General features: G+C 41.1%; 1 protein-coding gene, 1 long non-coding RNA gene and 2 pseudogenes across 2 annotated transcripts; 2 read left to right on the top strand and 2 right to left on the bottom strand.

Moving 5' to 3' along the window:
* Positions 1-47,855: 47,855 nt before the first annotated feature.
* Positions 47,856-99,917, top strand: LOC133763577 (zinc finger protein 260-like). Its single transcript, XM_062197379.1, is given in 4 exon segments — positions 47,856-48,116; positions 84,610-84,736; positions 84,981-85,073; positions 95,683-99,917. Coding segments are annotated over 3 exon segments (1,974 nt in total). The 5' UTR covers positions 47,856-48,116; positions 84,610-84,612; the 3' UTR covers positions 97,440-99,917.
* LOC133764884 (vacuolar protein sorting-associated protein VTA1 homolog) lies at positions 65,612-66,578 on the bottom strand (annotated as a pseudogene).
* LOC133763578 (uncharacterized) lies at positions 72,019-78,249 on the top strand. Its single transcript, XR_009866426.1, has 3 exons — positions 72,019-72,156; positions 73,968-74,097; positions 77,153-78,249. It is a non-coding gene; the product is annotated as an uncharacterized LOC133763578 (long non-coding RNA).
* A 43,181-nt stretch (positions 99,918-143,098) lies between the features above and the next one.
* LOC133764803 (NIF3-like protein 1) overlaps positions 143,099-144,179 on the bottom strand; it is a 1,130-nt pseudogene continuing 49 nt past the window's right edge.

Below are 144,179 nucleotides of genomic sequence, written 5' to 3'. Positions count from 1 at the left end.
TGTAATTAAAAAAAAATAAATAAAGAGTGTCCCTCTTTCTAAAGGAGATAAAGCAGCCTAGCTTTATATTTCCATTGCCTAAGTACAGGGAATTCCCCACCTTTATGACTCACCAGGATCTTGAAGAGATGAACAATGTTTCTGTACCCTTGCCAGGTGTGGTGAGCCACCCCTTGCATGTTGTGCCAAGGGTCCTTGTTCGGGCACCAGATGTTGGGGTGTGCAAGTGAAAGGAGAGACAGGACATGGGAACTGTTCCTCTGCAAAGTGCTGCCAGACTAAGCCGGTGATAAGGATTACAACCGCATATTGTACAGCTCATGCCTGTGCTCATCTAACTCCAAGGTTTCTCTGGAACATGTGTAGCAAGACATGAGATAAACATGTCTAGGGAAGCAGCTGCATGTCTTTGGGAAGCCAACATTCCCACAAGGCTCAATGCTCTTGTTAGTGGACCATAAACTATACTTAGTCCCTGCAGCCACACTCTGTGTACCAGGAAGAAAATGTCTTCTCCAAGAGTGCTTTGGCAGAAATCTTATTCTCCACAGTCACATTTTACCATCTTTACAAACCTTCCTATGAGCAACCAGGTTGACCAGATCTGAGTCCACTGTGTGTGTGAATGAACGTGACTTTGCTTCATATCTAAATACTGTCCTTCTATTTTGGATTATATACGTGTTGTGTAATTGTCCTTTGATTCATAGTAACCCAACTTTTTATGGAATTGATTATCACTGAATAGAAACTGAAAATATAAACAAAATATTGAAAGAGAAAAAAAGAATTTATCCAAATATTCCAATGTATCCCATAAAAATTTTTTTAAGTATAAAATGGTGACCACAAATGAATAACTCCCTCTTGCTCTTCTATCCAACCCTCTCATTTATCCCTCACTCAGTGCTGCTCAGCCTCTCCCAGTACCTCTAGCACTGATTGTGCTCACTGCAGAAGTGTCTGTCTCCTCAGTGCACTGTGAACTTCTGCCTTCACTCAGCTCTATCTCCTGTGTTCACCACTCACATTCACTGCAATCACTCCAATGGTTAATGAGGAAATTATTTCCTTAGCAACTCCATGATATAGAAGAGAAAAATCAAGTCTTTCATGTTGCTTCTCTGTAGGAGAGAAATGTTAATGTAAATGTTGGAAAGACATTATTTTATTTATTTATTTTTATTTTTATTTTATTATTATTTTTTGCCAGGCAGAGTTAGACAGTGAGAGAGAGACACAGAGAGAGTTAAAGACAGTGAGAGAGAGAGAGAAAGGTCTTCCTTCCATTGGTTCACTGCCCAAATGGCTGCTATGGCTGGTGCACTGGGGTGATCTGAAGCCAGGAGCCAGGTACTTCTTCCTAGTCTCCCATGCGGGTGCAGGGCCCAAGCACTTGGGCCATCCTCCACTTCCCTCCTGGGCCACAGCAGAGAGCTGGACTGGAAGAGGAGCAACCAGGACAGAATCCGGTTGGAGGATTAACCTAGTGAGCCATGGCACTAGCCGTAAAGATATTGATTAGTCTCTGGCCTGCTATACCTGGAAAAGGGTCCTACCAAAATAAAACTGGAGGGACTGGCACTGTGGCACAGGGGATTAATGCCCTGGCCTGAAGCACCAGCATTCCATATGGGTGCCAGTTCAAGACCTTGCTGCTCTACTTCTGATCCAGCTCTCTGGTATGGCCTGGGAAAGCAGTAGAAGATTGCCCAAGTCCTTGTGCTCCTGCACCCATGTGGGAGACCTGGAGAAAATACCTGGCTCCTGGCTTTGGATTGGCACAATTCCGGCCATTGCAGCCAATTGGGGGGTGAACCATCAGATGGAAGACCTCTCTCTCTCTCTCTGCCTCTCCTTTCTCTGTGTAACTCTGACTTTCAAATATATCAATAAATCTACTCACAAGCACCTGAAGAGTGACCAAAGACCAACATAGGGAGCCCTTTTCTTATACAGGGTCAGGTAGAAGGGCAGTTGTCACTCTAAGGTAAGTGACATATACAAGTGTCTACACACACACACACACACAAGATTTCTAAGATTTTTTTCATCAAAAATTCCTTTTTTTTTTTTTTTTTTTGACAGGCAGAGTGGATAGTGAGAGAGAGAGACAGAGAGAAAGGTCTTCCTTTTTGCCATTGGTTCACCTTCCAATGGCCACTGCGGCCGGTGCACTGCAGCCGGCGCATCATGCTGATCCAAAGCCAAGAGCCAGGTGCTTCTCCTGGTCTCCCATGCAGGTGCAGGGCCCAAGGACTTGGGCCATCCTCCACTGCCTTCCCAGGCCATAGCAGAGAGCTGGCCTGGAAGAGGGGCAACCAGGATAGAATCTGGCGCCCCGACCGGGACTAGAACCCGGTGTGCTGGCACTGCAAGATGGAGGATTAGCCTGTTGAGCCACAGCGCTGGCCCAAAAATTCTATTTCTACTGAATAGCATACCATTCCTACCATCCATTACTACCCTTCTAATTTATGCTTCTCATATTTAATTTTTTTAAAGATTTATTTATTTTATTTGAAAGTCAGAGTTACACAGAGAGAGGAGAGGCAGAGAGAGAGGTCTTCCATCTGATGGTTCACCCCCTAGTTGGCTGCAATGGCCGGAACTGCACTGGTCCAAAGCCAAAAGCCAGGAGCTTCCTCTGGGTCTCCCACATGGGTGCAGGGGCCCAAGGACTTGGGCTATCTTCTACTGCTTTCCCAGGCCATAACAGAGAGCTGCATCAAAAGAGGAGCAGCCAGGACTAGAATTGATGCCCATATGGGATGCCGGCGCTTCAGGCCAGGGCATTAATCCACTCAACCACAGCGCTGGCCCCTCATATTCTATTTTTTTTAAAAAAAAGACTTATTTAATTGAAAGACAGAATTACAGAGATAGGTAGCACCAGAGAGAGATCTTACATCCACTGGTTCACTCCTCAAATGACCACAACAGCCAGAGCTGAGCCAGTCTGAAGCCAGGAGCCAGGAGCTTCTTCTAGATCTCCCACACAGGTGCAGGGGCTCAAGGACTTGGGCCATCTTCTACTGCTTTTCCAGCCATAACAGAGAGCTGGGTCAGAAGTTGAGTAGCCAGGAATCGAATAGGCACCAATATGTCATTGCTCACACTGCAGGCTTTAAACTACTGTACCACAGCGCTGTCCCCTCTGACTACTTTAAATACTTCATAAGTTGGAATCTTATAGTATTTGTCCTTGGGGGACTAATATTTGTGGCTAGTTTCACTTAGTAAAATAACCTCACCGTTCATCCACGGCACAGGATTTTCTTTTCTTCTGTGCCTGCTTAACTTTCCACTGAGCATGCAGGCCACACTAGAAGTCTTGGCTACAGTGAATTATGCTGTGGTAAATAGTGCTAATATTTTATTTATATTGAACTTTCAATGCTTTTAGATATTTAATAACAACAGAGATTATCAGATCATATAAAAATTTTATTTTCAGTGTAGTGAAGAACAAACTGTTTTCAGTGGTGGTTGCATCATTTTACTTTACCAGCAACACTGTAAATGTAGCTGAAAATTTTTATATTTTCATCAAATTATGCAATTGGGTTTTTTGTTTGTTTTTAAAGAATAGGAGCAGGAGGTCTTACTGGCCATTACCAGGCCATGGTTATGAAGATCCCTCTGCACTTGCACTCAAGGTGAATCAGCATTGGGCTTCATTGTCAGTGTGGTGAAATTGCCCATCACCCAGGGAGAAGCGTATGACTCCGTTAAGTACATTTTCAACTTCCTGCAGTGGTTCTAAAGGTAGATCTGGTGGTATCATAACCCCATCTGGCTATCAATACTGCTTCTGTTCCAGGTAACTTTCTGTTAGCAAGGTGAAGCAGAGATTTCTGTCTGAACATTTCTCTAGCTTCGGATTCACATAAAAGATGAGTGCCATCACATCATTCTTCTTCCCATTCTACCTGTCATGGCCTAGAGTGTAGACCTAATAGGCTGACCCATATTTTAACTCTTCCAAAAAATTGTTCCTATATGGGATAGATCACCCTATATGAGGCTCCAAAAAACACCCATAAAAGGAGAAGTAGTGTTGCAATGCCCAGGTGGGATCAGAGTGGTGACCTTGCCTAGAGTTTCCTTCTTAGGGACAACCCATGTCACCATGGGGTCCTTCCTGCCCAAATGCCCTATGTATCAATAGCAAGAGCTGAGCCAATATCTCAGAGTTATAAAGTATTCACATCCAGGATTTCTTGAGGCTGGGCCCCTGGAAAGTCAGGACAAAGCAGCAGAACAGATGGCTTTCTCCAGTGGGGCTTCAGCAAAGAAAGCTTAGACACCCTGAGTTGCAGATCCTATTGTAGACTTTCATCAAGAAATTGATTTCATTTCTTGGGACCCTCTTTCATGGGATTCCTCAGCAGAAAAGACCTCTCCAAGGTCTCATCCTCCATCTGTCTCATGCCATGTCCATAATCACACACATGTATGCCACATAGCCCAATCCAAAAACCTCAGGGAATGCCTGGGTACAATCAGGACCCAGCCTTGCAGAGACAGAACTGAGTTCCAACATGGTTCCCTCTACCCTCTCAGTTACATGACCCTGAAATATCACTGTACTTCCTAAAGGCTCCATAGTCTGGGCAATGGCAAGTAGAATGGCAGTTACTGGGAGTTGGTTGTGGTGGAATTGTAAAAACTTTCATTCAATGGGTAGAGAGTTTCAGTCTCATAAGGAAAAACAGTTCTGAATATTGGTCCCACAGCAATGTGCATATACTCAACACTACTCAACCATACACTTAGAAATGCTTAAGATTATAAAATTCATCAGCTAAATTTTGTTTTGCCAGGACCACAATAACAGTACATTTTAAAAGTGGTCAAATAGGGTCCAGAGCTGTGGCACAGCAGGTTAAAACCCTGGCCTGTAATGTCAGCATCCAACAAGGGTGCCGGTTCAAGTCCTGGGGGCTCCACTTCCCATCCAACTCTCTGCTAATGTGCCTGGGAAAGCAGTAGAAGATGGCCCAAATACTTGGGCCCCTGCACCCCCTTGAGGGACCTGGAAGAAACTCCTGGCCCAGCTCAGCCCATTGTGGACATTTGAGGAGTGAACCAGCCAATGAAGATTTCTCTCTGTCTCTACCTGTCTTTCTCTAACTCTGCCTTTCAAATAAATAACACAGATCTTAAAAAAAAAAAAAAAAAAAAAAAAGTTGGCCAGCGCTGTGGCTTAACAGGCTAATCCTCCGCCTTGCGGCGCCGGCACACCAGGTTCTAGTCCCAGTTGGGGCTCCAGATTCTATCCTGGTTGCCCCTCTTCCCGGCCAGCTCTCTGCTATGGCCTGGGAAGGCAGTGGAGGATGGCCCAGGTCCTTGGGCCCTGCACCCGCATGGGAGACCAGGAGAAGCACCTTGTTCCTGGCTTCGGATCAGCGCGATGCGCTGGCTGCTGCGGCCATTGGAGGGTGAACCAACGGCAAAAAGGAAGACCTTTCTCTCTGTCTCTCTCTCTCACTATCCACTCTGCCTGTCCAAAAAAAAAAAAAAGTTGATATGAAAAAGTGGCCAAATACACATCTCATAAAAGTTAACATGTTATGTTTTCTCAGAAGTGCAGTTAATACTTACTAATTTTGTACAATCTCTTATATTTGCCCATTTTCACAACAATAACATTCCTGATTCCATTTGTCATTTTTTTAAAATAGGAATCAGATGCCATCCTCTCTCATCCTCTCTCATCCACTCTCACTGATGACAGAGTGCAGAAGATATGTTCAAGGCAGGTGTGGTCTGAGTTCCCTCCCTCCTGTCTGTGTTTGAGGGAAACATAATTTGGTCACCCCTGGGCATCTTACACTAGTTGGAAGCAGGTGTGCCTTGTGCTGAACAGAGAGATGTTGTGTCCACAGCCAGGGCTAAATCCCGGGGCCTGTGCATTCCCTCATAAAATGTGCACACCTGAGCCCCAACTCCTCATGCACCAACAATTCCACAGCTGGAAGAACAAGCATGACCCTTGCCCCTGCAGCAGGAGCTAGTTCTATCCTCACTTACCACTTGCACTCACAGGTGGGATGGATCACTCCCTGAAGAAATCCTGGGATGATGCTCTCAGTAGAAGACATGGATTTTTGCCAGGGAAAAGCATCAGAGTTTCAGGATCATGCAAGTCACGTCCCATTTCTACAGAACAAAAAAAAATTTTTTTTATTGTGTTTCTTTGGAGTAGAAGTTTTCTATTTATTTTTTTTTCTTTTTATTCACCATTTTCTACATCTTGAAAATTGATTGATTCTTCTTCATTGTTCTATGTGTTTTTTGAATTCCTCATTTTGTTCCCATATTATTATTGATATTCTTGAGTGTTCCTCTGTGTACTTTTCTAGTTGAACAACACGCATACTCAAATTCAGAACACCAGAATATATAAGCAAATGTTGAGAGCTCTGAAGGGATAAACAGCAATGGAACAAATAAAACACATCAATACTCCACTTTCAAGAGTGGTAGATTTGAACAAGACTGTAAATTAATTTTTCCTAACAGTTACACAGAGAGCATTCTACCTGACAGCAGCAGAACATGTGTTCTTCTCAACAGCTGTCAAAAATTTTCCAGGTGGGATCATTTGTTAATTCAGAAAATATGTGTCAACAATTTTTAGAAAATTGGAGTTATATCATTGTCTTTCATAACTCCAATAGAATAAAAATAGAAATCAATTCCAGAAAAATGGGAAAAGTCATATATATGTGGATGTCAATCCACACAGTGTCAAACATCCATTGGCTTGAAGAGGAAATCAAAAAGGAAATCAGAAAATATTTCAGTGGGTACATTTTTTTTTTTTTGAGCTGAGATCCATAGCCACAGTCACAATCCTCAAGTCCAGGCTTGGTGCAAAGAGAAACCAGGTGGGACATGGAAGGTCACCAGTAGAAAAGCTCTTCGAACACTGAGAACCATGGGGATCTTTAAACAGAGAAGACAGAAATCTTCTTACTGCTCACAACAAATTAAGGAGGCCAGGATGCTGATGCTTATGACCAAGTTCAAAGGTAGATTGCAAATTCATATATTTATTTTATAGACAATATAAACATTTCTAAGTCATCTGAGCTTTATTTTATAAATGGACTGATTATACATGAGCTCCTTCATTAACATTTAGTAAATAGTTCAGTTTGTTCATTCAACAAATGATCTTCACATGTCAGCCACTAGACACTATTCTAAGTAATTGGGATGGAGCAGCAAAAGACACACAAACAGGAAGGCTGCTTTTTAATAGGTCACACACTAGATATGAGAAAATCAATGAAAACTCACACTGATGCCATAATAAGTGCTATAAAAACATAAGTGTGGACAGAGAAAGAACTGGGATATAAAGAAGCTGCTTTGAGTACTCTGAACAAATCAATCCATTTCCTCCTAAAGGGTAGTATCCCCCAGATGCTTGATCCTGAAGGGAGATTTTTAAGAGATTTATTTATTTTGCTGAAAGGCAGAGTGAGAGGGAAGGAGATACACATACATAGAGGAGGAATAAAGAAAGAGAGAGAGAGAGAAATTTCCATTCACTGGTTCCCTCCCCTAAATGGCTTCAACAGTTGGGCCGGCCCAGACTGAAGCCAGGAGTCAGGAACCCCATCTGAGTATTTCATGTGGGTGGCAAGGAGTCAAGTAATCAGGCCATTATCTGCTAATTCCTAGGCACAGGTTAGGAGACTGGATCAGAAAGAACACAGCTAAGATTCAAGTTGGCACTCTGATAGGGGGTGCAGGCATAATAAGTGATAGTTTAATGTGTTGTGCCACAATGGCAGTCCCAGCAAGTGAGTTTTATGTGCATGTTCTTGATGATAATGTCCTATTCCATATTTGCACTGGAACCTGTGAACTAAACTGCAGTGGAAGGTGAAGAAAAGTCTATTTTCCTGAGAACAAATGTAGATTTCAGTCAGATTTGTTCTTGTAGGACATTTAACACATATCAGGTTGTTTCTTTGCACTGGTACCTGTGCATTAAACTGCAGTGGAAGGTGAAGAGAAGTTGGAGAGGTCCCCTGCTGAGAGGCCTGGTCTGGCTCTGTGGTCAACTCTGGCAGTAGGATGATAAGGACCCCAGGCAAGGTGGTGAGGTGGCATCTCGGCTGGAGTTTTGATCCCATAGTCATCTTGTGTTGCATAGCAAGGGGGTTAGTGAGCTGGCACTTCAGCTCCAAGTGCAAGGAGATCCAGAGGTTTGCATACACTGGGCCCACGCACACACACACACTCACACAGACAGTGGGGTTATAGCTCAGGGACAGCTTTGCAGGTCAGCTTGTGCCACTACCTGCTCCATGCAGAGTAACAGGCTTCCTCTTCAGCTCCAGATGTGAGGAGATCCAGAGGTTCACACACACCAGGCCATGATCCCTGAGAGGATGGAGAGTGATGCAAGGGCTCCCCTTTTTATCCTCATTTTCTGGCAGTCCTCCAGCTTGCCATCCTCTGACTTGTTGTCCAATATTGATTGGACTGTTTCCTCCTTGCTTGCAGTTGAACAGTCCAGTCCATACTGTTCCTGCCTTACTTATGTTTGAACAGTCCAGTCAGTATGGGTAGGAGGGTATTGTCCATATCACACTGTTATCTGACTGACCAGAGATGTCTGTTTGGTATGATTAGAAGTGTCTCCCTTACAGCCATTAGGCATTGCCTCAGCTCCTGACTTATAACTCCATTTTACTTATATTTTATTTTCAATGTTTTACTGTGGAGTTTCCACAGTTCATCTCCTTTTCAGGTAGGTGATCCATGACTCTTTTTAAGATTCCTGTGGGATTCTCCACAGATGAGCAGAATAATAACAGCTAACAATCTATCTGAGGGCAGGGACAAAAAACATCACATCAGAAGGCCAGAATCATAATCCTGTCTAGCCTGCACTTATTAAAAGAAAAAACCTTGAGAACAGTAAGATAGGCAAATTCTTTCTATTCTCATGGTAAAACTAGGAGATCAGAAGGGTGGGAACCTTACATCCTTTCTATTCTCATGATAGAAACTCAGAGGAGTGAGCTCTCCACTTTTGTCTTGCTAATAGACAGGTTCTAGGGAGAAGCAAGTGTCTTGTCCACTCTTAAAAGGACTCCCCATTAGGTCATCTAAGTCCTCACATCAGCACGCCCTTCCTTATAACCTCTATTTAAGCCCCCCAAATATCCTCCTCCAACAGAATGGTACTCCTGTAACCACAATAAATGCATTTTTTCTTTTCAAATGTTTACCTTAATGAAGGCACCCTCTGTTGCTGTAATCTTGTGAGTAATATTTGCATAAGAATTTCAGAAGCCTATGAAAGAAGGAGATGATTAGGAATGGCAGGCTTTTGCCCCAGTTGACAAAGAACCCTACCCCCAACTGAGGCAGAAAGCACCTCCCACCTGACACCCTGGACTCCCCTGACTGGCTGGTGGGACCTTCCTCAGAACAAAGCCTGAAAATCTGCATAATTGTTAATTGAATAGGCTCATTGTTTTATTTGAAGATTCACCCTCCAATTAGCCCTGTCTCTTAAAAAATCCTCTGTGCTTGGTTGTTTGGTAAAAAAGTGCTTGTTTGGATTGAGAGAAACTTCTTTTTCTTTCCCCAAGGCTTCTCTGCTGCTTCCTGCAATCAACCTGTTCCTCTGGCCAGGCCTCATCTTTGGTGAATTGAAGCAGGGAGCATCAAGAGCCAGATTATTTGCTCAATAAACACATTGGTGAGCTAGCCCAGAAGTCTGGGGTGCATTCTTCAAGTGGCCTGACCCTCTCACATTGGTAAGGAGAGCAATGGCCACTTTTACTCCACCCCCAGAGCTGCTTGTGAGCTAACATGGTGGCTGGGACTCTGGGGACATCCTAGCAGCTGCTGAGAGCACTTTCTCTCTGGGACTTTCCTTTCTCTTCCTGTTAGGTAGGTAGTCAGTTATGAGCTTATGTGTGTGTAACAGGCCTAAAGAGAAGACATCTATGTCCAGCATATGCATCTGCATCTCAAAGTCATCCCCATAATGTTTCAGGGGCAGCTTGCCCTGCCCCCTTCTGGCTTCCACAATCTCCCAGGTGCAGCCTAGTATCTGCATCTCAAACACCCTGCTGCCTTCCTCCTGTCTGATAACATTTGCATCCATAAAGTCCTTTGTTTCAGACCTTCAAGAGAAGTTTTTCTATTTACATCCAAAAAGCCCTTTGTTCCAAGAGGAGCAGAGGTGGGGAAGCAAGACCCATCTCCTTAAAAACCCCCAGCCTCAACTGGACTGCCTGCTCAGCTCTCTGCATCTTTGCTGAGCTGCCCACCTGGCCTGGTCAGGTGTAATCTCTCCACTCAACATGTAACCTGTAACCTCCCTCCTTCCTCCCCCGCCCCCCAAGTCTCTCAGGCTCTGTCTGGAGAGGTGCCCATCTGTCCTTACAGATGTTCCTTCCTAATAAACCTTGCTGTTTTACCTCCCACTACTCTCTGTCTCACGCCTGAATTCTTTCTTGCACGAAGACAAGAACCCTGCAATTTCTCCGGTAACATTCCTGCTGCAGCATTAGCTACCTATTAGCACAATGGCTTCCATTTGTGTACCGAGTCAACAGCTCTGAGTCTGGGTAAGTTGAACCAAGAGCATATCTGAAATTTCTGTCTCTGCTCTTTGCGTTCATGGCATTTGCACCTGGCTTAGGTCATTCTTTGTGGTACTGGTTTGTGGGAGACAAGATTCTAAGATTTTTTACCTCAGCCCCTCTGTGAGGAAGATTTGGATATGGTTTGGAAGAGTACTCATTTGGTGAAATACGAGTGGTTCAATTGAATTTCCATCCAAAAGCACCTTGAGTTGCATTGTGGCTGATTGAGCAGCTTATAGTTACAATCATATTCCTAAGAAGAAAGTGGTGTTCTATTGTAATACTGCATGGCCTGTATGTGTTAAATTTAAGAGAAGGTGGCTGTTAAGTGGATTTTTTAAATGTTTATTTTATTTGAAAGGCAGAATTGCAGAGAAGCAGAGGCAGAGAGAGAGAGGTCCTCCATCCACTGGTTCACTTCTCAGGTGGCTGTATGGCCAGAGCTGGACTGATCTGAATCTAGGAGTCAGGAGCTTCCTCCCAGACCCCCTGCATCCAGGATGCAGGCCCAAACACCTGAACCACCCTCCACTGTTCTCCCAGGCCACAGCAAAGAGCTGGATCACAACTGAAGCAGCAGGGACCAGCCCAACTGGCACCCAAATGGGATGCTGGCACTGCAGGTGGCTGCTTTACCCAAGATGCTACAGCATAAGCCCCTGTTAAGTGGATTTCCAATAGTAAAGGTTTTGTGAAAGATCTGGTAAATGGGATGGAGTAAGCATTTAAATCTCTTAAACCATCCAGCAACTGTGTCTGTGGCTGTTGATGCCCAAGGAGACAGGATAGGAGTCCTTGTCAATTTAGAAAATGTAGGAGCTTCAGGGATATTTGTCCCATTCTTGGCTCTTTTCTTTTCTTCTCCCTTCTTTTCTTTTCTTTTCCTTTTTTTATAAAGCTTTTACTTAATGAATACAAATTTCATGGATACAGTTTTAGGAATACAGCAGTTCTTCCCCCGATACCCACTCTCCAACTCCCACTCCTCCCTGTCCCACCTTCTACTCCCTCTCCCATCCCATTCTTCATAAAGATTCATTTTTAATTATCTTTATATACAGAAGACCAACTCTACACTAAGATTTCAACAGTTTGCTCATACACAGACACACAATGTCTAAAGTACTTTTGAAGATGACAAGTTTTATCATTAATTCTCATAGTACAACTTATTAAGGACAGAGGTCCTACATGGGAAGCAAGTGCACAGTGACTCCTGTTGTTGATTTAACAATTGACACTCTTAATTATGAAGTTAGTGATCACCCAGGGCTCTTGTCATGAGCTGCCAAGGCTATGGAAGCCTTTTCAGTCCACAAACTCTGTCGGTATTCAGACAGGGCCATAAACAAAGTGGAAGTTCTCTCCTCCCTTCAGAGAAAGGTACCTCCTTTGATGGCCCCTTCTTTCCACTGGTGTCTCACTCACAGAGATTCTTCATGTAGATCATTTTTTTTTTTTGCCACAGTGTCTTGGCTTTCCATGCCTGAAATGGTGTTATGGGCTTTTCAGCTAGATCCAAAGGCCTTAAGGGCTGATTCCTATGTCAATGTGCTGTTTAGGGCATTTGTCATCAGCTCCCCATCAAATTTCTCTCAGGTGCAACCCAGACAAGCCATGCATGCTGGGCAGGGATCACGGATGGGTGAGGGTGTGTAGTGCAGGAAGATGAAAAGGGTTAGGACTCGTGGGAAGCCAGCCTTTATCATGTTGCCATTTTTCCTTTTAATAAATTTTGGAGAATTATTAAAATCCCTTAAACATCTCACCACCCTGGTAGGTAGATTTCCAACCTCTACAGAATGCCACTATTTCTAAGGCATGCTAACTAAATACAATGCTTGGAGTTCTCTCATCTTATACTCACATTTTGCTAGAATCTATATACAGCACCCTTACTGGGGTTTTCAAATCTGAGATAGGTCTTGGAATTCTTGGTAATCAAGAATAAAGAAATAAGACTTAGAATACTCACTCAAAAATCTAGAAAATTTAAATATTTAAAAATCTGGACATTGCTAACCAAGACTGTATGCATGTAAGAATAACAGCCACTTATGATGTACTATGGAGAGGCAGAGCAGTTCACTCTTGGACAGCCCGTCTCACTATTGCAACCTCATAAACAGTAGAGAGGTTCCCAGCTCACAGTCACACTACCTGCTAATTAATCTAAAAATGATGAGTGTCAGCCACCTTTCTTCTAAAGCCTTCTGAGGAACATGTGCATGGATGCATTGAACACTATAGTCCAGCAAGCCTGTATGTGATTGACATCCTCTTAGAAATTCGGATCTGGAATTCATTTTTTTTAAAGATTGATTTTCTTTATTCGAACAGCAGGGTTACAGAGAGAGAAAGAGGTAGGAAATTATGCTTTTTCTTATTATGCAGGTGCCTATTGGATGGTGAAGGAGAGATGATTGTGCTTAAATTTCCCTGCTGAGGAAGGCAATCCCCCAAAAGCCAAATGGCTTGAAACACCTGTGTGGACCTGCTGCACCAGTCAAACAGAACTTGAAGGAGGGAGTGGGAATGAAAAGAGGGACAACGGTGCAGAGAATGGAGCCAAGACAACAAGGCTGATCAAGGCTCATTTATTCTAAAGTCCCAGTGGTATTTATACATAACCAGCTGCAGAACAAAGAAGCACAAAAAATAACAACATGCATAACCAACTTATCGGGGCCTCCCGTGGCACAGAAAATTTTAACAGCATTCTTGATTATCATCCTCCTTCAGGATATCATCCTCCTTCAGGATGGGAGTATGTGACTTTCTTATCCCAGGAATTCCACAAGCCAAGATTGGCCTTAACTTGTCCAAAGGCTGCCTACAGACACCCTCATGGCCACCCAAAGAAGAAATTTGTGCCTCCTTCTTAACAAGATATTTTGTATAAAATCCTAATAGCTCTGGGATCATTTTCCTAGCTAACATGCCCATCCAGTTTCATACTATGTCTGACCTACAAACTGAGCCCTAGTCAATGGCTTTACTTACTTGAGGTTATAAACTCTTAGTGAAAACTGCTAACAGTTTTATGATTTGCTGTTTAGGTAGAGTAATGTCAATATGTTGTTGCTTTTATTATTACTGTGAAATGATAATGCACCTGCAAGGTAAAACATGCAGAAACTACCTGTGTGACTCCCCTTTCCCAAGGAGGTAGAGACTGGTATTCAAATTCATTTCCTAGATACCATCTGGAACCAAGTTTATTTTAGGAGGAATTTTTAAATTAGGAATAACATTCTAATAATATTATTGGGAATTTACTTAGGGTTTAAAGTCATTATGTTACAAGCCCGGCACCGTGGCTTAACAGGCTAATCCTCCATCTTGCAGTGCCAGCACATCGGGTTCTAGTCCCGGTTGGGGTGCTGGATTCTATCCTGGTTGCCCCTCTTCCAGGCCAGCTCTCTGCTATGGCCCGGGAAGGCAGTGGAGGATGGCCCAAGTGCTTGGGCCCTGCACCTGCATGGGAGACCAGGAGAAGCACCTGGCTCCTGCCTTCGGATCAGCGCGATGCGCCAGCTGCAGTGGCCATTGGAGGGTGAACCAATGGCAAAAAGGAAGACCTTTCTCTCTGTCTCTCTCTCTCACTATCCACTCTGCCTGTCAGAAAAAAAAAAAAAAAAGTCATTATGTTACAGAAACTTTACAAATGAACATATGAGCCAGAAGCTAAACAAATATGTTCTTGCCTTTATCTCTCTTCAAAGGGAGAAATCAAGGGTCAAAACAATGTCAATTTCCATTCCAAAAATTCTCCTACCATACTTTCATTCAGCAGAAAGTAGCCAGAATGGAGTCAATTCCCCTATTCCATACATAAGGATCAGAAAATTTGACAGTCAGGAATTATTAGGCATAATAAAGGCATCTTCCCTACCCACATTTTACCTTAATGAAGGCAGGTAATCTAACCCTAGTCTTGTGAATATTGTTTTTATAAGAATTTCAGGAGTCTACTGAAAGGGGATGATTTGGAGTGGCAGACTTTTGACCCAGCTAAACAAAGTCTCCTCCTAACTGATGTTGAGCTCCATTATCAAGAAACTGCCAGCTGAGGGATCCATGCTGCACCCCCCTGCCAAGGTAGAAAGCATGAAAATCTGCATAATTGTTAATCAAATAGACTCATTGTTTTATTTCTAACCTCTCTCTGCAACTGTCCTATTGGCCTCTTGGGAAAGAGCTCATTTTGGATTGAGGGATCTCTCTTTCCCCCAAGACTACCGGGATTTTTAAATTAACCTTTTCCTTTTACCAACACTCTGATAAATTGACCATCTAAGCAGCAAGCAGCAAGGGCCTGATTATTTGGTAACTATCATCAAGATTTGATAGACTTCTATGTTCTCATTTGCAAAAGATTAACTGTTCTGTTTTATTTACCCCAAATCAATGTCCTCATTACTTTAATTGGAACTTGGGACAGAGTCCAAGCCTTTGGTAACAACACTATTCTAATTTCTAATTAAATTTTAGTACTTTATCATCAGGTTTGATTTCCATGTTATCTGGTTGAGCAGCTTGTTAAAATAAAGAGACTACAAGAGAATATTTTACATTTCTGATTATTAAATGAGGAAAAGACATGTTTTGTCAAAATCTCATTCTCTATTTTTTTTGTTTTTTAAGATGTATTTATTTATTTATTTGAAAGTCAGAGTTACACACACAGAGAAAAGGAGAGGCAGGGAGAGAGGGGTCTTCCATCCACTGGTTCACTTGCCAATTGGCTGTAATTGCCAGAGCTGTGCCAATCCAAAGCCAAGAGCCAGGAGCTTCTTCCAGGTCTCCCACATGGGTGCAGGGGACCAAGGACTTGAGCCATCTTCTACTACTTTCCCAGGCCACTGCAGAGAGCTGGACTGGAAGTGGAGCATCTGAGACTTGAATTGGTGCTCACATGGGATGCTGGCACTTCAGGCGGTGGCTGTACCTGCTAAGCTAGAGCACCAGTCCCTTCATTCTCTACTTTTTTAGGTTTCCATACTTAAATTTAATTGTTGAAAGATAGTTTTGTTATTAAGCTATTTAAGTAATTTCTATTAATCAAATAATTTTTATTACTAGGCCAATTCCCCAGAGATTAGAGTTGGCAAGAGGATAAAGATTTATTTCAAGGACTGAATAGTCTTGGGGAAAGAGATCTAAAGATCCAAAATGTGCTCTTCCTGCCTAATAAGCTAGTAAAAAAAAAAAAATGGAAAAGGAGTAGCTACAGTGAGATTAGAAAATTTGAGTCTAGTTAATTGATAATTTGGCAGATTTTTCAGGCTTTGTGTTCTGATGATTATCTGGGAAGCCCAAGGTGTCAGTCAAGCATTTGTTTGTAATTTGAATTTTGTCAGGTGCATCAGCTGAAGAGTTTCCTTATTAGCTGGATTGATCCTGGATTCCTTGTGTAGGGAACAAAACTTTTGCAAAGGCAAGAGAAATCCACCTTAGCTAAGTGTTGCCAGATCTGACAAGCAAATGCATTTGGTGCACACCAAGGTTGGCTATACATCCAAAGCCAGGAGCAAGATGCTTCTTCCAGGTCTCCCCCATGGGTGCAGGGACAATCTTCTACTGCTTTCCCAAGCCATAGCAGAGAGCTGGATCAGAAGTGGAGCATCCAGGACTCAGACCGGCACCCACATGGGATGCCAGTATCACAGGGTAGAGGCTTAACCTACTATGCAAGCCCTTGTCCTTTTCACTTTGAATTTCCTGACTTGGAGAAGTTACTCTGATTCTGCATAGCACACCCATTTCAGACATCAGCCAAGATTTTGCTATAGAGATAGCTTTGGGTGTGATCCCTAGATAACTTCAGAATGGGGACATGTGGCCAGAGAAACAAGTACATTCTTTGGGCTATGTGGTGGGACTGAGCCCTGAGTCTGTGATTCTTGATTGTGATGGAAAACATGTAAGTCCTGCAAAATCATTTGATCTTGCCCTGCCAAGGCAACTGTTTTCAGGACTCAAAATTAAATAAATGCAAGGTGAGGTTAGAAATAAAAAAATGATTTTATTCATTATGCCAATTTTCAGGCTTTGTTGATGATTGTCCCTCTGTCCCATCAGGAATTCCAGGACATCATCCAGTTGGGTATTTCTTAAAAATGGAGGTCATTATCAGTTAAAGTAGGGCTTCTTAGTTAGCTGAATCAAAAGCCTGGCATTCTTTTTTTTAAAGATTTATTTATTTTACTTGAAAGTCACAGTTACACAGAGAGAAGAAGAGTCAGAAAAAGAGAGAGAGAGGTCTTCCATCCACTGGCTCACTCCCCAGATGGCCTCAATGTCTGGAGCTGTGCTGATCCAAAGCCAGGAGCCAGATGCTTCTTCTGGGTCTCCCATGTGGGGGCAGGGGCCCAAGGACTTGGGCCATCTTCTACAGCTTTCCCAGGCCATAGCAGAGAGCTAGATCAGAAGGAGAGCAGCCGGGTCTTAGACCAGCACCAATATGGGATTCTGGCACTGAAGGCAGCAGCTTTACTTGGTATGCCGCAGTGCTGGCTCCAAGCCTGACATTCTAAATCAATTTTCAGTATGTTCCCAAAATTCTGAATTCAAATGTTCACAAAAGCAGAAGAAGAGAAAATGTCTGCATTAAGCTAAAAATCTGAAAAGGGTAAGGAACATGACTTTATTATGGTTACACGGGTTCCCTTGTGAACTTTGTGTTAAGCAGAATGCTACCCAGAGCTCATTCTCTAATACATTTGTAGAAACTTGTTGCTTTTTATTTATTTTAAAAATATTTATTATTTGAAAGACAGAGGTAGAGAGAGAAAGGAGAAAGAACTTTAATCTGCCAGCTTACTCCCCAAATGACTGCAAAAATTGGAGCTGGGCCATGCTAAAGCAAGAAACCTGGAACTCCACATGGATGACAAGAGTTCAACTATGTGGGCCATGTTCCTCTGATTTCCTGGGTGCATTAGCAAGGAGCTGGATTGGAAGTGAAGCACATGGGATCAGAAGCTATCACAAAGTGAGTTTTAAGCCACTTGCCCCACTTATTGCCTTTTACTTACGCTTTGCCAACTTACTTAGAAATGCTGTTCTATTATTTAAGTGTTAGATTTTTATTATCTCCATGGAGCATGAAATTATTCAATGGTATGATGTGAAAAAGAAAAAAAAATTTTTCTTATCAATCACACAAAAGTTGTGTCTGGTTTTATTTTTCCTATGTCAATCTCTGTCTTTTGTTGCATTTAGATAATTCACATTTAAACTGATATGGTTGAATTTATTAAAATAACATTTTAGCTGTCATTTTTCTTCAATGTCTTATTTATTTTTATTTCTTTGAAAAGTAGAGACATAGAAAGACCATCCCATCTGCTGGCTCACTGCCCAGGGGCCTGCACCAGCTGTGGCTAGGCAAGGCTAGAGCCAGCACCCAAAAGCTGTATTTGCATCTACACAGATAGGCAGGGAGTCAGTACTTGGACCATCATCTCTCAGGATGAACATTAGCAGGAAGATGGATCAGGTGGAATAACCAGGCTCTAACAAGGTACTCCAATATGCAATGCCGTTATCACAAGTGGCATTTCTCACCCTCAAAGCTCCCTACAATGTCCACAGAAGGCAAATCTATTTTAATGGAGCACATTTGTGGTGGCTTTGTGTTGCTAAGTTTGGAAATAGGGAGAAGATAGCAGAAGGGTGCCAAATTTACTTATTATTTTATTTCTTTCAGGCAGAGACACAAACCGACACAATGCTTTCATGTGCTGATTCCTTACATGCTAAATCAAAACTAGGAGCTGATGGGGTAGGAATTGTTCTACATCAGTTTAAACTGCTATTTGGGATGCTCACATCAAATACCAGAGTGTGACCTGCCTACTGTGATTTTTTTTTTAAACTTTATTGTTTTCCAATTAGTGTGAAACCTAGTTTGTCATGTTTGATATCTAAAACTATGATGAAGTACATTGACATGTCAAATGATTTGTAAATGTCACACATCCTGATTTATTTATTTACTTTTGAGTAGTGTTATTTAATTTACCATAGTTAATTTACAAGTCATGTTTAGTTTTTTTTGTTTGGTTGTTTTTTTTTTTTTTTTTTTTTTTTTGTGGCAAGGCAGCAGTGTCATTCTTTTTTTTTTTTTTTTTTTTGAGATTTATTTATTTATTTGAAAGAGTTACACAGAGAGGAGAGAGCCAGAGAGAGAGAGAGAAAGGTCTTCCATGAGATGGTTCACTCCCCAGATGCTGCAACAGCTGGTGCTATGCCTATCCGAAGCCAGGAGCCAGGTTCTTCTTCCCAGGCTCTCATGTGGGTGCAGGGATCCAAGGATTTGCGGCATCTTCTACTGCTTTCCCAGGCCATAGCAGAGAGCTGGATCAGAAATGGAGAAGCTGGGTCTTGAACCAGTGCCCATATGGGATGCCGGCACTTCAGACCAGAGCATTAACCCACTGAGCCACAGCACCAGCCCCATCATGTTTATTTTTTAATCCATTTCAGGAACCACAGTTGATTTGAACTAAACACTGTTTTTGAAAGACTTTGCTTTGGCTGTGCCTATACTTTTTCCATAATAATTTCTATGGATTGTGTATCTAAAAATGGGTATAATACAAGTTTTTCACACTTAATAACATAATACAAATATTTTACACTTATTTTCCTAATAATTTTTGTGGAGTGTTTATCCATAAATGGGCATAATACAAGTTTTTCACACTTAATATATGGTACAAAATTTAGTGTAATTTATTTTATATTATTTAAAATGTGAATTAATCACACTTTTACTGCTTATTGGTTGATAAAATACAAATAAATCACAGTACAGTGCCCAAATTGATGTATGAGATTAAAACAAAGTCTTGCAGCCTGTGTTGAGGTGTAGCAGATAAAGCCACTGCCTGTGACCCTGGCATGCTGTGTGGCACCAGTTAATGTCCTGAGTGCTCTGCTTTTGATCAAGTCCCCTATTAGTATCTTAGGGGAAAAAAAAGGAAGATGGCTCAAGTTTTTGGGCTCTTGCAACTCACAATGGAGACCCAGATGGAGCTCCTAATGGCTTTGGCCTCACCTAGTGCTGACCATTGTGGGCATTTGCAGAGTGAATCAGTGGATAGAAGATTCTCTCTGCAACTCTGGCTTCAAACTTAAAAATAACAACAACAACAACAACAAAAAATCTAGTTGACATATTTCATGCTCAGAAAATCTGTATGTGATTATTAAGTTCTGTGGATAGCAGCAAGAAACTCAATTATTTCTTATATACACACACATAAAAACACACACATACATTATATATATATATATACATATGCATTTGACTTATAGCAAATAAATAAAAATTGTACAGGTATAAAATATATCCATTTTATTTGTAATTCTTAATAAGCATTTTTGGGTGACTAAGCAGTTCATATGCTGGTGGTACCTGTGATCAAAAATGAGGTTTTAGTTACCTAGTGCTTTAATTGAGGCTACTGCCTTCAAGATTGCTTAACTCACACCAATATGTTTTTTAAAGATTTATTTATTTGTTCATTTGAAAGGCAGAGTTATAGAGAGATGGAGAGAGACAGATTTCTCTGCTGGTTTACTTCTCAAATGGCTTCAGTGTGGCCAGAGTCGTGGCTCACTAGGCTAATCCTCCACCTGTGGCACCAGTACCCTGGGTTCTAGTCCCAGTTGTTCCTATTCCAGTACAGCTCTCTGCTGTGGCCTGGGAAGGCAGTGGAGGATGGCCCAAGTGCTTGGGCCCTGCACCCGCATGGGAGACCAGGAGGAAGCAACTGGTTCTGGCTTTGGATTGGTGCAGCACAGAGGCCATAGTGGCCATTTGGGGGGTGAACCAATGGAAGGAAGACCTTTCTCTCTCTCTCTCTCACTGTCTAACTGCCTGTCCAAAAAAAAAAAAAAAGGCTTCAGTGGCTAGGACTGGACCAGGCCAAAGTCAGAAGCCAAGAACTCCATTCAGGTTTCCCAAGTGGGTAGAAAGGGCCTAAGTACTTGGGCTAACTTCAGATATTTCCCCAGGTGTATTAATAGGGAGCTGAATCAGAATTGGAGGAACGAGGGTTTTAAGCAGTGGTGGTAGCAACCCATGGTTCCATATTACATATCAATACTGTTTTACTAATTTATTCATTTGAAAGGCAGAGAAAAAGACCCTCCTTCTGCTGGATAACTCTACAAAAGCCCACAACAGCCAGGGAGATAGGAATGCCATGTGGGTATCCCATGCAGATGGCAGGAAACCAAGTTTTTGAGTCATGAGCTGTTGATTCAAAAGGACACTCGTGGGAGCAGTGTTGTGATGTGGTGGGTAAAGTCACCACCTGCAGTGCTGGAATCCCATATGGGCATCAGTTCAAGTCCTGGCTGCCCACTTCTAATCCAGCTCTCTGCTATGGCCTAAGAAAGTAGAAGATCACCCATGGCCTATGGCCCCTGTGCCTATGTGGGAGACCTGGAAGAAGCTCCTGTCTTCTGGCTTTGGATTGGTGCAGCTCCAGCCATTGCAGCCAATTGGGGTGTGAATCAGTGGATGAAAGGCCTCCCTCTCTCTCTCTCTCTCTCTGCTTCTCCTTTCTCTGTGTAACTCTGTGTTTTAGATAAATAAATAGAGTTAAAAAAAAAAACATTGCAGGAAGTTGGGTTGGAGCTGCAGAATAGCCAGACACTCCAAGCACTCTGGTATGTGATGTGGTATGTCCAGAGAAGTGGCTTCACCTACTGTATCATAAAGCCGACCCTTCCAATGTCTGCTTTGTGCAGCCTGAGACATAGGCCCTGTGTGTCCAACAGGCAAGTCTCAGGATTCTCCACATGCTTACAATGCAAGAAGGCAAACTTCTAAAGGCTAAATACTTTTTGAACTATGTTAGTTATCATATTTACTGTTGTCTCATGGACTAGAACAAGTGAACTGGAAAATGTCAGGGTTTCATATAAGGTTTCATATACAGGGAGGAGTGTCACATGGAACAGTTACAGAAAGCTGTACTAGTATATTATGTCAATTTCTCCTATACATATAATTGTGGCCAAAAACTGATTTTCAAGCTGCATACTTATATAGAATTTTAGATACATAAAATACTGTAAGGAAAACAGTATTGCCTGAGTAATTTTCTGTGTACTATAGATACTAGTGAAAGCATAATTTGTACTGCTACTTATATGAACAATCGTGATGAACATTATAAATTATTTCTATGCATTGACATTGATTTTTTTATGATTTATTTATTTGAAAGGCTGAGTTACAGAGAGGCAGAGGAACAAAGAGAGAGGTCCTCCACCTGCTGATCACTCCCCAAATGGCCTCATTGGCTGGAGCTGGGCCAATCTGAAGCCAAGAGCCTGGAGATTCTTCTAGGTCTCCCATGTGGGTACGAGGAGCCCAAGGACTTGGGTCTTCATCCCCTGCTTTCCCAGTCCATAGCAGAGAGCTAGATCAGAAGTGCAGAACTGATGCTTTACCCACTACTCCACAGTGATGGCCCTGGCATTGATTATTTTTTTTTTTTACAGAATTGGTAACAAGTTAATATTTTAATTAGCCTAACAATAGTCTATGTTTAACCTGAGTGATTGGTAGAGTTGTGTGTGCTCTTTCAGGATCTTTTCTGCTCTTCCCATGTGTAAAGCCTATATTCCCCCATGGGGAGGGTACTTTATTTTTGTTGCCCAGCTAATATGCCCATTTTTCTATATGCATTTCCTTCATGATCTTGCTAGCACAGTAGAATCTAGGAAGAACCTAGACTGTCTCACCCCTCCCTGCAAGTAATTTCTCTTGCAGATAAGATTCTAGAGACATCTACATGTGGCCAAGTCCAATGAAAATAAATATATTGCCCGAAAGTTGTTTATTTGTTCCTTAGTGTCTTTCACATTGCGCTTTAAGAGATTTATGAGATTTTGTTAAATAAATTGGAAAAGCATAAAAAGTATAATTCAGAATCAGGATTTATATAAGATAAAGTAAGCATGACTGCAAGATTTAAAGCCATCTGAGCTGAATGTACATTGGTCTCAATTTTTTATTGCCATAGCTACAAGACTTTTTACATGCAAGGTTTGAGTTGAAACTTAGAGAATTTGCTACCTCATAAACAATTAATTAAAATAGTTATATTTTGAATTGTTAATGTAGAGTGTCCTTAAAAGCTTTTTGGAGGCTAAACTTGTTTCATGGATCAGATCAGAAATTGTGTAGAGGATAGAATCTATTGCTCATCCTTAAATAACTCTCCATAGTTAGGAGATTACTTAGGAATATTTCATACTCGCAAAGTTATGTTTTCAGGCAAATTATTCCATTTTTTTTTTGACAGGCAGAGTTAGACAGTGAAAGAGAGACAGAGAGAAAGGTCTTCCTTCCTTTGGTTCACCCCCCAAATGGCCACTATGGCTGGCCTGCTCTGCCAATCTGAAGTCAGGAGCCAGGTGCTTCTCCTGGTCTCCCATGGGGTGCAGGGCCCAAGCACTTGGGCCATCCTCCACTGCCCTCCCGGGCCACAGCAGAGAGCTGGACTGGAAGAGGAGCAACCAGGACAGAACCTGGTGCCCCAACTGGGACTAGAACCAGGGGTGCCAGAGCTGCAGGTGGAGGATTAGCCTAGTGAGCCATGGCACTGGCCAAATTATTTCATTTTTTAAACATTTATCAATGGCATAAACTATAGTCAGAGCCAAAGACAATTCACTAGTCTTTGCTTTACTTGAATATTTTGCCATCTTAAAATATTTATATACTTGAGAGAGAACAAGAAGTAGATGGAAATATATGGAGACCTTTTTGAAAAAAGATTTTATTTATTTATTTGAGGGGCAGAGTTACAGGGAGAGGAGAGACAGAGAAGTCTTCCATCCACTGGTTCACTCTCCAAATGGCCCAAACTGCTGGAGATGGGCTGATCCAAAGCCAGGAGCTAGGAGCTTCCTCTGAGTCTCCCAGGCCATGAACAGAGAGCTGAATCAGAAGAAGAGCAACTGGGGACAGTGCTGTGGCTTATTAGGTTAAGCCTCTGCTTGCAATGCTGGCATTCCAACCTGCAATGCTGGTTCAGGTGCTTGGACCTCTGCAACCTATAGTTCTGGCTCCCCAGCCATGCCACTGTAGACATTTGAGCAGTGAACCAGAATCAAAGATCTCTCTCTCTATTTCCCTATAACTCTGCCTTTCAAATAAATGAAATAAATCTTGAAAAATATTTGCTATGTTTGCTTGCTATAAGATTTATTTATTTGAAAGGCAGTTACAGAGAGAGAGAGAATCAGTTCTTCCATCTGCTGGTTCACTTCTCACATGAACTGCAATAACCAGGGCTAGGACAGGCCAAAGCCAGAAGCCAGGAGCTTCTTCCAGGTCTCCCACATGGTTTCAGGGGCCCAGACACTTGGACCCTTGCTTAACTCAGGTGTATTACCTGAGAACTGGAATGGAAGTTGAGCAGATAGAACCCACACTGGTATCCATATGAGATGCTGTCATTACAGGAGGCCACTTAACCTCCTCTGCCACAGTGCTGGTCCCTGTTTGCCTTAAAAGCAGGAGACTCTGAGATAGGCAGAGACAGATGGGGAGAGAGAGTGAGAGTGAGAGTGAAAGAGTTTATTTTTTAAATGGTTACAACAGCCAGACCTGGGGCAGGCTGAAGCCAGCAACCAGAAAATACATCATTGTCTCTTACATTGGGTATCAGGCACATAAGGCTTTGACCATCTTCTGCTGCTTTCCCAGGCATATTAGCAAGAAACTGGATCAGAAGCAAAGCAACTGGGATTAGAGCTGGCTCTCTGAAATGGAAAGCTGACAACACAATTCAGGACACTGAATAGCTTTCTCTCATGGAATCATTAGGGTTTTCTAAATATCTAAGTTCCAGTTTTATTTCTTTTTGTCACTAATTGCTCCCACTAGATGTTTCAGTCCTATACACAATTGAAGTGATGAGAGTAGACATCCTTGTATTTTTTGTTGTTATAGGAAATGTTTTTGTTTTCTTTTTTTTAAGATTTATTAATTTATTTCAAAGTTAGAGTTACACAGAAAGAGGAGAGATGGGGGTGGGGGAAGGTCTTCCATATGAGAGGTTGGCATTAGATGGTGACTTTACCCAGTATTCTACAAAGTCTGCCTGAGAAGAAAAGTTTTCAAATTTTCACTGTTGACTGTGGTATTAGCTGTGAGCTTGTGATTTATGCCCTTTATTTTATTGAGTTACATTCCTTTTTTTAAGATTTATTTATTATTTGAAAGTCAGAGTTACACAGAGAGAGGAGAGGCAGAGAGAGAGATAGAGGTCTTCCATCCACTGGTTCACTTCTCAGATGGCCACAATGGCCTGAGCTGTGCCAATCCAAAGCTAGCAGCCAGGAGCTTCTTCTAGGTCTCCCACACAGATGCAGGGGCCCATATGCCATAGCAGTGAGCTGGATAGGAAGTGGAGCGGCCGGGACTCCAACCAGCACCCATATGGCCAGTGCTTCAGGCCAGAGTGTTAACCCTCTGCGCCACTGCCCTGGCCCCTGAGATACATTTCTTGTACACTTAATCTCTTGACAGTTTTTTTTTTTTTTTTTGTCATGAAAACAGGAATTTTATCAAATGCTATTTTTGCATCAATTGGCTTGATCACATGTTTTTTCCATTTAAAAATTATATTCAATTAATTTTTAAAAATATTTATTCATTTAAAAATCAGATTTACCAAGAGGCAGAGGCAGAGAGAAAAAGAGAGAGAGATCTTTCATCCACTGGTTCATTCCCCAAATGTCCATATGACCAGAGCTGGACTGATTCAAGGCTAGGAGCCAGGAGCTTCTTCCAGGTGTCCCACATAGGTGCAGGGGCCCAAGAGGTTGGGCCATCTTTTACTGCTTTCCCAGGTCATAGTAGAGAGATGTGTCAGAAGTGGTGCAGCAGGCACCTACATGAAATGCTGTCACTGCAGTTGGCAACTGGCCCCAAGATTTAATAATTTTTAACACTTTGCAATATGCAGTTCATGTGTAGATGTAATACATTCATGTTGCATCACATTTTTTAAAAAGATTTATTTTATTTATTTGAAAGAGTTACAGAGAGAGGTAGATACAGAGGGAGAGGTCTTCCATCCACTGGTTCACTCTCCAGATAGCCACAATGGCCAGAGCTGTGCCAATCAGAAGCCAGGAGTCAGAAGCCCCTTCTGGGTCTCCCATGCACACACAGGGGCCCAAGGACTTTGTCACGAGCACCTATTTTCACGTAGCTCGACAATAGCAAGTGCGATGTATGACTTGTCAGTCATGGGGAAGAAAGAACACACTGACTCAAGATTGCCTTTCCTATGAATGATTTTTATTGTTTACACACCAGGGACACACTGAGGTTTATTACATTATTTCGCTGCTTAGTTATTAATCAATGTACTCATCTATATCACTATACTTATCAATTTTTCCATTAAACATTCTTAATATAAGTACTTAACATAACTACTTGGCCTGATCACCTAAGTTAACATAACTATGTAACACACTTATCAATATAACTAATATCACTATCAATAATATCACTTAGCATAACTTAAGCTGACTTAACACACTTGCTGAATTACTTAGTTTAACATAACTACTTATCTTTTTTATTTTTATTTTTATTTTTTTGACAGGCAGAGTGGACAGTGAGAGAGAGAGAGACAGAGAGGCAGAGAGAAAGGTCTTCCTTTGCCGTTGGTTCACCCTCCAATGGCTGCAGTGGCTGGTGTGCTGTGGCCAGCGCACCATGCTGATCCGAAGGCAGGAGCCAGGTGCTTCTCCTGGTCTCCCATGCAGGTGGAGGGCCCAAGCACTTGGGCCATCCTCCACTGCACTCCCAGGCCATAGCAGAGAGCTGGCCTGGAAGAGGGGCAACCAGGACAGAATCTGGCACCCCGACCGGGACTAGAACCTGGTGTGCCAGTGCCACAAGGCGGAGGATTAGCCTGTTGAGCCACGGCACTGGCCATACTTATCTTAATATATACCTAACTTAACAATATCACTTATTGGCCAGAAAATCAATATTCTTGTACCACAAGTCATAACAAACACTATTAAAGTAATCTCAAGTACTATCACAATGAACAACACAAGCACAGTAAAAGATTCAATACAAAACATTGGTTTGCTACGTATCTAGGCTTCCATCACTGTCACGAATGTGTTTCTCCTGTGGGGAGTGTCCAGTGTCCAGGATTCAACGTCCCAGCAGGGACAGATCTCAGATCAGTCACTTCCAGGCAGCAGGTCTGGAGTTCTTGAACAAACGGGGAAGTGTGAGGGATGGGTAGGTGATGAGATGGTTAGGTGGTGAGGTGAGGCGATGACTTGGGTAGCACGATGACAGCTCTGCTACTCATGCAAGGTTACGAGGCAGTGAGGCAGTGAGGCGGCGGCTTCACGGGTCAGGCACAGCAGCAATGCAGCAGCCCCACTGGCCTCTTGATCCCGTCATCACCTTGTGCTGCATAGCAAGAGAGCTAGTGGGCTGGCTCTTTGGCTCCAAGTGCAAGGTGATCCAGAGGTTCACATGCACCAAGCCCCCCCCCACATACACACAGACAGTGGGGTGTTATGGCTCAGGGACAGCAGGTCGGCTTGTGCCACTACCTCTTCAGCTCTGGATGTGGGGAGATCCACAGGTTCACACACGCTGGCCCTTGGTTCGGAGGCAAAGCTGAAAGTGTTACAGCAACTTTTATTAGACAGGAACAGAGCAGCTCATGTGGCTAAGGCTGCTCAGGAAACTGTGGCTGGAATGGCTCTGGAATGGGTGCAGCTCAGGAAGCTGTGGCTTGGGAGGTCAGCTCTCGCTGCTCAGGTCAGCTCTCTTCAGTGGCAGCTCGTCTCAGCATCGCTCTTCTTTCTTCTGCTCCTAGTGGTTTACACACACCAGGCCATGATCCTCAAAGGGATGGAGAGCAGTGCAAGGGCTCCCCCCTTTATCCCCATTTTCTGGCAGTCCTCCAGCTTGCCATCCTCTGACTTGTCCAGTCAATGCTGTTTCCTCCTTACTTATGTTTGAACAGTCCAGTCTGTGTGGGTAGGAGGGTATTGCCTATAGTGCACTGTTATCTGATTGACCAGAGATGTCTGCTTGGTATGATTAGGAGCGTCTCCCTAGCAGTCGTTAGGTATTGCATCAGTTACTGACTTATTATCAACAATTCCACTTTATTTTTGTGGCTAGTGGTAACTTTTTAACTTAATGTTTTACTGTGGAGTTTCACAGTTCACCTCCTTTCCAGGTAAGTGGTGATTTGTGACTCTTTTTTAGACTCCTTTGTGATTCCCCACAGACTTGGGCCATCTTCCACTGCTATCCCAGGCCATAGCAGAGAGCTGGAATGGAAGAGGAGCAGCCAGGACTAGAACCTGCACCCATATGGGATGTCGACACTTCAGGCCAGGGCTCTAACCTGCTGTGCCAGAGCACCAGCCCCACATCCCACTCATTGATTTGTATATCTTGAAATGTGCTTGCATTTTATGAATAAAAGTTGTGGTAAATGATCCTTTTATTTTTCACATGTTTAAGACCATATTATCAGTAAGCAGAAAATTAGCCCTTTTATTTGCAAGTTTTACTTTCTTATTCAATTGCTTTGATGTGAATCTAAGTGTTAGATTCAGCAGTTGTGAGAGTGTATCTTTACCTTGTTCTTGAACTTTGAGGGATACTTTTCACCAAGTACAGTGTTATCTTTAGCCTTGTCATTTCTGGCTTCTATTATAATAAGGTATATTTTTTCTATACCTAATTTCTTTCCTTTCTTAATGATTTATTTAATTATTTAAAAGGCAAGGTTACAGAGAGAAGCATAGAGAGACAGAGAGAAAAAGAAACCTTCCATCTACTGGTTCATTCCCCAGTGGCCACAATGGTCAGGGCTAGGCCAGGCTAAAGGCTGAAACCAGGCGGTTCTTTGTTGTGTCCCATGAAGGTGGTAGCTGAAGTGTTGCAGCTGGGATGTGAACCAGCACCATGTGGGATTATGGCATCACAGGCAGCAGTTTTAACTGCTTTGTACAGTGCTGACCCCTCTTGCAGTTTTTATAGGCTTTTTTTTTAAAGCTTATATACTTCATTTACAAGGCAGAATTACAGAGAGAGGGAGAGACAGAGATCTTCCATTCACTAATTCAACTCCCCAAATGACTGCCCAACTGACAGGAGTGTTGGGCCAGGTCAAAGCCAGGAGCCAGGAGCTTCATCCAAGTCTCCAACATAGGTGCAAGGGTCCAAGCAGTTGGGCCACCCACTGCTGTTTTTCCTGGCACATTAGCAGAGACCTGGGTCAGAAGTGGAGCAGCTGGGACTTGAATCAGTGATCATATGGGATGCTATGCTATAGACAGTGGCTTAACAATCTGTACTGCAACACTGGCCCTGTCTCTTCTTTTAAACAAATATTTATTTATTTATTTATTTGATAGAGTTACACAGAGAGAAGAGAGGGAGAGAGAGAGAGAGAGAGAGAGAAAGAGAGAGGTCTTCCATCTGATGGTTCACTCCCCAGATGGCCACAATGGTCAGAGCTTCGCCAATTTGAAGCCAGGAGCCATGAGCTTCTTCTAGGTCCCCACTTGGGTGCAGGGGCCCAAGGACTTGGGCCATCTTCTGCTTTCCCAGGCCATAGCAGAGAGCTGTATTGGAAGAGGAGCAACTGGTTCTCGAACCGGCGCCCATATGGGATGCCAGCACTTCAGGCCAGGGCATTAACCTGCTGTGCCACAGCGTTGGCCCCTGGACCTGTCTCTTGAATTTTTAAAATAATGACTCTGGGTTGGTTTTTGCTGGATGCTTTTTTTGCAACTGTTATAGAATACAAAATTAAGAGAATTTATATAACCTAAGAACCAATTTTCCGAAAAACAAATTCTAGCAGAAAAAATAAATACATAGGAGTGAATTTAATCTAGGAAGATAATTACCTGAATGCTGAAAATTATATAATATTGATAAAAGAAATTGAATACAACAGAAGTAATTGAAACATTACTCAAGTTCATAAATTAGAATAGTATTGGCGAGTGCCATGTCTCACTAGGTTAATCCTCCAGCTGTGGTGCCGGCACACTGGGTTCTAGTCCCAGTTGGGGTGCTGGATTCTGTCCCAGCTGCTCTTCTTCCAGTCCAGCTCTCTGCTGTGGCCCAGGAAGGAAGTGGAGGATGGCCCAAGTGCTTAGGCCCTGAACTATTATGGGAGACCAGGAGGAAGCACCTGGCTCCTATTTTTGGATCGGCACAGCACACCGACTGTAGTGGCCATTTGGGGGATGAACCAAAGGAAGGAAGACCTTTCTTTCTGTCTCTCTCTCTCTCACTGTCTAACTCTGCCTGTCAAAAAAAAAATTAGGGCCGGTGCCATGGCTTAACAGGCTAATCCTCCGCCTTGTGGCGCTGGCACACTGGGTTCTAGTCCCAGTCGGGGTGCCAGATTCTATCCTGGTTGCCCCTCTTCCAGGCCAGATCTCTGCTATGGCCCGGGAAGGCAGTGGAGGATGGCCCAAGTGCTTGGGACCTGCACCCGCATGGGAGACCAGGAGAAGCACCTGGCTCCTGGCTTCAGATCAGCACGATGTGCCGGCTGCAGTGACCATTGGAGGGTGAACCAACGGCAAAAAGGAAGACCTTTCTCTCTCTCTCTCTCTCACTATCCACTCTGCCTGTCAAAAAAAAAAAATTAAAAAAAAAATAAATAAATCCTTTAAAAATTAGAATAGTATTAGGATATTCTTACTATCCAAAGCAATATACAGACTCAATGCAATTGCAAAGTTTCAATTTTTTTTTATTTTTTAATTTTTTTAAATTTTTGACAGGCAGAGTGGACAGTGAGAGACAGAGAGACAGAGAGAAAGGTCTTCCTTTGCTGTTGGTTCACCCTCCAACGGCCACCGCGGCCGGCACGCTGCGGCCGGTGCACCACGCTGATCCGAAGGCAGGAGCCAGGTGCTTCTCCTGGTCTCCCATGTGGGTGCAGGACCCAAGGACTTGGGCCATCCTCCACTGCACTCCCTGGCCACAGCAGAGAGCTGGCCTGGAAGAGAGGCAACCGGGACAGAATCCGGCGCCCTGAACGGGGCTAGAACCAGCTGTGCCAGTGCCGCAAGGTTGAGGATTAGCCTGTTGAGCCACAGTGCCGGCCAATGTTATTCTTTAATGAAATATTTTTTTAAGATTTATTTATTTAAAAGAATTGCAGAGAGAGACAGAGAATGAAGTGTTCCATCCACTGGTTCACTCCCCAGATGGCCACAAAGGCTGGGGTGGGGGGTGCTGATCCAAAGCTAGGAAACAGGATTTCTTCCAGGTCTCCAAGGACTTGGGTCATCTTCCACTGCTATCCCAGACCATATCAGAGGGCTGAATCATAAGTGGAGCAGCCAGTACTTGAACTGGCACCCTTATGGGATGCTGGTACTGCAGGTGGTGGATTTAGCTACTAAACCACAGTGCCAGCCAGTCCCTCATTAACAAACTATTTTAAAATCCCAAAAATTGTACAGAACTGTAAAGGATAATAAACAGTCAAGTCAATATTGAAGTAAAAGAAGAATGCTGGAGTGGTCACACTACTTAATAGATTTTACAAAGCTATAGTAATCAAAATAGCATATCACTGACATTAAACCAGATACATTAACCAATGGGGCAGAATAGAGAACAAGTCATTAACCTATAGTCAATTGATGTTTAAGGTGTCTAGAACAGATGATGATAAGTGAGTAGTCTCTCTTCAATATAAGATGTTTGGAAAAGTCAACCAATTCTTTTTGCATTTGAAGAGAAATTATCCAGATAACATCAAGAGAGCCTAGAGGCCAGTGCCACAGATCAATAGGCTAATCCTCCACCTGCAGCGCACACTGGGTTTTAGTCCCGGTCGGGGTGCCAGATTCTGTCCCAGTTGCCCCTCTTCCAGGCCAGCTCTCTGCTGTGGCCTGGGAGTGCAGTGAAGGATGGTCCAAGTCCTTGGGCCTTGCACCCACATGGGAGACCAAGAGAAGCACCTTGCTCCTGGCTTTGGATCAGCACGGTGCGCTGGCTGCAGTGCGCTGGCTGCAGTGGCCATTGGAAGGTGAACCAACGGCAAAGGAAGACCTTTCTCTCTGTCTCTCTGTCTCTCACTGTCCACTCTGCCTGTCAAAAAAAAAAAAAAAAAAAAAAGAGAGAGCCTAGAGTGCTTCATGAAATTTATAGGGTAATGTGGGTGTATTTTAAGGATGAAAGGAGAGGAGGTTGTAGGTATTTCTTTTATTTATTTATTTGCTTACTTATTAATTAACACACACACACACACACAGATATCTTCCACCTGCTGTTTCACTTCCCCAGATAGCTGCATCAGCCAGGGTATGATCATGCCAAATCCAGGAGCCAGGAGCTTCTTCATGGTCTCCTGCATGGGTGGCTGGGGCACAAGTACTTGGGTCATCTTCCACTGCTTTTGCAATGCCATTACCAAAGTGTTGGATTGGAAGTGCAGCAGCCAAGTCTAAAACCAATACTCACATGGTATGCTGGAGTCACAGTTGGCAGTTTTACCTGTTACACCATAACAGCAGCTGCTGTAGGCATTCGTTTAAGAAGAAATTTCCTTAATCCTCCACCTGCGGTGCCATCCTGGGTTCTAGTCCTGGTTGGGGCACTGGGTACAAGTCTCGGTTGCTCCTCTTACAGTACAGCTCTCTGCTGTGGCCCAGGAGGGCAGAGGAGGATGGCCCAAGTGCTTGGGTCTCTGCACCTGCATGGGAGACTGGGAGGAAGCACCTGGCTCATGGCTTCAGATAAGTGTAGTGCCAGCTGTGGCGGCCATTAGGAGAGTGAACCAACAGAAAGAATACCTTTCTCTCTGTCTCTCTCTCACTGTAACTCTCTCTCTGTCTCTCTCTCTCACTGACTAACTCTGCTTGGCAGAAAAAAAAGAAGAAACTTCCTAGTTCTGGGTTTAGCTGTAGTGATCTTCATAAATAGAAATTTGCACAGCCAGTTTCTGCATAGCTTTATTTTGCAGGTGCATCAACATTCTACAGCAGTAATAAAAGCAACATGCTAGTATTTCTGTACCTCAAATGAAACCAGAAAAATTAGTGATTTTTCTGCCAGAAAACTTTCAGTTTAAAACCAGGAATAGTCACTGATTAAGACTTGGTGTGCATGGGGATTCCACTTTAGTGTAGAAGATAAAGCCACTGTTTGCCTTGGCAGCATCATATGCACAAGGGTTTGAGTCCCAGCTGCTCCACTTCTGATCCATCTTTCTGATAATGCACCTGGGAAATGAGCAGAGGATGGCCCAAGTCCTGGGCTCCTGCAACGACTTGGGAGACATGGAAGAAGTTCTTGCCTCTTTTTTTTTTTTTTTGGACAGGCAGAGTCAACAGTGAGAGAGAGAGAGAGACAGGTCTTCCTTTTATGTTGGTTCACCCCCCAATGGCCGCTGCGGCTGGCGCGCTGTGGCCAGCGCACTGAGCTGATCCAAAGCCAGGAGCCAGGTGCTTCTCCTGGTCTTCCATGAGAGTACTGGGCCCAAGGACTCGGGCCATCCTCCACTGCACTGCCGCCCACAGCAGAGAGTTGGACAGGAAGAGGAGTGACCAGGACATAATCCAGCACCCTGACCGAGACTAGAACCCGGTGTGCTGGTGCTGTAGGTGGAGGATTAGCCTATTGAGCCATGGCACTGGCAAGCTCTTGGCTCTTGACTTTGGATGGGCCCATCTCTGGCTGTTGAAGGAATTTGGGGAGTGGACCAGCAGATGGAAGATGTCTTTGTCTCTCCCTCTCTCTCTTTGTAATGCTATCTTTCAAATAAATAAATAAATAAATATTTAGCAAAAATAAGACTTAGAATGAGGCCAGACATTGCATTTTAAGACATGTTGAGTTTGGAAGAAGTCCACACAGCAGACTCATAGAATGACAATTGTTTTATACTATGCTGATCCGAAGCCAGGAGCCAGGTGCTTCTTCCTGGTCTCCCATGTGGGTGCAGGGGCCCAAGCACTTAGGGCCATCCTCCACTGTCTTCCTGGGCCACAGCAGAGAGCTGGACTGTAAGAGGAGCAACTGGGACTAGAACCCAGTGCCCATATTGGATGCCGGTGCCGCAGGCAGAGGATTGACCAAGTGAGCCATGGAGCCAGCCCCGAATAACAATTGTTTTTTTTTTTTTTTTTTTTTTTTTTTTTTTTTTTTTTTTTTTTATTTTTGACAGGCAGAGTGGACAGTGAGAGAGAGACAGAGAGAAAGGTCTTCCTTTTGCCGTTGGTTCACCCTCCAATGGCCGCCACGGTAGCGCGCTGTGGCCGGCACACCGCGCTGTTCCGATGGCAGGAGCCAGGTGCTTATCCTGGTCTCCCATGGAGTGCAGAGCCCAAACACTTGGGCCATCCTCCACTGCACTCCCTGGCCACAGCAGAGAGCTGGCCTGGAAGAGGGGCAACCGGGACAGGATCGGTGCCCCGACCGGGACTAGAACCCGGTGTGCCGGCGCCGCAAGGCGGAGGATTAGCCTGTTGAGCCACGGCGCCGGCAACAATTGTTTTAAATAGCATATAGATTCTAGCATTAGGTGTGAGATTATTTAGTATCATATCTAGTACCCATCTCTTTTTCTTTTATTTTTTATTTTTTTTTATTTTTTATTTCATAAATGTGAATGTACAAAGTGCAACTTTTGTATTGTTGTGGCTTCCCCTACCAACCTCCCTCCCTCCTGTGGCCCTCCCCTCTCCCTCTCCCTCTCCCATCCCACCCTTTATCGAGTTTCATTTTCAATTACCTTCATATTCTGAAGATCAACTTAGTATATACTAAGCAAGGATTTCAACAGGCTGCATTCACACAACCGCACAAGGTATAGGGTATTGTTCGACTAGTAGTGTTTTTAAGATTCATAGTAAAACACATTAAGGACAGAGATCCTACGTGGGGAGCATGTACCCAGTGAATCCCGTTGTTGATTTAACAATTGGCACTCCTATTTATGATGTCAGCAATCACCCCCATCTCTTTTTCAAATTGGGAGAGCACTCTAGAGATTATAGTTCTAGCAGAGTCTTTTTGTGCCAGTTACTACCAATAATTCATTAAAAATCTTTATTTATAACTTCTTTGCTTTATCTAATTTGGTTTAGAGTTCACATCAGTGACTCACCACATCTTGACTTTTGTTTCTTCCTTGTGATCAAGATCTATTTCTGAAATCACAGCTGATCAATCATGTTCCATCTGTGTCTTGTTGCAAAGTTGTATTTGACCCGGTTTTTCATGAAGACCCACGTCAAGATAGAAACATTTGATGAGAAGATGTCAGTGTAAATGTTTTTAGTCACATTTGATTAACAATGAAGATTTAGGAGTGGTCTTCAGGCTAACTTTATCTGTAGCCCACTGTTAAACTTAGATATATCTGTTCTGTATACAGAAGTCCATCCCAAAGTACCTAGCCAGGATTATTTTGCTGGGAATTGTACTTCTATAGATGTATGCGATTCAATAGGCCCAAAGTTCAAAAGAAAAATGTATAACAAAGCCAATAAGATGATTACAAATTGAGTTACATCTATGCATATAAGCTATGCAGAAGTTACATATTAAAACAATAAACAAGGTTACAAGTGAATAGCAGAATACCATAATTAACATAATAGAACTACACAAGAAATGACTATTAACCTCAGTGAAAGTTTTCAGGCCCATGAACATGGGCTGGTATTGTGGCCCAGAGGTTAAGTTGCCATCTTTGATGCCTACATCCCATATGAGTGCTAATTTGAGTCACTTCTGATTTGACTCCATGCTAATGTACCTGGGAAAGCAGTAGAAGATGATATAAGTGCTTGGACCCCTGTCACCCATAGGGAAGACTCAGATGAAGTTCCTGATTCCTGGCTTCAGCCTTGTGCCATTCCATATATTTCAGCCATTTGTGGAGTATATCATGGATGGAAGACCTCTCTTTCTGTGTCTCTCCCGCTTTGTCTGTAATTTTGCCTTTCAAATAAATGAAAAATGAAATCTTTAAAATAAAACAAAAACAATAAACAGGGTTGTGATCTGAAAGAAGGTGTATTACAGTTTGCTAACTACTTATATTAAATATGTATAATGTCTGATCCAAAAATTCTGAAAGTTAAAAATCGAATCCAAGACAGGCTTATATTTTCTTTTTTAACTGCAATGTCTGGTATTTTCAAGTTTTGGGGTTCACTAAAAAGTGACAACACTATTCACTAATTGCGAGACTAGGAGTTCATGATGCCAGATAGTCTGTGCATAATTTTTGTGTATGCTAGTGTTTTCAAGGATATTGTGGTATGATGATAATAGATTCTTTTTTAAATTTATTTATTTTTTACTTGAAAGCCAGAGTTACAAAGAGGCAGAGGCAGAGAGGGAGAGAAAGATGTCTTCCATCCACTTGTTCACTCCCCAAATGGCCACAATGGCCAGAGCTGGGCTGATCTGAAGCCAGGAGCTTCTTCTGGTTCTCCCACACTGGTGCAGGGGCCCCAGGGCTTAGGCCACCTTCCATTGCTTTCCCAGGCCATAGCAGGGAGCCAGATCAGAAGTGGAGCAGCCGGGACCTGAATCATTGCCCATATGGGATACCAGCACTGCAGGTAGCGACTTTGCCTGCTATGCCACAGTGCCAGCCCTGATAATGGATTCTTACTGAGCTCATACAATAATGTTGCCACAAGAAACCATAAAAGTTTTGCATTTTAGAGGAATTAAGTATGTGGAAAGGTAAACACTTCCATCTATTTACAAAACTATACTAAAGTATAGTAACCAATAGAAATTATAAAAATGTTCCTGAATCTAGATGAACACTGAAATGCAGAACCAAAAATTTTTAAATAAAAGCATAGAAATCCATAAATATGATTAATTCAATCTCATTTAACTAATTCTTGTTTGAATTCCACTAGCAGGTTTTTTAAAAGAATTATTTTATTTATTTGAGAGACAGTTACAGAGAGAGACAGAGAGAGAAAGCACTTCCATTTGTTAGTTCACTCCCCAAATGGCTGAAACAGTTGGAGCTGAGCTGATCTGAAGCCAGGATCCAGGAGCTTCTTCTGGGTCTCCCATGTGGATGTGGAGGCCCAAGGACTTGAGCCATCCTCTGTTGCTTTCTCAGGAACATTTACAGGGAGCTGGATCAACAGTGGAGCTCCCATGACTCAAACTGGTGCCCATATGGAATGCTGGATCTTCAAGCCAGGGGTTTAACCCACTGTGCCACAGCACTGGCCCCTCTACTAGCAGTTTAATGGGGTTTTTAGTTTTTTTCTTTCCCTCAGAGTTATGGAAATTATTGTCTAAAGTAGCCCAAGATCTGTATTTAAGAATATTTTCTGTTAAACTGGTCTCAAATGTTTTTAGAGAATACAAAATTATGAATGGCACAAGTCTTTAAATATACATGGCTAAAATTATGAAATTGATTAATTGATATGAGCCACTTACATTCATTTCATACAGCATGTTACAAAGTAACTATAGAGGGAGTCAGCATTGTGGCATAGCATGTTAAGCTGCCACCTATGATGTCAGCATCCCGTATGGATTATACTGAAGTCTTGGTTGCTCCACTCTGATCCAGCTCCCTGCTAATGCACCTGGGAAAGCAGCAGAAAATGCCCAAGTGTTTGGGCTCCTGCACCCATTTGGGAGATATGAGTGATCCTGTCAGACTGCCTGCCTTGCCCATACAAGAGGTTGAAAGGGCACGGTGTACCATGCCTCCCGGGAGGGACCCCATGGCCTCACTACTGGCAGGCAATGGGATCCAGGGGCACATTTCGCCCAACTACCACCAATCAGGTAAATTGCTCCTGGGTGTGGCCCAGGCCCACCTAGAAATCTACTCTTTAAGCTGAATGGAGAAGCATAGCAGTGCCAATGTCAGCTTCATCCGATAGAATTAGTATTGCCCTGAATTAGTTATGCTCCCTCTGCCTGCCCTTTAAAAAGTATACATGGTTGTTAATAAAGCAGACATGATCACCGAAGCCTGGCCCATCCATGGCCATTGTGGCTCTTTAGGGTGTGAACCAACAGAAGATCTCTCTCCCTCTCTCTGTCTCTTCTCTGGAATTCTGCCTTTCAAATAAATAGATAAATCTTTAAAAAGGAAAGAAAGAAACTGAATGATTTTACAAACCTATTGACCCCCTTAGGCCTCTGGGTTTCCTTTTTATCAAGATAACCATCATGACTGATAACAACACAACAGGACTATCAGATTTTAAAACTTATATAATTTTTAGGAAATTTATATCAATGGTATATCTACATTAATATAATTTAAAATTGAGCATAATTTCATGACAGTATTTTATGTACAATCTAAATTGCATAAGCAGGTATTACCTCTACAAGATAGGATATATCCTTTGAAACATCAAGGGTTCCTTCTGGAAATCTCAAAGTGAAAAAATTTAGAACCTTGATTCTGAGAAATCTGTTAGGGATGCCGAAGGGGCTTAAAATGTTTAGTGAAAATAAGCTCCCTATTAATTTTGAAATAACATCCATCCACTTAGTGTGATTCAACCAGTTATAAACCAGATTTATTCATATCTGATGATTTTATAAATTTGTATAAATTATAAATCTGATGATTTTTATTTTGTGAATTTGATAAATCTTCATCAGGTTATCAGTCAAACATTCTGAAATAAGTATATATACAACTCTTTTAACTTTTTTTAAAGATTTATTTATTTATTTATTTGAAAGAGTTACACAGAGAGAGAAGGAAAGACAGAGAGAGAGAGAGGTTTTCCACCCTCTGGTTCACTCCGCAATTGGCCACAATGACCACAGCTATGCAGATCTGAAGCCAGGAGCCAAAATCTTCCTCCCATTTGGCTGCAGAGGCCTAAAAACTTGGGCCATCTTCTATTGCTCTCCAAGGCCACTAGCAGGGAGCTGGATCAGAAGTGGAGCAGTTGTGACTCAAATGAGCACCCGGATAGGATGCTGAGTCACAGAGATGGCAGTTGTACCTGGTACACCACAACAGCAGCCCCTGTAGGCATTTCTTTAAATAAAGTTCTTAGTCTTGGCTTTAGCTGTAGAGATCCTTTGCATTGTTAAGTGTTGCACTGCCAGTTTCTGCACAGATTTTTTTTTTTTAAGATTCATTTATTTATGTGAAAGGCAGAGTTATAGAGAGGCAGAAGCAGCGAGAGGTCTTCCATCTGCTGGTTCACTCCCCAGATGGCCACAATGGCCAAAGCTGAGCTTATTCAAAGCCATGAAACTTGGAGCTTCTTCCAGGTCTCCAATAAAGGGGCAGGGGCCCATGCATGTAGGCCATCTTCCTCTGCTCTCCAGGCCATAGCAGAGACCTGGATTGGAAGTGGAGCAGCTGGGACTCAAACCAGAGCCCATATGGGATGCTGGTATTGCAAGTGGCAGCTTTACCCTCTATGCCACAGTGCCAGCCCCTCTGCACAGCTTTATCCTGCAGATGCATCACCATTCTATATCAATGAAACCAAGAACACACTACTATTTCTATACCTATAATGAAAGCCAGAGACATTAATAATCTTTCTGCCAGAAAACTTCCAGTCCAAACCAGGAGTAGAGTTACGAATTCAGGCTTAGTGTGGATGGGGCTGGCACTATCATGTGGAGGGTAAAGCCACCACCTGCTTCACCAGCCTGTGTCCTATATGGGCACAGGTTCGAGTTTCAGCTGCTCCACATCTGATCCAACTCCCTGCTAAGATACCTGGGAATACAGCAGAGGTTGGCCTAAGTGCTTAGTCCCCTGCACCAACTTGGGAGACCTGAAAGAAATTCCAGGCTCCTGACTTCAGGTCAGCCCAGCTCTGGCTATTGCAGTCATTTGGGGAGTGAACCAGCAGATGGAAGATATTTCTGCCTCTCTCTCTCTTTGTAACTCTGCTTTGCATGTAAATGAATAAATCTTTTTATTAAAAAAAAAAAAAACCTTAGAGTTGGTACAGACATAGCATTTTTTTTTTTTTTGAGAGACAGAGTGGACAGTGAGAGAGAGAGAGACAGAGAGAAAGGTCTTCCTTTTGCTGTTGGTTCACCCTCCAATGGCCGCCGTGGCTGGCGCACTGCGACTGGTGCACCGCGCTGATCCCAAGGCAGGAGCCAGGTGCTTCACCTGGTCTCCCATGGGGTGCAGGGCCCAAGCACTTGGGCCATCCTCCACTGCACTCCTGGGCCATAGCAGAGAGCTGGCCTGGAAGAGGGGCAACCGGGACAGAATCCAGTGCCCGACTGGGACTAGAACCCTGTGTGCTGGTGCCGCAAGGCAGAGGATTAGCCTGTTGAGCCATGGTGCCGGCCCAGACATAGCATTTTAAGACATGTTGAGTACACTTTGCAGGTGTCTTAATGTGCAAAATCACACTCTCCAGTCTTATCTATAGAACAAAGATGAATAGCTAGTTTTCATATGAATGGAACAGAGATAAGGACTAGCTACAAAGAAAGTTTGGGTAACACAGATTTCTGTATACCTTTTCCATCTTTCTTGAACCTAGGGAAGGCCCAAAGTATGTCTTTAATCAATATTCAAACCATCAACATCCCTCTTTCCTAACTCAAGTCAGTGTAAATTGTGACTCTTACTTTCTCTTAGACATAGGCATGGGTGAGGGCTTTAAGTTTAGCATTCTGTGCTAAGATACATTGTAGCAATGCTATTCCTTCCATTCCTTCCAAAGTTTCCTGAGGACTTACTGCTGCATATTCAGCACATGATTCTTGTCTGTGAAGTTGTTTCCACCCATGATTGTTTCTGGTCTGTAGTTTCTAAAGCACATGATGTTTCTTCCAAGGGCCATCTGTATATCTGTAATATCATTCACAGGCCATACAAAATTATCAACTTAAGATTTAGCCTGGGAGCCAGCACTGTGGTGTAGTGGGTAAAGCTGCTGCCTGAAGTGCCAACATCCCATATGGTCACTGGTTCAAGTCCTGGCTGCTCCACTTCTGACTCAGCTCTCTGTAATGGCCTGGGAAAGCAGTAAAAGATGATCCAAATCCCTGGGCCCCTGCACCTGCTCAGGAGACCCGAAAGAAGCTCCAGACTCCTGACTTTGGATTGGCCCAGCTCCTGCCATTGTGGCCGTGTGGGGAGTAAAACAGTGGATAGAAGGACTCTCTCTCTCCCCTTACCTTTCAAATAAATAAATAAATCTTAAAAGATTTAGCCTGCTATATGTTTGTTGAATTTCAAATTCCATTTGCAGTTGCCTTAGCAGGGTCAGACCAAGTGATTTCATGGGCTTTTTATGGCCTACAGAATGGATGTTCCCTACTCCTGCTAAAGGGACATTTGTTAGATCCAGCCTACTAGTACACACTTGTTGAATGTCATGATTATTCACATATATGTGTCCCAGAGGGGTCTCATGGCAAGATGAGTGGACCATCTTCTACTGCTTTCCGAGGAAATATCAGAGAGCTGGATAAGAAGTGAAGCAGCTGGGACTCAAACCTGTGCCCATATGGGATGCCAGCACTGCAGGCAGTGGCTTCACCTGCTATGCCACAGTGCCAGCCCTACTTTTATATAATTTCTACGACATTTATATCAATAACATATCCATGTTAATATAACAACATTTAGCATAATTTTGTATAACAGAACTTTATATAAAATTCAAATAGACTAAGTAGCTATTACCTCTATAAGATGACATGCACATCCTTTGACATATCCAAGGGTCCAGCTAGAAATCTCAAGGTCAAAATGCGTAGAACCTTGATCCTGAGTAATCCTATCAAGAATGTCAAAAGGGCTTCACATGTTTGGTCAAAGCTTTTCTTGTCATGAGCTGTATGGAATCCTCTCTGGATTTGGGGAGCCCAAAATTTGGGAATTTCTTATACCCAGGGGGCTGAAGCTCATGGCTCTAAGGCAATCACCATGCTGAAAAATGACTATATTGACTCCTCATGTACCTAGTCTCTACTGTGGACAGCATATTGATTGTCAGAGTGTTTTGCTTGCATACTAGAGTTTCTCACCTGATTTCACTCAGATATAAAAGCTGCAGGAAATCATGAGAGTAGCTATTAGGAGCTTAGGTCTCCAGATATCAACAGTCACTGGGTTCTACATTCCCCTTTCTTCTCACAACTAAGTTCAGCTAAGTCAAAGAAAAAAGGGTAGTTCTTTGTATTTTCTTTCTGAAAACACCAATCCTAAAACATTTAAATGAAGTCCTCTTTAGCAATTTCAAGTTGAAGAGAGAACATTTATCCAAGGTCTATGATCTAGGTAGCTATTTTTAGCATCTTTGAGCAAGAATTGTTAATGAGCTTTTAATCTGAAGGGTTTAAATCACCAAAGTGTTTCAAGTTTCAGTGAAACTCCACAGAATAAAAATCTCTTCCTAGCAGTTCATTTCCTGACAGCCACTTCTCAATAAAAGCAGCCAAAAGAATTTCTAAGATCACAGACACACATTAATGGAGCCACATTCCAAGTCCTTGTTTATAAATTAGCTTTTAAATGGGGATTGAGGTAGTAAACTTAAATCTCCATGCACGAGTCCACAAAACAAGACAAGCTGTGTGCCAAGAAAGAGGAGACAGAGCATGGAGCCACAGGCAGACCAGGTTTATTCAGAAGGTTGATTCACTCCAAGGTGAATGCATGGCAGAGAGTTCCCAGCAAACACAGCAAAGAGAGAACCCCCTGTCTTACAGACTAGTGCTTTATATAGCACAAAGTTGTGGGAAGGAGCTTGGAGGTCTGAGCTAAAGCAAGGCTGCTGAGATAGAGAAGTGCTTGGGCTAGATTTAAAGGTCCTTTGAGGTCACAGTGTGAGCTGGGAGGGGTTTGGGCTGAGGCTGGACTCTGAGGCTGAGCTGCTGAGGTAGAGGGAAACAGCTTGGGAAGAGTGGGGGAGATCTCAGGCTGATAGCAGGAGTTTTCATGTAGTGTTGTGTCCAAAAGCTGAGGCAGGACAAGGCTGGTCAAGGCGTGGGTGGGGAGGAGAGGCTGTATTAGCAAGACAGAGAAACAGGAGCCTGCTTGTTGTGTAGGTGAGAGATCAACATGTACATAAGGATTTTTGTCCTTTTTCCATCACTGTGTATGATAAAGTCAGACTAAAGCAGACTTTGGTGACAAATTGCTGATATAAATTCTATAATAAAAATTTAGCCAATCACAATCTTTTGCAGTTCAGATAGATTCGGTGGGTGATCCCATGGGACTTCCTGCCTTGCCCATGCAGGAGGTTGAGAGGGCATGGCATGCCATGCCTCCCAGGAGGGACCCCACAGCCTGGCTGCTGGCAGGTGGCAGGAGCTCCAGGCCCATTTCTCCCATCCCCTCTTCCTGTTGGAAGCCTTGTGGCTGTGCTTTTTGTGGTTGATAAACAGAGAGCTGAAAAGCAATTCTCAGCTGTAGGCCAGTTGCACAAAGGAGCCCAGGGGCCTATGTGTCCTATGTGATTGGCTAGGGGCCATTTGGCATGCTGCCCCTTATGTCCTGTAGAATTGCTGTTACTAAAAAGATATTTTTCTTCCCCTCTTACCCTATAAATTGTGTGTCTGATTGCTAATAAACAGACAGGCTCATCAGGACTGTCTCTGGTGTTTCTTGTGGAGAGATGCTGTTGCTCTTCCAGCCTACAGCTGAAGGTCTCACACAAAGAGACCACAGATGTCAGTCTTTAGATAATGGGATTCCTGTTTGGCTGCCTTTCAGCTGGGAACCTGAGGAAATGTCTAGCAAGGGTAAATGCCATAGGAGTTGTCAGACTCTAGTAGAGAAAATGATGTGTACCACCAAAGGCAAAATCCAGCTCTAATGACAGAACTCACAATCCCCAATGTGGAGCCACACATTTAGCATCTTTCAAGTCAGCAAGGAGTACTTATATTTTGCAAGAACTCTCAGTTTCAAGCTATGTGCATGCCTATATTTGTTTTAAGAAAATATCACTTGTTGGGCCATTTTAGGAAAGACAAGCAGAATATTAGCCACATTAGGCCCTTTATTCACAAGTTCCTACATCATTACTAGCACCAATTCAGATTTAAGAGGAGGGTAATTGCTAACCTTGGGTGTGCAACTTGGGGAAGGGGCAAAGGGGATGTAGTATTTCCTATCTCTTTGCTCATTTTTGAGCCTGCAAACCTCCCTTCCCCTTCTCTAGTAGCCCCAGGTAAGAAATCAGCCTGCTTCACTTGCTCACAGGTCCTTCTTGAAAATCCCATGGCCCACTCTCCCTCTGTCAGACCCTCATTCATATCAGGCATGTGGGTGAACACATGGGATAGCACCCAACATTGCGCATATGGTTGTCATTATGATTCACAACCTGCATACATAACCAGAATTTCACCTGCTGGTCTCTCAGCATCACCCATCCAGGTTGTTGCACTCAACTCAGGCTCATCTAAGTTCAGAGGAGCATAAGAGGAACGACATGTAGTTAGGAGGCCACCCTGCCTTGCAGGGCTACCCCTGCCACATCACCTTCTGAAAATAATTGTTGCCATGGCAACTTTCCAACCTTGAGGCCAGTGCTTCATACTTGGTCTGATTGTAGGTCTACACACATCCCTTGGCCTCATCAGGCACTCCAGGAGCAGACTCACTCCATGCATACTGCAGTGCTGGCCAGGCAGAGGCAGTGTTAGCTCAAACCACTGCCCACCAGTCATCCCTGGTGTGTCAACAGCTGCAGCCAGTACCACGAGGCCACAACTCACAACACGTCTTCAGGCCTTCTGTGACCATCCTACTCTGTGGGCAGATGTGTGATGTGGCAAGCCTCTAAGTCTTCTGCTGGATCCTTTGACCAATGGGCCCTAGTGGAGCAGGGATTTTCCTCCCCAAATGTTTTCTTTAAAAAAAAAAATTATTTATTTATTTGAGAGGTAGAGTTACAGACAGTGAGAGGGAGAGGCAGAGAGAAAGGTCTTCCTTCCGTTGGTTCATCTCCCAAATGGCCGCTACAGCTGGAGCTACGCTGATCTGAAGCCAGGAGCCAGGAGCTTCTTCCTGGTCTCCCATGGGGTGCAGGGCCCAAGAACTTGGGCCATCCTCCACTGCACTCCCTGGCCACAGCAGAGAGCTGGCCTGGAAGAGGGGCAACCGGGACAGGATCGATGCCCTGACCGGGACTAGAACCAGGTGTGCCGGCACCACAAGGTGGAGGATTAGCCTGTTAAGCCACGGTGCTGGCCTCCCAAATGTTTTCTACACTGTCAAGACAGTGCCTGCCCAACTCTGGTCTTCGGGGATTTGTCATTGTTCCAGGAGCATGTACTCAGGAAGTGGGTGGCTGGGCACTTCTGAAGTGTGAATAGGATTTTCTGTGTTTTCTTTTCTTTCTTTCTTTCTTTCTTTCTTTCTTTCTTTCTTTCTTTCTTTCTTTCTTTCTTTCTTTCTTTCTTTCTTTTTTTTTTTTTTTTCTGCTTTGTAAGGATGACTCTATGGTTGAGCATGACCAAAGTCCCCAACTCAGTTTTCTCACCTTGAAGTACACCCATAAGGTGAGAATAGATTCATGCATCTTCCATTTATATGATACCTCAAGATTCTGTTCATTCAGCCATTCATTATCATGTGCCCTGTGATGTGGGTCTATGGAGGTCTGGTGGCATGAGAGGTTTATGCTAAAAGACAAGGCCAGAAAAGCCTTCCTATGAAAGAGGGAATCTTAGGGTTAAAAAGATTCTGGCTTCAAATGTGGGGAGCTCCCACAGTCCTCTCAACCAAAGCCAAAGGTGATTTTCTCTTTCTTGGTTATGCCTCTCTGCAAAGACATGCGCACTAGGATAGAAGTTGGGAGATTCCAGCCTTGTCCAGGTTAATGATTGGTTTGACATCCTGCCAGTCAAGATCCATGTTCTGATCTCAGCTTCAGTTACCAAGCTTCTACCTATTTTCATTTCACACAATGGTGTCGTTTCTGGGCTCTACTACCTCTGAGATCTGACCCTCTTTTTTTTAAAAGATGTATTTTATTATCATATTTGTCTCTGAGCAACAAATTATACATTCATCTAATTGTGGCAGTTATCAAATAGACATCTATTTGATTGTCTCTTCAACTAGGTAGTTCTTGGGAACAGAAATTGTATTTATTTATTTTTTTATATCCTCATTTATTCATTCAACTAACAGAATGACTCTATCAAGATGCTGAGTTTTAATGTCAAAACAAACATGTTTCTTGCCCTCCTGAATTTTCAATCTGGCAAGCAAAAGCAGTCTACACAAAGAATGTTGCCTGATAAATAAACATTTGTGTGAAATGAATGGATACATTTAAGCATTCCTAATCCAGCAATTATAATCCCATGAATTATAATTGACAGAAGTAATCACAAACAGAACTCCATATCATCCTGTGCCATTTACATTTCTACTTAAAATCTTAAAAATCAAACACCACAAATATACCCAAGAATGCATAATATTTATATGGTATCTTTTTTTTTTTTTTGACAGGCAGAGTGGACAGTGAGAGATGGAGAGACAGAGAGAAAGGTCTTCCTTTGTCATTGGTTCACCCTCCAATGGCCGCTGTGGCCAGCGCACTGTGGCCGGTGCACCGCGCTGATCCCAAGGCACGAGCCACGTGCTTCTCCTGGTCTCCCATGGGGTGTAGGGTCCAAGCACTTGGGCCATCCTCCACTGCACTCCCAGGCCACAGCAGAGAGCTGGCCTGGAAAAGGGGCAACCGGGATAGAATCCGGTGCCCCGACCAGGACTAGAACCCTGTGTGCTGGCGCTGCAAGGCGGAGGATTAGCCTATTGAGCTGCGGCGCTGGCCTTTATATGGTATCTTGATATTAAACATGAGAAAAGTAACCATACAGCAATAGCACCTTTGAGTCTCCTTTCTTTTTCATACAAGTTACAATCCTATGTGTTTCTCTACAGTGAAGATTAGCATTATAGATACTCTTCGTCTCCCTCACTTTTTATTTTAGAGATGAGAAACCTGGGGTTTTAGAAACTGAGCCCGAAAATAAAAGAAATATTTCCTTTTTTAAAGAGGATTTTTTTTTATTTGAAAGGCAGAGTTGCAGATAGGCAGAGGCAGAGAAAGAGAGAAAAGTATTCTATCCACTGATTCACTCCCCAAATGGCTGCAGTGGCCATAGTTAAGCTGATCCAAAGCCAGGAGCCTGGAAGTTCTGGGTCTCCAATGTGGATGCAGGGCCCCAGGTGTTTTGGCCATCTTCTACTGCTTTTGTAGGCTAGAGCAGAAAGCTGGATTGATAGTGGAACAGCAGGGACTTGAACCAGCACCCATATAGAATGCCGGTGCTGAAGGCAGAGGCTTAGCCCACTATGCCACAGTGCTGGTCCCGAAAGATTTCTTAAACCAATAGTTCACTTTCGTTAACCTTTAACCTAGACGTTTTAACCATATTTCCATGGGCAAATTCAATTCTAAACTCTTTCCACCTCAGCTTTCTCTTTGTAAATTGATAATACTGTCTCCAGAATTAATCTAAGGTATAATTGATACAAAGTAAGGCATTTACTCCATTAATCTGGCCCCTAGAAAATACTTGGCAATGTTAGTCCTGTATCCAGTTCTCCTGTTTTATTTATTTATTCATTTATTTATTTATTTTAACTTGGTGAATTAGAGGGTGGTGTAAAATAATTTGAAAAGAACAATAAACATCAACAAGACACACAAAAAAATTGTATTCTCAAATCTAGATGTCAAACTATGCCGTCTACACCTGTGCTGAGAGTTACATTGAAATCGTTGTCATTTATTACTTGAGAGAAGCTGTCCAGGAATAAAGCAGCAGTAGGATTTTTCTGAGGGAAACAGCGTGTGTGAGGGACCCGTGATTTGGGACTCAGCAGCAGTGGCTGTCACTTCTTAAGCTTTTGTTCAAGAAAGGAAGAACAGCACCTGACCCTTGAGATTTGGGGTGGGAAGGAAGGGAAGGAGGGTTGTAAACAAAAGCAAATGCCCTCTGGTTCCCAGCCTGTCTCCACCCACCCCACACTGAAGCCCTAGGAGAGGGCCAGTAAGTCTATCTAGGAATGCCCAGCATGGACTCCATTTCCCAGAGTCACCCGGTGCTGTTATGCTCTTCCTGCTCTGAACGCCTGTGCGTGTGAATGTGGGAGAACTGCGCATGCGCATGCCTTTCCACGTCGCTCGGGGTTGGGAACAGAGGAAGTTCATTTACTGATCAGAGTGTGCCCTGAGAGGCCGCGCAGCTCCTTCTCCCACATTCACTGGGGAGTCTTGCTCTGCAAGTGCGATTGCAGGCAGTTTGGGAGCACACACCCCACACCTGCTGCCCGCTGCTTCTGTGCCTCTGCATCTGCCACCCCTGGGTCCCAAGTTCCAGCGACTTCTCCTGTCCCACACTCTCCGCTTTCCTCCCCGTGTGCCCCAAAGAAAGGGGACGTGCTCCGGAGATTTTCCACGGCAAGTATGGAGAACAGGAAGGGGCATCTATGCGTGTGTGGGAGAGGGGTGGGTGCGATGGCGGGTGGCGGCTCCCAGATGTCGATCACTTGCTTCTCAGTAATCCTGGGAGCTTCTCCTGCTGAGTCAAGGCTGGAACGCAGGTGTTGTGTCTCCCACCGCCGCTTCCCAGTCTCCCAACGCTCAGCCAGTCCCACAGGCTGCCTCGCTCAAATTCTCCTTAAAGTACACTGGACGAGGAATGGCCCAAGCTGGGTAGTTGAGAGCATGGGAGAAGGAAGGAGTCCATTCCCTATATTTAAATAAGCCCAGTTCTCACTTTGGGTGGGTCAAAGAATGCCTTCTGGCTGGGCCTCCAGCTAAATCCCCTTGGTGGTTCTAGCTGGGCAGGGCTTGGTGGCCCTCAGCCAGAGCCCGAGGCAGTGGAGAGGTGGGGATGGAAGATCAGAGTAGGATCATGGCTCATGGCCCATGCTGGACCCCCAGGACACATTTGATAGCTGGGGCGCTATGTGTTTGGATGTATTTTCCAGCAGCACGTGAAGCTTGTGCAGTAGCTTTGTGGATTGATCTCTCTTCCGTGTATAATTAGCAGACTCTTTCAATCTGGAGCTTGAGGCCATGGAAACATAGTTGATGATTTATTTTCCTGCTTTTCGATTTCTGTCTTCAACCCTTCTTTCTTCTCATGTCATTAGGGATGTCAACTGTTATTACCTGCAGCTAATCCCTTTGCAAAGTGAGAAGTGAACTGAAATTAATTCAAGTCTACCGCATGAGTCAATAATGAGCCACTTTAATATGGATTTTCATAAAGTGCAGAGCTATGAAAACATAAATACAGAAAAGTAACAATTTTTCTCTTCCCTCACTCAACTCTCCGCCAAGCTGATTATCTTACAGTGCATACGGTTTTAATTAAGAGGACCAGTTACTTTTCTTTTTAAAGAATTTATTTATTTATTTGAAAGGCAGAGTTACAGAGAGGCAAAGACAGAGAAAGAGAGGTCTCCCATCTGCTGGTTCACTCCCCAGATGGTCACAATGGCCAGAACTGCATGGATCTGAAGTCAGGAGCTTCTTCCAGGTCTCCCACACGGGTACAGGGGACCAAGCACTTGGGCCATCTTCCACTGCTTTCCCAGGCCATAGCAGAGAGCCGGATCAGAAGTGGTGCAGCCAGGTCTCAAACTGGCACCCATATGGTTTTACCTGATTGGCCACAGCACCAGCTTCATGTTACTTTTTTTATTCTGGGTTCTGTGTTTAACCCCATGACATTTTCAACATGGGAGGATATTAGTGATAGATTTTCATAATGACTGTGGTCTGTGGAAGCCTTTGTACAGGGTATTAGTGTGAGGAGGGGTAAGAAAGAAAGAAAATATGCCCCTCTCCCCCCCAGAGATGCCCACACAGTAGGGTAAATGATGTGGCTTTGGGCTAGCACTGTGGCATAGTAGGTTAATCCTCTGCCTGTGGAGCCAGCATCCCAAATGGGCACTGGTTTGAGTCCCAAGCTGCTCCTCCTCTGATCCAGCTTTCTGCTATGGCCTGGGAAGGCAATAGAAGATGACCCATGTGCTTAGCCTCTGCACCCATGTGGGAGACCCAGAAGAAGCTCCTGGCTCCTGGCTTTGGATCAGTGCAGCTCTTGCCATTTGGCCATCTGGGAACTGAACCAGCAGAAGGAAGGCCTTGCTCTCTATCTCTCTCACTATCTGTAACTCTACCTCTCAAATAAATAAATAAAACATCTTTTTAAAAAAGAGAGATGTGGCCTTGAAAACTATTGCTGTAGACTTTCAGTATAATGAAGTTTTCACTGGGCTAACTGTTAGATTCTGTTAGAGTCCTGTTGTCACCAGATTACTAATCTGTGAAACTCATTTAGCATAGTAAGGTTACCTAGGAAGTAAAAATAGAAAGGGAATCCTGGATAGAGGTTGTTAGCGTAATAGCATTCTTCCTGTCAAACCCAGTGTGTTTTTGGCCTTTTCTCCCATGCACACTCTATCACAGTGCTTGTGAGTGGACAAGCAGTTATGTGTTTCTGCTGAAAAGAGTTGCTTCACACCCATGAAACAACTATAAGACCACTTTCTCAGCAACTATGTTGTGTGTACATTAATACGAACTTGAAAACAACCAAGAACAGGATTCCTAGACTACTCAGGCTAACTGACTGTTCTTGGTACATCATTCCCTGCTCTGCTATAAGTTTCTGGCAAGTTCTTTAAAATTTTTAGGGGAGACATGTTTCACATGAGAGACATAATCTGGTAATGTAGCAGTGATGTCTTTAAGAAAAGGTGCCATGTGAGGAAGCAGTCTGATGGTGTCCATTCATCTTCCCATCAATAACTCACTGATGTCTACCACAGGATTGCAGAAGGCAATCCTCCTTCTGAATCGCATCAAGCCAGGAGGATTCATCTACAGTTCATCTGAGCTTTCTTTGTGTGAAGGAATAACCAAAATACTACATTGTATAGGGTTTTTTTTTTTTTTTTTTTTTTTTAAGATTCACTTTATTTACTTGATAGGCAGATTTACAGAGAGATGGAAAGACAGAGAGAGGTCTTCCATCCGTTGGTTCACTCCTCAAATGGCCACAATGGCTTGAGCTTGGCCAGGTGAACCCAGGAGCTAGGAGCTTCTTCTGGTTATCACACTTGATTGCAGGGGCCCAAACACATGGGCCGTCATCCTCTGCTTTCCCAGGTGAATTAGTATGGAACTAGATTGGAAATGGAGCAGCCAGGTCTTGAACCAGTGCCCATGTGCAGTGATGGCCTTGCAAGTGGCTGCTTAACCAGCCCCATGTGCATTTTTTCAAAGTGGGGGGAGGGGTTAAAGTTTTTATAATATGATTCTCAATATAAAGATAATAATTTGGGGCCGGCGCCGTGGCTCAACAGGCTAATCCTCCGCCTTGCGGCGCCGGCACACTGGGTTCTAGTCCCGGTCGGGGCACCGATCCTGTCCCGGTTGCCCCTCTTCCAGGCCAGCTCTCTGCTGTGGCCAGGGAGTGCAGTGGAGGATGGCCCAAGTGTTTGGGCTCTGCACCGCATGGGAGACCAGGATAAGCACCTGGCTCCTGCCATCGGAACAGCGCGGTGCGCCGGCCGCAGCGCGCTACCGCGGCGGCCATTGGAGGGTGAACCAACGGCAAAAGGAAGACCTTTCTCTCTGTCTCTCTCTCTCACTGTCCACTCTGCCTGTCAAAAAAAAAAAAAAAAATGTAGTTACTTATTTGAAAGTCAGAGTTACACAGAGATAGAAGGAGTGGCAGAGAGAGAAATAGGTCTTCCATATGCGGGTTCACTCCCCAGTTGGCCATAAGGGCAGGAGCTGCCCTGCTCAAAAGTCAGGAGCCAGGAGCTTCCTCCAGGTCTTCCCATGAGGGTGCAGGGGTCCAAGAATTTGTGCCATCTGCTTTCCCAGGCCACAGCAGAGAGTGGGATTAGAAGTGGAGCCAGGAATTGAACCAATGCCCTTATAGGATGCTGGCACTGCAGGTGGTGGCTTTACGCTTTACACCACAATGCCAGCCTCAAGATCTGACCTTAACCTGATGGTTCCTGCCTGATGGGCACGGCATCGACAAATGATGTAGGTGAGCACCTAAAACTTTTGTCACATTGTTTTTAATTATCTATGTCCTTGTCATCCATCCACCAGGACTGAAATCACCTTTAGGGTAAGCATGGTGTTCACATTATTCATGTTGCATCAATTATACCCAGGAGAGTACCAGGCATAATGCACATAAGTCATGCTGTCTCCATTCATCCTCTGCTCCTCATTCCCACAGTGCTAGGGGCTCTTGCTCTTCTCCTCCTCCTCCACTCTTCCCTCTGCACAGCTACCACCACCATGAGACCCACACACCATGCTCCTCTACTCCCTCTGACCATATATGCTCTCCAGTTCCAGTGGATCCAAACAGAATGACATATCAGGTGTGGAGGTTTAGTTGTACTCATGAAGCAAAGCTACAGTGCTCCACTATCACTAAGTGAATTGTGGATGTTGGACTTGAAAACTCTGATTGTTGTGATCAGTTCTATGGTCCTAGAACAACTGAGAGCATGGCAGAAATTAAGGAGATTCCTGCCTGCATATTACATTCAGTTAGGAGCCAAAGAGTTTTGCAGCATTGTTGTTGGACCCCTTTCCATTTATTCACTACTCAAACCTATTGCTTTCTTTTCTGCTTTGTGTCCATCCACTCATATCAGAGTAGCCAAGACAGAGTGAGTTTTTTATGAGTCATGATGGTGAGCCAGTGGCTAGACCCCTAACTTGGACTTTATAATGTACATTTGGTTATTCTAGGAAATTGTTTTTTTTAAGGATTTATTTATTTATTTGAAATAATTACACACAGAGAGAAGGAGAGGCAGAAAGAGAGAGAAAAGTTGGTTCATTCCCCAATTGGCTGCAATGGCTGGAGTTGCACTGATCCAAAGCCAGGAGTCAGGAGCCTCTTCCAGGTCTCCCATGTGGGTGCAGGGTCCCAAGGCCTTGGGTCATCTTCTACTGCTTTCCCAGCCATAGAAGAGAGCTGGATCAGAAGTGGAGCATCTGAGCCTTGAACTGGTGACCATATGGGATGCTGGCATTGCAGGTGGTGGCTTTACCCACTATGCCTTAGTGCCTGCTCCTTGGGAAAATTTTTTTTTCGCTTCTTTCCTGCTTAATTGTGCTTTGGTTACCTACGGTTGGTGAATACATGAATTGTGAATTAGCAAAGTATTACAAATTTAGCTTTGAATTATATGATTTTGTGGGTTTTTAATTTAACTTTTTAAATAAATATTGACAATTACTATTCTTTTTAAAAATTTATTTATTTATTTGGAAGTCAGAGAGAGGAGAGGCAGAGAAAGAGACCTCTTCCCTCTGATGATTCACTCTCCAGATGGCCGCAACGGCCAGGGCTGTGCTGATCTGAAGCCAGGAGCCAGGAGCTTCCTCTGGGTCTCCCACATGGGTGCAGGGGCCCATCGACTTGGCCTATCCTATACTGCTTTCCCAGGTCATAGCAAAGATATGGATTGGAAGTGGAGCAGCTGGGTATTGAACCAGTGCCTATATGAGATGCTGGCACTTCAGGCCAGGGCATTAAACCACTGTACCATAGCACTGGCCCCTGAATTTAACTTTTTTATTTAGATTGTTCTTATAGACACTGATTATGTCTTCTAGTTTCTAAGTAACTGCCTCAAAACGAGGACCATTGTATATTGTAGCAGTTAAAAATATCTGGCTTGATGATCAACATAAGGCTCATAGATAGTAGCTACCCATGAGATTGTGTCCTGGATTTAGGGGAAGTTTACAAGTCGGTTGGAGGTAGTCTTTTATTACTGATGAACAATAATGTACTAAGAACTCCTTGCCTATTAAATAATAAAATCCAAATGAAGATTTACTCATGAGTTCCCTCCTGCCTTCATCTACCATTGAAATCCTGTTGTTTCTGCCTTTTAGATCTCCCTGTAATCTGCTGCCTCTTCTTCATTCCCACTACCACCATACCTTGGTTCAGGTCCTACTAAATTATCTTTGATATACTTTTTTATTGACATCTCTGTTTTTTTTTCTCTTTTTTTTTACCATTGTGTCAAAAGCCTCTTAGGGCTGGCGCCGCGGCTCAACAGGCTAATCCTCTGCCTTGCGGCACTGGTACACTGGGTTCTAGTCTCGGTTGGGGCGCCGGATTCTATCTTGGTTGCCCCTCTTCCAGGCCAGCTCTCTGCTATGGCCCGGGAAGGCAGTGGAGGATGGCCCAAGTGCTTGGGCCCTGCACCCGCATGGGAGACCAGGAGAAGCACCTAGCTCCTGCCTTCGGATTGGCGCGATGCGCCAGCTGCAGCGGCCATTGGAGGGTGAACCAACGGCAAAAAGGAAGACCTTTCCCTCTGTCTCTCTCTCTCTCACTATCCACTCTGCCTGTCAAAAAAAAAAAAAAAAAAAAAAGCCTCTTAGTTCATCTCAGCCTTTTTCTGATTGCTCAGGATCTCTTACTCCAATATCTAGGAAAATCATGTGGCTGGTAGTTCTTTCAACACACCACACAAAAGAATGCTCAGTAAATGTTTACTAAATAATGAAAGGAATGCCTTACAAAGGTAGGGTGAACATTTAACCTGCTTGGCCCTGGATGGTTTCTGTTATACATTTCAACCCTGTGTCTCTATTAATATGTCTCTTTTATTATCATATTTGGCTTCGGATCAGCGAGATGCGCCGGCCACAGTGGCCATTGGAGGGTGAACCAACAGCAAAAAGGAAGACCTTTCTCTCTGTCTGTCTCTCTCACTATCCACTCTGCCTGTCAAAAAAAAGAAAAAGATAATAATTTGGAATAGATGATGATTTTGGTTATATTTGAGTTTCATTGAATTTCTATATTTTTGAAGTTAATAAGTACTAATAGTTATGTTATGCTTGCTTGATAAACAAACTCTCTCCCATCCCTCATTTAAAATGCTTTTTTTTTTTTTTTTTTTTGACAGGCAGAGTGAGAGACAGAGAGAAAGGTCTTCCTTTTGCCATTGGTTCACCCTCCAATGGCCGCCGCGGTTGGCGCGCTGCGGCTGGCGCACCGCACTGATCCGATGGCAGGAGCCAGGTGCTTCTCCTGGTCTCCCATGGGGTGCAAGGCCCAAGCACTTGGGCCATCCTCCACTGCACTCCCTGGCCACAGCAGAGAGCTGGCCTGGAAGAGGGGCAACCGGGACAGAATCTGGTGCCCCGAAGATAGATTTAGTTTGGGGACTGGCACTGTGGTGTGCCAGGTGAGGCCACCACCTGCAGTGCTGGCATCCCATATGGGTGCTGGTTTGAGATCGAGCTTTCTGCTGTAGCCTGGGAAAGCAGTGGAAGATGGCCCAAGTTTTTGGATTCTGCTCCTGCATAGGAGACCTGACAGAAGCTTCTGGCCCCTGTCTTTGGATAGATCCAACTCTGGCCATTGCAGCCATTTGGGGAGTGAATCAGTGCATGAAAGACCTCTCTCTGTGCCTCTGCCTTTCTGTAACTCTGCCTTTTAAATAAATAAATTTTTACATGCTCCACCATGGCTCTGGCCCCAAGACTTAACAGGCTTTTTGGGTGCTTACCCTGGGGTTCACTTTGAGCACTAAGTACAGTTATTCTGTGTGACTGCATATTCCATGTTCCTTCTATGGAAAAGCTTTTCTCAGGTTCTGAGTGCCTGGTTGGGCTACATCTGCCCATAGTGGAAACTAAACCTCCATTTGGCACTTGTAGAGAGAGAGTGCTGAGTCCTGCAGTCTTCTGAATGAATTTAATCTGAAAATGTGTTTTGAAACATTTGGTCTATAGGTAGGCAGGGCAGTTTTCCTGGATCCCTGTGAGAATTGATGAACTGATAGTGTTTTTCTACCTCAGATTATATTCTGAAATTTACTTCATTTTATTTTCTTAAAATAGCAATATTTGAAATTTGCTCCCCCTTCTGAAATTTTTGTGCTTCTGTATTCCTTATAACCATAGATTTGTGTGGCCCTTTTCCTTCTCTTTATGATACTGCAAGAACAATGGGACATTGCAACTCTCTCCCCTGGCATCACACCTTCCTCAGTACTTCTCTTTGAATTAGACACTGGGTTAACTTGGCTGCACAAAAGACATATATCTAAACCCAGTGTACCTTTTGAATAAGAGACATCATAAAATCAATATGCCTTGTAAACCTCTCATCTCTTGTTTTGAAATATGTTGTGAATGTGTCTTTTATGTCAGTGTCTGTAAGCCAGAGACTTCCCACTTAAGGCAGAAGGCTGCTGAGGAACAGCACAACTAACTGTAGCCTTGCTCTGTTATTTTACTGTGGCTCCTCTCTCACCCTTTCCCTTTATTTTATTAAGATTTTAAAATTTTATTTTAAAGGCAGAGTTACAGAGAAAGAGGCAGAGACAGAAGGATGGGGATCTTGCATCTGCTGGTTCACTCAAGAGACTGCAACGAATAATGCTGGCCCAGCTTGGAAGTCCAACCAAGTGTCCCATGTTGGTGCAAGGACCCAAGACATCTGTTTCTACTTCCCCAGTTGCATTAGCAGGGAGTTGGATCAGAAGTGGAGCAGCTGTGACTCAAACTGGCACTCATGGGGCTGACATTGTGGCACAATAGGGAAAGCCACCATCTGCAATGCCAGCTTCCCAGATGAGCAGCAGTTCATGTCCCAGTTGCTCCACTTCTAATCTAGCTCCCTGCTAATGGCCCGAGAAAAGCAACAGAGGATGACTCAAGTGTTTGGGCCATTGTAACCCATGTGGGAGACCCAGATGGAGTGCCTGGCTCTTGGTTTCTATGTGGTTCAGTCCCGGCCATTGCAGCCATCTCAGATGGGAGATCTCTCTTTTTTAGAATTTATTTATTTATTTGCAAGGCAGAGATAGATAAAGGGAGAGAATGAGTAAGATTTTCCATATGCTGGTCTACTCTCTGGATGGCTGCAATGTCCAGGACTGGGCCAGGCCCAAGTCAGGCACCAAGAGCTTCATCCAGGTCTCCCACATGGGTGGCAGGGACCCAAGTATTGGACTATCTTCTTCTTTTCCAAGGCCACTAGCAGAGAGCTGGATCAGAAGTGGAGCAGCCAGGACATGAACTGGTGCCTCTATGAGATGCCAGCATTGCAGGCAGCAGCTTTATGCTAATCCACAAAGCCACACCATCTGACTCTCCTCTCCATACCTCTGATTTTTTAAAGATTTTATTTTATTTAATTGACAGAGTTACTGATAGAGAGAGACAGATAGAGAGGTCTTCAATCTGCTGGTTCACTTCCCAAATGGCCACAGTGGCCAGATATGAGCTGATATGAAGTCAGGAGCCAGTAGCTTCTTTTGGGTCTCCCATGTGGATACAAGGGACTAAGGGACCAAGGACTTGGGCCATACTGTGCCACTTTCCCAAGCACATTAGCAGGGAGCTGGATTGGAAGTGGAGCAGCCAAGACCTAAACCAGGGACCTTATGGGATGCAGGCCAGGGCCTGAACCAGCTGTGCCACAGCACCAGCCCCAAAAACTGACTTTCAAATAAATAAATAATCTTTAAAGGATGGACACACATTGGATCCCAGCATTTTATTTGATGGTGGCTTAATTGACTTTGCCACAAAACCAGGCCCACCCTTTTCCTTCTGATGACTTGTGTGTCAAGATCTTGGTAATATCTGCTGAACAAATGTTGGTATTATGTTAGACTCTTCTGTTTTGTTTTGATTCTCATTTGTTGAGTTTATTTTGGCTGCCACTTTTGGGTAGCAAGCTGTGATGTCATCACTGGCTAAAGCTGCTGTGTGTTAGGCTGGCACTGATTCTACCTTTCCATTTCTTCAAATAGAAGTGGAATATGAAATCCTCTCAAAACTAACATGTTGACTAAGTAACAGGAAATCAAGCTTCCTTTCTTCTCACCTAACAGACCCAACAGGTCTCTGTGTTTCTCATTTTAGCCCTAACCTATATCAGATTCCTAGAGCAGAAGGAAGCTTATTTTTCAAGGCAGAATTCATAGATGTGGCTGTCCATTCACCTCTGAGAATTAAAACCATCACTCTGCTTTTTGACTGGTTCTCAGTCTGTGGTGGTGCCATCTCTCACAGGAAGACTGATTCCTCACAGAAGAATACACCTAGGTGGAGAAAACTTTATGGAGTGGGTTTTCCAAAGTGAAATGGCATTCTGGCCTGGACATCCTTGAGATCATGACCAGCAGAGTGGGGAAATTCTTAGCTGTGTCCATTCACATCCTTTCCTTTTGTGTTCAATGTATTCCTCCCTTACATAGTGCTCCATGCTCTCCTTCTGTTGCACAGCACAAGGAGTGTCTGTGATTGAGGCTGTTTGTGCACCACTGCAGTATCTGGAGTTGCCTGTGTCTCCATCTCTAACCAGAAACTCAGATGCAGAGTGAGGAGGGGACTGTCACCTGCCACACAGGGTTTGGACTTTACTTTTCATCAGTGCAGGAGCAGCCTTAAACAGAGCTGTACTGGGTAGTAGTATTTATTTTGATTTGAGTGCTTGGGTAGCAAAAGAAATACATATTTTTTTCTTATCGAATGGATTGAGGAAGCACTGCATAGAGTCAGCAGCAACTTTCTTGGCTCCTGTTACATGTCAAGATGAGTCAGAATATTTAGGGCCATTTGTTAAATTTTTAAAAAAATTAATAATATTTATCTATTTGAAAGACAGAGTTAGAAAGAGAGAAAGAGAGATATAAATCATTTATCCACTGCTTCACACCCCTAATGGCCACAGCAGCTGGGGTTGGAAGTGGTGGATTAAAGTCAGGAGCCCATATCTTCTTCCACATTTCCCATGTGGGAGTAGGAGCATAGGAACCATCCTTTGTAGCTTTCCTAGGCACATGAAAGAGCTGGATCAGAAGTAGAGCAGGTAGGACATGAACTCATGCACCATATGGAATACCAGCATCACAGGCAACAGCTTTCCCAATATGCTCTACTGTCTGGTTTTTTTTTTTATGATTTTTATTTATTATTATTTTTATTTATTTTATTTTACTTTATTTGAATTAGAGAGATGCAGAGGCAGAGAGAGAGGGAGAAAGGTTTTCCATCTTTTGGTTTACTCCCCAGACGGCTGCAATGGCTGGAGCTACCCTGAAATGAAGCCAAGAGCTGAGAGCCTCTTCCAGTTATCCCACATGGGTGGAGGGGCCCAAGGACTTGGGTCATCCTCTACTGCTTCCCCAGACCTTAGATGAGAGCTGGATCAGAAATGGAGCAGCTGAGACTCAAAGCAGCTCCCATAAGGGATGTCGGCAATGCAGGCAGCAGCTTTCCCTGCTGGGACACAGTACCAGCCCCTCTATTGTCTGTTTTATGGAAATATGTATTTAAGGGATATTAGAAGATCATTCAGGCCCTTCCTACAAAACATTTTGAAATTATGACTGACAGTCTACAAGACTGTTTCCAAAGGGCGAGAGCTGCAGGGACAGAGAGGCAGTGATATTGAAAGGGTATGAGAGGCTGACACCGTGGCTTAACAGGCTAATCCTCCGCCTTGCGGCACTGGCACACCGGGTTCTAGTCCCGGTTGGGGTGCCAGATTCTGTCCCGGTTGCCCCTCTTCCAGGCCAGCTCTCTGCTATGGCCCGGGAAGGCAGTGGAGGATGGCCCAAGTCCTTGGGCCCTGCACCTGCATTGGAGACCAGGAGAAGCACCTGGCTCCTGGCTTCGGATCAGCGCGATGAGCCAGCCGCAGTGGCCATTGGAGGGTGAACCAACGGCAAAAAGGAAGACCTTTCTCTCTGTCTCTCTCTCTCACTATCCACTCTGCCTGTCAATAAATAAATAAATAAAATAAATAAATAAAAAGAAAGAGTATGAGGAACAAGGGAAGATGGGAAGGCTGGAAGAAATCTTGAAAAGTATTCCAAAGGATAAAGCAATAGGACACATGTCATTTGTGCAGATTGCCAAAATTAACCATTTCTATTTTAGGGTTTTCCTTTTTTTTTAATTAGAGATAATCTCTAACATAATTTGTGATATACTTGACTCACTTTTCAGTTTTCTTCTTACAGATAAGATGTGCTTCTAAGATGTAGAGGGGCTGGTACTGTAGCACTGGCACCCCATATGGGCACCAGTTCTAGTCCCAGCTGCTGCTCTTCTGATCTGGCTCTCAGCTATGGCCTGGGAAAACAGTAGAAGATGGCTCAAGTGCTTAGGCCCCTGCACCCAAGTGGGGACAGAGAAGAAGCTCCTGGCTCCTGGCTTCAGATCAGTGTAGCTCCATCTGTTATAGCCATTTGGGGAGTGAACCAGCAGATGGAACACCTTTATCTCTGTCTCTTCCTATTTCCTAATTTGACCTCTCAAATAAGTAAAATCTTAAAAAATAAGATGTAGAGAAGTACTGTAAATAAATACAATAGTACACTCCTAAATATGCAGTTAGCATTAAATTTTTGTTGAGAAAGGGATGAGCTTGGCTATATGTGTCTTACTTAGAGCAGAATTTTTGTGACTGGATTTGAGATAATTAAAAATTAGTTTTATAATTGAAACATTGACCATTTTTACTGCTGCAGCTCCCCCTCACACTCTGTATCCCTATGCAGATAGTTCACATGAGGGTACAACAGGAAGAGGCCTGCATATCTGGAGTAATGCAAATATACCCTTTGCTTAAACCAGGGGATTGATCAACTGGAGTTCTTTATGATTCAGTTTGCATTTTTCTGTAGAGTGAAATATAGTGATTTGGGTAAAGTATCTTGTCTTCTAGTAGATGATTCCAATTGTCTTTCTTTTCCATCTACCTGACATCACAGGTGATTCCCAAGACAGGTATTGGGCTCTATGGAAAAAAAAAAAAGCAACCCCTTCAGAGTTGATGTATTTCTCCTGGAAAATTGGAGAAATATTTTGTAAGAAGCAGTTCATGGAGGATGTATACTTCCCTAGAAATGAGGCAGAAGTGATTCCCTTTATTTGCCCCTCCCTGAGCTAGGTCCTGAGGTTCATTGATCAGGACAAGAATGCTAATATTTATAGGCTAATTATGAATGATCCATGTTTGTCTTACACATGAGATGTTTACAGATTTGTTTCTCAAGGCCTTTAAGATAAAATAAGAAAATTTTGCAACTAAAGAGAAGGTTGGCATTGCCTGTTGCCTTGGTCTAGGATCTGTGCATTTATTACCCACTTATTTGTCTGACTCCTATTGTGAGCATCTCCTAGTGGTTCTTTTTTGGCCATTCCTCTGTCCAGATTCCTTAATGGGTGACAATCTTTGACCAGACTTCCAGTCTGATAACTCAGCCCAAATTGGAGTTGACTAGTTTGTGTATGCACTGCAGGACTAAGGTGGTCCAAAGCTGCCAATGACCAATGACTGGGCTGCCTTTATGCTTGCTCAAGAGATAAGACTCTGAGCACAGGTCCCAAGTGGCTTTGCTTGGTCCTCTTCCCTTGATCTCCCTGGTGACCAGGCTGATTCTCAGATAGGCAGGGAACTTGTTGGCTCACAGAAGTCTCTGGATTTCTGTTTTGTCCTCATCTGCAAAATATTTGAAAGATTTCTCTTGGATCTCAAAAGTCCCGAGTAGGGAGTTTCATTTTGTATTGAGATGTGTCTTTATAAAGAAAAGTGTCACTGAAGACTGTGTATCATCCTCAGAATCAACTGAACTCAGCCAGGCCTGGATAGAGTTCTGGGATCCTGGCTTCAGGCTGAACATTGCCTGCTGTTGTGAACATTTGGGTGTGTACCAGAAAATGTAAGAAATCTCTCTCCTTCTCCATCTCAAAAAAAATGAAAAACAGGGCCGGGGCCATGGCTTAACAGGCTAATCCTCTGCCTTGCGGCACCGGCACACCGGGTTCTAGTCCCGGTTGGGGCTCCGGATTCTATCCCGGTTGCCCCTCTTCCAGGCCAACTCTCTGCTATGGCCCGGGAAGGCAGTGGAGGATGGCTCAAGTCCTTGGGCCCTGCACCCGCACCCGCATGGGAGACCAGGAGAAGCACCTGGTTCCTGGCTTCGGATCAGCATGATGAGCCAGCCGCAGCGGCCATTGGAGGGTGAACCAACGGCAAAAAGGAAGACCTTTCTCTCTGTCTTTCTCTCTCACTATCCACTCTGCCTGTCCAAAAAAAAAAAAAAAAAAAAAAAAAGAAAAGAAAATGAAAAACAGATAAAAATTGGGAAAAAATGTGTTTTGCCTTGTGTCCTAAGGAAAAAGTAATTGCTGTTGTTATAGGTAGAACTCATTTGTACACTTCACAAATACTCATAGATCTTAGGTTAAAGGCTTGGTGATCACTGCTGGCTGGGCGGCCTACTGAGCTCCCATTCTGTAATGCATCCCCTTCCATCATCTGCAGTTCACTTTGGGTGCTCATAAAACACCAAACTGCCTCCTGACTTTGCATCCCTGTGTTCTTTATACATAGCTTGGCCATAACCTCATTTTCTTTAGCAGCATGCTAATTTTTATGAGTATTTCACAGGCAAAGAATAATGGAGACATTGATTTTCTCTGAACTTTTGCCCTAAGTGGTTTATTTTATGCAATTTATTCTGGGTGATGTGTCGAACTTTGCTGGATTAGAAGTTGTGGTGCAGAAGTTGAAATTAGAGAAATAGGGTTATCACTGCCACTTCCACTGTGCCCCACCCTGCAACCTATACCTGCCCTTGGATTCTGTTTCTATAGAGTGTTGGAATGATGCAGTAGTGATGCAATAAAGGAATACATTTTCAATGGTCAAACACTTTTCCTTTTTTTTTTGACAGGCAGAGTGGATAGTGAGAGAGAGAGACAGAGAGAAAGGTCTTCCTTTTTGCCATTGGTTCACCCTCCAATGGCTGCTGCAGCCGGCGCATCACGCTGATCCGAAGCCAGGAGCCAGGTGCTTCTCCTGGTCTCCCATGCGGGTGCAGGGCCCAAGGACTTGGGCCATCCTCCACTGCCTTCCCAGGCCATAGCAGAGAGCTGGTCTGGAAGAGGGGCAACTGGGAGAGAATCTGGTGCCCCAACTGGGACTAGAACCCGGTGTGCCGGTGCCGCAAGGCAGAGGATTAGCCTGTTAAGCCACAGCGCCGGCCCATTTTTACTTTTATTTATGCAAAAAGAACAGATTGCATAAGAATGTAATTCCAGATGAACATAACCATACTTCTCTATTTCCTCCTCCTTTTTTCCTCTTTTTGAGGATTTAATAAGCTGGCTTTTTTCCCTAGCCTAGTCTTTTCCCCTTCACCTCCAGCCTTCCTGTCCATTTGTTCCTACTTTACAATCTGGTACTTTAAGCTTTTCCCCCCTTCTTTCATGCATGTTTTGCCTACTCCTACCTCAATTCCAAAAAAGGAAAAATGAATAAAAATCATGAGATATTGATTCAATGACAGGAATCCTATCCAGTTACCTCCTTTTTATTAACACTTTATTTATTGATTTACCTTTCTTGAAGAGGCAGCTGGAAGTTCTCTGAGGTCTGTCCTTAGAATGTGAGGAGAGCCAGAGCTATTGGATAGACTCTTTACAGTCCGTTTGTTTTACTGAGAGAGATGTTGTTCCACTTGCCTGTGGCAGAAAAAAAATGAGATTTCAATGATTTTTTTTCTGCATTACTAATTTTTATGATGAGTCTCTTCTTTATCAATGGATAGAGACCTGTCAAATTTACTATGAGCAAAAACTTTCACAGACACAACTGCTTCCAGAGGAGATGCATGCCTCTCCATTCCCACGTGGCCTTCCCCTGAGATCTCCAAGTGGCTTCTCTTGGTCTCCTGAAAGCAAAGAGAAGATTCCAACCACAGAAAAAGTTCACTATGACTGGTGTTGTTTCTTGGAAGTTCCTGTCCAAAAAGTAATCATTTAAGAACACCAGGGGCATTTTATTAGTTTCATAGGACTCTTCTTCCTGGCTTAGGTGGAGAGGAAAAATAACCAAAGTTGAAGCATGATTCTAGGCAAAGCACAAGTATTTATCTGCATAACAAAAATCTTCATATATTTTCTGCACAGTGTTAGTCTTACATGGGTTAGAAAAAAAATGGCATTTAATGTCTTAGAACTCTCTAATGTTAAAAAGTGCCAGAATTAAAAATTGCTATTATTTTATGCTCTTATAAAGCTGCAAAAGCATTAACATTGTGCATTTCTGGGTGATTTGAAAATTCTAAATTTGAAATCAATTGCGTTGACTGGCTTTGCAGAGTAGGAAGAAAATAATTGGTTTATTACTTATTTATAAAGAGAGACTATGAAAGAAGCTATTCATTGGTACCAATTGTCTATGATAAGCTTTAGTGTTTATGAAACTATGATTTATTTATTTATTTGTTTGTTTATTTATTTATATTTGACAGGTAGAGTTATAGACAGTGAGAGAGAGAGACAGAGAGAAAGGTTTTCCTTCCATTGGTTCACTCCCCAGATGCCTACAACAGCCAGAGCTGCACCCATCTAAAGCCAGGAGCCAGCTGCTTCTTCCTGGTCTCCCATGCGGGTGCAGGGGCCTAAGCACTTGGGCCATCTTCCACTGCTTTTCCAGGCCATGGCAGAGAACTGGACTGGAAGAGGGGCAACTGGGACTAGAACCAGCACCCATATGGGATGCCGGCCCCACAGGCAGAGGATTAACCTACTGCACTGCACCACCAGCCCCAAGTACATGAAGAATTTAGAACAGAAAATCTACCAACCTCATGGAGTTTATCTCCCTTTCAAAACTTTTAATAACCTTTGGGATGGAGAATGCTAATTTAAGGTACTGTAATTAAGTTCACATAAAGAAAAGATGTTTTAGGATGTTTTACTTCATTATTTAAGTTAGATACTGTTAGGAAATTCTAGATTATTTTGTGGATAAATTGTAATTTCTTTTCATAAGTTTATTTGAGTAGAAACACAAGCTTTTATAATCAATTATTTATGTTTAGCACATATGCTGAAGTATGTTTTGTATTAAAATAACAGCATTTTATTAAGTTTAGATACATCTTATTCAATACAAGCCTAGACTTTTTTTTAAAAGTTTTATTTAAAAAGAATCTTTCTATTTTTTAACACAGCAAATTCAGGTGACACAGTATGTCCATATTTTCCCACAAAATTCATAAACTTAACAACTGAGAATCTTAAGTCTTATAAATCTTCTGAATCATTCATAGTTATTCCATAGAATGGAACGTATTCCTCAGCAGCTGAGAAGAATCTTAACTTAAAAGCTTCAAGTCTTCAGGCATCTCTACAGATCTCTATTTTTCATTCTCTAAGACATGCAGTCAGACTGCTGATGCAGCAAATACCAATTCACCTTAAGCTTCAATGTATAAAAGAAAGTATTTGGGAAACCAACATTATTAATATTAAGTCTGAAAGCATTTCTACTTCTTGACTGAATGACTTTTCCTTCTCTCAACTTTAAACTCTAATGAATAAAATTTTGTTTTGAACATAATTTTTTCAGGTTAATCTAGCACTTTAGGTCATTTGTATTTGTTTTATAAGCCTTAAGGAAAACAAAAAGATAATCTCTAATCTAGACAATTCTGGAATCTTTTATTAAATTTAGAATTTTACTGCAAAGTAATATGATCTGTTTGTCCAAATATTATGGCTTTTAAAAAATTCTCTTCATGTATGTAAATTAATAAAGCTTATTTCCAATATATATTTTCTGTGTTTTCATTTGCTGAAGCAGGGTTCAAAGGGTGTTTTTAGGATCTTGGCAACATCAGCCCTATGTACCCATAAATTATTGGAGCCATTAAATGGACAATAAAAACTGGTTGAGGCTACTGATGAATGCTACAAAAAGAATCTGATACACACAGATTTTACTGTCATATTCAACTCAACTGAAGTCTTAAAACTGTACTCTTGATAAGCTAAAGGCAGAGTAATGAAGTTAGTTCTTTATGCCAGATACATGAATCTGTTGTACAAAGGCTTCATTCTCTGTTAGTCATCAGTAACTTGAGGGCTTTCTGTAGATTCTGAATGGCAGTGCTTACATCTTCATATTGCAAAGCACTGCCAGCATATTTGCAGTATTTCTGAGCTCTCACAAAGTCCTCAGGGGTGAGGTGGGTATCACCTTGGGAAACCATACTGAAAAGTGCAGGATCAATGGCTGGAATAGTCTATGGAGTAGGATGGATAGTATTCCTTGGTACACCCATGCTATGAGGCACTTTTGCCGGTGTATTGTCTGGGGCATGTGCACAAAGAGGACTCTGTATTCAACTATAGTTGTCTGATGGCATGCTGCCTGGGTGAAATGCTGAAGATGATGGCTGAGGTGTGCTGAGTGGGCAGAGATGCATCTTCATTTTATTTTCTTCACCATCAGTATCTTCCTCAATTGCAATTGGGCCTGCTTGAGGAGTCTCCTCATTGTTTAAGCAATTATGGATATATGTTGCCTTCCACCTTGCATACTTGTGTGTTTCACATTTTCATCAGTGTTATGTCAAACACGGTTATGACATCTATTAAAAGACTTGCAGTATAGAAGAACTTGATCATGTTTTTTGTGAAATCGCCCAGCACAATGTTCATTGTCTACATATATAAACATTTTCAAATCATAATTCCCCAAATGGGTAGAACCAACTACTCCTTGAGTAATAGCTTCATTATCACCACCACTGTTTCTTTTTGTTGTTGTTGTGAAGGACCTGAGCCTGGATTAAGGCACAGCTATTTTAGACTAGGCCTCCATCTTGTAACTCAGACCTGACCAGACCCTGAGCCCTAAGGCAAAATCTCCTGAAAGAAGAAAAATAAACTCCACTTGTGATAAACTCCTCTAGCAGCAGCCAATCAGCAGATAACAGGGAAATACCTGCTATCCAGGTGTCTTTTCAGGCCATTAAGGTGATTAATAAGATCCCAAAACCCTGCAGTTTGGAACATACACCCTAGCAGCTTGAACCCTACACTTTAGCCAATCATTTTAAACAGCATCAACCCCAAAGCCATCCAACCACCTTTACTAGGTCTATTCTCACCACTGGATTTACTAATTAATTTTAAGAGATGTTCTTTAAATTCCTGCAGAATGAGATGATTTGCTGAATGGTGCTATAATGTATAGAATGTCTCTGAAAGCCCTATATAAACCCCACAAAGGAAATGGGATGGGTCCTCATCAGATGACTGCTGTGACGGAGGAGTGGACCCTAGATCGAGCTAGAACAATGAATCTCTTTGCATTTGCATAATTGAAGTCTCTAATTGGGATAATTGAGTTCCATCCGAGTCCGGTCTAACAGTTGTTGTTAAGATTTATTTATTTATTTGAAAGGCAGAGTTACAGAAAGGCAGAGAGACAGAAAGAGAATCAGCCTCTGCCATCCGCTAGCTCACTCCCCAAATGGCCACAATGGCTGGAGCTGTGCTGATCTGAAGGCAGGAGCCAGGAGACTCTTCCAGGTCTCACACATGTGTGCCAGGGCCCAAGGTCTTGGGCCATCTTCTGCTTTCCCAGGCCAGAGAAGAGAGCTAAGTCAAAAGTGGAGCAGTTGGGACTTGAACTGGAGCACATATGGGATGCCAGCACTGTAGACCAGGGCTTTAATCTGCTGCACCACAGTACCAGCCCCCCCAACTATTTATTAAGAGCTCCTAACCTGTTAATTTTGATAAAAATTTATGACACTCAGTTTTATTATCAATCTTCATTCTAGTTTGCATGGCATATAAATGACCCCCTTGGTGAAATACATAATGATCAAACAACGGCTGCCAACAAACACCCCTCAGATTAATTCCTGAGCAACTATTCAGGATTAGGCCCACACAGGGTCCTACTTGTAATGCTCCTGAACCATCAGGTGATGCTGTATGTTCTTTTATTTTGAAAATTTTTTTATTTTTTTTTTTATTTTGACAGAGTTATAGACAGTGAGAGAGACAGAAAGTTCGTCCTTCTGAATGTTGTTGGAATTTTGATTGAGATCACATTGAATCTGTAAATTGCTTTTGAGGGGCTGGCACTGTGGAATAGTAGTTTGAGCTTCTGTCTGGAATTGGCATCTCATATGGATGCCAGTTTGGGTCCCAGTTGATCCTCTGATCCAGCTCTCTGCTCATGGCCTAGGAAGGCAGTGGAAGATGGCCCAGGTGCTTGGGCTCCTGTATCCACATAGGAGATGAGGAGGAAGCTCCTAGCTCCTGGGTTCAGATCATCCCAGCACCAGCCATTAAAGCTATTTGGAGAATTAACCAACAGTTAGAAGACATCACTTTTTGTCTCTCCGTCTCTCTGTCTATAACTTCCTCTCAAATAAGTAAATGATTGTAAAAGTAAAATTAAAAATAATTTTTTGGTAGAATGGGAATTTTGATGATATTAGTTCTTCCAATTATGAACATCAAAGATTTTTCTTTTTTCTGTGTTCTTTTTCTTTAATGTTTTGCAATCTTTCTTATAGAGATCTTTCATACCCTTGACTAAATTTATTCCAAGGTAATAAAAATTTTTATGGTTATTGTGAATAGCACTGATCTGATAAGTTATTTTTCAGCCATGGCATTTTTGTGTATATAATGGTTATTGATTTTTGTGTGTTGATTTTATATCTTACATTTTTACCAAACTCTCATGAGTTTCAATAATCTCTTGGTTGAGTCTTTTGGTTTCCCAATATATAGGATCATGTCATCTGCAAATAGGTTATTGGGCTTTTTGCCTTCTAATTTTTTTTTTTAATTTCTTTTGCTTGAATTATTGCCATGGCTAAAACTGTTAGTAGTGATGGAGAGCAACTTTGGTTTCAGATCTTAATGGAAATGCTTCCAAGATTTCCCATTCAATATGATGTTGGCTGAAGATTTGTCTTATATTGCCTTGATTGTGATAAGGAATGTTCCTTCTATACCCAACTTGCTTAAGGTTTTTATAATGAAAGCTTGTTTTTTATCAAATACTTTCTCTTCAGCTATTGAGATCATCATGTGGTTTTTATTCTTTAGTTTTCTAGTGTCACATATCACATTTATTGATTTGCATGTGCTGAACCATCCCTGCATACCAGGGGTACATTCCACTTGGTCCAGGTAAATTATCTTTATGATCTGTTGTTGGATTTTATTAGCTAGCATTTGGTTGAGAATTTTTGCATCTGTGCTTATCAGAGATATTGTTCTTTAATTCTCCTTCTCTGTTGTATCATTTTCTGGTTTAGAAAATAAGGTGACACTGGCCAAATAGAAGGACTTTGGGAATACTCTTCTCTTTCAATTGTTTTGAATAGCTTAAGAAGAATTGGAATTGGTTCTGTTTTGAAAGTCTGGTAGAATTTCGCAGTGAAGCTATCTGGTCTTGGGCTTTTCTTTGTTTGGAGAGTTTTTGTTACTGATTCAATCTCTGTCATGGGTTTTGCTTTGTTCAGGTTTTCTATATGTCTTCATGACTCAATTTTGTTTTCTAGCATGTGTCTTGATTTCTTCTAGGTTTTCTAATTTGTTGGCCATTGCATGTGATGCCCACATTCTATATTGCAGTGCCAATCTAAGTTTTCAGTGCTCCACTTCCAAACCAGTTTCCTGCTTAATATTTCTGGGAATCATGGGTAGTGGCTCAAATTCTTCAGTTCCTTTCACCTAAGTGCAAGATCTACTACTTATTAGGGGACCTGAGACCCTGGTCCAGCCACAGCTGTTCCAGACATTTAGAGAGTGAACCAACATATGGAAGACCTCTCTGCCTCTCTCCCCACCCACATTCTGTATGTTTCTCTGCCTTTTTAAAAATCATTTTAAAAGTTATTTACTTCTTTATTTGAAAGTCACAGTTACCGAGAGAGAGAGAGACAGAGAGAGATCTTCCATCATCTGGTTCACTCCCCTGGTGGCTCCAATGGCCAGTATTGGGCCAGGTTGAAACCAGGAGCTTCTTCTGAGTCACCCATGGGGGTGGCAGGAGCCCAAGTATTTGGGACATCTTCCACTCTTTATCAGACCATTAGCATGAAGCTAAATCAGAAGTGGAACAAGTGGGACTTGAACCGGTGCCTATATGGGATGCCAGTATAACAGATGGCAGCTTTGCATAGTGCAACACAACACCAGCCCTTTCTCTACCTTTCAAATAAACAAATCTTTAAAAAAGAAATGAAAATGTCCCTAAGATAGTAAAAGTCATCATGATTGAGCACTGAGGAATCTATTGAAATGATTACATTTTAAAAGATTTATTTATATATTTGAAAGGCAGTGTTAGAGTGAGAAAGGGAGAGACCAATCTTCCTTCTGGTTTGTTCTCCAAAATGGCTACAATGACTGGGGCTTGACCAGGCTGATCTCATAAGATAGAAGCTTCCTCAAGATATCACATGAGTTCAGGGCCCCAAGCATTTGGGCAAGCCTTTGCTGCTTTCCCAGACACATTAGCAGGGAGCTGGATAAGTTTGGAGCACCAATATCTGTGACATCCTCCTTGCAGTACAAGGATATAGAGCCCATCTGGCACAATTAATGTCCTATTTATGTGTGTGCCAAGTATAACAGCTTTCAACTCTCAAGGTTTGGACTAGATGGGTTCTGAGGAATTGTATTATAACAGATATTAATCCATAACTCTTGGTTTAAGCTTTTGTTAACAGATAATGGCTGTGACTACTTTGGGTCTCTGGATTGTCACCAGTGAAGGCCTCCAGATTAACAGGAACAAGATAACAGTCAGCAGAATGGTGTCCAGCTGAAGTTAAATGGTTTTTCTTTTTTATTGTTAGAATAGTGACCTCCTGCAGTACCCTGGCATCTGGACATAGACAGTAGACATTGGAAGCCATCCCCTTTGCCAAATGGAGTATGCCAAGTTTTGGGTCCATCATTTATTAAGGAGGCCTTAGTAGCCATTCTCACATTTTACTGTTATATATCGATGGCCAAAGTCCTATTAGACAACAAGGTTTGGAGCATCACAGGCTCAAGGTGTGTAGGTGAGTGTTTTTCCAGTATAGCACAGTTAATAGCCATTTAATTTAATTTTACTGGCACATAGCAAGGTTCCAAGAGAGGTTATTTCTTGCATCACAGCCCTTGAGAAGTAATGGATATCATAGATGATGCAAAGAATTTAGAAGGCATATGAGCTCCACAAGTGAAGAAGTCACTGAGAGCACTAATGATAGTGCTACATATTTAATTTGACTGATTTTAGCACTTTTCATTGGAAGCGGGGCCATATAAGCTGGGCTGATTTGTAGCATCCATGACAATTTTTTAAATGAGGCATGCATTGCACCAAAACCCAGGAAGGACTAAAAGGTATTAGCATTGTATGTTCTTCACAAGTGTGTCAAATAGTCTCATTCAGGGAGGAAGTCATCAATGTGATATATTCTGGTGCTCCTGATAATAGGTGGGTGCAGTTAAATTCTTTGCAAAAATTGTGTTTAATAGCAAAGTCAACGAGATGCTCATGTATACTCTAGTATACATGAAGTGTCTTTTCAAAGTGAAGGCAAACCAGACTGAGGAGCTGTTGGAAAAACTTTGAGCAAAACACATTTGCCACTTTTGTAATAGTTAAGACAGGTCATTTATCTATTAAGAGGCATCAGATATGTTAATATTAGGTATAATGTATGGTGGACATAATTGATGGCATATAGTATCAAGATGTTAGTAATCTACCATGAGATGTCATTTACTTTTTTCCAGATTCAACAGGTAAAATTGAGCTGGCAAATGGGAAAGAGCTGGAAAAATCACCTTTTTGTAATTAAGTCTAATGTAATAAATTTTAATGCATGAAGACATTGAGTTTCCTTTTATTATGTCATCTTAATTATTTTAGTTTGGGACCTGTGGATTGTTATTTTCCCTAGTTAAGTTGTAGCTTAAAATTTTTATTTTAATAATTACTTGCTGTGTTAGGCCATCTCTCCCACCTGTGGGATTTTTTTGAGTACATCTGACTATTGGTAATTTAGGTAATACTATAGTTTTTTTTTTTAATATTTAATGAATATAAATTTCCAAAGTACAGCTTATGGATTACAATGGCTTCCCCCCCCCCCATAACCTCCCTCCCACCCACAACCCTCCCCTTTCCCACTCCCTCTCCCCTTCCATTCACATCAAGAGTCATTTTCAATTCTCTTTATATACAGAAAATCAGTTGAGTATACATAAAGTAAAGATTTCAACAGTTTGCCCTCACATAGCAACACAAAGTGAAAAATACTGTTGGAGTACCAGTTATAGCATTAAATCATAGTGTACAGCACATTAAGGACAGAGATCCTACATGATTTTTTTTAAATTGATTAATTTTCTATGTAATTTCCAATTTAACACCAAGTTTTGTTTTTCCATTTTCAATTATCTTTATATACAGGAGATCGATTCAGTATATACTAAGAAAAAAATTTCATCGGTTTGCACCCACACAGAAATACAAAGTGTAAAAATACTGTTTCAGTACTAGCTATAGCATTACTTCACATTGGACAACCCATTAAGGACAGATCCCACATGGGACGTAAGTACACAGTGACTCTTGATGTTGATTTAACAATTTAACACTCTTGTTTACAGCGTCAGTAATCTCCCTAGGCTCTAGCCATGAGTTGCCAAGGCTATGGAAGCCTTTAGGATTCGGAGACTTCAATCTTATTTCGACAGGGTCATAGTCAAAGTGGAAGTTCTCTCCTCCCTTCTGAGAAAGGTACCTCCTACTTTGATGGCCCGTTCTTTCCACTGGGATCACACTCGCTGAGATCCTTCAATTAGGTCTTCTTTTTCTTTTTCTTTTTTTTTTTTCTCCCAGAATGTCTTGGCTTTCCATGCCTAAAATACTCTCATAGGCTCTTCAGCCAGATCCAATTGCCTCAAGGGCTGATTCTGAGGCCAGAGTGCTATTTAGGACATCTGGCATTCTATGAGTCTGCTGTGTCTCCCACTTCCCATGTTGAATCGTTCTCTCCCTTTCTGATTTTATCAGTTAGTATTAGCAGACATTAGTCTTTGTGTGATCCCTTTGACTCTTAGACCTATCAGTGTGATCAATTGTTAACTGAAACTAATCCCATGGACTAGCAAGATGGCATTGGTACATGCCACCTTGATGGGATTGTATTGGAATCCCCTGGCACGTTTCTAACTCCATCATTTGGGGCAAGTCTGATTGAGCATGTCCCCAATTGTACATCTCCTCCCTCTCTTTTTCTCATTCTTATATTTAACTGGGATCACTTTTCAGTTAAAATTTAAACACCTAAGAATAATTGTGTGTTAATTACAGAGTTCAACCACTAGTACTAGAACAATAAAATGCTAAAATGGACAAAGTATTACATTGTACAACAACAGTCAGCACAGGAGCTGATCAAATTACTGTTTCTCATAGTGTCCATTTCACTTCCACAGGTTTCCCCCTTGGTGCTCAGTTAGTTGTTGCAGATCAGGGAAAACAAATGATATTTGCCTCTTTGAGACTGGCTTACTTCACTCAGCATGATGTTTTCCAGATTCCTCCATCTTGTTGCAAATGACGGGGTTTCATTGTTTTTGACTGCTGTGTAGTATTCTATAGAGTACATGTCCCATAATTTCTTTATCCAGTTTACTGTTGATGGGCATTTGCACCGGATTCTGTTCCTGTTGCCCCTCTTCCAGGCCAGCTCTCTGCTGTGGCCAGGGAGTGCAGTGGAGAATGGCCCAAGTGCTTGGGCCCTGCACCCCATGGGAGACCAGGAGAAGCACCTGGCTCCTGCCATCGGATCAGCGCAGTGCACCAGCCGCAGCGCGCCAGCCGCGGCGGCCATTGGAGGGTGAACCAATGGCAAAGGAGGACCTTTCTCTCTGTCTCTATCTCTCACTGTCCACTCTGCCTGTCAAAAATATTAAAATTTTTTTTAAATTTAAAAATAATAAATAAATAATTTGATGGTGTCAGGTCATAGATTTAGATCTTGAATCCATGTTGAGTGGCTTTTTGTGTAAGCTAAAAGGTAGGGGTCTTGCTTCATGCTTCTGCACGTGGAAATCCAGTTTTCCCAGCACCATTTATTGAATAGACTGTCCTTATTCCAGGGATTGGTTTTAGATCCTTGATCAAATATAAGTTGCCTGTACATGTTTGGATTGATTTCTGGTGTTTCTATTCTGTTCCATTGGTCTATCTATCTGTTTCTGTACCAGTACCATGCTGTTTTGATTACAACTGCCCTGTAGTATGTCCTGAAATCTGGTATTGTGATGCCTCCAGCTTTGTTTTTATTGTACAAGATTGCTTTAGCTATTCGAGGTCTCCTGTGTCTGCATATGAATTTCAGCATCATTTTTTTCCAGATCTGAGAAGAATGCCTTTGGTATTTTGATTGGAATTGCATTGAATCTGTAAATTGCTTTTGGGAGAGTGGACATTTTGATGATGTTGATTCTTCCAATACATGAACATGGAAGATTCCTCCATTTTTTGGTATCCTCTTCTATTTCTTTCTTTAAGGTTTTGTAATTTTCATCGGGTAATATTATAGTTAAAATGAAATGTACCAAATAAATCCTTTTTTTCTTCTGATACATATTTTGGAACTTTTATAAAATGGTATTGAGTACCCGGTTTAAATTTGGGATCCCCTGGGTAAAACTTTTTGAGCAACATTACTGGTTACACCTATGAAACTCTGAATAAGTGCATCTAGAACCTGGAAAAGTTGATGTCTTATGCTGAAGAGACATAAGAATCAATGTCTCTTTATATTTTTTAATTATATAATTTAAAAATAAATTTTAGATGTCTAAAAGGATGAAATTATGTGCTTTTCAAAAATTTATACCTATATACAACTATAATTTATACATTTTACATTTTCCTTCTTTAGGTTTTTAAGAAGATTTATTAGGGCTGGCACTGTGGTGCCATCTTTGCTGCTATTTTCCCAGGTTCAATAGCAGGAACTGGATCAGGAGTGGAGAGATTGGGACACACACTGGCACAAATATGGGATGCCATTCCCATCTAGTAAAACTTGATCAGATAACACTGGTTGTTTCTATTAGTGACATTTCTATTAGTGATAAGTAGCTCAAGCTTGACCTCAAATTTAGTCCTTGTAGGATCTTGAATTAATTTCAGTCTGTGATCCTCACTCTCTTTATATCTTAGGGACTATATTTTTCATTACTGATTCAGTAAGATCAAATGTTAGAGCTCCTATTTCTAAGTGCTTGAAATTATAAATGGTGGTCATTACTCAGAAGGTGTATGTAGGGGTTGGTGCCGTGGCTCACTTGGTTAATCCTCCACCTGCAGCACCAGCATCTCATATGGGCACTGGGTTCTAGTCCCAGTTGCTCCTCTTCCAGTCCAGTTCTCTGCTGTGGTCCAGTAGGGCAGTGGAGGATGGCCCAAGTGTTTGGGCCCCTGCACCCACATGGGAGACCAGAAAGAAGCACCTGGCTCCTGGCATTGGATCGCCACAGTGCTGGTCATAGCGGCCATTTGGGGAGTGAACTAACAGAAGAAAGACCTTTCTCTCTGTCTCTCTCTCTCACTGTCTATAACTCTACCTGTCAAATAATAATAATAATAATAATAATAATAATAAAAAAGATATATTTAAAACCAGTGAGAGAAAATGCGTTGTAAAAGATCAATCAACAACAATTGAGTGTTGCGTGCTGCCTGCCCACTTTCTTCTCAGGTATCCACACAGAATTTACAACTGTAATTCCAAAATCATCAACTCCTGCTATCAGAAGTGTGTGGCTACCAGTATAGGGAGCAATAATTTTTAGAAAGGACAAGGGAATCCACTATTTCATGGTACTATTCTTGTTGATGCCTACAACTTCATTTTCTGTTTACATCGTATGATGCTAGTAACTAAGTAATAATTTTCTTCTGGGTCTGAGATGAAGTTATTTAAGATAGAAGTTCAAGGCTGAGGTCCCTCAATTTGTAGAATGAAGTCACTGAAAGGCAATTACTAGATCAGTGATGATATAGGCATTTGAATAGCACAATTCATACACTAAACATAGAAAAAATGACCAATAGCTGTGGACCAACAGTCAATGGCCCATGAGATCATCAGTCAAATCCTCTAGAGTTTTACTGTAATTTCACACCAATTCTCATTTAGACAAGAAGAGGAGTAAAAGCAGGAGCTCCAAGACACCCTAATATTTGTCTCTTTGCCTATTTTGTGACAGAAACTGGAACTTAAGTGCAGTTTATTTTTTTTTTAAATATAGCTTTGTTAAAAATATACAGATAACTGGATTGATGAATAGATGAATTTCAGGATGTTTTGGGTAAAGAATTACTATATAGTGCAGTTTTAAATATTCACAAAGATTTTACAAGGCATTCACCCTGTTTTCCAGCCATATTAATCCACCAAATTATTACTATTTTTCTGTGAAATATGATCCACAAATTGTTTTAGTAGGTAAGATCAAGCATAATTTTAAAGGATTAAAAATGATTTATTCAGGGATATTTTCTTCTTTAAACACTAAAGTTAAAAAGAGTCCTTGGAGGTTTTTTCCTAAGTATCTGTAGAAGTATTTGAGGTTTTAGAACCACAATTTAATTATGAGAATTGAAAAAATAATAATATATTTAATGACAATTTCCAAAAATTCTATTCACATTTTAATTTCTCCACTTATAGTATGTTTCTTTTCTTTCTTTTTCTTTTTAGCAGGCAGAGTTAGTGAGAGAGAGAGAGAGAGAGAGAGATAGGTCTTCCTTTTTCTGTTGGTTCACACGCCAAGTGGCCACCACGGATAGTGCGCTGCGCTGATCCAAAGCCAGGAGCCAGGTGCTTCCACCTGGTCTCCCATACGGGTGCAGGGCCCAAGGACCTGGGCCATCCTCCACTGCACTCCCAGTTCACAGCAGAGAACTAGACTGGAAGAGGAGCAACTGGGAAAGAATCCAGCACCCCGACTGGGACTAGAACCCAGGGTGCTGGTGCCACAGTTGGAGGATTAGCCAAGCGAGCCATGGTGCTGGCCAACTTATAGTAGCTTCATCAGGCCATGATGTCAACAGGGAAAGATCATGGAAAGTCTCCTTTGTTTTCCTTCTCAGCATATGCCATTGCAACCACTCCCACCATCTTTAGAGAATTTCTGGTCCTGAAGCTGTCCTCACATTGCTCAAGGACTGTGTGACTGGTTTCTATGTCTGTGAATGTTAGTGTGGGGGTAAAAGGAACTTTGGAGAGCAGGACAGGTCCCTGTCTCTTGATGGCACAGGTGCAGTTGTAGATTGGAGACATTATAATCTCTCATTCAGGTACACCATATAGACCTTGGCTGGTTCAGGATGGGATACCAGTGGTAGATACTCAGTTCCAAAGCCATAGAAGAAATGAATAATGTTGGATTTTCAAGGATTTTTTTTTTTTTGTCAGAAGATGAGGGGCTAGTGCTGTGGCTCAGTGGGTTAACGCCCTGGGCTGAAGTGCCAGCATCCCATATGGGCACCGGTTCTAATCCCAGCTGCTCCTCTTCTGATCCAGCTCTCTGCTGTGGCCTGGGAAAGCAGTAGAAGATAGCCCAAGCCCTTGGGCCCCTGCAACCATGTGGAAGACCTGGAAAAAGCTCCTGGCTCCTGGCTTCGGATCGGCACAGCTCCATTGTGGCCATCTGGGGAGTGAACCAGCAGATGGAAGACCTCTCTCTGTGTCTCTACCTCTCTCTGTAACTCTGCCTGTCAAATAAATAAAAATAAACAAACAAAAAAAAGTAAATGATGTATCTGACAGAAGACCATTTGGTCTCCAGGTATACAGAAATGGGTTCTAAAATTTCTATAGACAACTGGTCTCATACAAGATGGCTGTGGGATGGAGATGGGTATTCAGACCATTTGAGCTGAATTGTATATGAGCTGAATGTAGGTTGCACCTCTGTCACTGTTTACTGATCTTTAAGATGAGTATAGCAGTAATACTAGTGAAATGTCCTTACTGTGAGATGTGTGCAGGCTGACTTGCACTGTGTTGCAATTTATGGGGTTTTTGGTGTATCTTCTTTAAATGAAGTTTCTGGTTTCCTGCACTGTATAGCCTGCCCAGTGCTACTCACTTGAGGTTACAGAACTTATACAATACCTAGTTTCTGGGAACATGGATGTTTGGGTACTGGAGGACAGTCCCATTTCCTTTGGAAGTGAGAAGTTGTTATGGTATTTGAAGAAGGGAGCACAACAAATAGGAATCTTTTCCAACAGAATACAACTGAATGCTCTCTGAGATAACACCTTAAGGATCAGAGCAGAGACAAGCGTCATTAAAAAGTAAAGATCCTAGTTGCATGGTCCAAGCAATTATGGATCATACTGGCCAGAGTGAACAAGATATACTTGATATTACCTTACCTCATCCATTAGTTTTCAAGACTTGGTGGTAATAGAAGTACTGGACCAGCATTCAAAAGAGAGTTGTGAATGGATTAGAAAGACAGTGGACTTAAGGGTGCAGACTGGGGTTAGGGATAACCTCTTCTATCTGAGAGTCACTATCTGCATTGCTTCCTACCACATGCCCGTTACTTCATTCCAGTATCAGCATCTCTAGAAATGGAGATCTGTGAAACCTAGTCTGTCATATACTTGGTACATGGGCTATGCTGCTGCCCCCTTGTATTCTTTTTCTCTTTAACTTTTATTTAATAAATATAAATTTCTAAAAGTACAGCTTTTGGATGACAGTGGCTTTTTCCCCCCCATAACTTCCCTCCCATCTGCAACCCTCCCATCTCCCGCTCCCTCTCCCATTCCATTCACATCAAGATTCATTTTCAATTCTCTTTATATACAGAAGATCAATTTAGTATATATTAAGTAAAGATTTCAACAGTTTGCACCCACACAGAAACACAAAGTGGCTTCCATAGCCTTGGCAACTCATGACAAGAGCCTAGGGTGATTACTGATGCTATAAACAAGAGTGACAAATTGTTAAGTCAACAACAGGAATCACTGTGTACTTACTCCCCATGTAGAATTTCTCTCTGTAATGAGTTGTCTAATGTGAATCAATGCTATAACTAGTACTCAAACAGTATTTTCCACTGTCGGTTTCCTATTCACTCTCCTGACTGTTTCTTTTGTAGTACAGAAATTTCTCAATTTGATGCAATCCCAATAGTTAATTTTGGCTTTGATTGCCTGTGCCTCTGGGGTCTTCTCCAAGAAGTCTTTGCCAGTGCCGATATCTTTCAGGGTATCTCCAATGTTCTCTAATAATTTGATGGTGTCAGGTCATAGATTTAGATCTTTAATCCAAGTTGAGTTGATTTTTGTGTAAAGTTTAAGGTAGGGGCCTTGCTTCATGCTTCTGCATGTGGATGTCCAGTTTTCCCAGCACCATTTATTGAATAGACTGTCCTTACTCCAGGGATTGGTTTTAGATCCTTGATCAAATATAAGTTGCCTGTACATGTTTGGATTGATTTCTGGTGTTTCTATTCTGTTCCATTGGTCTATCTATCTGTTTCTGTACCAGTACCATGCTGTTTTGATTACAACTGCCCTGTAGTATGTCCTGAAATCTGGTATTGTGATGCCTCCAGCTTTGTTTTTGTTGTCCAAGATTGCTTTAGCTATTCGAGGTCTCCTGTGTCTGCATATAAATTTCAGCATCATTTTTTCCAGATCTGAGAAGAATGTCTTTGGTATTTTGATTAGTATCACATGCTTTTGGGAGAATGGACATTTTGATGATATTGATTCTTCCAATCCATGAGCATGGAAGATTTTTCCATTTTTTGGTATCCTCTTCTATTTCTGTCTTTAAGATTTTGTAATTCTTATCATAGAGATCTTTAATGTCCTTGGTTAAGTTTATTCCAAAGAATTTGGCTGTTTTTGTAGCTATTGTGAATGGGATTGATCTTAGCAGTTCTTGGCTACATATTATCTCTCTCTTTTTATTTTATTTTATTTTTTGACAGGCAGAGTTAGAGGGAGAGAGACAGAGAGAAAGGTCTTCCTTCCATTGGTTCACCCCCCAAATGGCCGCTATGGCCACCATGCTGTGCCGATCTAAAGCTAGGAGCCAGGTGCTTCCTCCTGGTCTCCCATGTGGGTGCAGGGCCCTAGTACTTGGGCCATCCTCCACTGCCTTCCCAGGCCACAGCTGAGAGCTGGACTGGAATAGGAGCAACTGGGACAGAACCAGTGCCACAACCAGGACTAGAACCTGGAGTAGCAGTGCTGCAGGCGGAGGATTAGCCTAGTGAGCCATGGCACCATCCTACATACTATCTCTTTAACAGGCAGGCCCCAGGGTATTTCAGAAGATAACTGTCACAAAAAGAATATCTGAGAAGGCAAATACTTTACAAATTGTCTATTTCTGGGGCTGGTTCTGTGGCATAGCTGGTAAAGCCACTGCCTGCAGTGCCAGCATCCCATATGGGTGTCAGTTCACGACTTGGCTCCTCCACTTCTGATCCAGCTCTTTTCTATGGACTGGGAAAAGAGTAGATGGCCCAAGTCCTTTGACCCCTGCTCCCTTGGAGACCTGGAAGAAGCTCCTGGCTCATATCTTTGGATCTACACAGCTCCAGCCATTGCAGCCATCTGGGAAGTGAACCTGCAGTTTGAAGACCTCTCTTTCTCCCTCCCTCTCTCTTTTTCTCTGCCTCTCCTTCTCTCTTTGTGTAACTCTTTCAAATAAATAAATCTTTAAACAAATTATCTATTTCTATCATATTTACTGGTATCTCATGGGGTAAGTCGAGTGAAATGGTGAAATTCAGGGTCTTTTTTTTTTTAAAGATTTATTCATTTTTTTGAAAGAGTTACCCACAGTGAGAGGGAGATGCAGAGAGAGAGAGAGAGAGATATCTTCCACCTGCTGGTTCACTCCCCGGTTGGCTGCAATGTCCAGAGTTGTGCCAATCCAAAGCCAGGATCTAGGAGCTTCTTCTGGGTCTCCCACATGGGTACAGGGGCCCAAGGACTTGGGCCATCTTCTACTGCTTTCCCAGGCCACAGCAGAAAGCTGGATCAGAAATTGAGCAGCTGGGAATCAATCCAGTGCCCATATGGGATGCCAGTCTGCAGGCGGCAGCTTTACCCGCTAGGCCACAGTGCCAGCCCCAATCCAGGGATTTGTGAAGGGATGAATACAGGGAAAGGGTCTATTTAGAATCATTACTGGTAAAGTGCACTGCATTAAATATACATTATGTGTATGTGTTAACTTTCTTTACTATAAACTTTAATAACAACATAATGTTTATCTCTGACAACCTCATTTATTTGAACACTCTTAACATTTCTTTTTACTTTTACACTATTGTTTTACAAAATTTGTAGATAATGCTTTGGTTAAACCAATGATAACTTCTGTTTAATCTCTGCCACTTAATATAGGTGGGTGCATTTTCCTATGTATTTCCATTTTTACAGGCTTATTCCTCCACTTTTGATCTAGCTCTTTGCTACGGCCTGGGAAAACAGTAGAAGATGGCCCAAGTCCTTTGGCCCCTGCTCCCTTGTGGGAGACCTGGAAGAAGCTGCTGGCTCATATCTTTGGATCTACACAGCTCCAGCCATTGCAGCCATCTGGGAAGTGAAAACATCAGTGAAGCTGATGTTTTCTTTGTTAATGTATTTATTGTTCTTTATTCATTCTATCACATTCTTTTTTTCCCACTGTTTAGTGCAGAAGGAAAGCAGAGGGTTTTTTTTTTTTTTTTTTTTTTTAAGATTTCATTTATTTATTGAAAGAGTTGCAGAGAAAGAGAGAACGTCTTCTATCTGCTGGCTCACCCTCCAAATTACTGCAAAGGCCAGAGCTGAGCTGATCCAAAGCCAAGACCCAAGAGGTTCTGGGTCTCCCATGCAGGTGCAGTGGCCCAAGGACTTGGACCATGTTCCACTGCTTTCTCAGGACATAGCAGAAAGCTAGATTGTATGTTGAGCAGGCAGGCCTTGAACCAGCACCCATATGGAATGCTGGCACTGCAGGCAGCAGCTTTACCCATTATGCCACAGTGTTGGCCTCCAGAGTTTTCTTTGAACTCCTGCCATTCACCTTCTCTCCCAGGTATGATTCTGGGTCCTCCACATGTTTCTAAGAGGAAAGAAAATTAATATATCACCTCTAAATGTTTTTTTAAAATTATTCCCCAGCATGTCAGTACTCATTTTAGGCGTTTAATGCTAGTTTATTTATTTATTTAGATTTTTTTTTTTATTTATTTGAAAGTCAGAGTTACAGAGAGGCAGAGGGAGAGAGAGAGAGAGAGTGTCTTCCATCTGCTGGTTCACTCCCCAGTTTGCCACAATGGCCGGAGTTTCACTGATCCAAAGCTAGAAGTGAAGAGCTTCTTCTGGGTCTCCCACATGGGTTCAGGGCCCCGAGGACTTAGGCCATCTTCTACTGAATTACCAGGCCATAGCAGAGAGCTGGATTGGAAGCGAAGCCCCCAGGACTTGAACTGGCACCAATATGGGATGCTAGCACTGAAGGCAGTAGCTTTACCTGCTATGCCACAGTGCCGGTCCCAGTATACTAGTTAATTAAAATGGAAAATATGGGGCCAGCTCTGTGGCTCAGTGGGTTAATGCCCTGGTCTAAAGCATTGGCATCCCATATGGGCACTGGTTTGAGACTGCTGCTCCACTTCTGCTCCAGCTCTCTACTATGGCCTGGGAAAGCAGTGCAAGATGGCCCAGGTCCTTGGGCCCATTCACCCATGTAGGAGACCCAGAAGAAGCTCCTGGTTCCTGGCTTCAGCTTGGTGCAGTTCCAGCTATTGCAGCCAATTGGGGACTGAACCAGCAGATGGAAGACCTCTCTCTCTCTGCCTCTCTTTTGTGTAATTCTTTCAAATAAATAAACAAATCTTTAAAAAATTAAAGAAAAATGAACATAAAATTTGTTCTCATGGAATATACAGAAGTGAATTATGAATTTGGCATGATTATGAAACATTTCTGTCATCTATAATAATGCAGTTTGGTCTCTTGTCTTTCTGTGTTGCTATAGCAAAATATATATTTGTTACATGAATTGAGTTTTTTTTTTTTTTTTTTTTTTGGACAGGCAGAGTGGATAGTGAGAGAGAGAGACAGAGAGAAAGGTCTTCCTTTTTGCTGTTGGTTCACCCTCCAATGGCCACTGCGGCCGGCGCATCTCGCTGATCCGAAGCCAGGAGCCAGGTGCTTCTCCTGGTCTCCCTTGCGGGTGCAGGGCCCAAGCACTTGGGCCATCCTCCACTGCCTTCCCGGGCCATAGCAGAGAGCTGGCCCGGAAGAGGGGCAACTGGGATAGAATCCGGCACCCCAACCGGGACTAGAACATGGTGTGCAGGTGCCGCAAGGTGGAGGATTCGCTTGTTAAGCCATGGCGCCGGCCTACATGAATTGAGTTGAAACTAAGCACAATATGCTACATTTTTGGGGTCATGTTGTCTGAAACAGTCTACACATAGATGATGTACTGAGCAGTGTTTTAGTGCTACCTATGAAGTAAACACTTAGCATTCTGCAAGAGGAAGAGTTACCTAGTGCTAAAACACGAATCAGTTAAGTTTGTTTTTGAATTGTTAGAGTAATGGAGTCCTTAATACCTTTCAGAAGCTGAATTGGATTCTGGAATAGGATAAGGAATGTGTGGAGAAAAGAATCTATTGGAGGCTCATTTATTTTTTAAGATTATTTATTTTAAAGGCAGACATACAGAGATTGGAAGAGAGAGGGAGACAAAAGGAGGTATCTTCTATCTACTGTTCATTTCCCAAATGGCCACAATGGCTGGGACTGGGCCAGGCCAAAGCCAGGAGCCTGGAACTCCATGGGTCTCCTGAAGGGTCCAAATACTCAGACCATTTTCACTGCTCTTTCAATCAGATTAGCAGGGAACTGGATTGGAAGTGGAGCAGCCAGAACTCAAATCCTCTGTTTACATGGGATGCCAGCATTGATGGTGGAGGCTTAGCCTGCTGGATCACAATTCTGGTGACTTTTGCAGGTTCTTAAATCTCTAAGCATTTTTCTCAGTGAGTCACAAATGCAGATTGTACTGCAGACATTCCCAGGTTCTCTTTTTGGGCAAATAATTCCATTGCTTTCACTTTAATTATGTATAATGTTATTTTAAATGTTTATCATTTGAATGTTTTGGGCAAGTATTTCCATTGCTTTCACTTTAATTAGGTATAATGTTACTTCAATTGTTTATCAGAATAATCATACACAAGGGCAAAAGCTAATTTGTATTCTTTGTCTTACCTGTATTTTCTCTCTTACTTAAAAATATTTATTAGCTTGATAGAGAAAAAAGTTGATGGACTGAGAGATAGAGAGCTTTGACACATTAATTCACTTCCTAGATAACCATACCAAACAGAGTTGGGGCAGGACTGAAGCCAGGATTGAGGAATGAAATCTAGGCCTCCTTCATTGGTGACATCACCACTGCTTCCCCAGGTCTGCATTATCTGGGAGCTAAAAACTAGAGCTGGCATTGGAAATCAAACATAGACACTGTGAGGTGGCATCATAAACACTAAGCTAAATGTCAGCCCTGTCTTTTAATGTATTTTTTCTCTGACATATTGGAAATGATATGCATGGTGTTTTCCTAGAAATTATTTTCTGTTCATTCCCATCATAGTTTCACTGATGGTTTCTTGCCTTTTTTTCTCAATGCTTCTACATACTGCTCCTTAACATTGCCCATTCAAGAGTCAATATTGCGCCTCTTTTAGCCTGCTGTGCAATTCCCCTTGACAGATATGGCCTTTGTGATTTGAACCTCCTGTTTCCCTCCAGCTTGGGCATTTCTCACAGCCTGTAGATCATGGGTTTGACTGTTGAATGCTTTGTGTGGCTTTCTAAACACTCAACAAGTCTAATGTGAAACCATATCCTTCCTTTTTTCCTTCATATCCACACAACTGTCAGTGTTTATTTTGTGACAGAGTTAACATGTTGACTGGAAGTGTAATATCATAGGTGATGATAGCATTTGAAGACCTTGCTGTGTACTTTACGTGGGAGGAATGGCAGAAAATGAACAATGCTCAGAAAATCCTGTACAGAGATGTGATGCTGGAGACCTACAGCAGCCTGTTCTCCTTGGGTGAGTGACACCCCTCACATGCCCAGCGATAACGTTTTATTGCTATTTGACAAATAAGGGAACACTTTATAATGTTTAATGTTGGGCAGGTATAGAATTTGAGTCCATGAATAATCTGAATATCTACCATCTAACCAAAGATTCAAATTGGAACATTTGTTGCATAGCTCCTGAACCAAGCTGTAGTCCTTTAAATAACCCAAGATAGTGATTTCACAAAGTCTTACTTTGTTTCCATTAATAGGGCACTGCATTACCAAACCTGATTTGATCTTTCAGTTGGAGCAAGGAGCAGAGCCATGGATGGTGGAAGAATGCCTGAATCAGAGCCTTTCAGGTCGGTTTGCACATAAGGGACAGGGAGGCCAAGGCAGAAAGTGTGCACATGTTGACTGGTGTTCTTTTGATGCGTTTTTCTAAAGCTTACTCCTGATGACAGCAGGTTTTGTACACCACAGGCATTTAGAGATACCAGTATCTTTCTAACTTTTGTTCTTAATGAAGATGTTCTTTGATTAAAAAAAAATCCAGTCATTTTCTGATGTTACTAAGGCTTTTATCTAGGTTTGATACATTCCTCCAATTCTAACTTGTCCATCTCTACACTTTCATACCTTTTCCTTCATGCACTTATTAGTTCCTTCAGTGCTTGTTAATTAGGTAACATACAGAAACTTATTTTTTTTAAGATTAATCTTTATGTTTTTTAAAATATTTATTTATTTAATTGAAAGAAGAGAGAAGAAAGAGAGGCAGAGAGAGAAAGAGAGAGAGGTCTTCCATCCACTGGTTCACTTCCCAATTGGCTGTCATGGCTGGAGCTGCACTGATCTGAAGCCAGGAGCCAGGAGCTTCTTCCAGGTCTCCCACATGGGTGCAGGGGTCCAAGTACATTTAATGAATATAAATGAATATAAATTTCCAAAGTACAACTTATGGATTATAATGGCTTCCCCCCCATAACTTCCCTCCCACCCACAACCCTCCCCTTTCCCGCTCCCTCTCCCTTTCCATTCACATCAAGATTCATTTTCAATTCTCTTTATATACTGAAGATCAATTTAGTGTATATTAAGTAAAGATTTCAACAGTTTGCACCCACACAGAAACACAAAGTGAAACAAACTGTTTGAGTACTAGTTATAGCACTAAATCACAATGTATAGCACATTAAGGACAGAGATCCCACATGAGGAGCAAGTGTACAGTGACTCCTGTTGTTGACTCAACAAATTGACACTCTAGTTTATGGTGCCAGTAACCACCCTAGGCTCCTGTCATGAGTTGCCAAGGCCATGGAAGCCTTCCAAGTTTGCAGACTCTGATCATATTTAGACAAGGTCCTAGTCAAAGTGGAAGTTTTCTCCTCCCTTCAGAGAAAGGCACCTCCCTTTTTTTTTTTTTTTAAGGGAAAGGGTTTATTGGGGAACACCCAACAGACTGGAAAGCTGATTCCAGCCAAGACTGGGAGAAAAGTCACTCATCTTTTGTAGGCAGAGGGGTTTATCTGTAGAGAAATTTTGAACAATTATACAGCATTAAGTGGGGAAGAGGACCATCAGTACACACAGGTTGGGAGTAGAGCTATTGGTGGTAGAGTAGAGGTTGTGATTACAAAGATATGAGGCCCAAGTGCGCTAGATAGGGTCTAGAACAAAGGACAGAGTCATTATTAGAGGAGCTAAGAAAGGTGCTGTCTAAGCTACAATTAAGTTTTCTGATTGAGAGGCAAATAGAACCTGATAGAAGGGGCTTGATAATAATCTGGTGGGCTTTAGGCCTTGTAAGTTAAGAGGCCCAGACCTATCTATCCCTTCACATGGGGTACATCCTAAGGGAGGTGTGAACCTCCTTGTGGAAGGCACTCTGTTGACTTTCATTACTTGGCTGGCCTGGGAGGAGAGCTGGCCAGGAAAAGGCAGGTGGCACCTCTAACAAGAAATTTATAGTTCTGCCTACAATGTTGCTGACCCTACTTGGCCGTCCTCTCACCTGCGGTGGTCATTTTGGAAGCTGGGCTAAGTGAAGGGCTTTTCAGCTTAGAGCCAATAAGATCTGTGGCTCTGACCTGGGCATCCTTCGACTCCAGGGCAGGTCCATTTCCAGTGATCCAACTCTTGGCAGAGCTGCCAGGGCTCTTCACAAGCTGACTTCTGCTGAAGCCCAGGCTTACCACATTGAAAGCCACTGCAGTGGACTGGCCTGTTGGGTCTCCTTGAGGGCAGATCACTGCACAGAACAGCCATTAATAGGCCTGCCACCCATTGCTTCTGATGCCTAGCTTTCTTTTCCTCCTGGTTTTTGTTAAAGCAGACCAGAGGATTCAAGTCAAGGGAGTGCCCGTGTCCCATCTCTAATCTTCGGTGGCCTGAACTACAAGTCTATAGCCACAGGCATGTTCTGTAGTAGTTTTTCTAAGGTAGACAATGCCCATGAGGAAAATTATATTCTCACTTTAAAACTTTCTTTCCCTTTGGTCTGAAAGAGAGGTTTTTTCTACTTACTGTTTACTTCACTGATGGCGAAGTAAATCTAGCTATGAGATTATAATTTAAGCTCTTATTTTGGCTATGCTATTACAGAAAAATGTTAGCCATCTCTTTTATAAGGTCTAAAGATTAAATTGTGCATCCTACAGATTGCTTCATAATAGAATTAGTTTCCTACCTTGAAGAGAATAGAGAAATGAAAGAACAAGTTGGGCTTAGAATAGAGAAATGAGGGAGCAAGTCCTAGATCGCTTGCTGACAATAGCAATATTACATGAATACTTAGCAAACAGTTTCAACCATTAGATAACAACTTAAGAAAACATTTACCAGAAGGTCCAATGCCTTCTATAAATTTTAAGAATCATGTATTTGGAAACACCTCTTAAATATCTAACATGGTGTAGTTTGTTTAACCAGTAAACTTAAGCACAACCATCTAAAATGTTTTTAGTTTCTTTCTACCAACAAGTGTAAAACATATGATGCAGAGATTCAGGTCACATGAATTAAAACGTATCTTTGATTAATTTTACCAGCTTAAATTTATGGACAATCTTATCTATAAGCCAATTAAAATAAAACTCTTAGTTAAATTTTCCCATGTGGACATACAATATGTACACATATATAACCTAACATTATAGACCAATATAGCAATTTTAATAATAGCTTTTAAAGTCTTTAAACTCTTTTTGTAAATTGCCAATTGATTTGAATTGCTTTTTGTTTTTAGTAACCTCAGTTAACCATACTTTCTCTCAGTTGGTACTGTTAATACATTATTGGCTTCATCTGTTTACAGAGCCATCCCAAGTACTGAATACAATAGAAGTGGCTGGAAAAAGTACATAGGGACCTATAGGAGGACAGCTAAACACAGAACCAACAATGCTTTAGTTTTATGAGCAGCAAATCATATATAACTGTCAATGGGAAAAGACGTTAAGTTGCCATGTTTAAAATTATAAATGTATCAACCAACAAGAGGCACTTGCTTATTTCACAGCATTTTTGAAAGCACCTGCAGGATTTTCCAAGTATTTAACCCTTTAGACCTCTGGGGCTTTCTCATTAAGATAACTATCATGTCTAGTAACACAATTAGGATAACATTTTAAATAAGGTAACACAAATTTTAGCCTGAGCTTTTTTCATTTCTGTTGGCATGGTATATCTTTTTCCAGCCTTTCACTTTCAGTCTGTATGCATCTTTTTTTTTGGAAAGATGTGTTTCTTGTAAACAGAAAATAGATGGGTTTTGTTCCTTAACCCAATCAGCCAATCTGTCTTTTAACTGGACAGTTCAGGCCATTAACATTCAATGTGAGTATTGAGAAGGAGTGACTTTGCCCTGCCATTTGCCAAAGATATTTTCTAATATATACTTTGAGCTTCCTATGATCTTTTGCTGTGAAGTTTTCTTCCTTTACCTTCTTTTATATTGATGACCGTGTTTCTGTGTTTCTGTGTGTAACACATCTTTAAGCATCTTTTGCAGGGCTGGACGAGTGGCAACAAATTCTTTCAATTTCTGTTTGCTATGAAAAGTCTTTATTTCACCTTCATTCACAAATGAGAGCTTTGCAGGATATAATATTCTGGGCTGGCAGTTTTTCTCTCTTAGTACTTGGGCTATGTCTTGCCATTCCCTTCTAGCTTGTAGGGTTTCTGATGAGAAGTCAGCTGTGAGTCTAATTGGAGATCCTCTGGGAGTAATCTGACATTTCTCTCTTACACATTTTAGAATCTTTTCTTTATGTTTCACTGTGGTGAGTTTGATTACAACATGTCATGGTGAGGATCTCTTTTGGTCATGTTTACTAGGGGTTCTATGAGCTTCCTGTACTGGGATGTCTCTGTCCTTCTCCAAACCCAGGAAGTTCTCTGCAAGTATCTCACTAAAAAGGCCTTCTAATCCTTTCTTTCTCTCCATGCCTTCAGGAACTCCTAGAACCTGAATGTTGGGTTTTTAAATAATATCGTGTAGATTCCCAACAATATTTTTTAGATTTCTATTTTCCTCTTGTTTTCTTTGGTTTGACTGTATACTTTCCTGTGCTCTGTCTTCTAAGTCTGATATTCTCTCTTCTGTTTCACTGACTCTGTTTTTAAGGCTCTCTAATGTGTTTGTCATTTAATCTATTGAGTTCTTCATTTCATTTTGATTTCTCTTCACTATCACACTTTCTTGTCCTACTAGTTCCTGTGTTTCATTTTGATTCCTCCTTAAGATTTCATTTTCTCCAAGGAAATTTTCTATCCTGTCCAGTAAGGAATTTAATACCTCAAGCATTAGTTTTTGAACACTTCTAATTGTTCTTATCATAAATTTTTTGAAATCCATATCTTGCATTTCTTCCATCCCATCATCTTCATAATCTTGGCTTGGGGTGTCTTGTTCATTTGGGGGTGTCATAATGTCATCCTTGTTCTTGTTTTCTTTGTTTTTGTGTTTTTTGCTTGGCATTGTAGAGATATTCTTTGGATTCTCCTTCCCTTGCTGTTGTGTTTTTTCTTGCTATACTATGACTGTTTTAAGTGGACTCTCTGCTTTTTTATGGAGCATTAGAGGCTTGAGATGGGTGTGGCCTGAGAGTTCTGTTTGGTTCCTCAAGGTTAAGGATGTGCCAAAGGTGACACTCCCAGGGTAGGCGTGGTAAATCTCTCTTTCTTTCTTTCTTTTTTTAATTCAAAAGGGAAGTATTTCCACACAGCAAATGGAATTGGAGGTAGTTAGCAGGCAAATTATATGCCCATAAGTGTCCTTGTAGTATCTCAGGAAGACTAGTCTTGGTTGAAGTAAAAATCCATTTATTAATCATGCTTTATTAAGTGGGCCTAAATATTGCCACATCTATGCTAAAGGTAACCAATTCAAATAATTTTATGGAAGTTATTTTGGCTTTCTTGAGGGCAGTCTCTAAATATGAAAGCATTCTTGCATGATTGCATTACCAGGATTGGTCAAGAAAAACATGTCCTATTTGCAGTGCTACTGTCCCTTTCTCTATTTTTTTTTTTTTACTTTTTATTTCATAAATGTGAATGTACAAAGTGCAACTTTTGTATTGTTGTGGCTTCCCCCACCAACCTCCCTCCTTCCCGTGGCCCTCCCCTCTACCTCTCCCATCCCACCCTTTATCGAGTTTCATTTTCAATTACCTTCATATACTGAAGATCAACTTAGTATATACAGGCTGCAGTCACACAACCACACAAGGTATAGGGTATTGTTAGATTAGTAGTGTTTTTAAGTTTCATAGTAAAACACATTAAGGACAGAGATCCTACGTGGGGAGCATGTACCCAGTGAATCCTGTTGTTGATTTAACAATTAACACTCTTATTTGTGACGTCAGCAATCACCCAAGACTCTTGCTATGAGCTGTCTAGGCTATGGAAGTCCCTTGAGTTCACTGACTCTGAACTTGTTTAGTCAAGGCCATGTCACAGTGGAGGTTCCTTCCTCCCTTCAGAGAAAGGCACCTCTCTCCTTGATGGCCTGTTCCTTCTGCTGGGGTCTTGTTCACCAGGGTCTTTCATTTAGATTATTTTTTGCCACCTTGTCATGGCTTTCCATGCCTGTGAGACTCTCATGGACCTTTTAGCCAGATCCGAATGTCCCAAGGGTTGATTCTGAGGCAGGAGTGCTGTTTTGGGCATTTGCCATTCTATGAGTCTGCTGTGTGTCCTGCTTCCCCCGCAGGATCATTCTCTCCCTTTTAATTCTATCCTTCATTATTTGCTTACACTGGTCTTATTTGTGAAATCTCTTCAACACATACCCTATCTTTTTGATTGGTTGTGTGTTTATACTTATCACTTTACCAAGTGAGCTGGCATTGGTACCTGCCTTCTTGGTAAAATTGATTTGAAATCCCCTGGCACATTTCTAGTTCCACCACTGGAGGTAAGTCCGAGTGAAAATGTGCCAACCTATATATCTCCTCCCTCTCTTATTCCCACTCCTATGTTTAACAGAGATCACTTTTCTGTTAATTTTAAATGCCTAAGAATGATTGTGCATTGATTATAGAGTTCAACCAGTGGTCTTATGTAGAATAAACAGAGCAACAACAACAACCACAACAACAAAAATACCAAAGGAATAAAATAGTAAGTTGTTCCTCAACAGTCTAGACAAGGGCTGATCCTGTCATTGTGTCTCATAGTGTCCATTTCACTTAGCAATAACAACAACAACAACAACAAAAATGCTAAAAGAAATAAAATAGTAAGTTGTTCCTCAACAGTCAAGACAAGGGCTGATCATGTCATTGTCTCTCATAGTGTCCATTTCACTTCAATGGGTATCATTTTAGATGCTCATTTAGTTGCCACCAATCAGGGAGAACATATGATATTTGTCCCTTTTGGACTGGCTTATTTCACTCAGCATGATGTTTTCCAGCTTCCTCCATTTTGTTGTAAATGCCTGGATTTCATTGTTTTTTACTGCTGTATAGTGTTCCATAGAGTACATATCCCATAGTTTCTTTATCCAGTCATCCGTTGATGGACATTTAGGTTGATTCCATGTCTTAGCTATTGTGAATTGAGCTGCAACAAATATCAAGGTGCAAATTGCTCTTTTTTTCTCCCCTTTAATTCCACATGGGTAAATTCCAAGGAGTGGGATGGCTAGGTCCTGTGGTAGTACCATAATCAGGTTCCTGAGGACTCTCCACACTGTCTTCCATAGTGGCTTTACCAGTTTGCATTCCCACCAACAGTGGATTAGTGTCCCTTTTCCCCCACACAGTCGCCAGCATCTGTTGTTGGTTGATTTCTGTATGTAAGCCAATCTAACCGGGGTGAGGTAAAACCTCATTGTGGTTTTGATCTGCATTTCCCTGCTGGCTAGGGATCCTGAGCATTTTTTCATGTGTCTGTTGGCCATTTGGATTTTCTCTTTTGAAAAATATCTGTTAAGGTCCTTGGCCCATTTTTTTTATTGGGTTGTTTTTTTTGATTCTGTGGTGTTTTTTGATCATTTTGTATTTTCTAGTTGTTAATCCTTTATCTGTTGTGTAATTTGCAAATAACGTCTCCCATTCTGTTGGTTGCCTCTTCACTTTCTTGACTGTTTCCTTTGCTGTAAAGAAACTCTTCAATTTGAGGTAATCCCATTTGTTTATTTTATCTCTGATTACCCGTGCCTCTGGGGTCTTCCCCAGGAATTCTTTGCCTGTTCCAATATCTTGAAGGGTTTCCCCTATGCTCTCAATTAGTTTCATGGTGTCGTGGTGTATCTCTAATTCTTTGATCCATGTTGAGTGGATTTTTGTATAAGGTGTAAGATAGGGGGTCTTGCTTCATACTTCGACATGTGGACATCCAGTTTTTCCAGCACCATTTGTTGAAGAGGCTGTCCTTGTTCTAGGGGTTGCTTTTAGGTCCTTTGGCGAATATGAGTTGGTTATAGATGTTTGGATTGATCTCTGGTGTTTCTATTCTCTTCCATTGTTCTATTCATCTGTTTTTGTACCAGTACCAGGCTGTTTTGATTATAACTGCCCTGTAGTATGTCTTGAAGTCTGGAATTGTGGTGCCTCCAGCCTTATTTTTATTGTAAAGGATTGCTTTAGCTGTTCTCAGTCTCCTGTTTCTCCATATGAATTTCAGCATCATTTTTTCTAGGTCTTTGAAGAATGACTTTGGTATTTTGATTGGTATTGCATTGAACTTGTAAATTGCTTTTGGGAGAATGGACATTTTGATGATATTGATTCTTCCAATCCATGAGCATGGCAGGTTTTTCTATTTTTTTTTGTGTCATCTTCTATTTCTTTCTTTAGTGTTTTATAATTTTCATTATAGAGGTCTTTGACATCCTTGGTTAAATTTATTCCAAGGTACTTCATTGCTTTTGTGGCTATTGTGAATGGGATTGATCTTAGTTCTTCCTCAGCCCTGGCATTATCTGTGTATACAAAGGCTGTTGATTTCTGAGCATTGACTTTGTATCCTACTACTTTACCAAACTCTTCTATGAGTTCCAATAGTCTCTTTTGTAGTTTATCGGGTCCCCTATATATAGTATCATGTCATCTGCAAATAAGGATAGTTTAATTTCCTCCTTTCCCATTTGTATCCCTTTAATTTCTTTTTCTTGTCTGATGGCCCTGGCTAACACTTCTAGAACTATATTGAACAGCAATGGTGAGAGTGGGCATCCCTGTCTGGTGCTAGTTTTCAATGGAAATGCCTCCAACTTTTCCCCATTCAATATGATGCTGGCCATTGGTTTATCATATACTGCCTTAATTGTGTTAAGGAATGTTCCTTCTAACCCCAATTTACTTAGGGTTTTCATCATGAAAGGGTGTTGTATTTTGTCGAATGCTTTCTCTGGATCTATTGAAATAATTATATGATTTTTGTTTCTTAATTTATTAATGTGATGTATTACAATGATTGACTTTTGAATATTGAACCATCCTTGCATACCAGGGATAAATCCCACTTGGTCCGGGTGAATGATCTTTCTGATTTGCAGTTGGATTTGGTGTGCCAGAATTTTGTTGAGTATTTTTGCATCTATGTTCATCAGGGAGATAGGTCTGTAGTTTTCTTTCTCTGTTGAGTCTTTTCTGGGCTTAGGAATTAAGGTGATATTGGCTTCGTAGAAAGAATTTGGGAGAGTTCCCTCCCTTTGAATCATTTTGAATAATTTGAGAAGAACTGGGGTTAGTTGTTCTCTAAATGTCTGGTAAAATTTGGCAGTGAAGCCATCCGGTCCTGGGTTCTTCTTTTTTGGTAGTGTGTTTATTACTGATTCAATTTCTTCCATGGTTATGGGTCTGTTTAGCTTTTCTATATCTTCATGGCTCAGTTTAGGAAGGTTGTATGTGTCCAGGAATCTATCCATTTCTTCCATGGCTCAAATTTCTTTAAGGGTGGAGTTTGAAGCATGATTTCTCTCTCATTTTTCATAATCATTGAAAAATAAGCAAATAAAATGATAAGAAAAACATAGGAAATGAAGCTTTCAGTGAAAATAGGAGGCAACTGATCAAAAGCCTCCAGAAATTCAAATTATCACACAGGAATGTTTATAGAAAGAATTGAGAGGAGGTAACCAGCATACTTTCAGAATGAGCTAGAAAACACTTTTCAAAGAAGATGAGCACATCCCGATTTGCAGAAACAAATTCTTCAAACTGTTTGGGAATGTTTAACTAAAGTGGTATACTGGGACTTTTCTGTACCTATAGTACTTCTGAGAAGCTAAAGGTGTTGGATGTCCTTAGGAATTTGGGGAAGCTGTCAGAGTAGAGACAAAGTAGTTTTTCATTTGAAAAATGCCACAAATGATGTTTACCTAGGAAGACTGAACATGAGACAATCATAGATTCAAATCATACTCCTTAAATGTTGTCCTGCTTAAAGTATAGGCACATTTCACTCTTCTCCACCTGCAAGTAAATGATCAGTAAAATTTTTTCATGTTTATGGTTGAAATATCAGAGAAGCAAAAAGCACACAATTTTTATAAAAATAAACTGGAGAAAAAGGACAGGAAAAAAAATGGTTGCTAGGTAGTGGGTGAATATTTTTATTAAATATTTGTCCATTCTTTAAAACATTTTATTTATTTATTTTTTTATCTTTATTTTTTGACAGGCAGACTGGACAGTGAGAGAGAGAGAGAGAAGTTCCTCCTTTTGCCATTGGTTCATGCTCCAATGGCCGCCGTGGCCAGCATGCTGCGGCCGGCGCACTGCGCTGATCCAATGGCAGGAGCCAGGTGCTTCTCCTGGTCTCCAAAGGGGTGCAGGGCCCAAGCACTTGGGCCATCCTCCACTGCACTCCCTGGCCACAGCAGAGAGCTGGCCTGGAAGAGGGGCAACCGGGACAGGATCAGTGCCCTGACCAGGACTAGAACCCGGTGTGCCGGCGCCGCAAGGCGAAGGATTAGCCTAGTGAGCCACGGTGCCGGCCTAAAATATTTTATAGTTATTTCATCTTGTGAAAGGCAGAGTGATATTGAGAAGAGAAAAAGAGAGAAACAGGTCCTCTATTAGTTCACTTCCCAGATGCCTGCAACACTTAGGTCTAATTAGTCTGAAGCCAAAACTCTAGAATTCATCTAGTCTTCCCTGGTGTCTCACAGTTTCCCAGCCACGTGAACCATTATCTGCTTCCTTCCAGTTTACATAGGCAAAGAGCTGTACTGAAAGCACAGTAGCCAGGGCTCAAACTGACACTGTTTTGAGATGCAGGCATCCCACACATCATAGCACAAATGTCATTCTGCCATCCTTGAAAAATTCCCATAGTAAAAAGGATCATGTTTGAACATTGGGAAACCTCATGGTATATTAATGTATTAAGGAGAAAAACCATATAATGGTCATAAATAAGTACCTCATACTGATTTTGTGAAAATCTTATGCCAGGAGAAACAGTTACATGTGATTCAGTGACATGAATGCTTTTTTCTCATTTCAGTGGTCATGGAAAGGGATGACCTGATTAGGATCAACCAGGAAAGTCAGGACAAAAATCTGAATCAGGATTTTATGAAAAATAACAAGACATCAGCGCTCAAGAGAGTTGAATTAAGAAAAACCTTTAGTTTAAATTCAAGCCATATTCCAACACTGATTATTAAAAATGGAACCTATTCAGGATTGAAGTCTGAGGAATGCAATAAATGTCACACTGTGTATCCCCCCAATGGGCCTGATCAACTACAGGCTGGAGAGAAATTTGATAACACTAAGATACCTGGAATATCTCTACAGTTCTGTGAATCTCTTAGTCAGCATGACAATATTCACATCATGAAGCAGCCATTTGGACCCACTGCACAAGCAAAAGTCTTCACAAGAAAGATGTTCTGTAAATCTGAGAGGGTTCATATGGCAGAAAACTGCAATAAGTCAACTGTCAGTTTTGGAAAAGCAACTCAAATAGAAAAAGCTATCCATGAAAATTCTAGCCTCAATATGCATCAACAAACTCACACAGGAAAGAAATTTTATAAGTACATTAGGTATGTTGAACCTTTCATTCACCAATCACATCTTGCAATAAATCAAAGACTAAATACAAGGGAAAAACTCTACACATGTAATCCTTGTGGAAAATCACTCAGTTTTAATTCACCTTATGAATGTAATGACTGTGGAAAAGCCTTTGGACAAAAGTCAGACCTCAGGAAACATCAGCAAATTCACACAGGGGAGAAACCTCATAAATGTAATGACTGTGCAAAAAGTTTTGGACGAAAGTCAGACCTGCTCATACATCAGAGAATTCACACAGGGGAGAAACCTCATAAATGTAACGACTGTGGAAAAGCCTTTGCAAGAAAGTCAGACCTCATCATACACCAGCGAATTCACACAGGGGAGAAACCTCATAAATGTAATGATTGTGGAAAAGCCTTTGGACACAAGTCATACCTCATCGTACACCAGCAAATTCACACAGGGGAGAAACCTCATAAATGTAATGACTGTGGAAAAGCCTTTGGACAAAAGTCATGCCTCATAGTACACCAGAGAATTCACACAGGGGAGAAACCTCATAAATGTAATGACTGTGGAAAAGCCTTTGGAAGAAAGTCATACCTCATATTACACCAGCGAATTCACACAGGGGAGAAACCTCATAAATGTAATGACTGTGGAAAAGCCTTTATACAAAAGTCACACCTCATTGTACACCAGAGAATTCACACGGGGCAGAAACCTCATAAATGTAATGACTGTGGAAAAGCCTTTGGGCAGAAGTCATACCTCATTGTTCACCAGAGAATTCACACGGGGCAGAAACCTCATGAATGTAATGACTGTGGGAAAGCCTTTGCAAGAAAGTCAGCCTTCATCATACACCAGCGAATTCACACAGGGGAGAAACCTCATAAATGTAATGACTGTGGAAAAGCCTTTGGAAGAAAGTCAGACCTCATTGTACACCAGCGAATTCACACAGGGGAGAAACCTCATAAATGTAATGACTGTGGAAAAGCCTTTGCAAGAAAGTCATACCTCATCGTACACCAGAGAAATCACACAGAAGACAAACCTCTTTAGTGTAATGACTGTGGAAAAGCCATTGGACACAAGTCCTGCCTCATATTACACCAGAGAATTCACATGGGGCAGAAACCTCATGAATGTAATAACTGGAAAAGCTGTTGGACAAAAGTCACACCTCATCATACACCAGAGAATTCACACAGTTCAGAAACCTCATGAATGTAATGACTGTGGAAAAGCCTTTGTATGAAAGTCACACCTCAGATCGCACAGGGAGAATTCACACAGGGGAGAAACCCCATGAATGCAATGACCAAGGGAAAGCCTCAGGATAAAAGTCAATCCTTTGGAATCATCAGAGAATTCACACAGAGAAGAAACCTCATGAATGTAATGACTTTGTAAAAGACTTTGGATAAAAGACAAACCTCATATCACAGCAGGAAATTCACACAGGGTAGAAAACTTGTGATTGTAATAACTGTGGAATGCATTTAGCCATAAGTCAACCTTCATTGTGCATCAGAGAATTCACATGGGGCAGAAACCTTATGAATGTAATGACTGGAAAAGCCTTTGGACAAAAGTCAAACTTCATAATGCCCTAGAGAATGCACACAATGTTGAAACTTCATGAGTGTAATGACTGTGGAAAAACTTTTGATTGTAAATTCCAACTCAAAATGTATCAGAGGATTCACATAGGGAAATAACCTTATAAGTGTAATGACTGTGGAAAAGTTTTTTTTTTCTATAAATTATACCTTATATCATACACAATTAACACAGGGCAGAAACCTTATGAATTTAATGAATGTGGAAAAGCCTTTATAAATCATATGTTATAAATCATAGCTCATATCACACCAGAGAATTCACACCGGGGAGAAACTTCATGAATGCAATGACTGTAGAAAAGCCCTTGGCAATAAGTCACATCTCAGAATGCATCAGAAAATTCACATGAAGAGAAACCTTTTGGACATAATGACTTGGAAAGCTTTTTCCTATAATTCAGCCCTCATTGCACATCATCTAATTCATATGAGGGAAAACACTTTGGATATAATGCATATGGAATAGCCTTTATCCATAAGTAATACCTCATAAAATATCAGAGAATTCACATGGGGGAGAAACACTATGAATGGAATGAGTGTTGGAAAACTGCCAAAATCACGCACTATAACATCAGAAAACTTACTACATGGTGGAAATCTTGTAATAAATGTGGGAAAGCCTTTTTTTCAGAAGGAATACCTCATAACAGATAGTTCAAACAAGGGAGAGAACTTAAGAATATAATGAATGTGAAAGACTTTTTCCAAAATTAACATAACCATGTGACAGAGCCTTTTGCTGGAAATTACATCCCATACAATAGGCACTCCCATAAGGAAGAAAGGTTGGGACCAGTGCTGTGGCACAGTAGGTTAAAGCTCTGGCCTGAAGTGCCGGCATACCATGTGGGCACCGGTTCTAGTCCTGGGTGCTCCTCTTCTGATCCAGCTCTCTGCTATGGACTGGGAAAGCAGTAGAAGATGGCCCTGTACCCACGTGGGAGACCCAGAAGAAGCTCCTGACTCCTGGCTTTGGATCACTGCAACTCCAGCCATTGCATCCATCTGGGGAGTGAACCAGCAGATGGAAGACCTCTTTCTGCTTCTCTGTCTCTCTGTAACTCTGTCTTTCAGATAAATAAAGTAAATCGTTAAAAAAAATGAAGAAGTTCAGAAATATTAGTGTGACAAAAAGCCATTTGTCAGAAATTGATCATTATACATCAGAGAATTCTCACAAGGGGTTTCTTAGGAATGTAATGAATTCATGGGATTCAGGCTTGCATGAATATGCAACTCAAAAAAGATGATATTCTTCAAGTGCAGTACGTCTGAAAAAACCATAGCCAGAAATTAAACATCAGGCTGGCGCTGTGGAGCAGTAGGTTAATCCTCCACCTGCGATGCTGGCATCCCATATGGGTGGCAGTTCTAGTCCCAGCTGCCCCTCTTCAATCCAGCTCTCTACTGTGGCCTAGGAAAGCAGTAGAAGACAGCCCAAGTGCTTGGGCCTCTGCACCTACATGGGAGACCAGGAAGAAGCAACTGGCTCCTGGCTTGAGATCAGTGCAGCTCTGGCCATTGTGGCCATTTGAGGAGTGAACCAACAGAAGGAAGACCTTTCTCTCTGTCTCTCTCACTGTCTGTAACTCTACCTGTCAAATAAATAAAAATCTTAAAAAACAATAAATTAAACATCAACAAACACTAGAGAATTCATACAGTAAAATGTCAATTTAATGAATGTGAAAAAATTCTTCTGCCTTTAATCAATTCACATGAAGAGACTCAGAAATGAGAAAACATACATGCATAGAAAAGTCATGTACCGTACATCACCTTCAATGGTTACCTGACAACTCATAGAAGGAAAAAATCCTATGACTGTATTTAATGGGAAATACCTTTATTATTAGGCAAACTTCCACAAAACTTAGCAAGATTACAGACAGAAGTTCCTGAAATATAATTTGTTTAGAAGAATTCTTTGGTGGAATTACACCTTAGTAAGTATTGGGCAGTTTTCATGATGAATTGTGACAGAAAGTGTTTAACCATTCTTCAGAAATTTTTCTCTTATACATCCTGCACTTTTGGTTCCTTATTATTGTGAGTGGGATCAAGTATGTGAACTGAACTGGGCTCTCTTGTGTAAATTTTGTTAATAAATATTTAAAAGTTGAGTAACAGTTATTTCAACAGTTATTTGGAATACCATCTTCATCAATTACAAAGGTATTTGTTTTATTGCTGCTTTGTTGGCCACCCAGGATTCTTTCCCCACATTATTGTAGTGCAAACCAGTGATGTGACCATAGGCATATCAAGTGACACATGTTCCAGCCATAATAGTGTACCCCGGCCATGGATAATAAGTGTTGTGTGCAGCACAAGGCAATGAGTTTGTAGTGACCTATATACCCATGAGAAATTTCAACTTATCTGTGTGCACATCTGGATTAGATTCCACTACACAAGGTCTGTTTGAATATGCAAGTAGATGTCCCACACATCATCCTCATTCTTCAAAGGGACAACCTCAAACCCTATAAGTTGCAACACTCATCTGAATTTTCCTGTATTACTGAGTACATAATGCCTTTTTTATCCATGATCCCCCTTTTCTACACTTCTTCATTCTATTGCTAATTGCCTTGAGACAAGAACATGGAATGAAGTCTATCCAGGTGGTACCCATTGCAACAGAGAAGCAGGAACATATTTTTTTTTAAAGATTTATTTATTTATTTGAAAGTCAGAGTTACACAGAAAGAGCAGAGGCAGAGAGAGAGAATCTTCCATGCAATGGTTTACTCCCTAATTGGCCACAACAGCCAGAACTGTGCTGATCCAAAGCCAGGAGCTTCCTCCAGATCCCCCATGTAAGTGCAGGGACCCAAGAACTTGGGCCTTCTACTATTTCCCAGGCCATAGCAGAGAGCTAGATTGGAAGTGGAGCAGCTGGGTCTCGAACCGGCACCCATAAGGGATGCTGGTACTTCAGGTCAGGGCATTAATCTGCTGTTGCACAGTGCTGGTCCCTGTAGTACACTTTTGTATTAATTTAACTTTTAACTTTTGTAACTTTTTTTTGTATTATTCCCTGCTCCTGCAGGTGGCCGTCATTTTTATTGAAAATGTGTGTTTTTATCCCTTGCGATTTACAAAGTTCTTTCTGGATTTATATAAATCTGGTTTACATTCAGTTAATTTCTCAGGACACCTTCAAGAGGATCACTTTTCCTAGGTTGCATGGCTATCCCATGATAACAGGGCTACAAATGCTATGATGCATCTAGCTGCAGTAGCTCTTTTATTTCCCATCTAGATAATAGCTGTGCAAGTAATCCATTCCACGTCCATTACTACCCATGAGAAATAGCTCTTCATCCCTGTTTAAGTCTCCACAGCTTCTTACAAGTGCTCAACAAATTAAACCTTATTTTAAACAGATTTAATAGAAAATGAATGATGTAGCTGCTGGTAGTTTCAGTGAGGTTGAATGATTTCCTGGACTGCTGTTTTGCCTGGGTTATCTTTCATATTACTTAGAACTAATTTTTCACGATATTGCTTGCCTGAGCACTTTTTTCTAGGCTCCCAGCTGAACAGGTGTTTGAAGACTAGATTTACTGTTAACTCTCACTAAGGACAGAGGTCCCACATGGAGAGCACAGATTCTTATACGGTTCTTGGGACAGAGTGAATATTATACCCACTTGATTTAGTACTCAGACACTGGGCTCCATTGAAGAGAAGAACTCTGCTGAACAGGATATAACTCCCTTCTGATTAAAAAAAGAGATTTACCAAGTCCTTGTAGTAATTTCTGATGATTCTTTTTATTTCTGTGGCGTCTGTTGTTACGTTTCCCATTTCTTCTCTGATCCTATTGATTTGGGTCTTTTCTCTTCTTTTTTTAGTTAGTTGGGCCAATGGGGTGTCAATTTTGTTTATTTTTTCAAAAAACCAGCTCCTCGTTTGACTGATTTTTGGTAATGTTTTTTTTTTGGATTCAATCCTGTTGATTTCTTCTCTGATTTTAATTATTTCTCTTCTCCTACTGGGTTTGGGTTTGGTTTGCTGCAGATTTTCTAGATCCTTGAGATGACTTGAAAGCTCATCTATTTGGTGCCTTTCCAATTTCTTGATGTAGGCACCTATTGATATAAACTTTCCTCTTAACACTGCTTTTGTTGTATCCCAGAGGTTTTGCTATGTTGTGCTGTTATCCTCATTTACTTCCAGAAAATTTTTGATTTCTCTTTTAATTTCTTCTATGACCCATTGTTCATTCAGGAGCATGTTGTTCAATCTCCATGTGTTTGCACGTGCTCTAGGGATTCCTGAGTTGCCAATTTCCAATTTCATTCCTTTGTGGTCTGAGAAGCTGCATGGTATGATTCTAATTCTTTTGAATTTGCTGAGACTTGCTTTATGGCCTAGTATGTGGTCAATCCTAGAGAGGGTTCCATGTACTGCTGAGAAGAATGTAAAGTCCTTAGATGTAGGATGAAATGTTCTGTAGATATCTGTTAGATCCATTTGGGCTATAGTGTCATTTAAATCTACTGTCTCCTTGTTGATCTTCTGTCCTGTTGATCTGTCTATCTCTGAGAGTGGAGTATTGAAGTCCCCCAGTACTATTGTATTGGGGTCTAAGTCTCCCTTTAAGTCCCTTAACAAGTCTTTTAAATAAGCTGGTGCCCTGTAATTAGGTGCATATACATTGATAATCGTTATATCTTCCTGTTGAATGGATCCCTTAATCATTATATAGTGCCCCTCTTTATCTTTCTTAACAGTTTTTGTGGTAAAGTTTATGTTGTCCGATATTAAGATGGCTACGCCCACTCTCTGTTCATTTCTGTTGGCGTGGTATATCTTTTTCCAGCCTTTCACTCTCAGCCTGTATGGATCATTGTTGGATAGATGGGTTTCTTGTAAGCAGCAAAAGGATGGGTTTTGTTCCTTAACCCAATCAGCCAATCGGTGTCTTTTGACTGGACAGTTCAAGCCATTAACATTCAATGTGACTATTGAGAAGGAGTAACTTTGCCCTGCCATTAGCCAAAGATACTTTCTAATATATGGTTTGAGATTCCTGTGATCTTTTGGTGTGAGGTTTCCTACCTTTACCTTCTTTCATATTGGTGACCGTGTTTCTGTGTTTCTGTATGTAACACATCTTTAAGCATCTTTTGCAGGGCTGGACGAGTGGCAAAAAATTCTTTCAATGTCTGTTTGATGTGAAAGGTTTTTATTTCACCTTCATTCATAAATGAGAGCTTTGCAGGATATAATATTCTGGGCTGGCAGTTTTTCTCTCTTAGCACCTGGGCTATATCTCGCCATTCTCTCCTAGCTTGTAGGGTTTCTGAAGAGAAGTCAGCTGTGAGTCTAATTGGAGATCCTCTGAGAGTAATCTGGCGTTTCTCTCTTGCACATTTTAGGATCTTTTCTTTGTGTTTCACTGTGGTGAGTTTGATTACAACATGTCATGGTGAGGATCTCTTTTGGTCATGTTTATTAGGGGTTCTATGAGCTTCCTGTATTAGGATGTCTCTGTCTTTCTCCAAACCTGGGAAATTTTCTGCTAGTATCTCACTAAAAAGGCCTTCTAATCCTTTCTCTCTCTCCATGCCTTCAGGAACTCCTAGAACCCGAATGTTGGGTTTTTTCAGAGTATCCTGTAGATTCCTGACAGTATTTTTTAGATTTCTGATTTCTTCTTCTTTTCTTTGATTTGACTGTTTCCTTTCCTGTTCTCTGCCAAACGAGGAGCTGGTTTTTTGAAAAAATAAACAAAATTGACACCCCATTGGCCCAACTAACTAAAAAAAGAAGAGAAAAGACCCAAATCAATAGGATCAGAGATGAAAAGGGAAACGTAACAACAGACACCACAGAAATAAAAAGAATCATCAGAAATTACTACAAGGACTTGTATGCCAGCAAACAGGGAAATCTATCAGAAATGGACAGATTCTTGGACACATACAACCTCCCTAAATTGAGCCAGGAAGACATAGAAAACCTAAACAGACCCATAACTGACACAGAAATTGAAACAGTAATAAAGGCCCTCCCAAGAAATAAAAGCCCAGAGCCAGATGGATTCACTGCTGAGTTCTACCAGACATTTAGAGAAGAACTAACTCCAATTCTTCTCAAACTATTCAGAGCAATCGAAAAAGAGGGAATCCTCCCAAATTCTTTCTATGAAGCCACCATCTCCTTAATTCCTAAGCCAGAAATAAGATGCAGCACTGAAAGAGAATTACAGACCAATATCCCTGATGAACATAGATGCAAAAATACTCAATAAAATTCTGGCCAATAGAATGCAACAACACATCAGAAAGATCATCCACCCAGACCAAGTGGGATTCATCCCCGGTATGCAGGGATGGTTCAACATTCGCAAAACAATCAACGTAATACACTACATTAACAGACTGCAGAAGAAAAACCATATGATTCTCTCAATAGACGCAGAGAAAGCATTTGATAAAATACAACACCCTTTCATGATGAAAACTCTAAGCAAACTGGGTATGGAAGGAACATTCCTTAATACAATCAAAGCAATATATGAAAAACCCACGGCCAACATCCTATTGAATGGGGAAAAGTTGGAAGCATTTCCACTGAAATCTGGTACCAGACAGGGATGCCCTCTCTCACCACTGCTATTCAATATACTTCTGGAAGTTTTGGCCAGAGGTATTAGGCAAGAAAAAGAAATTAAAGGGGTACAAATCGGGAAGGACGAACTCAAACTATCCCTCTTTGCAGATGATATGATTCTTTATTTAGGGGACCCAAAGAACTCTACTAAGAGACTGCTGGAACTCATCGAAGAGTTTGGCAAAGTAGCAGGATATAAAATCAATGCACAAAAATCAACAGCCTTTGTATACACAGGCAATGCCACGGCTGAGGAAGAACTTCTAAAATCAATCCCATTCACAATAGCTACAAAAACAAATACCTTGGAATCAACTTAACCAAAGACGTTAAAGATCTCTACGATGAAAACTACAAAACCTTACAGAAAGAAATAGAAGAGGATACCAAAAAAATGGAGAAATCTTCCATGCTCATGGATTGGAAGAATCAATATCATCAAAATGTCTATTCTCCCCAAAGCAATTTATACATTCAATGCAATACCCATCAAGATCCCGAAGACCTTCTTCTCAGATCTGGAAAAAATGATGCTGAAATTCATATGGAGACACAGAAGACCTCGAATAGCCAAAGCAATTCTGTACAACAAAAACAAAGCCGGAGGCATCACAATACCTGATTTTAGGACATACTACAGGGCAGTTGTTATCAAAACAGCATGGTACTGGTACAGAAACAGATGGATAGACCAATGGAACAGAATAGAAACACCAGAAATCAATCCAAACATCTACAGCCAACTTATATTTGACCAAAGATCCAAATCTAATCCCTGGAATAAGGACAGTCTATTCAATAAATGGTGCTGGGAAAATTGGATTTCCACGTGCAGAAGCTTGAAGCAAGACCCATACCTATCACCTTACACAAAAATTCACTCAACATGGATTAAAGACTTAAATCTACGACCCGAAACCATTAAATTATTAGAGAGCATTGGAGAAACCCTGCAAGATATAGGCACAGGCAAAGACTTCCTGGAAAATACTCCAACAGCACAGGCAGTCAAAACCAAAATTAACATTTGGGATTGCATCAAATTGAGAAGTTTCTGTACTTCAAAAGAAACAGTCAGGAAAGTGAAGAGGCAACCTACAGAATGGGAAAAAGTATTCGCAAACTATACTACAGATAAAGGATTGATAACCAGAATCTACAAAGAAATCAAGAAAATCTACAACAACAAAAGAAACAACCCACTTAAGAGATGGGCCAAGGACCTCAATAGACATTTTTCGAAAGAGGAAATCCAAATGGCCAACAGACACATGAAAAAATGTTCAAGATCACTAGCAATCAGAGAAATGCAAATCAAAACCACAATGAGGTTTCACCTCACCCTGGTGAGAATGGCTCACATTCAGAAATCTACCAACACCAGATGCTGGAGAGGATGTGGGGAAAAAGGGACACTAACCCACTGTTGATGGGAATGCAAACTGGTTAAGCCACTATGGAAGTCTGTCTGGAGATTCCTCAGAAACCTGAACATAACCCTACCATACAACCCAGCCTCCCACTCCTTGGAATTTATCCAAAGGAAATTAATTTGGCAAATAAAAAAGCCATCTGCACATTAATGTTTATTGCAGCTCAATTCACAATAGCTAAGACCTGGAACCAACCCAAATGCCCATCAACAGTAAACTGGATAAAGAAATTATGGGACATGTACTCCATAGAATACTATACAGCAGTAAGAAACAACGAAACCCAGTCATTTGCAACAAGATGGAGCAATCTGGAAAACATCATGCTGAGTGAATTAAGCCAGTCCCAAAGAGACAAATATCATTTGTTTTCCCTGATCGGTGACAACTGAGCACCAAAGGGGAAACCTGTTAAGTGAAATGGACACTATAAGCAACAATGAACTGATCAGCTCCTGTCCTGACTTTAGATGTACAATGTAATACTTTATCCTTTTTAGTATTTGTTGTTGTTGTTGTTCTAGTACTATTGGTCGAACTCAGTAATTAACAAACAATTATTCTTAGGTGTTTAAATTTTAACTGAAAAGTGATCCCTGTTAAATCTAAGAGTGGAAAAAGAGAGGGAGGAGATGAACAATTTGGAACATGCTCAATCGGACTGGCCACAAATGGTGGAGTTAGAAATGTGCCAGGGGATTCCAACACAATCCCATCAAGATGGCATGTACCAATGCCATCGCACTAGTCCAAGTGATCAATTTCAGCTCACAATTGATAGCTCTGATAGCTCTAAGAGTCAAAGAGATCACACAAACAAGACAAGTATCTGCTAATACTAACTGATAGAATCAAAAAGGGAGAGAAAGATCCAACATGGGAAGTGGGATACACAGCAGACTCATAGGATGGCAGATGTCCTAAACAACACTCTGGCCTCAGAATCAGCCCTCAAGGCATTCGGATCTGGCTAAAGAGCCCATGAGAGTATAGCAGGCATGGAAAGCCAAGATATCATGGAAAAAAAAAAAAAGACCTAAATGAATGATCTCTGTGAGTGAGATCCCAGTGGAAAGAACGGGGCCATCAAAGAAGGAGGTACCCTTCTCCGAAGGGAGGAGAGAACTTCCACTTTGACTATGACCCTATCGGAATAAGATCAAAGTCAGCGAATTTCTAAAGGCTTCCATAGCCCTGGCAACTCATGACTAGAGCCTAGGGAGATTACTGACGCCATGAACAGGAGTGTCAAATTGTTAAGTCAGCAACAGGAGTCACTATGTACTTACACCCCATGTGGGATCTGTCCCTAATGTGTCGTCTAAAGCCAAGTGATGCTATAAGTAGTACTGAAACAGTATTTTTATACTTTGCGTTTCTGTGTGGGCACAAACTGATGAGGTCTTTACTAATTATATACTGAAGTGATCTTCTGTATATAAAGAGAATTGGAAATGAAAAAAAAAACAACCTGGTTTTAAAATGGAAATGGCATAGAAAATTAATTAATTTGAAAAAAAATTATGTAGGATCTCTGTCTTTAATGTGCTGTACATTGCTATTTAATGCTATAATTAGTAATCCAATGGTAGTTTTTTCACTTGATGTTGCTATATGGGCAAAATGTTGAAATCTTTACCTAATATATACTAAACTGATCTTCTGTATACAAAGAGAATTGAAAATGAGTCTTTACATGAATGGAAGGGGAAAGGGAGCGGGAAAGGGGAGGGTTGCGGGTGGGAGGGAAGTTATGGGAGGGGGGAAGCCATTGTAACCCATAAGCTATACTTTGGAAATTTATATTCATTAAATAAAAGTTTAATAAAAAAAAAGAGATTTACCATGTCAAACCTGGGTGTGTCACGTTAGGCATACCCTTTACCCTTGAAAACTGAACAGAGCTCTGGCCACACCCACTACAAGCCTCTAGAGATTCACTGAAAGCAGAAAGTCCATTAATCTACAGTCATAATACAATGATAAAAAACACCACAGCAGAAAAAAAAAGATGAGTATCCACAAATGCCAAATAAATGCCAGAATCCAAGAAGCAAGAATAAGGAAAACATCGTCATGCTCCCAAAAGAACATGACACTTCAATACAAGATCATGAAGATAATGAGATAGAAGAAATGCCAGAAATAGAACTCAAAAATTTGGTAATAAGATTACATAGAAGTAGTCAAAAGCAAGTGCAGCAACTACTGAAATCCATGAAGAAGGACATGAAACAAATCGCTCCTATGAAATTGAAATTATCAGGAGGAATCAAGATGACATGAAAAATTCAACAGAACAAATAAAAAATGCAGTGGAGAGCCTTAAAAATAGAATCAGTGAAGCAGAAGAGAGAAGATCAGACTTAGTAGACAGAGCACAGGAAAGTATACAGTCAAACCAAACACAAGAATAGATTAGAAATCTAAAAAAGACTGTTGGGAATCTATAGGATACTATAAAAGAAATAAAACCAATATCCTGGTTCTAGGAGTTCCTGCAGGCATGGAGAGAGAGAAAGGATTAGAAGGCATTTTTAGTGAAACACTAGCAGAAAACTTTCCGGGTTTGGAAAAAGAAAGAGACATCCAAGTACAGGAAGCACACAGAACTTTGAATAGACATGACCAGAAAACATCCTTTCCATGACACATTGTAATCAAACTGCCACAGTGAAACAAAAAGAGAAGATTCTGAAATGCGTAAGAGAGAAATGCCAGATTTCTTTCAGAGGATCTCCAATTAGACTCACAGCAGACTTCTCATCAGAAACCCTGCAGGCTAAGAGAAAATGGCAAAATCTAGCCCAAGTCTTAGGAGAATACAACTGTCATCCCAGATTACTATACCCTGCAAAGCTCTCATTTGTGAATGAAGGTGAAATAAAGACCTTTCATAACAAACAAAAATTGAATGAATTTGCCACCACTTGTCCAGACCAGCAAGATTTCTTCTTTTTTATTTATTTTTTTTTACTGTGGCAGATTTTATCTTTGTGCTATGACTCTGTAGATAAGTGGACTTTCTGCTTTCACTGAATCTCTGAAGGCTTGTAGTGGGTGTGGCCCGAGAGCTCTTTTCAGTGTCCAGGGTTAAGGGTGTGCCTCAGGTGACACACCTAAGTTTGGCATGTTAAGTCTTCTCTCTCCTTTTTTTAATCAGAAGGGAAGTATATTCTGCTCAGTTGGGCTCTTATCCTCAATGGAGACCAGTGCCTGAGTATTAGCCCCAGTGGGTATAATATTTATCTGCTCTGTCCAAAGAACCACACGAAGAATCTGTGTAGTCCTCAGTATAAGTTCAGATTCTCCAGAAATGTCTCTCATTAGGTAACAAGGAGCCCCAAAGCTTGTGGCATCTCCCACTGAGAGTGCTCAAAGTCCCAGTCACACCACGAGTCTTCCCACACACCCTCAGTTTTTTATTTTTTCACAGTCCTGCTTCAGAAGCTTCACAGTCACAAGTTCCTAGTTTACTGTTATTTCTCCCCACCAGAGTCAGGAGTCTCCACTCGGCTGCTTGCCTGGTGCAGACACAAGCTGGCACAGCTGTTATGTATGTCCAAAATGGCTCCTGCTCTATATCAGCTTGCATGCCTTTGTGAGGTGACTGGAGAGAGAAAAACGTGTCTGTACTGTCCCCCCCCCCCCTTTTTTTCTCTCCACTGGTTTGGCTGGCACACTTTCCCTTGGAGATTTAAGCCTCATTCCCTCTAGGTTCCTGCCACATTTTTGCCGGTGGCTCGGGCTACTGTGGTCTTGTCTCATCTTACTTTACAGTTCTGGTGCATAGGCTCTCAACTGTTGGAGGTGTGAGCCGTGGGCACCACGTCCTCCAGGTGTCCACCTCCACCGTGTCCTTCTAATGTCAGTAGAATTTCCTCTGTCATTTTTCCCCTAACTCTTCCCTGAGACTACTCTATTTCCACTTTTTAAAAACTATCTTCTCCTGGGCTAGAGGAGTAAGCTTCCTCCCTACTCCACCATCCAATTACTAGCACATCTGTATATGATTATGACTCTGTTTCTGCCAAATTACCAATTTATACACCATATAATCAAAATTAAATGCCTTCCATGGAATGCATATTTATGTTGTCATTTACTAGTGTCACCCGCACGTGTAATGAATAATCCGATTTGTGACATTCCTAACACAGGAAAATGATGGGTACCATGGTTTGGTTTATAATTGTGTGGTCATCAACTCACTCTAAATGCTGGAAGTTGTCCCAGCAACTGTCATGTGTATGGGATTTGAGTACATTGCAGTGCCAGCACCATCATGGTCATCAGCATAGGATACATTCTTATTGTTTCTAGATGCTCTTGGAACTTTAAATTATTTTCTGATTGCAAACATTTTCCAAACTACAAGTCTGTATCATACTGTAATTTTTCCAGTTTATTCCGGACTGTTTTTTCACCAGGTATACATCCACATATTTGTTTAATTACAGCTCACATTAAAATACACATTGTTACTAAGAGCAAGGCAAAGTTTTAACTTCCATGTGCATCAGGTTTCTATTTTTTGTTTTGTCTTTCATTTTATTAATTTCATCTGAGTATGTCAATATCCACATGCAAACCAACCTTAGCACTGCCAAGGTATGATGATTCTTTTGGGCACTTACATTTTCATGTTGTGAATGTACTAAGTAATGTTCAAGTTGTCTTAACCTCCATATTTATGGCCTATCAAATAATTTTAGAACATTACATTCTTTTACACTTAAAAGGACACTTTTTTATAGCTTCTTTATATTTAGAGAATCAAAATTGTCATTCTCTTTAAAATTTCCATGCATTAGATTGAGATAATTTTATCTTCGTTTTAAAATTACTGAATTCAAAGATCAAAGTCGGTGAACCCCAAAGGCTTCCATAGCCTCAGCAACTCATTACTAGAGCCTAGGGAGATAACTGACACCATAGACAAGAGTGTTAAATTGTTAAATCAACATCAAGAGTCACTGTGTACTTAGGTCCCATGTGGGATCTGTCCTTAATGGGTTGCCCAATGTGAAGTAATGATATAGCTAGTACTGAAACAGTATTTTTACACTTTGTGTTTACATGTGGGTGCAAACTGATGAAATCTTTACTTAGTATATACTGAATCGATCTTCTGTATATAAAGATAATTGAAAATGAAAAAAAATGGTGTGAAATTGGAAATTACATAGAAAACTAATCATTAATTGCCGGCGCCGTGGCTCAACAGGCTAATCCTCCGCCTTGCGGCGCCGGCACACCGGGTTCTAGTCCCGGTCGGGGCACCGATCCTGTCCCGGTTGCCCCTCTTCCAGGCCAGCTCTCTGCTGTGGCCAGGGAGTGCAGTGGAGGATGGCCCAAGTGTTTGGGCTCTGCACCCCATGGGAGACCAGGAGAAGCACCTGGCTCCTGCCATCGGAACAGCGCGGTGCGCTGGCCGCAGCACGCTACCGCGGCGGCCATTAGAGGGTGAACCAATGGCAAAGGAAGACCTTTCTCTCTGTCTCTCTCTCTCTCTCACTGTCCACTCTGCCTGTCAAAAATAAAAAAAAAAAAAAAGAAAACTAATCATTAATTAATCATTTAAAAAAATCATGTAGGATCTCTGTCCTTAATGTGCTGTACACTGTTATTTAATGCTATAACTGGTACTCCAACAGTATTTTTCACTTTGTGTTGCTATGTGAGGGCAAACTGTTGAAATCTTCACTTTATATATACTAAACTGATTTTCTGTATATAAAGAGAATTGAAAATGAATCTTGATGTGAATGGAAGGGGAGAGCGAGTGTGAAGGGGGAGGTTTGCGTGTGGGAGGGAAGTTATGGGGGGGGAAGCCATTATAATCCATAAGCTGTACTTTGGAAATTTATATTCATTAAATAAAAGATAAATAAAATTACTGAATTCAATGACATAAGCTTTCTTTGCACAAATTTTCTGTATTTAAATGTATAGGGCTATTTTTATTAATATCTGTTACATCTCCTTGTAACCTTATTCCTGCTTCTACTAAATTTACCATTTGTATACACAACTCTCAATATACAACATATATTGAAATGAATACATTTCTCTATTTTTCATGTTTATTCAAATTTATTATTACACCTCAATAAATAGTCAATAACCTAATTTGTGCCAGTTCTAGTGCAGGGAACTTCATGCTACCATGATTTACATTATCATTGTAAGGCCATCAACTATCTAAATTCTGGAAGATGTCCAAATTTTATTTTCACAGTATATGAGAACAATTTAGGGCCAGTTTCATCACTCATTAGCAGGAGATTTCATTCTTAGCCTTACAGACATTCATGGAACTTGAAATTAACCTTTAATTATGAAAATTTAAGTTAATTTTTAAATTCACTGGAGTCACTCTTTTGCACAAATATTTTAGTCTAGGCCAATCCTAGCTCTGTGAATCTGTGGCCATGGTGATTTCACTTTTATTGTAAGATCATCATCACCCCCAACATTCTGTACGTTGCCCTGGAAACTGTCAGGCACACAGTGTCTCAAGGCCATTTTAGCCAAGGGTAATAATTCTTTCTCCTCAATGTAATATATATATGAATATATGTAACATATATAACATACATATATTTTATACATATATAAATTTGCCACTGTGTGTTTAGATACTAGTATATTTCCTGAAAATTATGTGGGAAAATAGTGGGATCTTAATGTTATTTTTATCCTGGAATTATGTATGTTTATTTAATTTTAGAGGTTGGTAGCCTTGGAGACATAGATAAACAGAGATTATGAGCTCCAACTTGGTAGCTTACTCTTCATTCTTGTAATGATCAGAAACTGGATTATTACAGAAATCTGAGCTATTCTTTTCTGGTGATAAATACATTATAAAAATTTCAAAATGTTGCTCTATATACATTTATATTACAAATTATATATATGTACATTAACATTGTAATGTCATAAATCAAACACACATATATGTCATATATATAAATACCTTTAAAATTCTCCTGGTTATTGGTATAATTTTTTTTGAATTTTAAATATTTACTTATTTTTAAAATTTTAAGTAATATATGCTTCATATATACAGATTAATTAATGAATGTAAGTGACACTTCTCCTGATACCCTCCCTCCCACACACACTCCAACCCTTTCTCCTCTTCCCCCTCACGTTCCCACTTAACTTTTACAAAATCTATTTTCAGTTTACTTAATGATTGCGTAGTTCACCCTACACTAAGTAAGAGTTCAGCAAGTCAGCAAATAGTATGAAGAAAAAAAATAAATTAAAAAACATCAATGTTTCTCAATGGAAGAGACGAGGGTTGTAAACAATCATCAAATCTCAAAATGTGTATCTAACTCCAATACATTACCTTTTAGGTACTCTATTAGCTAACTCAGATCAGGGAAAACATGATATCTGTCTTTTGGGGACTGGTTTATTTCACTAAGTATAATGGTTTCCAGTTACATCTATCTTGTTGCAAAAGACAGAGTTTCTTTTTCTTTCTTTTTTTATAACTGAGTAGTATGCCATAGTGTGTATATACCATAATTTTCTTATCAAGTCAACAACTGATTGATATCTGGATTATTTCCAAATCTCAGCTATTGTGAATTGTGCTGCAATGAACATGAGGTTATAGATAACTCTTGCATATGCTAATTTCTTTTGGTTTGGGTAAATTCCAAGGAGTGGGATGGCTGGATCATATGGTAGGTCTATAATCAGATTTGTAAGATATCTCCATACAGTCTTTCACAGTGGCTTGCACCAGTTTACATTCCCACCAACAATGGACCAGAGTAACTTTTTTCAACATCCTCATCGGTTTTGTCATTTGTTGGTTTCTTTCTTTTCTTTCTTTTTTTTTGGACAGGCAGAGTTAGGCAATCAGAGAGAGAGAGACAGAGACCAAGTCTTCTTTCCATTGGTTCACTCCCCAAATGGCCACCACGGCTGGCATGCTGCAGCCAGTGTGCTGAGCTGATCTGAAGCCAGGAGCCAGGCTCTTCCTCCTTGTCTCCCATGTGGGTGCTCTTCTTTCTTCCCTAGTTCTGACTCTTAAAACTGTTCCAAATTATGGGATTTGATTCAGTGCACCAGGTCTTAAATTTAAGGTTTTATTTCTGACTTTTGAACAACCAAAGAGACAGATTTTGTGTTATTTTAAAGTAATCTATTATGTTCTCTTCATGCCTCTTATGTTCTAATTGTTTAAAACAACTGAGTTTTAAAGGAGTTATGATTTGATCAAATCTGGTCTATACTTTGTCATGATGTTAAGGGATCTTATTTCAACCAGATATTTTAAGCCTTCTTGTCATCTTTTACAGGCATTCAAAAAAATCAATGTTCCAAAGAATTTGGACTTTGATATTTCCAGTTTGGTCCCTGGAAATGTCAAAGGATCTATGTCTCTCATCTTGGAGAGACACCAGCTAATCACTCAGGCTATTTGGGTTATATTACAGGTACTGTTTAAATGTGAAGTCATGCTAAATTTTAAGTTTTGATAATATGAAATGCCACTGATACAAATGTCTGAAAGTTAAAAAGTCTAATGATCATGTGTTACTAGACATGATGGTTATCTTAATGAGAAAGGCCCAGAGGCCTAAAAGAATTAAATGTTTTGTAAAATCCTACAGGTGCTTTTGAAAATACTGTGTGAAGGAATTAAATACCTCTTGTTGGTTAATGAGTTTATCATTTTAAAAATAGCTATTAAAAGTCTTTTCTCACCCAGTTTTGTATATCAGATTTGCTGCTCATTAAACTAAAACATTATTCGTTCTGTGTTTAGCTGCCCTCCTCTAGGTTCTGATGGACTTTTTCCAGCCACTTATATCATATTCAGTAGTTTTGAATTGTTCTGTAAGCAGATGAAGTCAATAACACACTACAGGTTCCAATTGGAAGAAATCATGGTTAATCAAGTTTACCAAGAACAGAAAGTAATTTTAATTGGTTGGTAATAAAAAAAACAGCTAAAGATTTTAGAAAGCTATTACTAAAACTGCTTTATTGTTCTATCTTGTATGTTGTGTTATGTGTGTGTTCATATTGTAGGTCTACATGGGAAAATTTATTTTGAGTTCTGTCTTAATTAGTTTATCAAGGAAAGATTGCTCATAAATTTAATAGCTAAAATTAATTGATGATATATTTGATTCATGTGACCTGAATTTCTTTGTTAGATGTTTTAAACTTGTTGATAGAAAGAAACTAAAAATGTTTTGTTTCTGTTTGCTGTTTAAACAAGCCCTATTATGTTAGATATTTAAGATATATTTAAATACATGTATTCTTAAAATTTATAGAAGGCATTAGACCTTCCAGTAAATATTTTATAAGCTATTAATTAATGGTTAAAACCACTTGCTAACATTCCATTTGACATTGTCAGTGGGCATTCTGGCAAGCCTGACTTGTTCCCACATTTCTCTATTCTCTTTAAGATGGGACACTGACTCTGTCCTGAGGGATTCCTTAAGATGTAGTTTGATTTCTAGATCTTATGAAGGAGTGACTAACATATTCTGTGTAACAGCATAGCCAAAATGAGAGCTTAAGTCATAGTTTCACAGCTGGATATACTTCATGGGATCCCAAATCCCCTTGGGGTAGATGATGAAAGTGACATCTTAAATTTTAACATAATTTTATATATATATATATATGATTAAGTTTAAAAGTGACTGTATTTGATTGCATTAAGTTTTGAATTGGTCATATAGAAGGCACCAATTGTTAAAGTGATCATATCAATAGAATTAATAGAATTAAAGAAGAGCAAATGCTTCAACATGGGAAGCAGTCCTTACAGCAGACTCATAGAATGGCAATTGCTCTAAGTAACACTCGGTGACCTCAGAGTCATCCCGAAAGCCATTCTGGTCTGACTGAAAAGCCCACAGGAGCATTTCAGGCATGGAAAGACAGGACATTTGTGCAAAATGTGTGCCTACATGGAGAGCCTCCCTGGGTGAGACCCCTGTGGAAAGAAGTGGTCATCAAAGAAGGATGTACTCTCTTTCTTCTTTTTTTTTTTTTGACAGGCAGAGTGGATAGAGAGAGAGACAGAGAGAAAGGTCTTCCTTTTTGCCGTTGGTTCACCCTCCAATGGCCTCTGCTGCCGGCGCATCACGCTGATCCGAAGCCAGGAGCCAGGTGCTTCTCCTGGTCTCCCATGCAGGTGCAGGGCCCAAGGGCTTGGGCCATCCTCAAAGGGAGAACTTTCACTTTGCTTACATCCTTCTCTAAGTATTGATGGAGTTTGTGGATTCAAAAGACTTCCATATCCAAGACAGCTCATCTCAAGAGCCTTGGGTGATCACTGACATCACACAAGAGTGTGAATTGTTAAATTAACCATAGGAGTCACTGTGCACTAACCTCCCATGCAGGACTTTAAGACTATGCTTAAAAAACAGAGGGGAGAGTATGGTACCCCCACTATGAGTGTGTTAGTTTTGCTCCTTTCACCTTAAATTTCTTACAAGTGTCACCCCCTGGAGAGCCACCAGCAGTGAGACACTGGAGACCTCTCACAGGTGCACCCAAATTGCCTCTGGTTTGATGGAGGGACCTGACTACCCAACAATGGAAGGGGCCTGAACCCCTCATAATGATGGGAAAAGGTTTTGCTTGTGCTTTCCAGAGATCACTCTGCAGCCTTTGTGGATACCAGCCTGAAATGCCAAACCCTGGACCCAGTCTCTGAAAGCTGACCCTATATGAACCAACTTCAGCACCTTTCCCTGAACAAGCCATTCATAGAAAGATCTTCTTCAGATCGGCTACAGCTTAAATGGAAGGGACCTTACCAGGTGCTACTGAACGTGACTACCTCAGTAAAATTAGGATTAAATGTCTACCTCTCAAGTCCTCACAGGTGTACTCAAAAGACATGCCTGATTATTCCTGTAAGCCAGAGATCTTCAGCAAAAAGAAAAGTAAAGCCTTTGCTGTCCTCACATCAAGAGTGCTGCGCCTGAAGGCAGGCATGGTGTACCTACCTCTTTTAATTCTCTCTGTTATTAATAATAAAATTCCCAATGTGTTCTTCTATTATAATTCTCCATACTCAAGCTAAATGGGTTTATAATGTATCACCATCCACTATCTGGGAGTCTGTAGGATGTGGTCTTTTCATCTTAAAGGGCCACTCCACTTACAATTGGTCATGTTCCAGTTTTGCTAGTACTAATTAATAAACTTATATGTTTCAGAACTCAACAACTTCTGGGAGTAACTGACCATGCAGGGGACACAGACATTGGTGGTGACCAAGATTGCTCCAGCTCACAAAGATAATTTGTTAGATGAGATAGGCAGAGACTTCCAGACCCAGGACAGGCAAGGCCTGCACTACATCCCTCATAAACAGGAAGCAGCTATAAAAGATGTGATGATTCTACACCCTTCAATATCCCTTGGATTAAGGGAATGGAGTCTCTGAAGGGGGAATGATGTAGGCAGTCATATATCATTAGGTTTGAGAGCTGGATGGCTACACCTTCATCACACTTTCCCCATTCCCCCTGTGTGATCTCATGCCCCTGCTTTCCCATACCTGTGCACCCAACTGCCAATTACAAAGGCCTGAAACATGGTGGGCCTGGCCTTTTTCTCTTTGCCCTTCTTTTCCTCCCTGCCCTTAATCCCCATGCTAGGCATTCTTCAATTTAATTTAAAGCTTATTGTGGGCTGCGGCTTGTTGCCGTGCCATGCTAAGCAGAGTCACACTTGCCCTAAAACAAAGGGGGAGATGTGGGTGATCCTGTGAGGCTTTCTGTCTAGCCCATGTGGCTAGCCTGACTGATGGTGGGAGGTGGGAGCCTCAGGCACATTTCCTCCCACCCCCACCTTCTGCCAATTAGGTCAACTGATGCTGGGAGTGGACCAGGCCCACCTGGAAAGCTACCCTAACTATGAGACCGTCAAGCTAACTGGAGATGTATATTGGTGCCAGTGTTGGTTCTGTCCTATAGAGTTAGTGTTGCCCTGAATTAGTTACAGCCCTTCTGCCTGCCCTTTAAAAGTGTACATGATCATTAATAAAGGTGGACATGTTCACTGAAGCCTGTCCCTGGTGCTTCCTGTGGAAGAACACCATTACTTCACTCTATGATTGTGTGGGCCTCACAGGACAAGACCACAGCTCTTAGCCTGCTCCCTGATGGGTATGGTCCCTACTTAATTTCCGGACTGTCCTTTCTCCTTTAGATAGAGCCCTCACTCTCCTATGCATTTCTCTCACTGAATAAAAGTTTAAAAACTCAGCTTATCATCTGTTCTATTTGAGCCAGTATTCAGAATTTGTTTCTGAATTCAAAGCAAGAATCCACACAGCTTATTAATTTCAGAAATATTAATAAGTGCTGAAGTCTCAGGGCCAAATTATGGAGTCTTTTATTTCTGAAAGCTGGCGGCTGCACAGGGACATGTGTTCTCCAAATCATACTGCCCTGATAGAGCTCAAGGTTGAACATGCAGATGAATATCTGTGAGATGGGATGACATCTGTCAGAGTAAAGTTAAGTTTCAAGATAAAGTCTGGGACCTGGCACTGTGGTGTAGTGGCCTAAGCCTCTGCCTACAGTGCCGTAATCCCATATGGGCTCCAGTTCGAGTCCCTGCGGCTGCAGTTCTGATACAGCTCTTTCCTTTGGTCTGGGAAAACAGTGGAAGATGCCCAAGTCCTTGGTCCGCTGCACCCATGTGGAGACTCGGAATGAAGCTCCTGGCTTTGGATTGGCCCAGCTCTGGCCATTTGGGGAGTGATCAGCAGATGGAAGATCTTTGTCTCTCTTTCTCTGTCTATAACTCTACCTGTCAAATAAATAAATAAAATGTTTAAAAAGAAAAGATAAAGTCTGCCTGATTTTTTTTTTAGACAGGCATAGTTAGATAGTGAGAGAGAGAAAGAGAGAAAGGACTTCCTTTCATTGGTTCAGCCCCCAAATGACCGCTAGGGCCGGCATACTGCTCTGATCCAAAACCAGCAACCAGGTGCTTCCTCCTGGTCTCCCATGCGGGTGCAGGGCCCAAGCACTTGGGCATCCTCCACTGCCTTCCCGGCCCACAGCACAGAGCTGGACTGGAAGTGGAGCAACAGGGACTAGAACCCAGGGTGCCCGCACCACAGGTGGAGGATTAGCCTAGTGAGCCATGGTCTGCCTGATTTTGTATCACTGTTTTTGTTATTGCTGAGGCCTGAGGCAGCTTTCCTAGTTTATCTCTGCCTGCATGGGGGGGTCCAGTACCTATACCTCTTCAGTGGATGGGGTGTTTGAAAACTTAACATTGTTTCCTGACTTAAAAATTCTCAGGAAACTGAAAATACAAGAAGAATCATCAATATGAAAAAGAGTATATATGATGAAACTCTGAAACATATTTAATGACAAAAATTAAAATACTTTACCTTTAATATCAGGAACAAGATAGTAATTTGTTTTCATTACTTTTATTCAACTTTGTAGTGAAGATTTTAGAAATAAAAAGAAATAAAAGTAGTGAAGTTGAAAGGAAGAAGGATAGAGGGTCCAGTGCTGTGGCTTACTAGGCTAATCCTCCGCCTGTGGCACTGGCACACTGGGTTCTAGTCCCAGTTGGGGTGCCAGATTCTGTCCTGGTTGCCCCTCTTCAGGCCAGCTCTCTGCTGTGGCCCGGGAGAGCAGTGGAGGATGGCTCAAGTCCTTGGGTCCTGCACCCCGTGGGAGACCAGGAGAAGCACCTGGCTCCTGCCTTCAGATCAGCGTGGTGCACTGGCTGCAGCACATCGGCAGTGGCAGCCATTGGAGGGTGAACCAATGGCAAAAGGAAGATTTCTCTCTCTCTCTCTCTCTCTCTCTCTCTGTCCACTCTGCCTGTCAATAAATAAATAAATAAATAAATAGAAGGAAAGATGTCTAGTCACAAATGTGATCACAACATAGGGATGAGAAATCTTCACCCTCAAACTCTCACTTGTAGGCAGCTTCAGGTTTTAGTTCTATTGGAACACAGCTATGCTCATTGATTTATTTATCTATGGCTGCTGTCATGCTGAAATGACAAAAAAAAGTTGTCATAGAAACTAATTGGTACAAATCAAAAATATTTACTATCATTAGTGAAAGAGTAGTTTGAGAAAGTAAAAAACTGATAAGCACTGGTCTAAACAAAAATTCTGATGGCATAAGTCAAGAACATAATGAAGCAATAAGTAAGTTTAGTAAAATGAGAAGATGCAAACTCAGTGCAGAAAGATAAAATGCATTTATATATACCACCAATAAAAATCAAAATTTTAGAATCACCACTAGTTCACTTAAAATATGAAATACACATCTGATGAAATATTGACAGACCTACAAAAACAACTTAATATTCAATGAAATTAAATATTCTTCTCTAAGGGGAAACATTTTATTCAAGAATCTCAGGATTCATCATTGTTAAAACATCAATTATGCTAATATAATTTTACAGACTCAACACAATTTCAGTCTCTTTTCTAGGAAGCAACTTGGTTATTTTTTCTTTTTTTTAACTTTTATTTAGCAGATATAAATTTCCAAAATACAGCTTATGGATTACAGTGGCTTTCTCCCCCCCATAACTTCCCTCCTACCCACAATCCTCCCAAATCCCACTCCCTCTCCCATTCCATTCACATCAAGATTCATTTTCAATTCTCTTTATATACAGAAGATCAATTTAGTATATATTAAGTAAAGATTTCAACAGTTTGCACCCACACAAAACATAAAGTGTAAAATACTGTTTGAGTACTAGTTATAGCATTAATTCACATTGTACAACACATTAAGGACAGAGATCCCACATGACGAGTAAGTACACAGTGATTCCTGTTGTTGACTTAACAATTTGACACTCTTGATTATGGCATCAGTAATCACCCTAGGCTCTAGTCATGAGTTGCCAAGGCTATGGAAGCCTTTTGAGTTTGCCGGCTTCGATCTTATTTAGACCAGGTCATAATCAAAGTGGAGGTTCACTCCTCCCTTCAGAGAAAGGTACCTCCTTCTTTGATGGCCCGTTCTTTCCATTGGGATCTCACTTGCAGAGAACTTTCATTTAGGTCTTCTTCCTCTTCTTTTTTTTTTTTTGCCTGAATGTCTTGGCTTTCCATGCCTACAATACTCTCATGGGCTCTTCAGCCAGATCTGAATGCCTTAAGGGCTAATTCTGAGGCCAGAGTGCTGTTTAGGGCATCTGCCATTCTATGAGTCTGCTGTGTCTCCTGCTTCCCATGTTGGATCATTCTCTTCCTTTTTTATTCTATCAGTATGAGCAGACACTAGTCTGGCTTATGTGATCCCTTTGACTTTTAGACCTATCAGTATGATGAATTGTGAACAGCAATTGATCACTTGGACTAGTGAGATGGCATTGGTACATGCCAACTTGATGGGATTGAATTGGAATCCCCTGGCATGTTTCTTTACCATTTGGGGCAAGTCAGCTTGAGCATGTCCCAAATTGTACGTTGAAATGAAATGACACTATGAGAAAGAGTGACTTGATTGGCCCTTGCCCTGACTGTTGATTTACAACTTAATACTTTATCCCTTTTAGTATTTTTTTGTTCTACTTAATACTATTGGTTGAACTTTGTAATTAACACACAATTATTCTTAGGGGATTAAATTTAACTGTAAAATTGATCTATGTTAAGTATAAGAGTAAGAGAGGGAGAAGATGTACATTTTTTTCTTTTTTTAAAATTTTATTTAATAAATATAAATTTTGAAAGTACAAATTTTGGATTATAGTGGCTTTTCCCCCGATAACCTCCCACCCATCTGCAGCCATCCCATCTCCCACTCAATCTCCCATCCCATTCTTCATCAAGATTCATTTTCAATTATCTTTATATACATAAGATCAACTTGGTATATAATAATTAGAGATTTCAAAAGTTTGCAACCCACACAGATACACAAAGTAGAAAGTACTTTTTGAGTAGCTTTTAAAAATGTTTTTGACAGGAGAGTTAGTGTGAGAGAGAGAAAGAGAGAAAGGTTTTCCCTCCATTGGTTCATCTCCCAAATGGCTGCTACGGCCAGTGCACTGTGCCGATCCAATGCTGGGAGCCAGGTGCCCCCACCCCAGTCTCCCACGAGGGTGCAGGGCCCATGCACTTGGGCCATCCTCCAACACCCTCCCGGGCCACAGCACAGAGCTGGACTGGAAGAGGAGCAACTGGGAGAGAACTGGCACCACAACAGGGACTAGAACTCCATGTGCTGGTGCTGCAGGCAGAGGATCAGCCCAGTGAGCCATGGTACCAGCCTGAGTAGTAGTTTTACCATTAATTCACATAGTACAACACATTCAGGACAGAGATCCTATATGCAGCAGTTGTACAGTGATTCCCATTGTTGATTTAACAATTGACAGTCTTATTTATGACGTCAGTAATCACCCAAGGCTCTTGTCATGAGCTGCCAAGGCTATGAAAGCCTCTTGAGTTCAGAAATTCAGATCTTATTTAGATAAGGCCATAATCAAAGTGGAAGTTCTGGGGCCATCAAGGTAGGAGGTACCTTTCTCTGAAGGGAGGAGAGAACTTCCACTTTGACTATGACCCTGTCTGAATAAGATTGAAGTCGGCAAACCCTAAAGGCTTCCATAGCCTTGGCAACTCATGACTAGAGCCTAGGAAGATTACTGACGCCATAAACAAGAGTGTCAAATTGTTAAATCAACATCAAGAGTCACTGTGTACTTAGGTCCCATGTGGGATCTGTCCTTAATGGGTTGCCCAATGTGAAGTAATGATATAGCTAGTACTGAAACAGTATTTTTTCACTTTGTGTTTACATGTGGGTGCAAACTGATGAAATCTTTACTTAGCATATACTGAATCGATCTTCTGTATATAAAGATAATTGAAAATGAAAAAAAAAACCTTGGTGTTAAATTGGAAATTACATAGAAAAGTAATCAATTTAAAAAAAAAATCATGTAGGATCTCTGTCATTAATGTGCTGTACACTGTTATTTAATGCTGTAACTAGTACTCCAACAGTATTTTTTCACTTTGTGTTGCTATGTGAGGGCAAACTGTTGAAATCTTTATATATACTAAACTGATTTTCTGTAGATAAAGAGAATTGAAAATGAATCTTGATGTGAATGGAAGGGGAGAGCGAGCGGTAAGGGGGAGGGTTGCGGGTGGGAGGGAAGTTATGGAAGTTATGGGGGGAAAGTCTTTGTAATCCATAAGCTGTACTTTGGAAATTTATATTCATTAAATAAAAGATAAAAAAAAAATAAAAAAAGTGAAAGTTCTCTCCTCCCTTCAGAGAAAGGTATCTCCTTCTTTGATGGCCCGTTCTTTCTGCTGGGATCTCACACACAGAGATCTTTCATTTAGCAACCTGGTTATTTTTAAAGTAACAAGCTGATATAAGCACAAATGAAAATGCAAAGAATCTAGGATAGCCAAAATAACTCTGAAAAAATAATAAAATCAAGCGGATGACTTTTAAGTGTTATAAATTTATACTAATCTAAAGTGTGCTGTTGTCATTCAGACACCCAGACAGAGGAAAGGAACACAAAAGAGGTTCCATAGAAGATCCAAATGCAAACAGTGAACAGGTTTTCTACAGAGGCACTATTGCAGTGCAGGGGAGAAAGTATAGCCTTTTCAACAGATGGTGTTAGCACAATGAGATACTAATTTCCAATAAAATAGCTTCTATTTACAAAATTGAAAAGAAAATATGCCACAGATATAACTGTAGTACTGAAAACTACAATACTTCCAGAAAAAAAATCATAGAAGAAAATTTTTTTTTACTTTAAGTTAGGCAAAGATTTCCTAGGCACAAGAAAAAACTAAAATCTATAATTGAGTTCAGGAATAATTTACACTTAATCAAAGTTTAAAACTTCTTTTCTTCAAGACTTATTTATTTATTTGAAAGACAGAATTACAGAGTGGCACCAGAGAGACAGAGAGAGAGAGAGAGAGAGAGATTGTCCATCTGCTGGTTCACTTCGCAGATGGCCACAATGGCCAGAGCTGGGCTGATCTGAAGTCAGAAGCCTATAGATTCTTCTGGAATTCCCATGTGGGTGCATGAGCCCAAGCACTTGGGCCATCTTCTACTGCTTTCCCTGGCCATAACAATGAGCTAGATCAGAAGTGGAGCAGTCAGGACTCAAAGTCGTACCCATATGGAATGCCGGCACTGCAGGCAGCAGCTTTACCCACTATGCTATAGCATGGCCCCAAAAACTTCTTTTCAAAATACTGTTTAAAGAATGAAAGTCAAAGCAAATAAAATCCTTGAAAAATATACTATGAGACCAGCTCTGTGGCATAGTGGGTAAAGCTTCTGCCTAGAGTACCAGCAACTAGGGAGTGAATTAGCAGATGGAAGACCTATCTCTCTCTGCCTCTCCTTCTCACTCTGTGTAACTCTGACTTTCAAGTAAATAAATACATCTTTTTTAAAAAAAGAAAAAGGAAAACTATACCTGATAAATTAATGGTATCCATAATATACAAGAAATTTTATAGTGTAGTACATAAGATGCCAACAAAACAACCTTTAATTCTAAAATAGTAAGCATGTTATAAATAGTTCACCACAGAAGACAGGAGAGGGAGCTGTTGTTTAATAATGGGTTGAGCCATCTCCTACAATACTGGGATTCTATGAGTGCTGATTTGAATTCTGGCTGCTACACTTCCAAACCAGTTATGTTAATGCTCCTGGGAAAGCAGTTGTGGATTCCACACATATTCTGACCCCTGGCACGTATGTGGGAGACTGATATACAGTGATCCTCACCAGGTAATCAGCAAGCCCTGAGTACATGTAACTTCCCACAGTGACTGCCCAAAGTCCCAGCCACACCCTGAGCCCTCCCATGCAGCATCAGTGTTCTCATAGTCCCAGCACGCAAGCCTCCCACAGTCATGAGCACCCAGCGCCCCATCAGTTCTACCCCAAATTCAAGTTTCTCTGCTCTGCTGTTTGCTGGGTGTGCAGACATGAACTGGTGCATCTGTTACATATGTCCAAAATGATGCCTGCCCTCTATCAGCTTGTTACAGAATGCCAGTTTCAGGGTGGTCAGGGAGAGAGAAACAAGCCTAGTTTGGCAGGTACGCTGCCCTACGTAGGGCTCCTAGCTGGATTCCCACCAGGATCTTTCTGCAACTTTACCACCAGTGGCTTGGGCTGCTCCAGTCTAGTCTCACTTCCTGAGCTGCTGCTGAGGTTCTTGGCTGCTGGGTTTCTGAGTTGTGCATGTCCACACCCTGCACATGGTCCACAGTGTCGCTCTAATTTTTGTGAAGTTTCCTCTGCCATTTTTTCTCTAACTCTTCCTTGAGACTGTACTCTCTCCACTTTTTTCATCCTATCTTCTACAACAGTAAGCTCCCTCTATTCCTCCATCTTAATCCAATCTTTGATTTATTTTTTCTCAAGAAATTCATCAATAGGCTTTTACTCATCTGTTCAATTGTTTATTATTGGGTTCAACAAACACTTATTGAACAACCAATGCATGTCCATAATAGTCACAGTGGAAAGAAACATGGCTTTTAAATTTTAAAATTTTATAATAAAAATGATAATCTGTGATAGATTGCCAATATTTTATTTTCTAAAGTACATATACCAAGTCCTCTCATTTTCCCTAGAGTATAAACAACTATTATATAGCACGTTGAAAAATCATAGCCATTTATGATAACAGGGTCAATGACACTGTCATATATATAATGCTAAGGGATGGCTAAATTTCATCTTTCTTTTTTTTCTTTTTTCTTTTTTTTAATTTTTTTAACTTTTATTTAACGAATATAAATTTCCAATGTACAGCTTATGGATTACAATGGCTTCCCCCTCCCATAACTTCCCTCCCACCCACAACCCTCCCCTCTCCCGCTCCCTCTCCCCTTCCATTCACATCGATTCATTTTCAATTCTCTTTATATACGATGAATTTAGTATATATTAAGTAAAGATTTCAACAGTTTGCACCCACATAGAAACACAAAGTGAAACATACTGTTTGAGAACTAGTTATAGCATTAAATCAAAATGTACAGCACATAAAGGACAGAGATCCCACATGAGGAGCTAGTGCACAGTGACTCCTGTTGTTGACAAAACAAATTGACACTCTAGTTTATGGCACCAGTAACCACCTAGGCTCTCATCATGAGTTGCCAAGGCTATGGAAGCCTTCCAAGTTTGCAGACTCTGATCATATTTAGACAAGGTCATAAAAGACAGGGTGAGGATAGCAACCAATGATCCTAAGAGTGGCATTAATGAAGTCTGAACAATTATACAGCATTAAGTGGGGAAGAGGACCATCAGTACACACAGGTTGGGAGTAGAGCCATTGGAGGTAGAATAGAGGTTATGATTACAAAGAAATGAGGCCCAAGTGCACTAGACAGGGTCTAGAACAAAGGACAGAGTCATTATTAGAGGAGCTAAGAAAGGTGCTGTCTAAGCTACAATTAGGTTTTCTGATTGAGAGGCAAATAGAACCTGACAGAAGGGGCTTCATAATAATCTGTTGGGCTTTAGGCCTTGTAAGGTAAGAGGCCCAGACCTATCTATCTCTTCACATGGGGTACATCCTAAGGGAGGTGTGAACCTCCTTGGGGAAGGCACTCTGTTGACTTTCATTATTTAGCTGTCCTGGGAGGAGAGCTGGCCAGGTCATGGCAGGTGGCATCTCTAACAAGAAATTTACTGTTCTGCCTGCAATGTTGCTGACCCTGATTGGCCGTCCCCTCAGCTGCAGGGGTCACTTTGGAAGCTGGGCTGAGTGAAGGGCTTTTCAGCTTGGAGCCAATAAGATCTGTGGCTCTGACCTGGGCATCCTTCGACTCCAGGGCAGGTCCATTTCCAGTGATCCAACTCTTGGCAGAGCTACCAGGGCTCTTCACAAGCTGACTTCTGCTGAAGCCCAGGCTTACCACATTGAAAGCCACTGCAGTGGACTGGCCTGTTGGGTCTCCTTGAGGGCAGATCACTGTACAGAACAGCCATTAATAGGCCTGCTACCCATTGCTTCTGATGCCTAGCTTTCTTTTCCTCCTGGTTAGTGTTAAAGCGGACCAGAGAATGCAAGTCAAGGGAGTGCCCAAGTCCCATCTCTAATCTTCGGTGGCCTGAACTACAAGTCTATGGCCACAGGCATGTTCTGTAGTAGTTTTTCTAAGGTAGACAATGCCCATGAGGAAAATTATATTCTCACTTAAAAACTTTCTTTCCCTTTGGTCTGAAAGAGAGGTTTTTTCTACTTACTGTTTACTTCACTGATGGCGAAGTAAATCTAGCTATGAGATTATAATTTAAGCTCTTATTTTGGCTATGCTATTACAGAAAAATGTTAGCCATCTCTTTTATAAGGTCTAAAGATTAAATTGTGCATCCTACAGATTGCTTCATAATAGAATTAGTTTCCTACCTTGAAGAGAATAGAGAAATGAAAGAACAAGTTGGGCTTAGAATAGAGAAATGAGGGAGCAAGTCCTAGATCACTTGCTGACAATAGCAATATTACATGAATACTTAGCAAACAGTTTCAACCATTAGATAACAACTTAAGAAAACATTTACCAGAAGGTCCAATGCCTTCTATTAATTTTAAGAATCATGTATTTGAAAACACGTCTTAAATATCTAACATGGTGTAGTTTGTTTAACCAGTAAACTTAAGCACAACCATATAAAATGTTTTAAGTTTCTTTCTACCAACAAGTTTAAAACATATGATGCAGAGATTCAGGTCACATGAATTAAAACGTATCTTTGATTAATTTTACCAGCTTAAATTTATGGACAATCTTATCTATAAGCCAATTAAAATAAAATTCTTAATAAAATTTTCCCATGTGGACATACAATATGTACACATATATAACATAGCATAATAGACAATATAGCAATTTTAATAATAGCTTTTAAAATCTTTAACTCTTTTTGTAAATTAGCAATTGATTTGAATTGCTTTTTCTTTTTAGTAACCTCAGTTAACCATACTTTCTCTCAGTTGGTACTGTTAATACATTATTGGCTTCATCTGTTTACAGAGCCATCCCAAAATACTGAATACAATAGAAGTGGCTGGAAAAAGTCCATAGGTACCTATAGGAGGACAGCTAAACACAGAACCAACAATGCTTTAGTTTTATGAGCAGCAAATCATATATAACTGTGGATGACAAAAGACTTTAAGTCGCCATGTTTAAAATTATAAACTCATCAACCAACAAGAGGCACTTGCTTATTTCACAGCATTTTTGAAAGCACCTGTAGGATTTTACAAGTATTTAACCCTTTAGGCCTCTGGGGCTTTCTCATTAAGATAACTATCATGTCTAGTAACACAACATCATTTGATTTTTAATTCTCAAACATTTGTATTAATAGCATTTTCTATTATAGAAACTTAAAATTTAGTACCACGTCACACCTTGACAGTACTTCTAATATAATCCAAATAGCCTGATTAGTTGGTGTCTCTATAAGATGAGAGACATAGGTCCTTCGATTTTTTTCAGTTGGGCCCAAACTGGAAAAACCAAAGTCCAAGATTTATTGGAAATTTTAGAGTCCAGATTGTTTGAAACTTTGATTTTTTGAATGCCTGTCAAGAATGCCAAGAAGGCTCAAAATCCAAAATATCTGGTTGAAATAAGATTCCTTAAAATCATGACATATTATAGACCAAATTTGATCGTTGTTACAAGGTGATTATTCAAATCTTTGAAAATAAGCACATATTTAAATAACCCATAGCTCTTAATAAAAATTCAGCTGTTTTTGAACAATTAGAATTTAACAGACATCAAGAGAACATAATAGATTACTTTAACACATTGCTTTAACAGAGAATCAGATTTTAATTCTATGTCAAAGAGAAATTGAGCTTCCTGTGATCTTTTGCTGTGAGGTTTCCTTCCTTTACCATCTTTCATATTGATGCCCATGTTTCTGTGTTTCTGTGTGTAACACATCTTTAAGCATCTTTTGCAGGGCAGGACGAGTGGCAACAAATTCTTTCAATTTCTGTTTGCTATGAAAAGTCTTTATTTCACCTTCATTCACAGATGAGAGCTTTGCAGGATATAATATTCTGGGCTGGCAGTTTTTCTCTCTTAGTACTTGGGCTATGTCTTGCCATTCCCTTCTAGCTTTGTAGGGTTTCTGATGAGAAGTCAGCTGTGAGTCTAATTGGAGATCCTCTGAGAGTGGTCTGACGTTTTTCTCTTGCACATTTTAGGATCTTTTCTTTATGTTTCACTGTGGTGAGTTTAATTACAACATGTCGTGGTGAGGATCTCTTTTGGTCATGTTTACTAGGGGGTTCTATGAGCTTCCTGTACTAGGAGGTCTCTGTCTTTCTCCAGACCCGGGAAGTTCTCTGCAAGTATCTCACTAAAAAAGGCCTTCTAATCCTTTCTCTCTCTCCATGCCTTCAGGAACTCCTAGAACCCAAATGTTGGGTTTTTTAATAGTATCCTGTAGAGTCCCAACAATATTTTTTAGATCTCTAATTTCCTCTTCTTTTCTTTGGTTTGACTTTATACTTTCCTGTTCTTTGTCTTCTAAGTCTGATATTCTCTCTTCTGCTTCACCCATTCTGTTTTTAAGGCTCTCTAATGTGTTTTTCATTTGATCTGTTGAATTTTTCATTTTATTATGATTTCTTGTCACTATCACAGTTTCTTGTTCTACTAATTGTTTCATTTCATTTTGTTTCCTCCTTAATATTTCATTTTCATGAGAGAGATTTTCTATCTTGTCCATTAAGGATTTCTGTAGTTCAAGAGTTTGTTTTTGAGAACTTCTTAATGTTCTTATCAATTTTTTGAGATCCACTTCTTGCATTTCTTCTATCTCATCATCTTCATAATCTTGAATTGGGGTGTCTTTTTCATTTGTGGGTGTCATAGTGTCTTCCTTGTTCTTGTTACCTCAGTTTTTGCATTTGTTGTTTGACATATTGCTGATATTCTTTGGTTTCTTCACTGTGGTGTTTTTTTCTTTTTATACTGTGACTCTAGGATAAGTGGACTGTCTGCTTTCGATGGAGTCTTAGAGACTTGAGATGGGTGTGGCCTGAGAGCTCTGTTTGGTTCCTCAGGTTTGAGAGTGTGCCAAAGGTGACACCCCCAGGTTAGGCATGGTAAATCTCTCTCTCTTTTTTTTTTGATTCAAAAGGGAAGTAATTCCACACAGCTGAACATAATTGGAGGTAGTTAGCAGGCGAATGATATACCCACAGGATCCAGAGATCAGAAGCTCTTTCCCAAGGACTGCACAGGGAATCTGTGCTGCCCTCAGTGTGGGCTCCAATTCTCTTACATACTCCCACTGGGCTGCCAAGGTTATTGGATTGTAGCGTCTCTGGAGAGTACTCATGTGAGTTCCGTGAGTTCTCTCCTGCACGTCTCTTTTTTCACAATCTCAGTTCATTAGCACCACACATTCATTAAATCCTAATCTCCTGTTATTTCACCCCTCCCCCCAGAATCAGGTTTTTCTGCTAGGCTAAGGGCTGGTGCAGACCTGAGGTTGCCCTGCTTATGATGTATGTCCAAAATGGCGCCTGCTCTTTGTCTTGCTCGCCTTTGAGGGGTGAGCGGAGAGAGAGAAACTCGTGTCCGTATCGGTCACTTTTTTTTTCTTTCTCTCTCTTCTAGTGGTGAACTTTTCCCCACGGGGTTTCAATCCTTGTTCCCTCTACTCTCCTCTTTCCGCTTTCCCGCTGGTGTCTCAGGCTATTGAGGTTCGGCTCACCTCGCGTTCCAGTGCTGGTGTATTGATTCTGCCACTGGTGTCCCGAACTTGGGATCTCACGCTCTCCACGCTGGTCCACTGTGAATCACTAGTTCTGGAAGAGTTTCCTTTGCTGTTTTTTCCCCTATTCTTCCTTGAACCTGCAGTATCTACACTTTATTAAACTGTCTCTTCCCGGGCTATCAATGTGCTCCCTTCCTATTCAGCCATCTTGCCGCTCTCCTAAATTTCATCTTTCAAATTGCTTTTATTGGATGCATGCTTGTGAGAACACTATTAGAGAGGCTTCACCCTTTGCTCATTTTCCCGACCTCACCTACCTCCCTACAAAATGCCCTCTCTAACTTGGATTCTGTATCTTCTTCACTCTCTGAAAGAGAGTGCACCTGCCAACTAATGTGAAGAGCCAATCACTTCATCTCTTGTTTAGATGCTGATTTTTGGACACTTGTGTACTTTTTCCACCAAAAACAGTCATTCAAAGGTCACTGTTACCTCCTTCAAAACCAGGCACTAAAAAAAGACAAGAGCAATCCCACACTTCATGGTTTTGTGTCTTCCCAGAGCCTGTAAATTAAAATTCTCATCACTAAGGTCACCAAGGAGTTAGATCAAGACAGATAGCATAGAGTTCCCTATTAATAAAAAGGTCAGGTCTTCTTCTAACACATTTGTGTTAGCCAATTAAAATTTGTTAGATTATTAGATCAGCTACTTACTATGTTAGAACAAAGTGATAACCTAGCATTATGGGACAAACAAGAAAATGAACCTAGGGTGCAGCTATTTTTTTCTTTTTTCATGGAGGCAGCTGGCAGTTTGAGGAAGAAAAGAGTTTGGACAAGAGTGCAAGCTCTGAACCAGCAAAAGCCAACCCTTGCTGAAAGAGTGATGATTCACACCAAAAGTTCTTGCTTTCCCAAATCCAGAAACAAGCTTCCCAGCAACTGAGATGCCCCAGGAAGAAAAGACAGCTAAAGAATCCAGTTAGTCTGACTCCAATGAGACAAGAAGAGAAACACATTTTTCAACACGATGCTTGAAGTATGTTCTGCACCTCATGAAGCATCTGTCCAGGGTCTGGTTCCCTCTTGGTAATGTCAGCCATCAAACTGACACCATACTGCCCCCCAAGCTGAACTGTAGCCATCATCATTCATCAGCTAGTCTCTACCATGTTCAGCAGCACTGAAGCCTATACCCAGGAGTGCAGTGGAGGATGGCCCAAGTGCTTGGGCCCTGCACCTGCATGGGAGACCAGGAGGAAGCACCTGGCTCCTGGCTTTGGATCAGCATAGCACAGCAGCCATAGTGGCCATTTGGGGGGTGAACCAATGGAAAAGGAAGACCTTTCTCTCTGTCTCTCTTTCTCTCACTGTCTACTCTGCCTGACCAAAATAATAATGATAATAATAATAATAATAATAATTGCACTGTGGATCTCAGCACAGCAACTGCAGAAGTTGCCATTAACTCAAGTAGGGAAGACTACCTAAGGGACAGGTATGAGAAAGAATAACATTAGTAATATTTTGGACCTGTTGGGATTTAAGTACACAATAGATAATCAAAGAGAGGTCTCAAGTAGGCAGTGTGATATGCTGATCTAAAATTAAGGAGGAGTTCCTGGGCTGGAGATAAAAATTTGGAAACCATTAGTACAAACAAGGTTGTAAAAGTCATTAGAAAGAATACAAAAGACTGAGCTGTACAGCAGTTCTGTTTAAAAAGGAAGAGATGAGAAAAAATCAAAAGAAACAGGCTATGATGGATACACTAGAAAAGCAATAGGAAAACTAGGTGAGTGACAGTTTTAAAGGTTATTTCAGAATATGTATGAGTGATAATGCCCAGCACTTGCCATTTCTGATTTCTGGATGATGGCCATTCTGACTGGGGTGAGGGGACACACACTGTAATTGTTATTTGCATTTCCCTGATGGCAGTGATCCTGGAGTTTTTTCATCTGTCTGTTGGCCTTTTTTTTAAAGATTTATTTATTTATTTCAAAGTCAGAGTTACACACAGAGAGGAGAGAGAGGAAAGGCTTCCACCCACTGGTTCACTCCCCAGATGGCTGCAATGGCCGGAGCTGAGCCAGTACGGAGCCAGGAGCCAGGAGCTTCTTCTGGGTCTCCCACATGGGTGCAGGGGCCCAAGGACTTGGGCCATTTCTACTGCTTTTCTGGGCCATAGCAGAGAGCTGGATCAGAAGTTGAGCAGCTGGGACTTGAACCAGCACCCATATGGAATACTGGCACTGCAGGAGGTGGCTTTACCTGCTAGGCCACAGTGCTCACCTCATGTTGGCCCTTTTTATTTCATCCTTTGAAAATGCTTGTTCCTGCCCTTGGCACATTTTTAACTGGATTATTTTGTTGTTGTTGAGTTTCTGGAACCGCTTATATATTCTTGATATTAATCCCTTATTGGATACATAGTTTTCAAATATTTTATCTCATTGTTTTGATTACCTCTTCACTTTGTTAATTATTTTCTTTTTTGTGAAACAATTTCTTAGATTGATGTAATCACATTAGCCTGTTGGTGTTTGTTTTATTACTTGTGCTTCTGCTATCTTATTCAAGAATTCATTGCCTAGGCCAATAGCCTTTCCCTTATGTTGTTCATCAGTAATGTGATGGTTTCAGGTATTAGGTTTAGATCCTTGATCCATTGTGAATTGATTCTTGTATAGGGAGTAAGATATAGGTTTGATTTTGAACTACAGCAGTGGAAATCCAACTTTCCAAACATTATTTATAGAAGAGACAGAATTCATTTCTAAAATATTTATTTATTTATTTAAAAGACAGAGATAGAGGGGGGAGAAGAAGAGAGACAGAGAAAGAGATTTCCAGTCTGCTGGTTCTCTCCCCAAATGGCTGCAATGGTCAGGGCTGGCCCAGGTCAAATCCAGGAGCATAGAGCTCCTTCTGGGTCTCTCACATGGGCGCAGGGACCCAAGGTGCATTAGAACAAAGGTGGATTGGAAATGGAGCAGCTGAGGCTTGAACCAGCACCCATATGGGATGCAGAAACTGCAGGTGGAAGCTTGACATTCTATGCCCCAGAGCCAGCCCAGAAGCAGCTGAATTTTATCAAACTTTGAAGGAAGAACTGATCCCCATTCTTAAATTATTCAAAACAATTGAAAGGGATAAAATCAATCCAAATCTATTCTTTGAGACAAGAATTAGCTCAATTACAAAAGCACAGAGATGCAATAAATAAGAACTATATGCCAATATCTATAATGGACATAGATTCTAAATCCTCAACAAAATGGTATGAAATACATCAATAAAGCCGTCAATAATACATAAATAAGATCCAAAGTAGAATTTATTCAAGGGATTCAGGGGTAGTTCCACATATGCAAACAAATAAATATGTTATTTAAAATCAACAAAATGAAAGATAAAACCATTTGATTTTCTCGATAGATGCAGAGAACCATTTGATAAAATGATATCCTTTCATGATAAAAACCCTTAAAATTGGGATAGAAGAAGCATACATTGACACAATCAAAGCAATATATGACTAAACCACAGGCAGCATCATACTGAATGAGGAAAAGCTGTGAAGAATTTCACTAAGTTTGGAACAAATGATGACCATTTTCATTATTATTTTTTCAATATTCTTCTGAAAGTTTTAGTCAGGCATTAGGCAAAAAAAAAAAAATCAAAGTGATACAAATTGGAAAAGAGGAATTCCAAAAGACTCCACTAAGAGACTAAATTTAATCAAGAATGTGAAAGATCTCTATAATGAAAATTACAAAACCTTAATTAAAGAAACAAAGGACATAAAAATGGAAAAAATATCTCATGTTCATAGAACGGAAAATGTCCATACTATCCCAAGTAATTGATAGAGTCAAAGCAATCCTAATCAAAATACCAAAGACATTCTTCACAATTATAGAAAAAACTGATTTTAAAGTTCATATGAAAAGAAAGAAGACACCAATTACTCAACCTTAAGCAGAAATGAAGCTGCAGGCATCAGAATACAAGATTCCAAGACATAATAGAGGTCTGCTGTAATCAAAGCAGCCGAGTACTGGAACAAATAATAGACATGTAAACAAATGGGACAGAATAGAAACCCCAGAAATGAACGCACACATTGACAACCAACTAACATTTGACAAATGAGCTAAAATCACTCCCTAGATGCAAATATTTTGGAAGACAAATGAGGAAGCTATTTTGGAGAAGAGTGTTCTGTTGAGAAAAATACTACTGACAGGTTACACTAAATGACATTGAAGAGATGATCTCTAATTTTATAAAAATATCTGTCAACCTGGAGAGAACAAATTTTGAGTGGTCAGGGGAGTGGAAATTACTGGAATGAGTTAAGGAGTAAAGGAAAAGGATATTTGAGACAATGCGTAAAGGCAGTCCTTTCACAGACATCACTGCTGAGTGACGTAATCATACACAATCTAATTTTACTTTATCTGTGTTTTCTAATCCATAAATAATGGTTACAGATTATGTTGGCAATACTTCAAAGCTTTTAAACTATGAAATGAATATATAGCAGTAAAAGGCAGATCAAGGTACTAAATGATACACATCTAAAGCTAAAGAATAAAATGACTTCTTCAAAATTCCCAAATATGTATTATGTATACTATTTATCATCTTGCTTAGATTTATAGATACCATAAAATGTTTGAAAAACTTAAACACTTGGTAATTATACCCTAGTCAAATATAAAATTTCCTAATCATATTTAAATTTTCAATTACTTAAAAATAAAAAAGCAGAAAGAAACCTTATTTTGTAATTAAAAATTTGAAAGTTTTATTTGAATTTCCACTTGAAAAATGTGTGGCACACATTGGCATCCATATAATGGGTAATAACATGCACGCAAGATATTCTGAAAAGGAAGATTCACTGCATTAGCAGTTCCTGTAGGCCAATTACATCTCATTTTGTAAATAAAGATTCATTGGAAATCAACCACATCTATTTACTTAAATCCCTTTAACTCAGGAACTTCATAGTACAAAAGTTCTCAGATGATGTCACAGGCTTGTTTTGGCTTTACTTGTAGCTTTGTATAGAGAATTATAATTATTTTTTAAAAAATTTTATTTATTTGAGAGTTACATTTACAGTGAGAAGGAGAAACACAGAGAAAGGTCTTCTGTCCACTGGTTCACTCCCCAGAGGGCCACTGCAGCTGGAGCCACGCTGATCTGAAGCCAGGAGCCAGGAGCTTCCTCTGGTCTCCCAATGGGTGCAGGGGCCCAAGGACTTGGGCCATCTTCTACTGCTTTCCCAGGCCACAACAGAGAGCTGTATTGGAAGCAGAGCAGCCGAGACCTGAATTGGCATCCATATGGGATGCCAGCACTTCAGGCCAGAGCATTAACCCACTGTGCCACAGCGCTGGCCCCAAGAATTATAATTCTTAAAAACATTGAGCTGCTGAAAACCCAATGAGAGCATTTCAGGCATGGAAAGCCAAGACACTGTGGCAAAAAATGATCTACATGAAGGATCTCTGTGAGTGTGATCCCAGTAGAAAGAAGGGGCCATCAAAGAAGGATGTACTTTTCTCTTAAGGGAGTTATCAAAACAGTTGTTATCAAAACAGCATGATACTGGCACAGAAACAGATGGATAGACCAAGGGAACAGAATAGAAACACCAGAAATCAACCCAAACATCTACAGCCAACTTATATCTGATGAAGGATCTAAAACAAATCCCTGGAGTAAGGAAAGTCTATTCAATAAATGGTGCTGGGAGAATTGGATTTCCACGTGCAGAAGCATGAAGCAAGACCCCTACCTTTCACCTTACACAAAAATTCACTCAACATGGATTAAAGATTTAAATCTATGACCTGACACCATCAAATTATTAAAGAACATTGGAGAAACCCTGCAAGATATAGGTACCGGCAAAGACTTCCTAGAAAAAGCCCTGCAGGCTCAGGCAGTCAAAACCAAAATTAACTATTGGGATAGCATCAAACTGAGAAGTTTCTGTACTTCAAAATATATTGTCAGGAAAGTGAAGAGGCAACCTACAGAATGGGAAAAAATATTTGCAAACTATACTATAGATAAAGGGTTGATAACCAGAATCTACAAAGAAATCAAGAAAATCCACAGCATCAAAACAAACAACCCACTTAAGAGATGGGCCAAGGACCTCAATAGACATTTCTCAAAAGAGGAAATCCAAATGGCCAACAGACACATGAAAAAATGTTCAGGATCACTAGCCATCAGGGAAATGCAAATCAAAACCACAATGAGGTTCCACCTCACCCTGGTGAGAATGGCTCACATTCAGAAATCTACCAACAGCAGATGCTGGAGAGGATGTGGGGAAAAAGGGACACTAACCCACTGTTGGTGGGAATGCAAACTGGTTAAGCCACTATGGAAGTCAGTTTGGAGATTCCTCAGAAACCTGAACATAACCCTACCATACAACCCAGCCATCCCACTCCTTGGAATTTACCCAAAGGAAATTAATTTGGCTAATAAAAAAGCCATCTGCACATTAATGTTTATTGCAGCTCAATTCACAATAGCTAAGACCTGGAACCAACCCAAATGCCCATCAACAGTAGAATGGACAAGGAAATTTTGGGACATGTACTCTATAGAAAACTATACAGAAGTCAAAAACAATGAAATCTGGTCATTTGCAACAAGAAGGAGGAATCTGGAAAATATTATGCTGAGTGAATTAAGCCAGTCCCAAAGGGACAAATATCATATATACTCCCTGATCGGCGAGAACTTACTGAGCACCAAAGGGGAAACCTGAAGTGAAATGGACACTATGAGAAATAGTGAATTGATCAGCTCTTGTGCTGACTGCTGATGTAGAATGTAATACTTCATCCATTTTAGTATTTTTTCTCTGTTTTGTCCTATTACTATTGGTTGAACTCTGCAATTAACACACAATTATTCTTAGGTGTTTAAATTGTAACTGAAAAGTGATCCCTGTTAAATATAACATTGGGAATAAGATAGGGAGGAGAAGAACAATTTGGGACATACTCAATTGGACTTGCCCCAAATGGTGGAGTTAGAATCGTGCCAGGAGATTCCAATACAATCCCATCAAGGTGGCATGTACCAATGCCATCTCACTAGTCAGCTGATCAATTTCAGTTCACAATTTATCACATTGATAGGTCTAAGAGACAAAGGGGTCACGCAAACAAGACTAGTGTCTGCTAATACTAACTGATAGAATCAAAAAGGGAGAGAACGATCCATCATGGGAAGCAGGATACACAGCAGACTCATAGAATAGCAGATGTCCTAAATAGCACTGTGGCCTCAGAATCAGCCCTTAAAGCATTCGGATCTGGCTGAAGAGCCCATGAGAGAATTGTAGGCATGGAAAGCCAAGACACTGTGGCAAAAAAAAAAAAAAGAAGACCTAAATGAAAGATCTCTGTGAGTGAGATCCCAGTGGAAAGAACGGGTCCATCAAAGAAGGAGGTACCTTTCTCTGAAGGGAGGAGAGAACTTCCACTTTGACTATAACCCTGTCGGAATAAGATCAAAATCGGCAAACTCAAGAGGCTTCCACAGCCTTGGCAACTCATGACTAGAGTCTAGGGGGATTACCGATGCCATAAACAAGAGTGTCAAATTGTTAAGTCAACAACAGGAGTCACTGTGTACTTCCTTCTCATGTGGGATCTGTCCTTAATGTGTTGTCCAATGTGAAGTAATGCTATAACTAGTACTGAAACAGTATTTTCCAATTTGTGTTTCTGTGTGGGTGCAAACTGATGAAATCTTTACTTAATATATACTAAATAGATCTTCTGTATGTAAAGACAATTGAAAATGAATCTTGATGTGAATGGAATGGGAGAGGAAGCGGGAGATGGGAGGGGTGTGAGTGGGAGGGAAATTATGGGTGGGGAAGACATTGTAATCCATAAAGTGTACTTTGGAAATTTATATTTACTAAATAAAATAAATTAAAAAAGACTATTTTACATTCTTATGTAATATTTGATGCATACAAAAGAATATAATTTATATGCTGAGATATAAAACACAACAAACTAGCACTCCAAATCACTTAAAATTGGCACTGTATTTGTTTTTGGCAAGTACTTGTTCTTTTATTATATATATATAATAAAATAAATATTATATAATATAATATAAAATTATATGAATATAGTAAAATATATTACATATATATAACCTTGTACATTTGAGAAAAAATTCCTTAAATGACATCTGATTTCCTGTTTATTCTACTTTACTGAACTGGCATGGAAAGGGTTCTCAGCACTTCTTCACTCCTCCCATTACTGGCACTTGTGAAGAGCATTGTCATTATAAAATGAAAGCAGCATTCCCACCTGAAAACATAAAATGTTGCAAAAAATGAATCTTTTCTGTAATGGAAACAAGTCTGGGAGACATCTGCTGGAAAAGAATGAAAAGCACAAATGAGCTCCACCTCTTACTGAATTGGGCGGGTTTTGCTAGTGAGTTCCTCACTTTTCCTGAACTTACAGTGTCAGCAGCAAATGATATCACCAGTCACAACACACATTTTATATATATGAATTCATGGTTGAAAGAAATTTCTGCAAATATTTTTGTCAAAATATTGTGTTTGCTACCAAAATTAAGCATCTAAAAATGAAACCATCTAAACCTTGAATTATGTATTTAAAATAAATACTCAGGTGAAGTTTTACAAACAGCATTTCAGTTACTCTGGGTAAATATAGTAAATCTCTATAATTCCATAGCATCTGGTTTCAGAGTCAACACAAAGTCAGAAAATTAAACTGCCATGTACACAATAGCGAATCCATTAAAGGAACCAGTGATGCTTGCCATGAGGCAAGTGGTAGGAGAAGGCCAGGAGTGAGGGCAGGGAGGCATCAGCACCTTGTCCTGCAGCACAGACTTTGGCATCTGTGGAAATCTGGCAGAGCCTGGCAAGATGAGGCACCCCCAGCCTCCAGGACCTGCTTGGAAGCTGAGATACCTCAGCCAGCCCCAGAGTTCTAGGGTCTAATCTCAGAGCTGGACTCCATTGCTGATCTTGATGACTTCAGTTCCAGCATCTAAGGCAGCCCACAAGGTGGCCAATGGTCCAGGTGACTTCCTGTGTCCCCATGCCAACCCACTTCCCAAAGCCAATGCACCACAAGAAAATAAAAAGATAAACTCATTTTAAAATGGGCAGTTTTGAGAACAGGTGCAAAGTCACAGCACCATTAAATCACAAACAGATTTAGGTTTGCTCACTGTTTCGCAGTCCTCCCTTTCCTCTCTGCTCCCATGACTGCATATTTTGCTGCTACTCTGATGGGGAAAAATGCAAAATGTCTGTTTTCTCTTTTGTGGTTTCAAGAGTTATCTAGAACTGGACTTGGGACCAAATCCAAGGTCTTCTTTTTCTGTGGAGTGTTTTAGCCATTACATCTAAATGCTTGGCTGTGAGCATCACTTTTCCAGGCCTTCCTGAGACGGTGCAGTTTATTTTCACAAGTACTACTCAGATATTATCTTTCATCATAAAGCACAGCCACTGTTGGCATTCAGCTCATTTTTTATTTGTAGATAATAAAATTCATTTGATCTGCCTTCTATATTTGTTTTTCCACTTAATATGTTTCAAATGATACATTTTCAGCATTTTGTCTGTTTTCCTCCTGTTACAAATTTTACACTAGGACTGGAGGGCCAATCTGTGGCAATTACTCAGAAAGTCTCTATTGGACTTCAATAACTGACTGATGTTTTCTGAATTTTTTTTGCCAAGTTGCAGTTTTTTCTCATCCTAAGCCTTCCACATGTATCACCACAGTGATACTCAGAAGTTTAACAATAATTTGTTTGAAAATGGGGTGTTTTCAGAACTGGTGCCTAATGATGGCACCATTCAAACACAAAAGGGCTTGGGCTCTCTTTCTGTTTCTCTGAACATTTCAGTTACTCAAGTGTATATAAACCCTGACAGTTTATGTGAATGCAAATTCTGCCATTTAGGGTTAGAAGTAAGTGTAGGGCTAGATATAGGATGAGTGTTAGGGTTATTATTAGGACTAGGATGAGAGCTAGGATTGGTGTTAAGGTTTAGAATGAGCATTATTATTAAGGCTATTGTTAGGGTTGGGGTTAGGGTAAGATTTAGAGCTAGCTTTATATTTAGTGTCAGTGTTAGTATTAGGCTTATGGCAAGAGTTGGGGCTAGTTTTAGGATTAGGGTTCTGTTAAGTTTGGGCTTAGGTCTAGGTTAGATTAAAAGCCATGGTTAGGGTTATGGTTAGGGCTAGGCTTAGGGTTAGGGCTACACATAGAGTTACATTTAGCCTTAGGGTTAGAATAAGGATTAGGTCTAGGACTAGGGTTATATTTAGGATTAGATTTGTGATTAGAGTTATAGATAGTGTTAAGGCAATTGTTAGGCCTAGGGATAGAGCCAGGATTAGGGATAAGTTTAGATGTAGGGCTAGGGATAGAGTTAGAGCTGTGGTTTTATAAACATTATATATATATATATATAAGATATATAATATATTTTATATATATAGTTATAAATATATATGGTTGTATGTGGTTATATATCTCTATATATAATATATATAGAGAGTTGTGGTTATATACAATATACAGTTATGGTTGAAGTTAGGGTCATCATCACTAGGATGAGGCTTAGTCTTTGGTTAGCATGATGGTTAGTTTAAGGCTAGTGTTAGATATAGCATTAAAGTTAGCATCAGGACTGTGGTCAAGTTCACACTGAAGGCTAGTTTGTTTTAGGTTTAGGCCTAAGCAGAAAGATAGGATTAGTGTTGGGGTAAGATTTAAAATTAGTTTAAGATTAGGGTTATATTTAGTTCTATGGAAAATTTTAGAGTTAGAGCCAGAGTTAGGACTATGGTTAGAGCTAGTGTGATAGTTAAAGTTAGGACTATGGATAAGTTTTAGGCCAGGGTTAGGGTTAGGGTTAAGGCAGGGTTAGGTTTAAGTTTTGGTATTAGTGTTAGGGTTATAGTTGGGACTCCGATTAGGATTAAGGTTAATGCTTGAGTTATTATGGCTAAAGTTACGGATAGGATTAGTGATAGTGTTAGAGTTTAGATTGGGTTAAAGCACCATGTTGGGATACAATTAGGATTTTGGCTAAGTATAGAGTTAAGGTAAGGTTATGGTTAAGATGAGGGCCAAATTTAGGGTTAATGCTTTGTCTAGGGATAGAGCTAGTATTAGGCTTCAGAATTTGTTTAAATCTAGGATTAGGTTTAGGGTTAGGGCTAGGACTAAGGCTAGGGCTAGGGCCAGAGTAAGGATTAGGGCTTGGACTGTTATAATTTGGTTTATTTTTATAAAATGAAAAGCAATAAAGACACAGTAATATGAATAGCAATCATATTTTTAAAAATTCCTCCTAATAAATCTAATGTTGATTCTAAAACTGAGGTGAAAGACTGGAATTTAGGTGGATCTACAGAACATGGACTCAGAGACAGACCATATCATACCAAACTGGCTACTGCCTAAAAATAGGTGTTCAATTCCAAGTTTTTAAAGGACATTTTAAAACTAACCAATGGCAGAGATATCTAGGTTAACATATCCCAACTATAATTAAACTAAGGAGAGAATTACTTGGTTACTTCCCAAGAAAATTTAGTAAACTGATTTTAGTTGATCTTTCTTAATATTTGCTCTTCATTATGGTAGTTAAGTTATTTCCTTATGAACCATAAAACATTTGTTGAGGCCGGCGCCGTGGCTTAACAGGCTAATCCTCCACCTTGCGGCGCTGGCACACCGGGTTCTAGTCCTGGTTGGGGCGCTGGATTCTATCCCGGTTGCCTCTCTTCCAGGCCAGCTCTCTGCTATGGCCCGGGAAGGCAGTGGAGGATGGCCCAAGTCCTTGGACCCTGCACCCTAATGGGAGACCAGGAGAAGAACCTGGCTCCTGGCTTCAGATCAGCGCAATGCGCCAGCCGCAGCGGCCATTGGAGGGTGAACCAACGGCAAAAAGGAAGACCTTTCTCTCTGTCTCCCTCTCTCACTATCCACTCTGCCTGTCAAAAAAAAAAAAAAAAAAAGAAATTTAAAACATTTGTTGAACCAGATAAACTAGAAGTTTAAAAGTTTTAAAGTTTAAAAGGTTTGCAGAAAATGGAGTTAAAAGTTTTTTATTTTGTGAATTTTTTTAATCTATGCAGTTTTCTCAAAACGAACATTTCCATGAACTTTTTGAAGCATCTTCATACATCTTAAGATACTCTTCCAGAAAGATATATCAACTCCACTGACTCATGTTACGCATCCACAGGAGTGGAGATGCAATCTGTAGGTTGTATCATCTTGATGTTTCTGTATGCCTTATACCACACAAAGAAGATCCCTGTCTGTCTCTGACAGGATAATATTAATCTTATTCTCCAAGTGGGCACCCAGCATATCACAAAGGTCAGAAAGAAAGTGTCATTCAGTGTTACTGTGTTCACAGAGGATGGCATTTATTCCTTGGGAAGTAGCATCCAGGCCATCATGATAGGACATCCCACCCGTGAGGTACAGGTCTGTTTGCATACCCTGCAGGATGCTGCTCCCAGAACCAGCACACAGGGCCACAGCTTTGACTCGTGATGCTAAGGTCCTTCCTACCCCAAGAGCTATGTAAATATGAGTTAGTTGAAGGTGTCTTTTGATTCGCTCAATCATGGTTGCCAGGGCAACAGATTCATCCAGGATGCATGATCCACCCATTCAGTATGTAGAGCAAAGGCTTCTGCAGTGACAGAATTTCAGTTCTCTGGTAAAGTTATCTGTTTTGAGAGAGCTGAGCCACCACCTGCATCAAAGTTTTCTCAGTACAATTCAAGGCTGATCCTTATTTTTCTCCTCATCAATCCTAGCAGAAAAAGAAGTGACAGGAACACCTTCAACTTCTCTCACTGCAGACACAACTTTGTCCATATCTTGGGTATGGATAATGTTGAATTGTACTCAGTGGGTTCCCTCTATAGGATAGCCATGAGTTTTAGAAGGATATATATGCCTGGATGTGCAGGCTCCAAGCCCTTTGGAAAACTACTTTTTCAATCCCTGTGGTGCAGCATCATAGGCTGTGTGAAGAGAGTAGATGCCAACTCTCTTCTCCAAAGCCCGGAACACCAGGCACTCCTTTCAGGACATCCAGGTAATACACTTTATGTGTAGGAAGATAGGTGGAAGTTAGGAAAAGATGAGATCTGCCTTCTTATGCATAGCCTCCTCCATCACCTGCTCAGTCAAGTCATTGGTCAGGAAGAGTGTATTTATAGTTTGTGGTGGTCTTGGTTCCACCAGCAATCCAACATTGCCCCAACTCTCAGCAGAAGACAGGGATGCAAAGTCATTCAAGGAGGAAATGAGAGCCTTCAGACCCAGAAGGAACAGGAAGAATTGCAGCTTAGAGAAT

The sequence above is a fragment of the Lepus europaeus genome, chromosome 7, assembly GCF_033115175.1.
Source record: "Lepus europaeus isolate LE1 chromosome 7, mLepTim1.pri, whole genome shotgun sequence".
In the NCBI taxonomy this organism is placed as follows: domain Eukaryota; kingdom Metazoa; phylum Chordata; class Mammalia; order Lagomorpha; family Leporidae; genus Lepus; species Lepus europaeus.
This window is presented reverse-complemented; position numbering and strand designations above follow the sequence as displayed.